Consider the following 126137-nt stretch of genomic DNA (forward strand, 5'->3'; position numbering starts at 1 on the left):
TACATGGTGACCTAAGCCAGGAATCAAACTCAGGTCCACTAGGGCGGTGGAATGCTCCCCATTTCCTGATGAGTACAGCCCCAACCAAAAGCCAAGAACTTCACTGCCATCCAAGGCAAAGCAGAGAATTTGACTAGCATCCCATTTGTCAAATCAATATTCACTACCTCCACCACAGGTGCACCAAGGTTGTAATGCTATCCATAGGGTGCATTACAGCAACTTGCCAAGGCTTCTTTGACGGCACCTTCAAAACCCATGTCCTCTATGATTTTGAATAAACAACAGGAGCATGGGAACACCATCAGCTACCAAGTTCCCTCCAAATCATATGCCATCCTGACTTGAACTGTATCACTACCGTCATTGCATCAAATCCAGGAATTCCCTTTCTAACAGTGCTGGGGACATACCTACACTACCTGGACTGCAGTGGATCAGATAGGTAACTTATCAACAGCTTCTCAAGAGCAATTAGGGATGGGAAATAAAATGTTTGCCTAGGCAGTGATGCTTCCATCCAATGAATTAATTTTTTTAAATAGTAAATTACTAACAGAGAAGTTTTGTGGCATGATAAATTACTACATATTTGCCTCAGCTAGCTAACAGTTGAAAGTCATTGCATTCTCTTGGCTTAATGGATCCTAACAATTTATACTTGTATAGTACATAGAACAAGAAAGACCAGGTGATACAGCAGTTCAAGCACTTGACTGCAGGCAGTCAAAAAGATAGGCTTTTAAATATAGGGGTGGAAATAATAAATCAGCAATAAAAGTTAAAGTTAGGGAGTTCTATAAAGTAGGCCCAAGACAGCAAAGCGATGAACATAAAAAAAATTCATGCAAATATTTTGCTTCAAGCCTCCCGTTTGGCCACAACACAACAATCAGAGACAAGAAAAGCACACTGAAGGTGACACGACCAATGATACCTGATCAGCCCAAAATATATGGCTCAAATTTTGTGGCACCCCAACAACAATTTCCACTTACACAGAATTTTTTAACAAAGGAAAATGGCTTCACTCATTTCACAGCATGATAAGAAAGCGACAAAGCCAAGGGAACCAATGTTTGGACAGCTGACTAAAAGCTCAGAGGGATTTGGCCCAGAACTGAGCCTCCAACCCCATATTATCCTTATCACAAATGACACATCCATAACATTGGATAAAAGCAAATTACTCTGGATGCCGGAATCTGAAACCAAAAGAGAAAACACTGGAAAATTACTGCAGGAATCCATTAATTAGGATTAGTTAGGATCCATTAATTGCACATCCATAACATGGCTCGTCCCTGCCTCTGCTCATCTGAAGCTAAAACCTTTGCCCTTTGATCACCTGACTTGACTATTCAAAAGCACCACACCACTGCATCTTCCACTCCCCACAAGTTTGAGCTCATCCAAAACTCTGCTGCCCATGTCCCAACACACTAAATACCATTCAACCATACTGATGGCCTTGTAACCTCCTCCAGTCTTACAATCCTCTCAGATCTTTGTACTAATCAGTACTAGCCTCTTGTCCATCCCCAACTGTCATTACCCACTAACCCTATTGGCTGCTGCCCAAGTTCCAAATTCTGGAGTTGCAGCACTCCCAAAGTTCTCCGTTTTCCCACTTCAAAACACTCCTTAAAACAAGACTCTTTGAAAAAGCTTTTCATCTCAGCCCCAAATCTCATTTGTAGATTGGTGGCAATTTTTGTCTGATAATACTCCTTTGAACACAGTAAAGGCATTATAAATGCAAGTTTTTGATATTTTCCTATTTTCTGTATATAGTCACAAAGCAGTAAGCTTGCCAAGTAGTTTCAACTCATCCAGTGGCTTGCAGAACAAACTGGGGCAGAGGGGTGGAAATGAAGATGGGGATTGTTAACATCCGGTACCTGGAAGCAAAGTGATATCTGGAAGAAGCAGCCTGTAGAAAACAATTTACTTAGCTCATTGTTAGGTCTTCTTTCTGCAATCAGCCACCTCTCATTCTCTCAGGTTCTTGGAGAGAAGTGCAATTTAGAATGATTTCAAGAACTGCCAATTTGGGAATGAATAGGATTTTGGACTGATGTTGCAAATAGATCCAGAAAAATCCACAAAGGCATATTTCCAGTTCCATTCAACTGGCTAGGGATTCTTTCTATAGGCACAGCAAAGGGTGACCAGATAGAGATCTTTAAGATGAAAGGGGTTTGATAAGGCATATGGAGTCACTTTTGTTCAAATACCAAAACTAGGGGCCATAAATATAGTCACAAACAAAACCAATAGGAAAATCAATCTGGCTAGAATGCGGAAAACATTATGAAGGGGAGTTGATGCAAATAGTGCAGATGAATTTGAGATGAAGCTGGATGTTCACTGGAACATGTTGGTTCCCATGCAGGTTAGACGATTTTATTGGAGAATGAAAACGGCAGTTTGGCTTATTTCAGTGTTATAAATTCAGAAATCACCATCTTAAGGGATAGAATCCTACAGTGCCGAAAGAGGCCATTCGGCCCATCAAGTCTGCTCCAACCACAATCCCACCCAGGCTCTATCCCCATACATTTATCCTAGCTAATACCCCTGACACTAAGGGCCAATGTAACATGGCCAATCTACCTTATCCGCACGTCTTTGGACTGAATGGATGAATGCCGGACACTGAAAACATCAAAGCTCTAACTCGATCTGTAATCATTTCCCCTCAGCATCGTCTCTAACACCTTCATACTAACAAATAGAAGCGAGATTATCTTTACCCCAGAGTTGAAGCTATCAGTCCCACCACTCCGGTCCCTGACCCCAACTCCACCACGCTCTTCCCGGCAAACGCGTGGAGGCCGTCCCGATAAAAAGCACTGGTCTCCAGGTATTTGGCCAGCACCAGCGCCGCATCCCACACCACACAGCCCACGTCGCCGGCGCTGCGCTGCTTGATGCGCAACTCCGCGCCAGACCGCCGCTCCACCGCCCGCACAAAATAATCGGGCTCAAGCCTCGCCATTAGCGGGAAGAAGGACTCTCCAGCCCGCCAACAGAAACCGAAGCACCGCCCAGACTAGAGGCCAAGCTCCAAAGCCCAAACAGGCCAAAAACCAAACCAACTAGGCCCGGTTCCAACGGCAACGGCTAACTATAAATGATCACGTGGTGAGGCAGCTGTGACGCACGGGCCTGCAGCCAATCCCTGCCACGTTTACATTCAAACGGGTGGACGCCGCCCGCTGCCGCCGCTCATTGGCTTATTTCTGACCAACGACGGCGTTCGGGTGGGCGGGCCGTGCAGCTGGTAACCGTGGAAACGCCGCTCGGCTGGATATCAGTGAGAGGATGGGAGGTCCTGTTTGTGAACAAAATTCCCACTCATCTGATGAAGGAGCAGCCAGCGCTCTGAAAGCTTGTGGCCTGTGCTACCAAATAAACCTGTTGGACTTTAACCTGGTGCTGTGAGACTTCTGACGAGATCTCCTCTGTCCAGGGGGTGTGAGCCTTAGTCAGGTTAAAAGCACGTAAATGTGTTACGTCATAATACCTGAGCTGTTTAATATGAATCTCGTATAGAAAGATTGGAGGAGTTGGGCCAGTCTTCCTGGAAGGAGAGGAGAGATTGTGAGGAGATTTCTGTTGCTGTCAGAGTTTTGAATGGACCCACCGTATATTAAGCTGATCTTTCTCTGCGCCCTAGCTATGACTGTAATGCTATATTCTGCACCGTCTCCTTTCCTTACCCCCTATATATTCAAACACAGTATGCTTCGTACAGCACACAGGAAACAGTATTTTTCACAGTATACCAATACATGTGACAATATCAAATCAAATCAAAAGTAACCAAACGAGAAAATGCTAGGAAATCTCAGCAGGTCTGGCAGCATCCGTAAGGGGAGAAAATAGCTGACGTTGAGTGCAGATGACCCTTTGTTTGCTCCCAGCATCCACAGTAATTTGCTTTTATCCAAATCAAAAACAAATTGAGAAGAGGATGTAAGGATGCTACAAAGACACATTGAGAGGTGAAATGAGTGGACAAAAATATGGCAAATAGAGTATAATGTGGGCCAATGTGAAATTATTCATTTTGGCAGAAATAATATATAAGATAGCAGAGCTGAAGTGCAGAGGGATCTAGGTGTCCTAGTGCAAAAGGGTAATACTGTATTATGTTTGAGGTTTACTATTGATAATAATAAGAGACCACAAGGTCAGTGGTAGTAAACTAATGAACAGTTTATTAACACATCATTATCCATGCACAGTCAGCACAAGACTGATTGGGAAGCTCTACCCTGGGTAGAGCACCTGATCCATTCTCTTAAAGGAGCATGCCCTAACATACAGGGACAGCAAGTATTTAGGAAAGGCAATAGAAGGTTACAACTTAGTGTGAGGGAAATTTATTACAAAAGTAGTGAGGTAATGCTTCAGTAGTACAGGGCACTGTGAGACCACATAGAGTCATAGAGCTTTACAAAACAGAAATAGGCCTTTCAGCACATCATGTTGCATAAGGTTAAGTCTCACGGGATCCAGGGCGAGGTAGCTAGATGGATACAAAATTGTCTTGACGACAGAAGCCAGAGGGTGATTATAGAAAGTTGTTTTTTTAAACTGGAGACCTGTGACCACAGCTATGCCTCAGGGATCAGTGCTGGGTCCACTGTTATTTGTAATTTATATTAATGATTTGGATGAGAATATACAAGGCATAGTTTGTAATTTTGAAGATGACACCAAAATTGGTGGCATAGTGAACAGTGAAGAAGGTTATTTTGGATTACAACAGGATCTTGATCAATTGGGCCAGTGGGCTGATGAATGGCAGATGGAATTTAATTTAGATAAATGTGAGGTGATGCAGTTTGGTAGATTGAACCAGGGCAGGACTTACTCAGTTAATGGCAGGGCACTGGGGAGAGTACCAGAACAAAAAGATCCCGGCGTACGGGTTCATAGCTCCTTGAAAGTGGAGTCACAGGTGGACAGAGTAGTGAAAAGGCATTCAACATGCTTGGTTTCACTGGTCAGAACATTGAATAGAGGAGTTGGGACATCTTGTTGAAGTTGTACAAGGCATTGGTAAGACCACACTTGGAAGACGGTGTACCATTCTGGTCATCCTATTATAGAAAGGATATTATTAAACTAGAAAGAGTGCAGAAAAGATTTAGTAGGATGCTACTGGGTCTTGATGGTTTGAGTTATAAGGAGAGGCTTGATAGACTGAGACTTGTTTCTCTGGAGCATAGAAAGCTGAGGGATGATCTTATAAAAGTCTACAAAATAATGAGGGGCATAGATCAGCTAAAAAGTCAGTATCTTTTCCTAAAGGTAGGGGAGTCTAAAACTAGAGGGCATAGGTTTAAGGTAAGAGAGGAGAGATGCAAAAGGGTCTAGAGGGGCAATTCACACAGAGGATGGCAAGTGTCTGGAACAAGCTGCCAAAGATAGTAATAGAGACAGGTACAATTTTGGCTTTTAAAAAGCGTTTAGACAGTTTCATGGGTAAGATGGGGATACAAGAATATGGGTCAAATGTGGTCAATTGGGATAACTTAGGGCTTTAAAAAAAAGGGTGGCATGGACAAGTTGGGCTGAAGGGCATGTTTCCATGCTATAAACCTCTGACTCCATGTCTGCATTGGTGATCCCATTTTCCAGCATTTGGTCCACAGCATCGTATGCTATGGTGTTTTAAGTGCTCATCTAAATGCTTCTTAAATGTTGTGATGCAGGGAGTTCCAGATTCCCACCACCCTCTGGGTTAAAACATTTTTGTTTAAATCCCCTCATATCTCCTACTCCTGACAAATCTAGGTCCCCTATTATTGACCCCTATACTAAGCGAAAAAGTTTCTTCCTATTTATATCCATCTCAATCAGGTTCCCCCCTCAGCCTTCTCTGCTCTAAGGTATACAACCCTAGCCCAACCAGCCTCTCTTCATATTTGAAATGCTCCAGCCCAGGCAACACTGTGGGAAATCTTCACTGCACTCACTCTAATGCAATCATATCCTTCCTATAGTGGGACAACTGGCACCACACTCATGACTCTAGCTGTGGCCTAGTGAATGTTTTAGACAGCTCCCATCATAACCTCCCTGCTCTTACATTCTATTCTTCAGCTGATGTTATTATGTTGCAGGGAAGAGTAGTAAGTGCCAGGAGGTTGGGGGAGTGGGAACAGGACTGGGGGGAACCTAAGAACTAGAGTAATTCAGCCCCATGATCGTATTGAATTCAGCTCCACTATTCAATACAATCATGGCTAATCTCATCTTGGCCTCAACTCCAACTTTCTGCCCATTCTCCATAACTCTTTATCCCATTACTAATTAAAAATCAGTCTATCTCCTCTTTTATTCAATGTCCCGGCATCCACCATACTGTGAGGTAGTGAATTCGACAGTTACGATGTTTGAGAGAAGTAGCTTTTCCTCTTCTGTTTTAAATTTGCTACACCATATCCTAAAATTCTGACCTCTTGTTCTAAATTGCCCCACAAGATGAAGTATTCACTCTATGCATACTTTGTCAATACCTTTTCTCATCTTATATACCTCAATTAGATCCCCCTGCCGCCACTCCATTCTTCTGAACTCGAGTGTAATGGCCTAAACTGCTCAATTTATCTTCATAAGACAAACCCCTCATCTCTGGGATCAATAACAAACCTCCTCTGAACCGCCTCTAATGCCACTACATCCTTCCTCAAATACAGGAACCAAAACTGTACACAGTACTCCGGGTGCAGTCTCACCAATGCCTTGTATAGTTGCAGTAATGGTTCCTTACTTTTATACTCTATTTTAGTTACAAATGCCAAAATTTTATTTTCTTTATCACCTGCTGTAGCTGCATAACAGTTTTCTGTTACTCACACGAGGACATCCAGATCTCTGTGCACCTAAGCACCCCAAAATCTCTCTCCATTTAGATAACAAGTTGCCTTTCCATTTTTCCAAGCAAAATGAATAACCTCACACTTATCCATGTTTAACTTCATCTGCCACATTTTGGCCCTCTTACCTAGGAAGGGTTCAGGCTTTGGATAGGCACATGTGGGTGAAAGGAGAGGTTGAGTCTCAGAGAGATGTATGTGGGGCAGGGGCATTGGAGCCCCAAGAGAGGCATGCATGAAAGAGGAAGTGGTTCAGGCCTCAGTGTGACAGAGAGCAGGGCTGGGGGTGGTCAGGCCTTAGAGAAGCATGCACGAGGGGGTAGGCCTCGGAGAGAAATGTATGAGAGTTGGGGGGGCCATGTGTGAGAGGAGGGGGAAGTGAATGTTGTGAGAGGGTTTAGTGTGTCTGTGAGAGAGCGGGAGTGAATGTGTGAGAGCGTGTGTGGGAGAGAGGAAAGTGAGTTTGTGTGTGAAAGAGGGAAGTGAGTGAGAGAAGGAAGTGAGTTTTTGTGTGTCAGAGAGGGGGATGTGTGTGTGAGTGGTGTAAGAGAGGGCGTGTGTGTGAGCGAGTAGTGAGTGTTTGAGAAAGAGGGGAATGTGTGTGACAGCTGTGTGTGACAGAGAGAGATGCAAGTGACTGAGTGTGTGTATGTGCAGAGGGAGCAAGGTCTCTGTGTGCATATGTATGAGAGAGAAGTACCATATCCATTCCAGCATCATTAAAAATCACAAAAAAACTTAAGTTTTTTTAATGAGAACTTCTTAATTATTGAGATTATCCATTTCTAAGAGACTAATGTTAAGAAGCCAGGGGTTAGTGTGAGGGGGTCAAGACGATCGCAAATGTATTTGTGACTGTGCCCCTTCCTAATTTCTGATATATGCACAGGTAGATAGAAATTACTTGCTTACATTTGATTTGTGTGTTCACATCAATTTTGTGGCAAAAAATGGGACATCAAAGTTGAGAATATATGGGGTTCCCCAATGCTCATAGGAGATCACTATGAATTCCATGGCTCAAAAAGTTTGGGAAATCTGTTCTCAGAATCTCTTTTAAAGGTAACGATTGCTCTTTCCAGCCCCAATTTTGCATGATAAAATTACCTTATTCAATGATATTGCTCTCACCATTAAAACCCTCAAACAACTTTGACTCATAGATAAATGAAAGCCTACATTCATAGCAAATGTCAGTTTATTTATTTAGAACATTAAAAATGTACAATTCAAGGAAGTTTATTTTTGTAGCCACATTATCTTTCATTATTTATTTGTATTCCAGGCACAGTAACACAGTGGTTAGCACCGCTACTTCACAGCTCCAGGGACTTGGGTTCGATTCCCAGCTCAGGTCACAGTCTGTGTGGAGTTTGCACATTCTCCTTGTGTCTGCATGGGTTTCCTCCGGGTGCTCTCACAGTCCAAAGATGTGCGGGTTAGGTTGATTGGCCATGTTAAAATTGCCTCAGTGTCCTGGGATGTGTAGGTTAGAGGGGTTAGCGGGTAAATGTGTAGGGATATGGGGATAGGGCTTGGGTGGGATTGTGTTTGGTGCAGACTCGATGGGCCGAAGGGCCTGTTTCCGCATTATAGGGTTCTATGATTCCAGACTTACCTTTTCCCTTTTTAGCAAATAGTTCCCATCTTTAGTTCAGATCCTAACAGAAAGATCTCCATCCTTCTGTTTTTAATCAGAAATCTCATCTTACAAGGCCCAATATTAACAGGCATTTTTAGGTACTTTCTTGAGTCTGAAGATGTTTGAATGCACAATTATTCATATTTAAATGATGTACACCCTTTAAAGCCAAATATCAAATAGTGATGTAAACAACAATAATGTTGATTGGTTGGAGACTTGTTCAAAGAGCCTTTTAAGCCTTCCAATTACATGTTTTGTAAATGAACTCAATTTACAAAACAGCAAGAATTCCTGCAGCAGAACTTAATGTCAGCATAATGTAGCTTTTCTTACACTCTGGTCTTCAATGAAATGAATATCCAAAGGTGAGAGCCACTGCATCGTCCAGAAAAATACAAAAATGCGATTTCACACACAGGTATTTTAAAACATTAATAAATTGAGAAATACCCTATGCATTTAAATGATTGTTTTGTTAAAAAGTGACACAGGCAATTCTAAAAGGTTAAGTAAAAATTAAGACTGGGTAATTTATTGATCTTATTAAGGACACAGATACAAAGTACATTCGAAAGGCCACATAACATTAAGTGAAAAGACCATCATAACTGTCACTTCAGAAAAGCAGCTACAACACTACTGGTAAACAACAAATTCCTTCACCTTTTCATATACCACCAATTATAATGGCAAGTGGGCAATTTTAGATCAGAGCTACTTTTTTTAGTAAAGCTTTGAAGTGTATGTTGGTTGAAATACAATACTGAAAGAAATCTATAGAAGATTTAACAAAATGCTACAATAGAGCCAGTTTAGCACTGAGATTTGCATCAGAAGGATTTTTCTGTTTGTTCTTGATCCACAGCAGTTAAGATTTTGACTTGACGTATAGGTAGCAGACAGTTCAAATTATTCAGTTCAGTCTATACAAAACAGCTGTCATTATTTGTGTGTATACAGTATAAACAAAACTGTACATTCATAATTTCTTTTTTCCTCATTTTTGAGCGCTTAGATGACTTGATAATTGAAATCTTGTTTACAAATGAAATCAAAAGGCACATCTGAAAAAGATGCATGCTTACAACAATTAGTGAAAGAAATTCTGATCTTTAGTTACTCCTGCTAGTTTTTCACAAACTGACTACGGTCTCCTATATCCTAGTAAAGGTTAGACAACTTTACCCATTAAAAAATTCCAAATTAGTGTTATAATTTCTCCTCTAAAATTTGCAGCAGCCAACCAATACAACTTGATTAAAGAAACAACAATTTGTAAAAAGCGCCATATTTCATAAAGTTTCAGTCCTTCGGCGATCTGCATCAAATATTTAATGTATTAGTAAAACATCTATAAAGCTCATTCCAACAAATGAATAGTCACACATTATAATAACCTTCCTGATGTCTGTAAAATTCCATCATTTAACAAGGCCACTAGAGTTCAAATATGTCTCAAGGATTTATCTCGTTGGCTCAGTGCAATGATTGGTTCAAATAATTTAATTCGTTTGTACAGTGCAAATGCAAACTTGTGTTACACTTCAAGGTAATTATGTTGGCACTGCAAGTCTGAGGAAAGAAAATGCTGCTGATCGCCTGAGAGGAGATCACAGCAATGAATTGTTCTGTAGTCTGAATGAAAGAAACATGAAGATTTAGTTTTACTCTAATATCTGTTTCTCAACTGCAATCTTCTTGGCTGCAAAGTTTCTAACAAGGTGACAAAAAAGGTTAAAAACAGCAACACATTTTCTTGCCCCAGTGCCTTAGTACAGATGCCTGATTCCCACAGTGCTTTAAAATTTAGTGTCAGTGAGGAATTTCTGCATTTTCCAGCAATGGCAGTCCACCCCTGTGCAAAGGAGGATGTGGTACTTCTCGTTTGTAAGTCTTTGGTGGAAGTTTTGGCAGCTGCAGACTAGAGTTCTGTCTGGGAGGTATGGGTGGAGCAGAAGAGTAAATAGGGTTGTTGTGGTTTGAACAACGCCGTATAACCCTGGGAGAAGGTGTTGGAGGAGGAGTACTAGGGGAATTGAGGTTTGTGCTAGATTCTCTGTACCAATCTTGATCCCGATGAAGGTGGCTCTTTGGTGCTGGCTGAAGATGAAAAGGATCATTCATGAAGATCTCAGGAGGCCTTATTGGTCTGGGTGGAGGTGTATCAGGCAGTGGATCCCTTGGAGGAAGTGGAGGCGGACTGTGTAGTAGCCCATCTGAGGAAACATATAATCCAGGAATCCTTGGCAGTCTAGGTGGAATAGCAGGAGGACAATCTGGCATATTTGAAGCTGTCTGTAAATAAAGAGATGAAATTCAAGTCAACATTTCTTCCAATTAATTAAGTTAGAAATGACAACAATAACAAATTAAGAATTCAACAAAAAATAACATCAGTATCTGTGAGGGTAACAATGATGAACCTAGCTTCATTTTATTCAGTATTAATACAGGGCACCCAATTCAAGCAAGTAACAGTTTAATGCATGTAGGTGTGTTTCCTACACAAATCATATGGCACCAACAACCTGTGAGACTATTCATTTGTTGCAATGAGCTTTACAGATATTTTGCTGAAACATTAAGGACCGATTCTCTCACCCCGCCATGCCAGTTTTCTAGCACAGTGAGGTGGGAGAATCTCGTGTTTCCGCCGCACATGCATCTCCCACCTCGGATTTTCGGCGCAGTCACATCCACACTGGAAGACAAGCAAGTTATTTTAATGTCATTTAAATGTAATTAGCAGGCCTGGGGCTGAATTCTCTGGGCCTGCTAACCTCTCCCACCCCGACAGAGTATTTCACTCTTTACAGTAGCTCCCCACTTTCGGGGAACTTTCAGGATGACCATGTTGGAGTGAAGGGGGTGATGCAATTGGGCCCCCCAGGGGTCAGGCAGGGGTATGTGCCCCCTGGGCACAGGCACCCTGGCAGTGCCAGCCTATGCCCTCAGCACTGCCCAAGGGATATAGTGCCAATGCCCAAAGGGCACCTTGATACTGCCCACCAGGCATGGGGCAGGGCCTTTGGGACAAGGTCTCATGGGGGTAGGGGTCCTACTGCCACTGTGCATGGGGGCAGGAGGGAGGTCAGTGGGGTGGGGATGGTCAGGGCTTGCCTGGGAATGGTCAGCGGGCTGGGGAGCTTTTTACAAATTGTTTTTATAATCAAGTTATATTGGTTGGCTGCTGAAAAATTGTAAGCAATCATAACACCAATTTGGAATTTTCAAAAGAGTTGTCTAACCTGCACGAGCATGTAGGAGCCTAGTCAGTTTGTGAAAAACATGCTGTAAAAACTAAAGATCAGAATTAATTTCACTAATTGTTGTGATATGCATCTTATTTTGATTAGGAACAAACTGAAAAACAAGGGGAAAGCCAACAGCACAGATCTACATGTAAACTAACTGACCATGGTGGAGGGAATGAATGTTTAAGGTGGTGGATGGGCTGCTAATCAAGTGGGTTGCTTTGTCCTGGATGGTGTCAATGTTCTTGAGTGTTATTAAAGCTGCACATATCCAGGAAAGTGGAGAATATTTCACTGAACACCTGACTTGTGCCATGGACAGGACTTGGGGAGTCATAAGATGAGTCACCCAATGCAGAAATCCCAACCTCTGACCCACTCTTGTAGCCACACTATTTATGTAACTGATCCAGTTAAGTTTCTGGTCACTGAAACCCCCAGGATACTGATGGTGGCTGATTTAATGCCGGTAATATCATTGAACATCAAGGAGAGATTGTTAAGATTCTCTCCTAAAGGTCATTGCCTGGCACTAGTTTTTTATCCCTTACAAAACTAAAAACTCACCAGTCTGACAAACTGATTTGGTTCTTTACACAATGTTAACTTGCAATTATGTAGCATCATTTAACATATCCCAAAGCAACTGAAAGTGGCACAAGAGAAATGCTTTAAGCACTACTGAAACAGGAGGCACAAGTATCGTTAAGCGCTAACTTAATCTTGAAGGTAGGACTTAATTTGAAATTTAACTTAAAACGCGTATTCATGGGATCCAAATGCATGTAAAAGAGGTAACTGCCAATGGATGGTGTGAGGCCTGATCCATTGCCAAAATGCGACCAACTTAATTTCAAAAAGTGGCATTCTAGCTGGAGAAAAGCTGCCACTATGATTTCAGCCCAGAGCCTTATACAATGTGCAAGTCAGAGATCACATATGGTGTTTCTGTTACATTATGATGGCAATTTGATGGGCATGATACACACAGAATTTCATCAGAAACAACATTTTAATAAAATGTCCAAATCCATTTCACAGGAACATTTTAAAGCAAAACTTGACATTAAGCCGCATGAGAAGATATTAGGACACGTGAATACAAGCCTGGCCAAAAAGATTAGGTTTTAAGGAGCATCTAAAAGTAGAAAGGAAGGTAGAGAGTTGGAGAAGTTTTAGGGAGTGAATTGTGCCGAAGAGGCCAGAGTTGGATGATCCTAAATATTTCAGAGGGTTATGGTGCTGGAGGAGATTACAGAGGATGGAGGGCTGAGACTGTTTAGGGATTTGAAAACAAAGATGAATCCTAAAAATTGAGTTGTTTCTTAACCAGAAGCTAATGTAGGTCCGCAAGCACAGGGGTGATGTCTGAACCGGACTTAGAATGAGTAGGACGTGGGCAGCAGAGTGTTGAATGACCTCATGTTTATCTAACTTTTATCAGTCAAACTCTACTTGATCCTGTACCGTATTGAGGAAATTTAAAAGAAGAAAGAAAATGTTACTGCAGTATTATTTTACATTACACCATGAGACATTTCTTTTACCTTAGAATTTACCAAATCTAGACCAGGCTTCCTTCGCTGAGGAAGGGGTGGAGGAGTAGGTGAATCTTCACTTGGCCGATGATGACTTGAAATTGAGTGAGGTTCTGGAAACAGACAGTGAAAGGACAGATTATATGAATATGTTAGTATTTTGAACCATATTTTAGAAGCTCAAAACCCAACAATAATTTACATTTATATAACGTCCTATAACTTGGAAAAATAGCAACAGAAAGCAGTTTGACAAAAAACTGTGCTAAAAGTTGACATGGACCCAAAGGAGGAGATATTAGAAAGCGTGAAGAAGCTGGATTTCAATTAGGATCTTCAAGAAGTAAAGGAAAATCAACGCAAAGGCGTGTAAGCAAGAATGCCATGGGGTGGTGGTTAGATAGCTGAAAGCACCACCTTCAATGCCAAGGTTAAGGTAATGGAGGATGCACGAAGGTCAGCATCAGAGAAATGGTAAGTTTGAGGATGTTTCTTGGACTAGTAAAGGTAAACTTAGACGCAAGACCATGGAGGGATCTAGACACAAGGATGAGAATTTTAAATTAGTGATGTTCAGGGACCATACATCAATTCAGGCCATCGAGGACAGGCATAATAGGTGAGTGAATTGTGATGCTGAGTTTTGAATGAGCTGAGGTTTAGACAGTGGAGGATGGGTGACTGTAGAACAGCATTGGAATAAGTGGTGTTCTTTACACACAGGGTGAAGGTAAACAATATCCCAGTCTTTGTGATGGGGAGCAAACACGACAAAATAAACCTCAACTTCATTCAAATAGGGCACAAACAGTCTGCACATTTTGAGAAGGAAGGGTGGAACAGTGAAGGTACAAATTCTGACTGTGCCGTGAAGGTAAACAATATCCCAGTCTTTGTGATGGGGAGCAAACACGATAAAATAAACCTCAACTTCATTCAAATAGGGCGCAAACAGTCTGCACATTTTGAGAAGGAAGGGTGGAATAGTGAAGGTACAAATTCTGACTGTGCCGAAGTTAATGGCTCTGATCTTCCAAATATTTCACTAGGGAAAATTGTGGCTCATTAACAACAAAAAACAGTGAGACAATACAGGTACAGAGGGGGTCAGGAGAGATAGTGGAGAGTTGAGTGGATGTGGTCAGGAGACATTTGTCTGTGAACCAAGTTGCTAAAGGACAGCATCTAGATGAGGAAGAGGACAGGACCAAGGATAGATGTAGAGATTCAGATATCGATGCAGGAGCAGGAAGAGACACCATTGCAAAACATGCACCAATTACAATTAGATAAGTGGAATAACATGAGTGAAATCCCACCAAACTGGAAACTTAAGGAAATGGAGTTGGAAGAGAATTGTGTGGTCAACATCAAATGCTGCAGAGAAGTTAAAGCACATAGTGGGGCGGGAGGGGGGGGTCAGAATATTGAATTTGATGTTCAGCCATGATCAAAATGAATGGTGGAGCAGACTTAAAGGGCTGAACGGCCTATTCCTGTTTCCAGTTTTTAGTCACAGTTACTGACAATGTCATTTACGACTTTGTTTGGTGCTGTGGTAGGAATGGAACATAAATGGAGAGATTCAAACATGATACTGTGGAAAAGATGGGCATGGATTTGGGAGGGGACAACACCATGAAGGATTTGAAGAAAGGGAGGTTGGAGACGGGAGTAATAGTTTGTAAGAATGGAAGACTGAGCATGGATATTTTTGAGGAGGTGGGCGATGACAGCAGCCTTGATTGGCTGGAGTAAAGAAACCACTTAAAATGCAGCAGCATGGAAAGATAGAAAAGAAAATTAGTTGGCCAGCAATGTAGTGAGAATGGGGTCCAGGGAACAAGTCTGACGGACAAACTGAACTTGAGATGAAATGAGGGAACAGGGGAGAGATACCAGAGAGAAAGATTCAGGGGCGGGAAGGCTGGGAAGTGGTTCTATTTAAAGGCAAAGGAAAAAGAAAGCAACATCAGTGACTAAATGTATTTTCAATCTTAGTGACAAAGAAATCCATGGGAACATTAAGGGAATGCAATTCCTCTGTGCTTGGCTTTCAATAGATTAACCAATGGAGTAACAAATGCTCAACATAGTTTTAAATTTTATCAGCAACTGATGATGAAAACAGTGAAGGTAAATATGCTCAACCTACTTGATGGTGGTAGCAAGACAGGTGCAAAAATACTGTTACCACCTGTAAAAGAAAATGACAAATGGTTTAGAAATATGCCTGATAAATAAGTTAACATAATATGCAAATTGTGGAAGAACTGTGCAAATCAGTATTTAGCCATGTTTCAGAATACAGAGCATACAAACAGAATGTCATGCACTTTACAATTTTACTCTATTCTAAATAACCCAATTAAACTATAAATTTTGTTCAATGGAGTTACACATGTAATTTACATCAAACTTAATGAATGCCAAATGTTTTGGCATCAAACCAGTATTACTATTAAATTGTAGCTGATTTTCTACAACAGTGCTCACACCCAGTCTGGATACAGCAGTGCATCCCCCACACTCTCATTCTGAACCAGGGAGGGAAGCACACTAAGGACTGCAAAGTGCAGCAGAGCAAGATAAGATAATAAGAGAATTAAGTTTTAGAAATGCAAAGTTTATACCCACTGGATTTTGATGATACAAAGGCCGACCTGTTGAAGAATACTGGAAATTGTGACTGAAATTCGAGTATTTTTTAAAACAGGAGTTGGTTTTACAGATAGGTTTAGTATTATTTATCTGAATTTTTCATATTTTCAGTGGTTTTTATTGTGTTATTTATAGAAGGTTATATTTATTTGGATAAAAGTTATTTGGATGACAAACCAATTTGAAAAACTAAACTAAATGATATAATTTGTTAATTTATATGTCTGCCACTGTCATGTTGGTTGATTTTGTGCAAAATCTTCGTAAGCAGTCCCTCAGAATTGAGGATGATTTGCTTCCACACTAAAAATGAATTTTCAGGTGACTGAGGTATCCAGTGTGCGACCTAAAGTTTCTGTCACAGATGCTGGTTGGAGGAGCCAGTGGATAGGGTTCCTGTCGACACTTTGCTTCAGATTGCTCTCACTGATGAAACATGAGGTGTTCAGCTCCTTCCTGGATGCATTTTCTCCATTTCAGGTAGTCTTGGGCCAAGGATTCCCAGGTGTTGATGGGGATGCTGCACTTTTTCAATGAGGCTTTGACAGTGTCCTCGAAGCATTTCTCCTGTCCTCTTGGGGCTCGCTTGCCATGTCAAAGTTCCAAGTAGAACGTTTGTTTCAAAAGTCAGGCATGGGTCAATGTGGCCTGTCCACTGGAGCTGACTGAGTGTTGTCAATGCTTCAACATTGGGGATGTTGGCACGAGCATAAACATTGACATTGATATGCCAATCTGCCAATGGATTTGCAGGATCTTACAAAGGAAACACTGGTGGTATCTCTCCATTGTTGTCAAGGAGAGCTTCAAGTTTCTGGGTGTCCAGGTCAACAACAACCTGTTCTGGTCCCCCTATGCCGACAGTATAGTTAAGAAAGCCCACCAACGTCTCTACTTTCTCAGAAGACTAAGGACATTTGGCATGTCAGCTAGAACTCTCACCAACTTTTACAGATGCACCATTGAAACCATTTTTTCTGGTTGTATCACAGCTTGGTACTACTCCTGCTCTGCCCAAGACCGCAAGGAACTACAAAAGGTTGTGAATGTAGCCCAATCCATCACGCAAACCAACCTCCAATCCACTGATTCTGTCTACACTTCCCGCTGCCTCGGCAAAGCAGCCAGCATAATTAAGGACCCACTGACATTCCCTCTTCCACCTTCTTTCTTCGGGAAAAAGATACAGAAGTCTGAGGTCACCATCCAGCTCAAGAATAGTTTCTTTCCTGCTGCTGTCAGACTTTTGAATGGACCTACCTTGCATTAAGTTGATCTTTCTCTGCACCCTAGCTATGACTGTAACACTACACTCTACATTCTCTCGTTTCATTCTCTATGAACGGTATGTTTTGTCAGTATAGCACACAAGAAACAACACTTTTCACTGTAAGTTAATACATGCAACAATAATAAATCAAATTAAAGGTTTTGAGCTTGACCTTCATGCGTGCACAGAAGCAAGGTCTATATACTATAGTTCATGATAGAGGATGGGAAGAACTTGGATATGCGAGAATTGCGAGGCATCTTGAAGGCAATTGCTTGATAGAGCGGACGCAGCATGGTTTCATTAAAGGGAAGTCGTGTCTGACAAATTTACTGGAGTTCTATGAGGATGTGTCTAGGGCAGTGGATAGAGGAGAGCCGGTGGATGTGGTCTTTCTGGATTTTCAGAAGGCGTTTGACAAAGTACCTCACAAGAGGTTATTGCAGAAGGTCGAGGGACATGGAGTTGGGGGTAGGGTGTTAGCGTGGATAGAGGATTGGTTGTCAAATAGGAGGCAGAGAGTGGGGGTCAACGGGTGCTATTCGGATTGGCGGATGGTGACTAGTGGAGTGCCCCAGGGGTCGGTGCTGGGGCCTCAGCTTTTTACCATTTATATAGATGATCTGGAGGAGGGAACCGAGTGTAGGGTGTCGAAATTTGCTGATGACACCAAGATTGGGGGAAAGGCAAATTGTGCGGAGGGTGTGGAGAGTCTGCAGAAGGATCTAGATAGGCTGGGCGAATGGGCCAGGAAATGGCAAATGGAATTTAATGTTGGCAAGTGTGAGGTGGTCCACTTTGGTAGGAAGAATGGTAGGAAGGACTATTACTTACGTGGCGAAAAACTGCAGCAGGCGACGGTGCAGAGGGACCTCGGGGTCCTTGTGCATGAGTCGCAAAAGCCCAGCTTGCAGGTGCAGCAGGTGGTCAGGAAGGCGAATGGGATGCTGGCCTTCATCGCGAGGGGGATTGAATATAAAAGTAGGGAGGTCTTGCTGCAGCTGTATAGGGCATTGGTGAGGCCGCAGCTGGAGTACTGTGTGCAGTTTTGGGCGCCGCACCTGCGCAAAGATATTTTGGCCTTGGAGGGAGTGCAGAGGAGGTTTACTAGGCTGATACCGGAGTTGAGGGGGTTGAGCTATGAGGAGAGGCTGAATAAACTAGGCTTGTACTCGTTGGAGTTTAGAAGAATGAGGGGAGATCTCATTGAGACGTATAAGATGATGAATGGGATGGATAGGATAGAGGTGGAGAGACTCTTCCCGCTCAAAAAAGACAGTAGGACTAGGGGGCACAGCCTCAAGATAAAGGGGGGGCGGTTTAGAACGGAGTTGAGGAGGAACTTCTTCACTCAAAGGGTGGTGAATCTCTGGAATTCTCTGCCCGTTGAAGTGGTGGAGGCTGCCTCGCTAAATATTTTTAAGACGCGGGTTGATGGGTTTTTGATAAGAGAGGGGATTAAGGGTTATGGGGAGAGGGCAGGAAGGTGGAACTGAGCAGCGACAGATCAGCCATGATCTTATTGAATGGTGGGGCAGGCTCGAAGGGCTAGATGGCCTACTCCTGCTCCTATTTCTTATGTTCTTATGGCTGCCAGACAGCAGACGTTGAACAGATTCCCATTTGTTCTCTAGTTCAGCTCCACCCCGGGGGGGAGCTTGCATAGGGTGAGATGGAACATTGAAGCAAGGAAAATCGAGAATAGCATCAGTGCAATGACACATCTTTGCTTGGCTCCAGTCTGAACATTAATTGGGTCCATGATGTATCCAGTGATCAGGATCACGGCTTGCATGTCATCATGGAGCAGGCAAAGGGAGGATGATGACAAGCTTGAAATGGAGGATGACCCCACAATAATCCCTTATGGTTGACAGTGTCAAAGGCCTTTGAGGTCAAAGAAGACCGTGCACTAGAGTTGGTGCTGTTCCCTGCATTTCTTGTAGTTGCCATGCAGTGACAATCATGTCTGTTGTTCTTGGTAGGTAGAATCTGCATTGCGACTCTGCAGGAGCAGGGAGATGACAATTAAGAAGGATTCTTGCAATGACTTACGCTGTGGCGAACAGCAGTGAAATTTCTCTGTAGTCACTGCAGTTGAACTTGTCATCTTTCTTGAAGATGGTCACAATTATGGCATCTCTGCAATTTCTTGGCATGTTCTCCTTCTGCCAGAACAGGGAAATTAGGTAATGTATTCATATCAGTGGCGCTTCTCTGTCGTGTTTTGGCGCTTCAGCAGGGATTCCCTCTGTTCCAGATGACTTGTTGCTCTTTAGCTCTTGGATGGTCTTTTCTACCTCTTGCCGGACCAGGTTGGGGCTCTGCTGTGATGGTGGTGGGTAGTATGCTGTAGAATGGAGTTGAGGACATTTGCGTTGAAGACAGTTTCTGTTAAGGAGGTCTTTGGAATGTCCTTTCCAGGGGGTGCTGACTACCTCTGTTCTTGATGAGCACCTCTCTCTTGGCCAGCAGTGGGTTGGGACTGCTGGTGATCTTAACAGCACTAAAGGAACTTCAGATGTCATGGTTGTCAGCTAACTGCTGGATCTTCTACACTGTCTCTACCCAACATCTGTTCTTGAGGTCACAGGTTTCTTTTTTGCTGGACCTCAGCCTTCAACCACCTATAGAGCTGCTTTCTTCCTCTCAAGCTGGGTTGGTGTTTCTGGTTCAGAAAAACATTGCGCTTGTGGCTTATCAACTCCTGGATCTCCTGGTCATCCTTATCAAACCAGTCTTGGTGTTTCCCGGTCAAGCGATTAAGGTTCTCTTCACAGGTGCTGAAGGAGACCTTGAGGGCAGACCAGGTGCTGTTGACAATCTGTGTCTCTGAGTCAGGAGACCTCAGGTTGTCAGTGAGATGCTAACTGAATAAGACTTTCTTAATAGAGTCTTTGAGTGCTTCAGCATTGACTTTCCTGTGGCATAGTTTCTGTTGCCATCACTGCTCTGGGGCTACATTAATGCTGATCACAGAGTGGATTAGATGGTGGCCCATCCAGCAATCGTTGTCAGCTCTTGTCATGGCACGGGTCATATGGACATCCTCACGGTCCATTGCTTGGATAGTGACACTGTTGAGCAGATGCCTGTGCATGGTGCAAGGGTGTTTCTATGAAGTCTCATACTTGTCTCTCTGATGGAAGATGGTATTGATTATGACAAGGCTGTGTTCTAGGCATTTTGTCAGCAGCAACGTACCATTAGTGTTGTATTTCCCTACTCTCTGCCTGCTGGTTATACTTCCCAGATGTCTGTGTCCTTTCCAACTCTGGCACTGAAGTCAACAAGAATGATCAGATTGTTGCCCATTGGGTCTCAGAGTCCTCTTCAAACTCACCTATAGTTTCCAGTGTTGGGACGTTCACAATGAGGATTGCAGTGCACTGGTTCTGGGTTCGGATGAGCCATGGTTAGTACCTTTCCAAATGCACGTTTGAGCAAATCAGTCTGATTCATTTAATACGTGAGCCAAACAGAAAATTGTGTCACATACTTGTGCCATAGACACATTTAATGAGTGATGAGCAATACAAAAGCCTTTCAATTTGATGTATAATCCTCACTAAAGTACAGTATTGCAACACTGGAAATGACATAAATCCATGTTTTGCAATAGGATTTAATATACAGTTAGCTAATGCAACTAAATGAACACAAGCAATATGCTGTCATATCACTGAGCAAATGCAATTAAATGAAGGAAGTTTTGTGAAGATTGCAAGATAACTTCATTTTAGTGGCATTTCATTGCAACCATAACAGCAAATGATAAGAATGTTCACAAATAGTAGCAATCATCTTTTTAGATGCAAAACCATGAGAAAAGTATTCAAATTTGTGATTCGGATGAGTAGATTTATCTGTTAATTAACCACAGTAAGACATAAGTAGCAAATTAATAACATTCATGTCAACAGACTATGAAGAGGCCAGTCAAAAAGAAAGCCAAAAGCGAGAGTGACATTTAAAATCCAGCAAGGGCTGGCATACCGGCAGCAATGTGAACAGGAGCAAAGATTGTGGAGCAGATTGAACTTGAACTACCTAGAAAAAATACAGGAATAAATGGAAATAACAGGCACAGAAGCCAGCAAATCAGTCACAGTTTGAGTCTCTATTGTTTCTACCATACATTTGTCTGACTATTTACTAATCATAGTCATTTCCAGCAAGGCAATGTTCTATTTTAAAATTAAGTTTAAGCTTAATTTTCTCTTTAAAAACCAACTTTAGCTGAGGAGGAAAGAGACAGGCACCCTCCTGTCTTCCAGTGCTTCATTCAATTGATGCCTTCTTGTGAATGAAAATAAGCTGCATGTGCCAGCATACATTGCAAATCAAACCTGATGACCTGGCTTTTTGTTAAACCAGTTAAGATCATTATTCATGACTGCTGAGCAGCTCTGAAAAACTCACTCAAGTATTCCCAAATATCCTAACAAAAAGAAACACGAATGACAAAAGCTCCACATGAAATGTTATGTTTTTAAGGGAGCAGCATACATATGTTAATTAACCCAGTGATAATATCAATGACATTATATAGTACAAAATTACACTCACTGCTAGAACTGGAAAAGTCTCCATCAAAAACACTGAGCTCAGATGCAGATACAGGTGGGGTTGATGGTGTATTTGGAGAGTTTGGAACAGACATTGTTGATTCATTCTCAGTTTCAGGAATTCTACTGAAACTAATCTTACGTGGCTCCTGTATGGGATTCTTTAATGTTCCAGAGGTAGAGGTATGTCTTGTGGGATTAGGTCTTATTCCAGGAGATTTTAAGGAAAATGAGGTTTTTCTCGGCTAAAGACAATAGATAAAATAAGATTTATTGTTACTTGTAGAAGTTAACATCAATTCTTGCAGCATATAAAATATAAGTAACGTCTAATTGAATAATATGAATATTTTAGATGGCATTAAAGAATGATAATGGAGTATACCCAGCAACAATTTGATTATTTCATTCAGCATCTCCTAATTTCTAAAATACTGCTTTTTTTTGTTGTTTCTCAGTTTATATAGGTAATACAAGTGATACAAGGTTCTGATAGGTTTGCTCATTAGTTGAGCACCACAGGCAAGTTTTACTGTACATTTTCATCATATTAAACTCTCAAAGCTAACTATTTTTAACCAGAACAACTTTACTGATAACATTTAAAACTAAAGAACAGAAGATGTCTTTCTCAAGCTTCATCCACTTCCAGGTCCTATGCTGCAACAATGTCAGACATACCTAGGGTAAATGTTTGTTTTCAATATTTGAAGATAAACTGGCGGTGGGTTGCCTGCCCATTGTTGAGCAGACTCAGTTGAGTGGGTCCCACTTTGGGCACATGACTTACTCCTTCAGGATAGCTACTGGTATGGATAGAAGATAAAATAACATTCTCTTTGGATGGAATCATGAGCTGGGTAAGAGAAAACTATTTATATACTTTTACAAAATACAAGGGAAATTTACACTTTGTTTGTCAGTCAGCAACATTGGTAATATTGAGCACATTTATGTTGGGCGCTGAGCTGAATCGCTTTTCTGGTAGACCATTTCCATTTTGCAAAGATATGAATTTGGCCTTCACTAGAAAACCTTAAGAATTTTGTTTCAAGCCTAGCAGTTTTTTTGTGAAGAAGCCATTCTTATAGAATGTATTATAATGAAATAGTTTAAATTTACTGAGGCAAAGGTTAATATTATAAATGGTTGGATACATTAAATTACTATATTCTATTAACATCACATAATTTTAACCACTGAAGAAATGCTAATTTACTGCAAAATTAACCAATCTCAACAATCATCATAAAAAAGGTGATTAAGATACTGGGTGCACTAAAATTAAGAGGTACTGTAAAAGCTGACCGTACTTAACATTGGTAAGTCACAATGGTATTTGGTTTGCATCCGAGGATGCCAAGCCAAAGGGTGGAAATTGCAGATGTACTGGCCATAACCTTCTAATCCTCTTTAGATACAGGGGTGGTGCCAGAGAATTGCGAATGTTAAGCGCTTGTTCAACAAAGGGCATAAAGAAAACCCCAGCAACTACAAAACAGTCAGTTTAGCCTTGGTAATGGGAAAGCTTTTAGAAACAATAATCCAGGACAAAATTATAGTCACTTGGATAAGTGTGGATTACTTAACAAAAGCCAACACAGATTTGTTAAAAGAAAATTGTGTTCAACTAATTTGATTGAGTTTTTTGATGAGGTAGCAGAGAAAGTTGATGAGAGTAAAGCAGCTGATGTGTTTATGGACTTCCAAAAGGCATTTGATAAAGTGCCATGTAATAGGCTTACCTGCATAGTTGTAGGCCTTGGAATAAAACAAGCAGTGGCAACATGGATACAAAATAGGTTAAAAGGCGGGAAACAAAGTGGCAGTGAATGGTTGTTTTTTGAAATTTGGGAAGATATACTGTGGTTGATAACAGGATCATTGTTTTCTCTGTTGCATATTATTAACTTGGACTTGAGTACACAGGGTATAATTTCAAAATTTATTATTGAGACAAGCTTAGAAATATAGTGAACTGTGAAGAAGATAGTGATAGACTTCAAGTGGACATGGATAAGCTTGTGGAAAGGGAAGACATATGAGAGAGGAAACTTAATAGAGAAGTGATACATTTTGGTGGAAAGAGTGACAATATAAAATAGAGTGACAATATAAAATAGAGTGAAATTCTAAAAGGATGCAGTAATAGAGAACTGGGGTATTAGTGCACAAAAGGTGGCAAGGCAGTTGAAAATGTGCTTATAAAGTATACTGGATCCTGAGCTTCAAAGCAAGGAAATTATGTTGAACCTGTATAAAACACTTGTTCGGCCTCAACTGGAATATTTGGTCCAATTCTGGGCACCATACTTTAAAAAGGATGTGAAGGCATTACAAGAATGACTCCAGCTGTGAGGAGCTTCAGTTAGATGGATGTATAGAGAGGTTGGGGTTGTTCTGTTTAGAGAGGTTGAGAGAAGATTTGATAGAGGTGTTTAAAATCACAAGGAATCTAGACAGACCAGAGACAGAGAAATGCATTGATGGAAGATTTGAGAACTAGCATTTACAGATTTAAGGTGATTGGCAAAATTTAATCATGGTTTCAAAAGGGATTTGGATAAGCACCTCAATATTAAAAAATTGCATGAAGTGAGACTAGCTAAATTGATCTTTTAGAAAGCAACCACTGCCTCTAAGGATCGAAAGTCCTACATCAGTGATGTAACCATTCCATAATTTATTCCTTACTTGACAATCTTAGTTCAATTCTATTACTCTTTTAAAAAAGTTAACTAAATAATGATTTTAAATGTCAAACTAAGTGGTACACTTAACAACTCTTAACATTTTCACCTTCAACTGACTTTAAACTGAGTGCCCCTTTTCTCCTCAAGTAACAAGAATAGTAAAATTAAATTGAACTTTAGGACAACTTACAAACCGTGGTGGTTGTTTGCAGTTTCGTGGTTCAATTAACAAGGATTTGTTGAACAAATAGTCTGTAAATTCTTTTTCATTCCTATTTTCCATTGGATTCAGATTTTCAAAGAATTTCTATGCATCAACACAAAAAGATCTTCAATATGAATTCTGGTAAACTATAAAGACATTTTTCTCAAAATGGTTATAAAATGTGAACTTCATATTTAAAAAGTATCAGAATTGTTACCTTGATATCAGTTTCTACTTGCAGGCAGTAGGGCTGGTTTTGATACTGTTGGATTTCTCCTGTGATTTCGGCTACTTTTCTTCGTTTGCTAAAATTTATTAGTTCTTTCCCACATCTTTTCAGGAAATCTGGGTTCCCTACTTCCGTCTTGAGAATATTTGTCAAATAAATACCTTTGGACAGAAATAATCAAGAGCACTGGTGTAAAAAGTTAACTCTAATATACCTAACCAATAATAAAACAAAAAATTAAATTAATTCAATTTTATTAGTTGCTGCTGAAATGCAGGAAAAAACTTAGTGAGAGAAAGACTTTGGTTAAAAACCAACTTGACATGCTACACACGAATAAGTCTAAGTCTATAAATGCTGAATAAGTAGCTTATGGAAATAATGTACCACTAATTTATGAACACACAGGAGAAACCATTATGATGCACAATTCATTCTTAAATTACATCAAGGTACCAATTAATAAGTAGTTGAATTGCCTACCAAAGAAAGGCACACAAGGTGGATTTATTGACTTAAGTTTAGCTAGGTACTTCTTGAAGTGGTCTTGACTTAGGTCCACTGCTTCTTCTAAAACTTTTTTCTTCCTCTCAGGCAATGCCTGTGTAAAATATATAATTAAAAAGTGCTATAGAGTAGTTTAAACAAATTGAATACTAAATCATCAAAATAAATCCCTATAAATCATTTTACAATGACAAGGTTATGATAGAAATTCAACATTTATTGGGATTAAAAATTTGGATTTTTTTTGCATTTTCTTATTAATGATACCACGTCTGATTTTGCACGCTGGTTTTTTCATTTAGGAATCACATTTATCAAATAGGAAAAGTGGATATGTGAGACTTTGTTCATAAAAGAAAGCAAGGGATGGACCAACTAACTAGTTTAACCACAATGGAGAAAAGTTTTTGAAAAGAAAATCTGTGATTAAATAAAAACTTGGATAATGTGGGCCAATTAAGGAAAGCAAACATGTATTTACTGAAGTCAAGTCATTTTAATCATGTTTAACTAATTTGGTTGAGCTTTTTGGTGAGGTGATACAGAGGGTTGATGAGGGTAGTGCAATTAATATGATGCACAAGGACTTCCAAAAGGCATTAGATAAATTGCAACATAATAGACCTGCAGGCAAAACTGAAGCCCAGGAAATAAAAGGGACAATGCCAAGATGGATAGGAGGTTGGGTGAGGGGCAGGAAACTGAGTAGTGAATGGTTGTTTTTCAGATTGGAGGACTGGGTTCCCTACTTGGTATCAGGACCACTGCTTGAACTATATTGCACACATAGACAACTATAGACAGATTTTTAATTTCTCAGGGAATGAAAGGAAGCGGGTAGGTTAGTGAAGTTGAAGCCAAATGTCAACGATGATTGTTCTGAATGTTGGAGCAGGCTTAATGGGCCATATGATTTACTCCTGCTCCTAATACCAGTGTTCTTTTTAATGATCTTGACTTGACTGTACAATGCACAACAACAAAATTTTGCAGACGATGCAAAGCTTGGAAGTAATGTGAACTGTGAAGGGAATGGTGATAGACTTCAAATTGAAATAGGCAGGCTGCTGGAGTGGGCAGGCATATGGTGAATTAAATTTAATGCAGAGAAGTTTTAAAGTTGATTTATTATTGTCATAAATAAGTTACATTAACACTGTAATTAAGTTACTGTGAAAATCCCCAAGTCACCACACTCTGATTGGTGTTCTGATGCACTGAGGGAGAATTTAGCATGGCCAATGCAGGAAGAATGAGGAGAGGCAATGTAAAGGGTACAATTCTGCCTGAGAATGTGGTGGAGGCAGGTTCAATCCTAGGTCTTGAAAGGGAATTTTAAAAGGCATAATAATTGCTTGACTAGCGGAAAAGGGCAGGGCAGTAAACCAGCTGTGTGGCACTTACAGAAAGTCATCATGGATACAAGAAACTGATTCACCTCATTCTAATGATTCTTTCATCATTCCGAACAGTGAAGAACAGACGGAAAATACAAAACCAAATATAATGATCTTCCTTCCCACCAGAATGAAATAAGTATCTCAAAATTACGCATTAATATGCAATTTTACAGAGTGTAGATAATGCAAGATTAATTTATCTAGATTTTCAAAAGGGCTTCCTTAAGGCATTCCGTAGTAGACTAAAGAGTAAGCTCAGAGAAGGTGGAGTCAAGGACAAGTGTCAGAATGGATTATTAACTGGCTTCACAACAGAATGTGGCAGTGCTGGTGTTGGACTGGGGTAAACACTGTAAGAAGTCTCACAACACCAGACTAAAGTCCAACAGGTTTATTTAATATAAACGCCATAAGCTTTCAGAACGCTATTCCTTCGTCAGGTGAGTGGAGAGTTTGAACTCTCCACTCACCTGACAAAGGAACAGCATTCCGAAAGCTTGGTACATTCAAGACAGAAAGCAGAGAGTTGAAATAAAAGGTGGTTATTCAGAATGGCAGAAAGTGGGAAATGCATTCCATAATGATCAGTGTTGGGACCACTGCTGTTCAATTTACAGTAATGATTTGGATTTTGGAACCAAAACAAAATTTCTAAATTTGCAGATGACAGCAAATTGGGAAGATAGTCAATACTGAGGAGGACTGTAACAAATTACAAGAAGACATTAATAGGTTAACAAAAGAGGCAAATAATTGGCAAATGAAGTTCAACACAGATAAGCAAGAAGTTGTACAGTTTAGTGGGAAGAATTGGGAAATCACTTATTACTTGGAAGGTGCAAGTCCAGATGGGGTAGAGGAATGAAGTGATCTTGAACTACAAATGCACCAATTATAAAGTGGTGCCACAGGTCAGCAAGGGCAAAAATAAAACCAAACACTCAGCTTTATTTCTAGAGGGATAGAATTGTAAAGTAGGGAAGTTGCACTAACCCTGTATTGAGCCTTGGTTAAACCAGACAGCATGCAGATCTGGTTGCCAAATTCTAAAAAGGAAATAGAGGCACTTGGAGAGCTTGCAGAGAGAATTTACAAGGAAATTCAGAAGTACATGGAGACATGGGGGGGGGGGGGTGGTGGTGGTGGAGAGGAGAAGATAGAGGAGGGGAGAGATGATGGGGGGGGAGGAGATACAGAGGGGGAGGGAGATACAGAGAAGGGGAAAGCATTGCCAGGCTGGTCTCTCTTCTCTTGAAAAAATAAAGCCGAGGGACGACCTAATAGAAGTCTTCAACATTATGAAAGGTTTTGGTAGAGCGGATAAAGAGACACTGTTTCTTTTGTGGAGAACAGCATTGCTAGAAACCATTAATACGAAACAGTCACCAAGATATCCAGTGGGGAAGTTTACCCAGAGCAGTGAGAATGTAAAACTCGCTATCAGAGTGGTTGAAGCAAATAACAGATTCATTTAGGGAATCAGCAGACAAGTTTATAAGAGAAAAGGGTTACAATGATAGTTTAGATGAGGAAATACAGGAGGATGCTCAAGTGGAGGGTATAAGCCAGTGTGAACTGGTGGTTCTAAACAGTATGTTTTGGTGCTGTATACATGGTGTGGTAGCTCAGTCAGCACAAACTCCACACCCTTACTACAGGGTGGTAAGGGCGTGGAATGCCCTGCCTGCAGCAGTTGTGGACTCGCCAACTTTAAGGGCGTTCAAATGGTCAGTGGATAGGCATATGGATAACATTGGAATAGTTTAGGTTAGAGGGTCATTAGATTTGTTCCACTGGTCGGCGCAACATCGAGGGCTGAAGGGCCTGTACTGCGCTGTAATGTTCTATGTTCTATTCTGATAAACACATAATACTCGTAAGGTTATAAACATATATAGTTCATAAACACATAACTACACGTAAGTTTACATGCATTGTAATGACAGAAAGAGGAATAGAAAACAGGGGCAACGCATAACCACAAACTACAAATAGACTCAGTCGTGTTTAAAGAGGTCTCTATATTTGCATATCAAACACCAAAAAGTGATGCTAGCAATGAAACAGAAGAGACAGGTAACAGACTACATGGGCTTTTTATATCATACATGAAAGCGAACCAAATGACAAACAACACAATCCCAGTTTAAATTGATTAATTGTAAATGCCACACTGTCCTCCTCCCTCACACCCTCACCTCAAAATTGTTATAGAATTTGGATCAATGCTTAATTGTATCTGGAGGGAGTGAGAAAAAGGCAAGGAGAAAGATTTTTTTTCAGTGAAGTATAATTAAAAAAATCATTGGGAGCATCACAGTCTTTTAAATCAGGGGTCTCCAAACTATGGCCTGCGTGCCACATTCAGCCCGCAGCAGTTCGCATCCAGATCGGAGTTTGGAGACCGCTGTTTTAAATCATTAACAAGTTTGTTAGGTAACCTAGAAAGAACAAAACCAACATGTAACATTTTCTAGATTGTGTAACTTTTCTCTAGTAATTGTTTATTGATCTCTAATTAGAATGAAACTGAAAATCAGAATTATTTTAAACAGGTCGATGACAAATACTGTGACTGATTGTCACATACATGGAATAGAATATTCAAAAAACAACAGCTAATAAATTGATTTAAACAATTGTATCTAGTTGTGAACAGTAGTGTTTACTTGCACTAGATACAAATAACTGCACATATTCATTGATCAGTAGGAGATGCAAAACAAACTATCCAAGAAAAATATTCACCTCAAAAGTATGATCCAGCCTATAAACTGGCACAGAGTTTACTGTGCTGACAATCTCCAGCACACCATTAAAATTGTTGAGCTCCTGAAAAACCTGCAAAATCTCAATAACTCGACTTAAAACAGCCACTCTCTCCTCAAAATTTTCTGCTTCCACAATGCACCTGGGGAAAAAGATTAAAAAATCCATATTCACAAGCAGAAAAATCTGATAAGTGTTATACATCTGAAAAATACTGCCAATTTTAAAACAGTCTTTGCCTCCCTCGCTGAAAACAGGGCAATCTCATCTATTTTTTAGTTTGTAATGCAGATGCAGTTAGCTATCAAAACCAGAAGTGCCTGATTAAGTCAATTGACTGAGACCTTTGCACAAAGTCTCAGTGCTGTTCCAATTCAACATATTTCAGTTCAGCACTTTAATTTTGAATTCTCTGTTTATCAGTTTCCAATTCTAAACTAATTAGGCTATTATCACTAGTTACCTTCACGTAGCTTAGTTGTCCTGCTTCGTTATACTGAATCAGATCACGTACTACATCTTTCCTCATAGGAAGACCCGGCTCATGGATAGTTTTGTCTACATTCCAAAATGATTTTTCCCATTTTGACTATAACTTGTCAATGCAAAGGTAAAGGCAGTGCAAAGGCAGCTCTGACAAAGGGTCATCCTGATTCTGAACGTTGGCTCTATTCTCTCTCCACAGATATTGTCAGATCTGCTTATTTCTCCAATATTTTATGTTTTTGTCATTAATGCAAAGGTGAAGTTGCTTTGTGAAAATGTATACTAATTGATATATTTGAGATCTTATGTCAGTACTCAATTCCCGTCAACCTTTCTGCTATGAATCTGATATCTATATTGTAATTACATGAACTTCCCAGAAGAGGGCGCTGGTCCTGAACCCTGCTTCACATGACCTTCACTCAACACCTCAGGCGACCTCAGGTTTAGATAGAAATTTGCTGCATAATAATGTTCTGAATGCATCATCTACACAACGTTTGCAATTGTACCCAGTTTAACATCTCAGCCAAGTTCTTCTGAATTCTAAAAGGGGATAAAAGGTACTCATTTTTTCTTAATTTGGTTTGGCACAATAAGTAAATATGAGTAAAACTTGGCATTTAATGCTTAGGGGTAGAAATGGATGGCCCCTAAATTTAGTTGGTTATTTACTTTGCATGTTGAAGTCATGATCTGAACAATCACTTCCTCAACAAAATAAGTCTGAAGGCTGGGAATGAAATGCTAATTAAGGAGACTGACTGCCAATACGACCCACAAATACAAGGTCACTATTTTCAGCCTGCTACAGACTTTCACAAAGGGTAGCCACACAATGGAGTCAGAAGTGGGCTAAAGTGGAGGAACAGAATCCCGTCTCTCAAGCCCTCAGAAAAGAAGAGCCTGAGTAGAAAAAGTTAGTGATAAAATGCTTATTTTTTCTTTATTCTCCAATGAGCAGGACATGTCATTCGTGTGACTGACAATAGATTCCTACTTGGAACTTGGTCGTGACACGAGGAGGGAAATGCTTTAGAGATGTCCTTAAAGCATCCATGAAGAGGTCAAACATACCCACTAGCTCATGGGAGTCCTTGGCTTGTGACTGAACAAAATGGAAATGGTTAATTCTGGAAGGCAGTAAACACATCAAGAGACTTCTTTGGGAATATGGAGAAACAACATTGAGGTTTTAGGGAGAGAACACAAACATTCAAACAACTCTTTTAACCAACCTTCCAAATACCAAGCCCCTGCCTATGGCAGAGTCTGCTGCTCACGTATTAGACATCAGCCATTTCTGAACCCATCAAACCGAGTGGGAGCAAGGCAGCCCAAAGGATGGCCTCAGAAACAAAATTTTCCTATATACTTCAAAAGAGCTAAGGAAATCGATGCAGTTTAAAGTTTGGAGTTCTATGAGGATGTGTCTAGGGCGGTGGATAGAGGAGAGCCGGTGGATGTGGTGTTTCTTGATTTTCAGAAGGCGTTTGACAAGGTGCCTCACAAGAGGTTATTACAGAAGGTCAGGGGGCATGGAGTTGGGGGTAGGGTGTTAGCGTGGATAGAGGATTGGCTGTCAAATAGGGGGCAGAGAGTGGGGGTCAATGGGTGCTATTCGGATTGGCGGTTGGTGACTAGTGGAGTGCCCCAGAGGTCGGTGCTGGGGCCTCAGCTATTCACCATTTATATAGATGATCTGGAGGAGGGAACCGAGTGTAGGGTGTCGAAATTTGCTGATGACACCAAGATTGGTGGAACGGCAAATTGTGCAGAGGGTGTGGTGAGTCTGCAGAAGGATCTAGATAGGCTGGGCGAATGGGCCAGGGGCAAATGGAATTTAATGTTGGCAAATGTGAGGTTGTCCACTTTGGTAGGAATAATGGTAGGAAGTACTTACTTACGTGGTGAAAAACTGCAGCATGCGACGGTGCAGAGGGACCTCGGGGTCCTTGTGCATGAGTCGCAAAAACCCAGCCTGCAGGTGCAGCAGGTGGTCAGGAAGGCGAATGGGATGCTGGCCTTCATAGTGAGGGGGATTGAATATAAAAGTAGGGAGGTCTTGCTGCAGCTGTATAGGGCACTGGTGAGGCCGCAGCTGGAGTACTGTGTGCAGTTTTGGTCGCCGCACTTACGCAAGGATATTTTGGCCTTGGAGGGAGTGCAGAGGAGGTTTACTAGGCTGATACCGGAGTTGAGGGGGTTGAACTATGAGGAAAGGCTGAATAAACTAGGCTTGTACTCGTTAGAGTTTAGAAGAATGAGGGGAGATCTCATTGAGACGTATAAGATGATGAATGGGATGGATAGGATAGAGGTGGAGAGGCTCTTCCCGCTCAGAAAGGACAGTAGGACTAGAGGGCACAGCCTCAAGATAAAGGGGGGGCAGTTTAGAATGGAGCTGAGGAGGAACTTCTTCACTCAAAGGGTGGTGAATCTCTGGAATTCTCTGCCCGTTGAAGTGGTGGAGGCTGCCTCGCTAAATATTTTTAAGACGTGGGTTGATAGGTTTTTGATGGGCAAGGGGATTAAGGGTTATGGGGAGAGGGCGGGAATGTGGAACTGAGACACGACAGATCAACCATGATCTTATTGAATGGCGGGGCAGGCTCGAGGGGCTAGATGGCCTACTCCTGCTCCTATTTCTTATGCTCTTATGATCAATATAATTTGACTCCTATGCCTCTTTTCTGCCTTATTCCTAACCCCTTGGAAATTATATTTAGAGGCAGCCCACATTATTTCCAATTGTTGATCAAAACACTTTTTCCATTAACCAAAAACTATATCAGTTGCTGTTGCAATGGCAAAAAAAAGACATAACTAGACCATATGATGGAACAAAATTTTACAACAGTTATCTAATCAACCAAGTTAACATCATACCACTCTTATAACTGCCATATTGTTTAAAAAGTCTTCGTTGAATGTAGTACATGAGAAGGATGAACAGAAAGGAAAAGGAGGCGGTGTAGTTTTGTTAATGAAGAAAGGAATCAGTGCTGTAGTGCGAAATAACAAAGGCATTGGAGATCAAGATGTAGAGTAAATCTGAACAGAAATAAGAAATATCAAAGCAATGAAGTCCCTGGTGGGAATAGTATACAAGTCCCTGAACAGTGGGATATAGCATAAATGGAGAAATATTGGGGCTTGTAAGAAAGGTACGGCAATAATCATGGGTGATTTTAAAACACATATAGACTGGATTAATCAAATTGGTCAGGGTAGCCTCGAGGGAGAGTTCACTGAATGTATTAGGGATTGTTTACATTGTGTAGCCTACCAGGGCTATTCTGGATTTGCTGTTGTGTAATGAGGAGGGATTATTTAATGATCTCATAGTTAAGGATCCTTGAGGGAACAGTGATCATAACACGCCTGAGTTTCAAATTCAGATTGAAGATGAGAAACTGGAGTCCCACATTAGCATTCTGGGGTTAAACAAAGGTAATTGCATAGGCATGAGCAGAGTTGGCCTTAGTGGATTGCACAGGCAGACTAAAAGATAGGACAGTTAAACAATGGCAAATGTTTAAGGAGATAGTCAACTCCTCCCAACTAAAATACATGAAAGAGGGGAAAGAAACATCCATGGCTACGTAAGGAGTTAAGGCTAACATAAGGACAAATACTAATGCATACCATACTGCAAAGGCTAGGGACAGGTTGGAAGTCTGGAAAACTTTGAAAGATAAACAAAGGGTTACTAAAAAAGTAATAAATTATGGAAGAAAACTAGCACAAAATATAAAAAAACTTCTATAAGTATATAATAAGGAAGACAGTAGCTAAAGTGAATGCTGGATCTTTGGAGGATGAGACTGGGGAGTTAATAGTGGGGAACACAAAAATGACAGAGACACTAAATCAGTATTTTGCCTTAGCTTTCATGGTGGAAGAAGCTAGTATCAACCCAATAGTAAAAGGTGATGTAATAGAAAGAAAAGAACTTAGAAGAATCATCAATAATGTGACCTACATCCTAGGGTCTTAAAGGAAGCAGCAGCAAGGATAGTAGATCCATTAGTTATAGTATTCCAAAATTCCCTGGATGTGGAAAAAGTTCCAGTGTCTTGGAAATATACTAATATGTTATATATTTAAAAAGGGAGAGAAGCAAAAAGTAAGAAATTATAGACCAGTTAGTTTACTATCTATTGTTAGGAAATTGTTAAGATTTCATTATTAAGGAAATAATAACAGACTTTTGGAGAGTCCATCAGAATCAGCATGGTTTTATAAAGGGTAAAGTGTGTTTCACTGATTTTCTAGAGTTCATCGAAGATGTAGCAAGCAAAGTGGATAATGGGGATCATGTAGTTGTAGTCTATCAGGACTTCCAAGAGGCATTTGGTAAGGTGCCACACAAAATGTTAATACACAAGGTAATATCACATGGGATAAGGGTAATTTATTAGCCTGGATAGAGGATTGGCTAACCAACTGAAGTCTCACAACACCAGGTTAAAGTCCAACAGGTAGCACAAGCCACAAGCTTTCAGAGCGCTGCCCCTTCATCAGGTGAGTGGGAGTTCTGTTTCCAAAACAGGGCATATAAAGACACAAACTCAATTTACAAAATAATGGTTGGAATGCGAGCCTTTACATGAGGACAACCTCAACCGGGATCTTGGGTTCATGTCACACTATCTGTAACCTCCACGACTTGCCTGGGCTTGCAAAATCTCACTAACTCTCCTGGGTGGAGATAATACACATCTCTTTAACCTGTGCTTAACCCTCTCTCCACTCACATTGTTTGTACCTTTAAGACTTGATTACCTGTAAAGACTCGCATTCCAACCATTATTTTGTAAATTGAGTTTATGTCTTTATATGCCCCGTTTGTGAACAGAACTCCCACATACCTGATGAAGGGGCAGCGCTCTGAAAACTTATGGCTTGTGCTACCAAATAAACCTGTTGGACTTTAACCTGGTGTTGTGAGACATCTCACTGTGTTTAGCCCAGCCCAACGCTGGCATCGCCACATCACAACCAACTGAAAGCAGGGAGTTAAGATAAATAGGTCTTTTTCTGGTTGGCAAGATGTAACAAGTAGGGTGCCACAGGGTTTGGTCTTTTGGCCACAACTATTTACAATCTACATTTGGATAAAGGGGTAGAATGTACTATAGCTAAATTTGCAGATGATTCTGAAATAGGTGGGATAGTAAATCGCAATAAAGAAATTTATACAAATGTATATAAGTAGGTTAGATGAGTGGCCAAATTTTGGCAGATGGAGTTAAACATAGTTAAGTGAGAGGTTATCCATTTTGATCAGAAAAAAAAAAGAAAACTTATTATCGAAATACAGAGAAATTTCAGAGGGAGGGGGATCTGACGGTCCTCATGATTCTGCATGAATCACAGAAAATTAGTAAGCAGTTACAACAGGTAATAAGGAAGCCAAATGAAATTTTGGCATTTTTGTGAACGAATAGAGTATAAAAGTAGGGAAGTGTTGCTACAACTGTGCAAGGCATTAATGAGACCACACTTGAGTATTGTCCCCTTACTTAAGGGGAGATACTGTTGCATTGGAGACTGTTCAGTGGAGGTTCACTAGATTGATTCCAGAGATGAGACATTTGTCTTATAAGAGAGGTTGAAAAGTTTAGCCCGATATTCTCATGTCTTTTGAAGAATAAGGACATCTAACTGAGGTACATAAGATGCCAAAGGGGATTGACAGGGTAGACATGGACAGATGTTTCCTCTTGTGGGACAATCTAGAACAAGAGGTCATAATTTTAGGATCAAGGTGCTGAGATGAGGAGAAATTACTTCTCTCAAAGAGTCACAAATCTATGGAGTTCACTACCTCAGAGTGCAATGGATGCCAGGACATTGAGTAAATTTGAGGATATTGAGATTTTTAATTACTAATGAGTTGATGGATTATGGAGAACAGGCAGGAAAGTGGAGTTGAGGCCAAGACAAGATCAGCCATGATCATACTGAATGGCAGAGCAGGCTCAAGAGGCTGAATTGCCTTCTCCTGCTTTTGGTTCTTATAGTCATGGACTGAAACTGAAATTAGCACATTACAGCTAACTACAGGGCTGTATACATATGGTAGGACCCTTGACCTAAACTCTGCACCAAAAAACATCCATATATTCGTACTTTCATTCAGTTGGGTCAGGATGATCCTCTCAAGCAAACTGCTGTCTGTCACAAGAGGTGACTTAAAGAATGACTGCAGAGTCAAGGTACATCATTTGATTTAGACTATCTATTGAATGATTCAACCACTCTAGCCAAAAGCTGTATCTAAAAAACTTCCTAATATATACCATACTCCTGTAACATTTACCCAAAGTGGTAAAGGCACAAAATAAATCAAATGTTATCACTTGAGCTTATTAAAGACAGGCTCTATGTGAAGATTAATGGAACTGCAGTAAATCCCCAGCTTTGAAGGCAATATTAACAAGTATGTGATTTTAAACAGTGACATTCCAGGAACAGAGATCCTCACATAGGTTGGCATTGTGCTTACTTTTCAAACCACAGAGTAAGGTTTGTTGTATGACGAATCATTTTCAGTAAATTTGGAGAATTTAACTCTTTGTTTTCTTTTGTCCAGACACTTCCCACAAGTTCTGATGGCTGAACAGCCCTGTTAAAAAATAAACAAAGTGCGTTAAATGGGAGTTTTATCCATTATTATAAAAACAAAATTACAATTAACTAGGAGGACAGTAAACAAAACTAGTTCAAATTTTATCCTGGGAAATTGTGACATTTATGTTTGGCTATATTGATTTTGGAAATAAATCATATTTTTCAATTTTGGAGATTGTAAAATTAGACATCCAGAAAGCACTTGAGTACTATACTGCAAATATTTTCTATTAGCCAAAGAGGTGTTAAGTTTCAGTTCTGATACTTTTTAAAAACTTTTATTACAAATTGTGCTTTCATGAAGTTCCTACAATTATTACCCTTTCTGCACTGCACAACTGGAAATAATAATTAAAACAAACAATGACTTGGCTCATCCCAATAGATTTACCTGCAGTTTGTTGCCCAGGCCACTTCTGCATTTATACCAATCTTGTTTCTCATATTCTAATGTCATGCCTTCCCCTTCACCTATGATTTCCTTAAATAGTCTCAATCATACGTTTCATTATGTTTTCACTACTTTACTTTTATATCCATTGGCTCCGCTTAGAATTCACTCACACCTCTTTGATTAAGTCTTCACTATTTCTAACAAAGTGCATCTCTGTCTCTTAACCCCCTTCTTCCTAAACAAAAACAAAGACAATCTGATTCAAAAATAAAAATCAAGATGAGCAGGGGAGTTTTTTCTTAAAATAGCATTTGTAAATTATTATGCAAAATTGTATGCACTTTGATATTTCAAACGGATTATCACATTTCACTATGGAATCTATTAACATTGTAAGGTACATTACATTCAAGTGCCTGCTGATCTTCTACAAAATTAACATTGTGCAAAAGCCACCAAAGCTTAATGGCAATGCAGAATGTTCATTATTGAATTAGCAGAAATTACTATTTTCAGAAAGAAAGACAAGTAAAAAACAATGATGATTGAATAAACTATACAGAAACAGCCATTCAATTTTACTTAATATTTCTCAAATATTATCATTTTTGATGCAATTGTCAGCCAATAAGTGCATCAAAGTACGTTTATACAAGTTTAGAATTCTCTCTTTACTGAATGTTATAACTGTTAAGACAAAGAGGAATTCATTTGTTTGTGGACTAGCATTTAAGATGCATATGACAGCCAAGACTGATACATTTGTAGGCTATCATGGCTCAATATCGGCTCTAAGAAACTATTTACTTATTTCAGACTTGTTAAGACAGGATGGTCCTATCATTTTGCGAATAGCAGATGTTGTCTGGGTCTTGAGAAACCACAGGTTGCAAGGTGAAAGGGGCTAGGAGGTGGAGATAACTATTTTATTGAAAAGCTTACTGAAAAGTCAGTGAATGGGTAAGAAGTCAGTAAGACAACCCTGCACTTCCTGGGAAGGGAGAGAAAAAAATACAAGGTGTGAAGGTCAATCTTGTCTAGAAACAAAGATTAGCCTGATGAGGAAGGATCAGTTTATTACCACTAACAGGCTGAACTGCTAAACTTAAAAGAACTTGAATTTAGAAAGCACCAGTCACAATCTCAGGATGCCTCAAAGTGCTTCACTGCCAACAAAATAAACCACTGTTGTGATCTGGTATGCCCACAATGGAATGAATAATCAATGCACTCATATTAGTTGAGGGACAATTGGCAGCCAGGTTATTGGAAAAAAATCCTTGCATTTGAATAGTGCTGTAGGATCTTTTAATCCATCCAAGTTAAATGATTCATATGAAAGTAAGCTGGCTAATAAGGGTAACATGACATTTTTTATTCTTTTTCTTGGACACCACAAGAGATTTCAAGTTAGTTCAAATGATATTTGATCCCAACTATTACTAATTACAACTATAAGTTGCTACCTGAAAAATAAAGCAGTTAATAATTCAAATCAAGCTCTATTTCACCAAATTATTTTAGTCTACCTATTGAAAAATTGGAGAAGTTTACAGTTTAAATCAATTGCAGGCCCTATCATTAATCACAGGGTTATTCTGTACTTTCATTTTATGGTGGCACATTTTATGGTGGCACATTTTATGGTGGCACATTTTATGGCAGCATAGTGGTTAGCACTGCTCTCTCACAGCAGGGGCCCCGGTTCATTTCTGGCCTTGGAAAATGGTGTAGAATTTGCACATTGTCCCCATGTCTGCATGGATTTCCTCTGGGTGCTCTGGTTTCCTCCAACAGTCTAAAGATGTGCGGGTTACATGGATTGGCCATGCTAATTTGCCCCTTAGTGTCCAAAGATGTGTGGGTTAGGCAGAAGAAGCCACAGTAAATGCGCAGGGTTACAGGGATAGGGCAGAGGGGAGGGCCTGTGTGCGACACTCTTTTGGAGAGTTGGTGCAGACTCGATGGGCCGAATAGCCTCGTTCTGCACTGCAGGGATTCTATGGTTCTACTTTGGGCACGCTCCTAAAATCCCAAGCCATTTGCGCTAGTTATAAAGAATGAATAGCACAGAATGACTTAAAAGTCAAATCAAAAATATGTAATTATTGTGTCAAAATCTATATTTTTTTGTCTGTCAGTGTTAGTTAGGTGTGCAGCCATGGGAATTTAACAAAGTGGGGTTACCTCTAGTTGTCTCAAGATCAAAACATTTAAGATAGAGAATGTAGCCAACCTGGATACATCAAATTCTGTTTGGGAATCATAGAAACATAGAAAATAGGACCAAGAGTAGACCATTTGGTTCTTTGAGCCTTTTCTGTCATTCATTATGATCACGGCTGATCGTCCAACTCAATAGCCTGTTCCCATCTTCCCCCAGTATCCTTTGATCCCTTTCGGCCCAAGATTATATTTAATTTCTTCTTGAAAACATACAATGTTTTGGCCTCAACTACTTTCTGTGGTAGTGAATTCCACTCTCTGGATGAAGATAATTCTGCTCATCTCAGTCCATAACCCTAACTGACTCAATCCCTCCTCATACAGTGGTCCCACCATCCCAGGAATCAGTCTGGTAACCCTTCCATGCACTTTATTGGGAAACATTAACAGGATATATCAGTTCAAGGGCCAGTGAGTTGGGAACAGATCAAGAGGTACATCAGAATCTTGCAGCTGAAGTGCTGTTGTTAGTTCCGAGGGATGAAGGAACTGAGATTCTGAGAGAAGCCCAAGAACTGCCAGTAGCTCCATGCTGCTGGAAGTTGGGGCTTTAGGGATGCCTAGGATAGTATATGCTCACTGCAGCTGGGAAGATTGGAGCTCAAAAAACCTAGGGGCAGTATAGGTGTACGAAGCTAGATGTTGTGGCAAAGGAAAGCCCAGGAGCAGTTGTTGGCATGGTCCCAGCTTCTCAGCCACATGGCTGCCTATATTTAAATGCTGGGGCATAGCTTGGTCATCACAGGGGGTTGCAGCCTCAGTAGTTGGTCAGCTCAAGACCATGAAGGTTGGAACTGGAAGTAAATTTGAGAGAAATCTGGAACAGTGTGCTTTTTGGATTAAGATTATACTAAAGGAACACGGGTACGGTAGAGCTGTTGTCAGCTGGGAAACAGATTTGCTCTTTGAAAAAGAGGAACTGAAGTCCCTCAGGAAGATGATGTCTGAGTGTTGCTGAAAATGTATTGCTTGTAACTTCCATTTAATGTGCAGTTTGTAACCACGGTTTGCCCATTAATTCATGTTTACCTCATGTTAATTATGTCTGTTACAGTAAGAGTATTGATTGCTTTGTTGATTTTTGTACAGTAAAAGTTCTCCTGTTTATTTAAAATTGTGGGTTTACTCTCTTAGTATGTAACTGCGATTTCAATGTTGACTGCTTCTAAAAAAAAAGGAACCCGCACAAAATTCTTGGATCTTAACAGCGTGTCTTGGGGTCAACTGTATAACGGTTTAGTTAAATTTCTTAGAGAAGATACATCATCAATAGCTTACTCCAGTGCCAGAATGCAGGAAATTTAGTTGCAGTTTTTTTAACTGTTGAAGAAATTAGTCAGTAATATTTACCTTTTGATGGTCAGATTACAACCTTAAAAACTGATTGTGCTGAACTTAAAGTCCAAAGCTACATACTATTTACATTAGCTATGTTACTATTTTACCTGTAAAGGTCAGATTCTAAAAGTGTAAGTTGCCGTGCTATTTCAATTGGATGAAGAGTCATAAGGTCAAATGCCTCAATTTGTCCAGATCGACAAATGTGCCATTCAATGTGAGGTGGTGGGTCCGGAAAAGTAATAGCATGGCTGATTCCATTCACTTGAGTTTGTCTCTTGCGATTGATAATTTTTGTAATGGATTCTACCCACTTTTTCATGGCTTTCCCTGCAAAGATAAAATATTAACTTGTGTTATTCACATTACAGGTTTGTAAATCAGGCAGAAATTAGCCAGGGATGAATGTTGTCCCCAAACCCTTAGAATCTTAATTTTTTCGCTTTAATATAATCAGGCTGCTAGCACTACAACTTCTTAAACTTGAAGTTGAGTTTTCATCAAGTCAAAAGTTAATAGCTGTGACTAATTTTTTTAATTCATTGGATATGAGCATCACTGGCCATGCCAGCCTTTATTATCAATCCTTAACTGCCCTACATTTCAGTGGGCATTTAAAAGTCAACCACAGTGCTGTGGATCTAGACTCATGAAGGCCAGGTCAGGTGAGGACTTCGTCCCCCGAAGGACATTAGTGAATTAGATTTTACGACAATCAACAATAGTTTCATGGTCAACATTAGACTTTTAATTGCAGATTTTTAGTGAATTCAAGGGCATGCAGGAGAGGGCACTGTTGTAAATGACATCTAAAACAAGTACTTTAAATAGATTTTTAAAATGGAAAGTATACAAATAAAAGTACTACAAGAAAGAGAAAGTAAAATTGCAATTAATGTGAAAGTCCTGTCAGAAAAGAGAATGGGAAATTGATAGGAACTTGAGCAAAAGTTGGGTTTTTCACGTGGCATTATTTGAGTTGAATAAAGTTGATACTGAAATAATAAATTTACTTCCGCGATATAAAATATCACAGTCTGAAACACTTTTTACAAAAACAAGTCAACCTCTGACCTAATAGATCTAGTTTTTCTTAATACGCACCTCTCACACTTGAAATAAAGGCTTCCAACCTATTAAGTAGCATATTATCCCTCTCAAAGTCATAGAAGTGATGTTCTACCCAATGTCGAAAAACATTTAGTACCCTAAAAAAGAAAACAGATTGGTACATTGAGGAACAAAACATCACAAAATCTTTTTAGTTTTGATGTCTTTCATCCATAATAACCTTTAAAATGCTTACATTTAGTATAAAACTTTCACACATTGGACGGGATTTGCCAGCCCTTCCCGCCGGCAGGATCGTCCACCAAAGTCAATCCCTGACGTGGGTTCCCCGGCAGCACGATAGGTGAGCCATGCAGATCGTCACTGACTTCAGCAGGACTAGTGGTGGGCCACCTCCATCAAAGGAAATCCTGCCGGAAGTTCCGGCTATTGTTTTACAACTGTCTAATAACCTTTTCAAAGAGCTTACCTTAGAAAATGACACCTACAATTATAAACTAGCCAAACATTGCAGCTTTCAGTAGCTACTATCACCTTGGTTTTCCCCATTTGGAGCATCAGCTTTAATGGCAAGTTGGTAAATACCACAATCATATTCTGTGAAAGGATGATCTATCAACATTGAGAAATCCATTGGTTAACTTTAAAATTCAGTTGCTTTACTCTTTTATAACATGTTCTTAGAATGACCAAAAAAATACATTGTACAGTTACCATCTTTGGGCGGTGCCATATGTGAGAGGTAGGGAAAAAACAGTTTTACTGACCCTTGCTGTCCAGAATATTTTCTGGGACAAAGTCTCACTATTCAAATTGAAATTGAATCCTTGACTGGCATACTGAAAATTAGACACATTATCTGTTGCGTTTCAACTCAATTAAAAATCCTGAAACAACTCTCAAGCATTTTTCTGAATCAATTTCATGTATCTTTCAATGTGCTTGCCAAACAAGTAAAACACATTTAAGGATATTATCTTGAATTGGCGTTCCAGGTCACATGTCAAATAGAATACCAGCAGTGTAAAGCACGAGTAGTTACTGGCTTTTGCCTTTACCTTACACTGACTCTAGGGATGGTATGAGTGGTAACATTACCAATGTGACTATATTTCTGATATAAATATTTAAAAAACCTTAGTTGCACTGGCTGGATATACTCCTTACGAAACCGTTTCAATTCCGCACTGATTGGCTGTTCACCCTTCTCTTGGGCAAGCCTATCTGCCTCAGTGGGCTCTGGATCAGGTATTTCAAACCTACACAAAATAAAAGTGTACAATTTTAGCAAAATAATATTTAATAAACATGGAAAACTCCAAAAACCAAAGTATACAGTCTGACAAAAAAAGTACAGCAAATTATACATATCAACCTTTATGTTTTACCAAAATCTAATTGATAAACACACCATTTTCAAAAAATCTTTATGATAACATTTTGCAGGACATCTAGTAGTAATTTTTTTCACTATCTAGTTAGAATCTTAATTCTGATTTACCTTTCTATTAACAAGCTCAGCAAATCTTGGGGCTTGCAGAATGAACGATATGTTGTCAGAAAAGTGCGCACAAAATTTGGATCTGTAAATAAATATTAAATGACTTATATTGACAATACAATAGCAACACATTTATCAAAAAGTTCTTATACAAAATACATTGTGGACAAATAAACTAATTAAAGATACAATGTTTCAATGTTGCACAGTACTGGTCTTTTAACTGGTGGAATTAGAATTTGAATCCAACCAACACTGACTGAAGAAGTGCTTTCAACAGCACTCAGGTAATACAAACAAAATATATAAACAAACTGTAATTGACTAGCAAAATGTTGCAAAACATGTTTTTAAAAAATGATAATGGTCTAAGCAGACGTGCATTGCAAAGATTCTAAACAAAGCCTAATCAATGAGGCAGTGAAAAACGAATTCCACCTTGAATCTGAATTAATTCTAAATTTGTCAGAGAGCAAGGGAGGTGCCAAAACAAGGGGACTGAGAGAGGATGTGGTGGGATGAGGAGGTGAACAGTGAGAAGGGAGCAGCAAGGGGGGGAGGTGAGAAGGAAGAGAGGAGCTTGAGACAGAGAAGAGTGTGGCAAGGACAGGGTGAAGACTGGGTCCCCAGCAAGCCTGGTGAAAGTGAGACAAACTGAACAAAAGAGAAGACCAAACAAAGATGGATAGGCAAGAACAATAAAGATCAGGATGACAGAAAAAGAGCAGAACAGGAGAGGAAAAGAACCATGAACGACAAGGACCAAAAAGGAATCAATAGTGAAAAGGAAGAAGTTGTTGGGTGTCTTACATTGAATCATCGAAATAATAGGGCAAGTGCAGTAGATACATGGGAACACTGCCACCTTCACGTTTCTTTCCAAGTCATGTGCGATCCTGATTTTTTAAATTCATTCATGGGACATGGGAATAGCTGGCTGCCCAGGATTTATTGCCCATCCTTAGTTGCCCTTGAGAAAGTGGAACTATATCATTGTTGCTTTACTATCGCTGGGTCAAAATCCTGAAACTCTCCCACACCAACAACAGTAGGGTGTACCTACACCACAAGGACTGCAATGGTTCAGCTCCACCTTCTCAAAGGTAATTAGGGATGAGGAATAAATGCTGACCAACACACAATACCTACATCCTGTGAATAAATAAAAAGTATTACAGCATAGGCTGACTTCTATTTTCCAGCCTTTCTTGGTTCCTAGCTTTGGATATGGAATTTAAGTGCTGCAATCCACAGGTACTTTTTAAATGTTAGGAGGGTTTCTGCTCTTACCAACCTTTCAGGCAATGAATTCCAAATCCTATCCGCCTATAGATGCAAAAAAAAACCCTTAAATGCTCTCAAATCCTCTTACTTCCCACCCTAAAATCCACGCCCCCGGCTATGGATCCCTAAACCAAGAGGCATAGGGCCTTCTGACTGATCATCCAGACCCTTCATGATTTTATACTCTGCAAACAGATCTCCCCTTAGCTCCTGCTGTTCCAATAGACTTACTTTTGTTACACAAAGTACCAATCTTTAAGGTGAGAAAATCATTGTGTGCAAATGAAATTGACAATTTTTGTGCACGTCAATGACATCATTTCATAAATCTTATGTATCTGTGAATCTTACTGCGAACCCCATTGTTAAAAGTTAGAAATTTTGACAATTATTTATATATCATCCTTTGTACATACATCAACTCAATTGCTTAATTCTCAGTTCTCTAAATTACTTGTAATTCCTATCAAAAGCCGTGTTATTCCTTCTCCGATATCAGCATATGCACTAAAATATGATAGATGCAAAGGTCGATTTAGGTTTGAGGATTCTTTTTGACAAAGATACCAGACTAGATTTTAATTTTATTTTACATAACTGTCTAAAACATTAACAATTTATTTTGCGATGTTTGCAGCAATTAAGAAGCTTTCAGACAATTAAAAAAGAATTCAAGGTGTGGTTTAAAATTATGAGTTGCATACAGGGGGACCCAAATAACACCACCATGACACAAATTAAGTCAATAAACAGTATCCCTAGCTAACTATCCTGTTCACAGAACTTCAATATCCAGATATTGAACAAATAAATTCTTCCTTATTTCACTTTGATGTACCACTCAATGATATAATGTACAATATAAAGTCTCCTATCCGTTGATTCTATCTACACTTCCCACTGTCTCCACAAAGCAGCCAGCATAATTAAGGACCCCACGCACCCCTGACATTCTCTTTTCCACCTTCTTGTGTCAGGAAAAAGATACAAAAGTCTGACATCACATACCAACCAACACAAGAATAGCTTCTTCCCTGCTGCTGTCAGACTTTTGAATGGACCTATCACTAAGCTGACCTTTCTCTAAACCTTAGCTATAACTGTAACACTACATTCTGCACTTTCTCACTTTCTTCACAAAGAACAGTGTGCTTTGTCTGTATAGTGTGCAAAAAACAATACTTTTCACTGTATACAAATACATGTGACAACAATAAATCAAATCAAAGTCTCAAGTGTTGATTTGTGGACAAATTATTAAAAGGGTAACATTAAATCCATTGAAATTTTAATGAGAAATTCCATCTGCTCCAGCAACAAGACATTTACCTGCATACATGTGATATGTGAGCCTCTCAATTAATTTTAGCACAGTTCCTCCTTTTATGATCGGTATTCCAGATTTAGCTTGTACATTTTCTTCAAATACTATATTTTCTTCAGAATCTTCTTCTGCAAAGTTATAGACATTTGGATTGGGCAGTCTCAGTGGCTGCTCCTTCTCTTCATGTAAAAGAACAGTGTCCAACATGCGCTCCAGTGTACTCCGATACTGAAGTGAAATCAAAGCCGCCATCCAATTGTTTTTATCTTCTGCAGATTTGGCTGCAAATATTGTACTGTTCTCATCCTTGGAGAGGATTTCAAATGCATGTTTGTATTCACAAGAGTCATCTTTGTCAATAATTTTTACTTTGCGCATTAGAAATTTTTCTTTGAGTCTGTACTCAACATTGCTACAGCCTGGGAGCCTGGACTGTCCATGATTGGTCCTGCAACTGATCATTAAACCATCAAAAAGGAAAATATGTCTCTCGTGCTTTGCTCCAACCTGCATTAGTGTTCCTTCCATTATAAATTCATTACAACATTGTCCAATATCTTTCCCCTCCCATCCATCAATGTTTTTCTGAATTTCGTTCATCTTCTTGATGGCAAGGTGTTTACTTCTTATCTGATGGTTGTAGAGACGAGGTAAAGGTTCACTACAATACAGAGAAAGTCAAATTTTATTACATTTCATGACATAATGAACTGTCCAACAAGAAAACAAAGCAATATAATTTTACCGTGTTGTTATGGAAGTGGAAGAATTCAAAGATTAACCGATCTTTAAAAACATAAAAGAAATCATCCAAAAAATACATTCATCAATACACAGGACTGCTGGAGATTAAAACAGACTTTCCGCTTGAATAAATAGTAAGCACTTCAAAAGAAGAGTACAGCTTAATGCAGAGAAAATCCCATTCTACTCTGTTTTAGCAATGTGCTTTTGTTCCACCTCAAACTAAATAGTGACTTCTCCCACATCCCACACTAGCCATCCTATGGACTTAGTAGACTACAGATTAAGTCGTAGTTAATGTTGATCATGGGGCTCTTCTTGCTAGAAGCATGTGTCCACTAACAACGATCTTAAGATAATCTAAAAGTGATTTTATTTAAAACATTTACAACCTCTTTCATTTCATCCCTCTGTGCTGAATTCAAATCAAAGCTTTAAAGGTAAATTGCATAACTGCTTTTTATCTTTTATTTCTTACAATTCAACTTGGCTAAGGCCTTGAGCCCCATTAACCCACAGAAAGATGTAAATAGTATTGGCTTTTGTTTCTAATTTCTAGATAAGACTATTATTACTTATTTTGGCTGCACTAATGTTAGTACTGACATAAATTCAAGGGACAGCTTCTGCAATTGGCATTTCGGTTCACGTAGCTAAAATGTCCTATTCATATGGAGATCTGAAACAACATGTTCAACAATAAAGATAAGAGTATCAACTTCACTTCACAGCAATTGTTTTGTATTTATAGCTGATCTGATGAAGTGCATCAAAAGTGGTCAACCACTTGTTCCCACAAGAAGAGAAAATGCTAAAGTAATGTAGCTTACCCTGGTTTGCGTTTAGGTAGGTGCTTATTGCAGATACGTTCCATACTGCATTGAAGGTTCAGCAAGGTAGTAATGGCTTGTTTCAAACACTCTCTGTCTTCTTCATCTTCACTTCGCTCTTGTAGTTGCTACAATCATACACAAAATAATTAAATGCTTGGTATAAAACTAACACCACAGGAGAAAACCCAGGTTTCCCATTGTAGAACAAAAATCAACATGGAACTAATATTTTACCAAGACAATGACCATATGACTTTCCTTTCTGCTACTAAAAACACTTTGCCAATGCAGTGAAATTAGATCTTATGAAAAATTGGAAAAAAAACATTAAAAGTCCAATAAAACCTGGTCATATGGACGCTCACAAGCAATAAATAATTGTAAAACATGGAAAGTTCTTGATAGTGCACAATATTTTACATTATAAAAGACACAAAAGGCATGCTAAAACAATGTAAAATACAAACTATGAGCTTTCAATGTAACAAGTGTATCTTACACCATAAAACAAAGGATACAGGTCACTGTAAAACAATCATAGAATCTTATAGTACAGAAGGAGGCCATTTGACCCATTGAGTCTGTACCGGCCATGTTCCCACCCTTGGCCTATTCCCGTAGCCTCATAAATTTATTTCCATGAACAATATCACTAATGCCCAAACACAAAAGGTTGGCTAAAATTGAGTTGCTCCATGAAATGTGAGGCAATTAGGGAGAATATTTGAAAATATGGATATTAAGCCCATGCAAAATGAGTTACGTAAGTTATCAAAGGACAAAAATATCAAACTCATTACTCAGTCCGGATAACCAGGCAATCTCCAATTCCTGGTTCATCAGACTCCCACTCCTCCACTTCAAATTAGCAAGTGCCCTATACACTTCCCTGTTCCGATAGCTGGGTCTTCCCCTTACAGATGCAGCAGATTTTGCCCTGACACAGTGCCAGAGACATTGCCCAGAAAAGGCGGGGTGGAGGGGGATATTTTTATTTCTATCTCCCTAGCAATACAGCAGAGAAAACCTTTTAATGCCACTCTTTCTGCCTGCTGCCAAACACTGCAAGAAAATGGTTAAATTCTGTCCATGAAATACGCTCTATGACCTGCCCAACTCACAGGTGCAAAGTGGAAATCAGGCACACAAACCTCCCAAGATGTGAAAGTCACCTCCTCAGGTAGTAGAAATCACCTCAGAAATCAGTAGTGAAAGTAAACTCTCTGAACAAGCATTTTTGTCTTTCATACAATGAAATTTTTGCCTGTTGTTTCTACAGCCCCCTCAGTTACTGCTGAGCTTTCACTTTGCTTTCACTGGCGAGTTCCAGGAAGCCTGTGCACACACCACGAAATCTGAAAACTCCCATTAATCTCGGTGCACTATTAACATAAATAAATTGCTATCCCACTTCTCCCGAGGGAGTTGCTCACATGCAGACTAACATATTGCAGTTAAATGCAGAGGTCAGCAGGTTGGAGCTTGCTTCCCAACATACTATCAATTTAGACTTTTTAAACCCCTACCATCTCCCACACTCACTCGCTGTTGGAAGTTAAGATTCTTCCCCATGGAGTCAAAAGTTCATATTGTCTGGGCATCATCAATCAGGGCCTGGCTCTTTAAGTGCCTTTAGACAATGGATGAATGAACACCACTTATCCGTATGAATGGATAATTGAACTGATTGCACTTGTTGACTGATGATTTTATGAGAAGAAAAACACTATTTAATAAGAGATTTGTTTGCAAGAATAGATGAATATTATTTGATAAAATTAATCAACTGATGGCTATTAACATATGATTAAAACTACATACAATAAAATGGCCATTTGGACAATGCGCAAAATTACCTGCAAAAAAATAGACAATTGATGCCAATCCACTGGGCAAACTTCATGGTTACCCAGCAACCAAGAAGCTGCTGTGCAGGTTACACACAAGTCATCTCCTTTCAGATACTGCACAACAGATATAAAAGTGCTGCGAACATTAAGTGCTGCGCGCAACAGGAAATAACATTAAGGGGAATGTTGCTCCTCAATTCGTAATTCATTTGTTTCACTATAGGCTTTAAAGTTTGCAAATAGGCCTTTAAAGAGAAGAACAGAAAGGAGCTCAATACAAATGGAAAACTTCAACAGCCAAACTGGAGCTTGAGCAAAAACGTCAATGAGAATCAGTGTGAAAATCCTCTAATGGTTGGACTGATACCTGGCACAAAGGAAAATGGTTGTGATTGTTGGAGGTAAATCAACTCGTTTGCAGGACATCACTGCAGGGTTCCTCGGGGTACTGTCCTGGGCCCAACCACCTTCAGCTTCTATATCAATGACCTTTCTTCCAACATCAGGTAAGAGTAGGGATATTTACAGATGATTGCACCATTCACACTTTCTCAGATACTGAAGCAGTCTGTTTCCTAATGTAGCAAGACCTGGACAACATTCAGGCAAGAGCCGATAACGGCAAGTAACATTTGGGCCATACAATTCCCAGCAATAACCATTTTCAACAAGATGGAATCTAACATCTCCCCATGACAATGCCATTGCCTAAACTGTACGAGCATAAAAAGGTTGTGGCTACAAGGCTGGAAACTCTGCAGAGAGTAACTCACCTCCTGACTTCCCAAGATCTGTCAACAAATCAGGAGTGTGATGGAATGCTATACACTTGCCTGAATGAGTGCAACTCCAACAACAGCATTCAAGAAGCTCTGCATTATTTAGGATAAAGCAACCTATTTGATTGGCACTCCTTCCATCACCTTTAACATTTACTCCCTCCACTAACAATGAACTATGGCAGCAGTGTACACCAAATATATGATGCACTGTAGCAATTCACCAAGATTTCTTTGACAGTTCCTTCTGTTAGAATGTAACCAGTGACAAATTTGTGTTGGATGTATTGTAACTAATGGTCAACTGATCCAGTAAAACATGGAACCAATCACAGAGTGATGTAATAGTCAGCTGACAACTGATTCAGTATAAATAAGGAACTATCTAGAATTGTAGAGAGTTTGGAGTGGCCCAGGATGAGGCTCCAACTTTGGAGTAATGATGTCTCTTTATGAATCCCTTTCTTTAATTTATAAATTGGAATAAGTTCTGTTGTTATTTTGTTTGCTGCATTTTGAAAAGTTCCTTCTGAAGAAACACCTTCCAAACCCAAAACCCATATCACCTAGAAGAACAATAGCAGCAGATACATGGTAATATATCACCTGTACATTCCATACTAAGCTACAAAGCATCCTGACTTGGAACTATATTGCTGTTCCTTCAGTGTCACTGGTTTAAAATCTTAGAACCGCCTCCTGAAAAGCACTGAGTGTACCTACACCACATGGATTGCAGCAATTTAAGACAGTGACAAGGGCAATTAGGGATAGGCAACAAATGCTAGACTAGCTAGTGATGCCCACATCGTGAGCAAGAACTTAAAAAATGCATCCTGACAATGTAAATGTTGAGAACATCAAAATTAGAAGGTATTTGCAAAACAATGAATTTAAGTGATTAGTTCCATACTAGTTAACAAAGCATGAATGCACATATACCCTTTGGAATTTCATGCAATTTTAGTCCTTTTAATCCCTCACTCTTTTGGCTCTGTTCTTTACTTTCCTATTTTTCTTTCTCACAGCTTTTAATCTCTTTGCTATTCTTTCTTCCTCTTCATCTTGTTTACATCCACCTACAAATCCTACAATATGGTGCTAGAGTGTTCCCAGAATAGATCTTCAATGACATATCCCTGGCACAAGATGGTATCAGCTAGTCCACAAAACCAAAGGTTGCTCCTAAATTCTTATCAACAGTATTTAGAGTGAACTATTTTTACACTCCTCAGGGTTTTAATTTTGCTGTCAACAATGTGAAACAAATGAATCAAGCATCCCTTAAGGATCTTCTGGAGAACTTAAAACAATATGACAGGCAGCTGCTGCATCATATTTTAACAAGGAACTTAATACATATGAAGCCTATCAGCAATCTTAAATGGTTGATGTTCACAAATAACCCCATATTTCACATATTCCAGCATGGAGATGACTGCCCTTTTTATCAAGAGATCATTTTACAGAATGTGCCACGAAGGTGCTCTAGCACAACAGGAGTCAATGGGAAAACACTCCACGGGCTGGAGTCAAACCTAGCGCAAAGGAAGATGGTTATTGATTCCTGGAAGCCTATCACCTCAGCCTCAGGACACTGCTGCAGGAATTCCTTGGTGAATTGCTACAGTGCATCATATATTTGGTGTACACTGCTGCCATAGTTCATTGTTAGTAGAGGGAGTAAATGTTGAAGGTGATGGAAGGAGTGCCAATCAAATAGGTTGCTTTATCCTAAACAATGCAGAGCTTCTTGAATGCTGTTGTTAGAGTTGCCAACCGTCTTCAGTTGCTTCATCGTGACCTATTCTCCATCATCAGGTCAGAAGTGGGGATGTTTGCTGGTATTTGCATAATGTCAGCATCATTCATGGCTCCTCAGATACTGAAGCGATTCATTTTCATGTGTAGCAAGACCTGGACACTATTGAGGCATAGGCTGATAAGTGCCAAGCAATGACCATCTCCAACAAGACAGTACCTAACCATTTTGCCTTGATATTTAACACCATTTTCTTCACCAAATCCCCCAGCATCAAAATCCTAGCGCTTACCTTTAATCCAAAACTGAAATGGTCTAGCCATATAAATACTGTGGCTACCAGAGTAGGTGAGAAACTGGGAACTCACTTCAAGTCCCCAAAATCCGGAAGGCACAAGTCAGAGGTGTGATGGAATACACTCCACTCGTCTGGATGAGTGCACTTCCAACAAAAATACTCAGTATAATTCAGGACAAAGCTGCCTGCTCAATTGGTAACCCATCCATCACTGTAAATATTCACTCTCTCCTCCACCACCAGTGGATAGTACCAGCATAAAGATCCACTGCAGCAATTTGCAAAGCTTCCTTTGACAGCACCTTCCAAATCCACAAGCTAGTAGATTTGCCAACTATAAGACAATGAAAACACCATGTTCTACTCCAAGTTGCACGTTATCCTGACTTGGAATTGCATTGGTCTTCCTTCACTGTCACTGGAACAAAATCCTGAAACTCTGTTCCTTACAGAATTTTGGGTGCATCTACACCAGAAGGGCTGTAGCAATTCAAGAAGGAGGCTCATCACCACTTTTGAGGAAATTAAGGATGGGGAATAAATGCTGACCTTGCCAGTATCGCTTATATCCCAAGAACAAATAAAACACTAAGTACTTCTTTAGTGTCTGCTGTTAACATCTGCTTAACCACTTCAATTTTCCAATTCAGTAATTTAGCAGATTAACAGCACTACAGCCTACATCTCCTGCTAATTAAAATCTCAATTATCACATTTATCTTAAAAATTATTTTTTTAAACTGGGAACAAAAGTATTTATAAATAAACAGCATTCATCTTCTAGGAAGCTCCAAAATGGAAATTGCATCAGGTTTGAAATTGTATGTTGTCAGAAGATGGCAGCACTATCACTGATTGTTAGTGATCATTTTAAGCCAAGCCCAGCTTCACACTGAATATTCACATACAACATCGCTGCTGTTGTATCTCTTCCCACACCTGTGGGTGCACGACGCAGATTTTTATTTGTTCCCATAGTGAGTTTTACCTGGTACAAGTCGCTTACCTGTCGCCAAAGGCTAATAGCTTGAGGAGCACTATACCACATCAAGCATAGCTGACCAGGAGTCTCCTCTGCTCTTACCACCCGCCACTGACGTGTTGAAAGAACTCTGCAAATTGATAAGCAACCTGTTTGGCTGTGTTATGAACATACCTTCTTTGGCCATCAAGTCCTAGGGTAGGACTTGATCTCAGAGCTTTTGGCCCAGAGGCAAGGAAGCTACCTACAGCGCCACAAGACATCCTCATGAAACATTATAGCATTCCATATAAAAACTACACTACATTAATGGCATAAAAGGAAATAAAAATTATTTTCCATTTCAAGACAACCGAACAATTTAACAAGCATCTCGTGGGAAAAAAAACATTCAGTTTTCCACTTGGTAACATTGTAATTCAACATACTAAATCAAATCATTGCAGAATGTCTTACCTGCAACAGTTCGAAGTAATGCAAACAATGATAAATTGGGACTAAAAGTAGTTGTGGAAGTACATACTGAACAGCTTCTTTGAATCCTTCAGCAATAGACTAGAAAGTAAAAATGATAATTAGCAAAAAACAGTTCTGCAACTTATTTGCATTACATTGTAACATATGACAAAAGAACGATGAAACAATACAATATGAATGTTAGATCTGTGGAAATAATCATTGTTAAAATAAATTTATTTGCAGGCTTTTAAAAAGATGTAATATACCTGTAATCCAAGCAAAATTAAATATTTAAGACAATCTTTTCAATATTATGCTCTTTTACCCAGTATTGAAATGGAAAGTTTATCAGGTAATCTCACCGCAACAATAGCTCAATTCTTGCACAGAGTATAGCAACATAACAACAGCAAAGTATCTGGGTCATTGCATCAACTACAATGCTAGATTTCCACAACAGACAACAAATCAACACATTGTTTCTGCTTGTATGTCAATGGCAACATTATTTTTAAAAAAGCCAAGTAGTACTGAACTACTTTGATCTCTGATCATGACGAGCATCTAATACCAATGATAAGAACATTTACTCTTTAGAGTTTCCTTGGGTTGTGTAGTTGGCAGTCAGAAGCTCAACAGACATTGCATTTTCTTAAACAAAAGACAATAGGAGGGGCGATTTTCCTATCCCGTTGTGTTGATTTTTTAGCACGGAAGGCTGGGAATACTAGCGTCAGACAATTCGCGCTGGGTGTTCAGGTCTGAGGAAATTGGCACGGAGCTGTATTATATATTCAGACCCTGATTTTAATACAACTTTAATATTAGCCCCCCTACTCCACTCAGCCATTTCACTCCTCCAGTGGGGTTTACTATAGCTCCCCGTTAGGACGGCCCAACACCGCTGGTGAAGGAGGGGAGCAAGTGAGGCTCCCCCAAATGGTTGGGCCTTTATAGGGAATTTTCCTACTGTAAGTTTGGTCATTGCACAATTTTCATTGGTTTTACCTTTTGGGCTTGTTTCTTTCTTAGTATGTGCAAGTACTACTCTAAGTCAAGGCATGCAGATTGCTCATATTTTGGAAACACACAAAATGATATTTCCCATTCTAAACATGTGAAAACTGCACATTGCCAAAGGAGGAACTACAAGTAAATGTGGAAGAGAGCCCAAAGGAGTAGTTAGTAAGAAATTAAATGTCAGATGTTGATTGTCAGTTGTAGAACGAAGAATAGTCTTTGAGATAAAAGACCAAACTCAGATGTAAGAATACCTTGTAAATTTTAAGTGTTACTTCAGAAAAGGGATACAAAAAGCAATACCAGAAAATCTGCAGCAACATTACATGGCATACAAAGAAAATTTACCTAACATAAGAGCATAAGAAATAGGAGCAGGAGTAAGCCATCTAGCCCGCCCCACCATTCAATAAGATCATGGCTATTCTGAAGTGGATTAGTGCCACTTACTCGCCTGCTTCCCGTAACCCTTAATTCCTTTATCAATCAGAAATCTATCTACCTGTGACTTAAACATATTCAACAAGGTAGCCTCCACCATTTCAATGGGCAGAGAATTCCAGAGATTCACCCACCCTCTGAGAGAAGAAGTTCCTCCTCAACACTGTTCTAAACTGACCTCCCCCTTATTTTGAGGCTGTGCCCTCTAGTTCTGGTTTCCTTTCTAAGCGGAAAGAATCTCTCTGCCTCTACCCTATCTAGCCCCTTCATTATCTTGTAAGTCTCTATAAGATCCCCCCTTAGCCTTCTAAACTCCAACGAATACAGGCCCAATCTAGTCTCTCTCTCCTCATAAGCTAACCCCCTCATCTCTGGTATCAGCCTGGTGAACGTTCTCTATACTCCCTCCAAGGCCAGTATATCCTTTCGCAAATAAGGGGACCGAAACTGCAGACTCCAGTTGCGGCCTCACCAGTGCCTTGTACAGTTGCAGCAAGACCTCCCTGCTTTTATATTCTATCCCCCTCGTGGTAAAGGCCAACATTCCATTTGCCTTCTTGATCACCTGCTGCACCTGCAGACCAAGTTTTTGCGATTCGTGCATAATGATCCCCAGATCCCTCTGCACAGTAGTATGCTGCAACTTTTCACCATTTAAATAATATTGCATCCTACTATTATTTCTTCCAAAGTGGATAACTTCACATTTGCTAACATTATACTCCATCTGCCAGGTCCTTGCCCGCTCACTCAGCCTATCCAAATCTCTCTGCAGACTTTCCACGTCCTCCACGCAATTCGCTTTTCCACTCATCTTCGTGTCAACAGCAAACTTTGTTACCCTACACTCAGTGCCCCCCTCCAGATCGTCTATGTATATGGTAAACAGTTGAGGCCCCAGCACCAATTCCTGAAGCACGTCACTAATCACCAACTGCCAACCAGAAAAGCACCCATTTATTCCAACTCTCTGCTTCCTGTTAGATAGCTAATCCTCAATCCATGCTAACACTTTACCCCCAACTCCGTGTATCCTAACCTTCTGCAGCAACCTTTTGTGAGGCACCTTATCGAACACCTGGAAATCTCAAAACACCACATCCACCGGTTCCCCTCTGTCTACCGCACTAGTCACATCTTCATAAAAATCCAGTAAATTTGTCAAACACGACTTCCCCTTCATGAATCCATGCTGCGTCTGCTTGATAGAACCGTTCTTTTCTAGGTGCCCTGCTATTTCTTCTTTAGTGATGGATTCTGGCATTTTCCCAACTACGGACATTAAGCTAACTGGCCTGTAGTTACCCGCCTTTTGTCTGCTACCTTTTTTAAACAGTGGCGTAACAGTAGCTGTCTTCCAATCCACTGGCACTTCCCCAGAGTCCAGCGAATTTTGATAAATAACTACTAACGCTATTACTTCTGCCATTTCTTTTAGAAACCTGGGATACATTCCATCCAGTCCTGAGGACTTGTCTACCTTCAGTCCCATTAGTCTACCAAACACTACCTCTTTAGTAACAGTAATTGTATTAAGGACCTCATCTCCTACCAACCCTCTATCTTTAATATTCGGTAAGCTATTTCTGTCCTCCATCATGAAGACCGACACAAAAAACTTACTTAAAGTCTCAGCCATTTCCTCGTTTCCCACCATTAAATCCCCCCTCTCGTCCTTCAAGGGTCCAACATTCAGTCTAGCCACTCTCCTCTTCTTTATATATTTGTAAAAACTTTCACTATCATTTTTTATATTTAGAGCTAGTTTAGTTTCATACTCTATCTTTCCTTTCTTTATCGCTTTCTCAGTCATTCTTTGTTGTTCTTTAAATCTTTCCCAATCTTCTAATTCCCCACTACTTTTAGCCACTCTGTACGCATCGGTTTTTAATTTAATACTCTCCTTTATTTCCTTCGATATCCACGGCTGGTTATCCTTTTTCTTACAGTCCTTCTTCATCACTGGAATATATTTTTGCTGAGTACTGAAAAAGATTTCCTTAAAAATCCTCCACTGTTCCTCAGCTGTCCTACCAACCAGTCTGTGCCACCAGTCTACATTAGCCAATTCCGCCCTCATCTTATCATACTCCCCTCTGTTCAAGCAGAGGACACTGGTTTGGGACCCTACATCTGTATCAGATCTCACCCTCACCCTCCATCTGTATCAGAAATTCAACCATATTGTGATCACTCATCCCAAGAGGATCCCTCACAAGATCATCCCTAATTCTACCTGCCTCATTACATAAGAACATAAGAAATAGGAGCAGGAGTAGGCCATCTAGCCCTTCGAGCCTGCCCCGCCATTCAATAAGATCATGGCTGATCTGTCGCTGCTCAGTTCCACTTTCCCACCCTCTCCCCATAACCCTTAATCCCCTCTCTTATCAAAAACCCATCAACCCGCGTCTTAAAAATATTTAGCAAGGCATCCTCCACCACTTCAACGGGCAGAGAATTCCAGAGATTCACCACCCTTTGAGTGAAGAAGTTCCTCCTCAACTCCGTTCTAAACCGCCCCCCTTTTATCTTGAGGCTGTGCCCCCTAGTCCCACTGTCTTTTTTGAGCGGGAAGAGTCTCTCCACCTCTATCCTATCCATCCCATTCATTATCTTATACGTCTCAATGAGATCTCCCCTCATTCTTCTAAACTCTAACGAGTACAAGCCCAGTTTATTCAGCCTCTCCTCATAGCTCAACCTCCTCAACTCCGGTATCAGCCTAGTAAACCTCCTCCAAGGCCAAAATATCTTTGCGCAGGTGCGGCGCCCAAAACTGCACACAGTACTCCAGCTGCGGCCTCACCAATGCCCTATACAGCTGCAGCAAGACCTCCCTACTTTTATATTCAATCCCCCTCGCTATGAAGGCCAGCATCCCATTCGCCTTCCTGACCACCTGCTGCACCTGCAAGCTGGGTTTTTGCGACTCATGCACAAGGACCTCGAGGTCCCTCTGCACCGTCGCCTGCTGCAGTTTTTCGCCCCGTAAGTAATAGTCCTTCCTACCATTCTTCCTACCAAAGTGGACCACCTCACACTTGCCAACATTAAATTCCATTTGCCCATTCCTGATGGTGACTAGTGGAGTGCCCCAGGGGTCGGTGCTGGGGCCTCAGCTTTTTACCATTTATATAGATGATCTGGAGGTGGGAACCGAGTGTAGGGTGTCGAAATTTGCTGATGACACCAAGATTGGGGGAACGGCAAATTGTGCGGAGGGTGTGGAGAGTCTGCAGAAGGATCTAGATAGGCTGGGCGAATGGGCCAGGAAATACACAGTACCAGATCTAAGATAACTCGCTCCCTCGTAGGTTCTGTAACATACTGTTCAAGGAAACAATCCCGACAGCATTCTAAGAACTCTTCCTCAAGTCCACCGCGTCCGACTTGAGTCAACCAACCAATATGCAGGTTAAAATCCCCCATGATTATCACTGTTCCGTTTTTGCATGCATCAATTATTTGCTTGTTTATAGCCTGCCCCACCTCAAAGTTATTATTTGGGGGCCTATAGACCACACCCACCAGTAACTTTCTCCCCTTACTATTCCTTATCGCCACCCACAAAGATTCCACGTTTTGCTCTTTGGAGCCTATAACGGCTCTACCGCCCTGATATTATGCTTTATTAACAGAGCTATCCCACCTCCTTTTTCTTCCTGTTTCTCCTTCCGAAATACCTTCTGATACCCCTGGATATTCAGTTCCCAGTCCTGGTCCCCCTGCAACCACGTTTCTGTAATGGCCACTAGATCGTACCCATTTGTGCTGATTTGTGCCATCAACTCATTCACTTTGTTTCGAATGCTTTGTGCATTCAGGTCAAGTGTCTTTATGCCAGCCTTTATCTGGACCCGATTTGTAGAAATGCTACTTAGCTCTCCCATGCCCTCTACTCCTTTAAATTAGTGGAATGTCCTGAACATTAACCTGCACTCATACCCTCTCTTTTACTTTTGATTTTGTAATTCCCCGTACCCCTGCACCCTCCCCCTGACTAATTAATTTAAAGCCCTATCTACAGCTCTAGTTATACGATTCGCCAGGACTCTGGTCCCAGCACGATTCAGACGAAGACCATCCCATTTGAACAGGTCCCATCTGCCTCAATACTGGTGCCAATGCCCCATGAATTCAAACCCATTCCTCCCACACCAATCCTTGAGCCATGCATTCACCTCCTTAATCCTATTGACGCTGTGCCAATTTGCTCAGATAGTAATCTGCTTTTTAATTTGGTTCCTAGTTTTTCATACTCCCTCTGCAGATCCTTAGTTCCTGTTTTGCCTATGTCACTGGCACCTACATGAACCATGACAACTGGATTCTTACTCTCCCACTCCAAGTTCCTCTGCAGCCCAGATGAGACATCCTGGACCCGAGCACCAGGCAGGCAACACAACCTTCGGGATTCTCTATCCCGGTCACAAAGAACAGCGTCTATGCTCCTAACTACACTATCCCCAATCACCACTACATTTCTCTTTACTTCCCCACTTCAACCGCTCCCTGCACCAAGGTACCATGGGCAGTTTGCTCGTCCACCTTGCGGACAAGACCTCATTCTTGTCCACACTGGGAGCAAGAATCTCAAACCTGTTGTGCAGATTCAGGGACTGAGGCTCTTAGGACTCCACCTCCTGTATCTGACTCCCACATCAAACCATCATTCAGATATAGGGGTGAATTTTATATGGATGCGGTGTACCCATCATGCCTTAAAAATCAGAGGTGAGCCTGATTCTAATCCCCCTTAAAATCAGAGGTGAGCCTGATCTTCCACCAACTCCCCCCCAACCCCACACTACCTTCCTCCACCATCTGCAAGACAGTCCCGCCTGCAAGATATGCCAGCCAATAAGTAGCTGCCAACTCTCATCTCCCAGCAGCACAGGAGTGGTGGCCACTGGTGGAACTGCAGGCAATCACAATACCAAGGAACCATTAACACAAATTCAAAGGTCAGTGGGGTGTTTCACCAGGGCAATGCTGTCAAGCTCTGCCAAGTAGTGTGGAGTACAGGTTTTGGGGAACAGGGAAGAGTCTCCATTTGTCAAAGGGTTCCCAAACCAGAAGGTGATCACCCCATCCCAGACCCTGCAATCAGCCCACAAAAAGTATACCTACTTTCACTTACCATTAATTTGTTACTCAACTGGCCTAAGGATAGGCAAACTATCCAATGTCTCCCTGCTTCTGGTAAAATACCACCCATTGAAGATTATCCAAATTTACAATAATTATGACTGGCAATGGAAGAACCCTGTTTTTGTATCAAACTTTCTCATTCAGTTATGAATGAGCAAAACTTGCTGCTGTGAGGACAGCTAAACCACCTGAAGATACCTCAGCATATTTCAAATTCCAATTTTTTGGCCAGGTCTAACTGATTAACAATTTGAAATACTTTGTGATTAAATAAGCCAGGATAAGCAAGGGCAGCACAGTGGCACAGTGGTTAGCACTGCTGCCTCAGCGCCAGGGACCTGAGTTCAATTTCCAGCTTGGGTCACTGTCTGTGCAGAGTCTGCACGTTCTTCCCGCGTCTGTGTGGGTTTTCTCCAGGTGCTCTGGTATCCGCCCATAGTCCAAAGATGTGCAGGTTAGGTGGATTGGCAATACTAAATTGCCCCTTAATGTCAGGGGGACTAGCTAGGGTAAATACATGGGGTTATGGGGATAGGGCCTGAGTGGGATTGCGGTCACTGCAGACTTGATGGGCTGAATGGCCTCCTTCTGCACTGTAGGATTCTATGATCTACAAACAAAATAGTATACCACATATCACATTAATGTACAATTCACACATCCTGCGTTTACAAACTGCATTCCTTTACTTATCTTTGTAAAGTGTGTATTAACATTTAAAAGGCAGAAACAATTCAGAAGAGGCCTCATTCTGATGGAAAAAGCAAGTGAAGACAAAAGGGTATTATTAAAATGGCATAGGAAAATTATGAGGACCAAAACATTTCAATTGCTGAATTAGCACACATTAATATTTTCACTACAATTAATGTGGACATTGACTTCTGCAGTAATGAAACATGGAGATTTCATTAGACCAGTATATGTGTGGGTCTTTTTCAATGATTTTACAAAAATGTTAATTTTTCCCTAGAATCTCTAATTACTTTAGAAATTAGCTGTTCCTTTCTATTTCAGTATTATGCCTTTCAACTGGGAATTCCATTCATCTGTCAGTTTCATAGCAGAACAAAACAGCTTACCTGAAAGTAAAAGGCTACTGGTGACCTTGACATCAAATCGTTGAAATGCTCATGAAACTGTACTGAAAGAATGTCTTGTGCACATACTTCATATGGGTCAAATACTTGTTCCTGTGCACAAAAAAAAGTTCAACTTTGTTTCATTTTTACTACATATTGATTTTGCTTAATTGTAAGCACAGTACAATAAATATACAGTTTGTTGCAAATATTTTGCTGTTAAGGTTTGTATTTTAAAAAATGACAAACTCAATTTCAAAAGTTACAATGAACGCATTTACTTTGAAATTCTCATTTCCTCAAATAGCAAATTAGTTGTGCCATGGAGAGGTGTAAAACATGGATTGAGAATTTCCCCAGAGAGAAAGAGAACAAAAAAAATACAGGAAGAAGATTTCCACTTGTCATTTATGGCAAAATTGTAAGTGTTCTTCACATTCATGTTTATGATTTTGCTATTCTACTCCAAGGCAAATAACAGAGACTCTGTTTTGGGCTTTTGATTCAAGGCCTGAGACAGATTTGCCTGCTTACATTCTTCAATGGGCCATGATGTATGTCAGCCTTTAGGTGAATGAAGGAAAGGACAAAACAAATAGTAACAGAAATGCACAGGTCTGCAGTTCAATGAGTCAATTTCAAGACAGAAAAAAATGATAATTTTTCTCAATAAATTTGAAAAAATAAGATCATTACCCTCTTGAACTGGCCAAGATTTTCCAGCTACAGAGTTCCTGGATATTAACTGTTGGTTGTGTTAAGTAGTTAAATTTAAACTGTTTAAATGCCATCCTCATTCTAAACTTCCCTGTGTACACCTGGTACCAAGATTTGTAATTATATTATAAATTTTCTCAAAAGTTCTAAATTGTTTAGGATTTTAAACTAACATTTTCCCTAGCTCTTCTAGTCCCAGTTTCCTTACTCTCTTTTCCCAAGTACTAACTAATTTGTCCTCTCCTGTACTATGTTATTGGACAGAATGTTTGTACTTTAATTGACAGATACTATACAGTACTTCAGGTAGAGCTCAGTGCCCCTTCCGGGCAATGCAAAGGATGATTTACATTTTCATTTTGCTAGAACGATGCACATTAGGGTGTGACATGACAAAAATGTTTAATGTTATGAAAGAACAGGACAGGATAGTTAGAAGCATACCATTTCCAGACCAAGCGTCAAGAACAAAAGGTACATAAGTACAAGATTTAATGAAAAAGATGTAGAACAAAGGGCAGGAATAACTTCTTCACGCAGAAGGTTATGAAGTTTATTTCTAGAATCAGTGGTTGAGATACAAGCTTGTGTCAATATTCAATAGATAATCTGGATAGGGATCACAGGGACACAGGAACAGGATAGATAAATAGGATACTTTTTCCTCATAACCTAGACCCTGTCAAACTAGTAAATCTGTAATTCTTTAGCACCAGAATTTTAACATCCCTAATACAGTGAGGAACCCAGGAGTGCACACAGTATTAAGATGCATCATGTTTCTAATAGAAATAGCTGCTTTTTAATACTGTTGATACGCAAATTTGACTCCTGTCAGCCATAGGCTATGTAAAAAAAAAGTTTAAATGGCTCATGTACACTGTGGTCTACAAAAGCATTGATGACGATGTTGTGGTCTGCATAAAGGAAAAGGTTGCAAACCACTGCTCTAGTGAACACAAATCTAACCTGGCCAACTTTTCCTCATAAGGCAACCCACCCATTCTTGGCATCTGTTTGGTAAACCTCTGAACTGCTGCAAATACATTTAAATGTTTTCTTAAATAAGGAAACTGATACAGTACAAATAACAATTATCATTTCACAGAGGAAGTTAGTTTGCAGTAAAGCTGAGAGAAACCAAAGGCAGAATTTTGTTAATCAAGTTGGAGTCCTGACAATGGGTGGAAATACATTTCAGTAACATGCTGAGCCAACCAGTGGTACCTTTCCCTTGATTTAGCATAAGCAGTTTACAAATAAGCTGTCGCTGGATAACCCCTTTGAGCCAAGTGTTGGTTGTTTTCTCTGCCCCACAGTTCTCTCTTTGAATAAGAAAACACCCTCGCCCCACCTCCAAGGGCTGCCACTTGGGAACATGCATGTGCAATCCATCATGGAATCATGGCCTCCTTCTGCACTGTAGGGATTCTATTCAGCCCATCAAGCCTGCATCAACCAGAATCCCACCCAGGTCCTATTTCTGTAACCCTATTTACCCTGCTAGTCTCCCTGACACTAACGGGCAATTTAGCATGGCCAATCGACCTAACCTGCACATCTTTGGATTATGGGAGGAAACCGGAGCACCAGGAGGAAACCCATGCAGATATGGGGAGAACGTGCAAAGTCCATACAGACACTAACACTAGCCGGGAATTGAACCCAGGCCCCTGGAGCTGTAAGACAGCAGTGCTAACCACTGTGCCACCATCTTAAGGAACAATGAAGAATGTAATTTTTAATCTTAGTAATATTACATTCATCCAAAGTAAATCAAAACAATAGAATTCCAGTCCATGAAGAAAGTGATATTAAAAATGTATTGGATATAGGAAAATAATTAAAAATATAATCATCCAAAATCCAGAATGAACGACATGTAGTGTACGTACAATTTTGTTTAGGGGCAAATGTACAACAATATCTGAGCAGAGAAATCAAGTGCTGATGTATAAGCTAAATAATTAAAATGTGTTCAAAGTACATCAGAGAAAAAGCTTTATTTTCCTGTTGGATAATAGAAACAAAATAGTCAAACATTACTGTGTGCCGAAGCACAAAATCATTATTGTACTGCACCTCTGCCAGATCTTCAAAGCAGCTGCCAACAAATGGATGAGGACTGCTTTCATCTGTCATCTCAACAGTATCCTCCATCAATCCAAGTATCTTCACTGTCAGCTCATGGATATCTAAGATGTTACTGAAGATTATTTCAATGTCCTATCAGGAAAGAGAGATGCATAGACTTAACATTACTTTCAAGTCACTTGTGACTAATGAACAGCAATAAACTACACAGTTTCCCTTCCCAGATCTCTAGCCAGCCGTTCTCAAAAAGCAATCACCAAGAAGAATAGTGGTTGAGAAGTAATATTCATTTGGCATTTCTTTCTCCCACTGAAAAGAATATATTGCCACACAGCAGCTGCCTCCTATGCACAGGTCTTAAATTTCACATGTGAAAAATCAACGGGAGCAATCTCTGTGTTCTCAGTGAAAATCCAAAGAACTTTGACAAATACAAAAAGGGCAAAAGAATAACGAGGGAGGGAACAGGGCCTCTTAAGGATCAACAAGGTCATCTATGTGCGGATCTACACAAGATGGGTGAAATCCTAAATGAATATTTCTCATCAGTATTTACTGTTGAGAAAAACATGGATGTTAGGGAACTTGGGGAAATTAATAGTGATGTCTTGAGGAGTGTACATATTACAGAGGTGGTGGTGCTGGAAGTCTTGAAGTGCATCAAGGCAGATAAATCCCTGGGACCTGATTAAGCGTATCCTAGGACATCGTGGGAGGCTAGGGAGGAAATTGCGGGTTCCCTAGCTAAGATATTTGAATCATCTATAGTCAGGGGCGAGGTGCCTGAAGATTGGAGAGTGTCAAATGTTTATTTTGTTTAAAAAGGGCTGCAGGGAAAAGCCTGGGAACTACAGGCCAGTGAGCCCCACATCTGTGGTGGGTAACTTGTTGGAAGGTATTTTGAGAGACAGGATCTACAGGCATTTAGAGATCCAAGTACAGATTAGGGACAGTCAGCATGGCTTTGAGAGTGGAAAATCATGTCTCACAAATTTAACCAAGGTAGATGAGGGTGGTACCATTGATGTTGTCTACATGGACTTTAGCAAGGCCTTTGACAAGGTACCACAAGGTAGGTTGTTGCATAAGGTTAAATCTCACAGGATCCAGGGTGAGGTATCTAAATGAATACAAAATTGGCTTCTTGACATAAGCCAGAGGGTGGTTGTAGAGTTGTTTTTCAAATTGGAGGCCTGTGATCAGCAGTGTGCTTCAGTGTTCAGTGTTGGTTCCACTGTTATTTGTCATTTATATTAATGATTTGGATGAGAATATAGGATGCATAGTTAGTAAGTTTGCAAACGACACTAAGATTGGTGGCATAGTGAATAGTGAAGAAAGTTATCTCCAATTGCAACAAGATCTTGATCAATTTGGCCAGTGGGCTGACAAATGGCAGATGGAGTTTTACTTAGACAAATGCAAGGGGATGCATTTTGATATACTGAACCAGGGCAGAATGTACTCAGTTAATGGTAGGGAGTTGGGGAGAGTTACAGAACGAGATCTAGGAGTACATGTTCATAGCTCCTTGAAAGTGGAGTCACAGGTGGACACAGAGGTGAAGAAGGCATACGGCATGCTTGGTTTCATTGGTCAGAACATTGAGTATAGGAGTTGGAATGTCTTGTTGAAGTTGTACAAGACATTGGTAAGGCCACACTTGGAATACAGTTCTGGTCACCCTATTATAGAAAGGATATTACTAAACTAGAAAGAGTGCAGAAAAGATTTACTAGGATGCTATGAGGACTTGATGGATTGAGTTATAAGGAGAAAATGGATTCACTGGGACTTCTTTCTCTGGAGCGTAGAGGCTGAGGGGTGATCTTATAGAGACCTAAAAAATAATGAGGGGCACAGATCAGCTAGACAGTCAATATCTTTTCCCAAAGGTAGGGGAGTCTAAAACTAGAGGGCATAAGTTTAAAGTCAGAGAGGAGATACACAAAGGGGTCCAGAGGGGCATTTTTTTCCCCCACACAGAGGGTGGTGAGTATCAGGAACAAGCTGCCAGAGGTAGTAGTACAGGCGGGTACAATTCTGTCTTTTAAAAAACATTTAGATAGTTGTATGGGTATGATGGGTATAGAGGGATATTGGCCAAATGCGGGCAATTGGGATTAGCTTGGGGTTTTAAAAAAAAGGCAGCAAGGACAAGTTGGGTTGAAGGGCCTGTTTCCGTGCTGTAAATCTCTACGACCCTATGACTCTATTCTATATGCACTTGTACACAGAACACTGGAAGATTGGCACATGCACAATGGCATCCTTTAGCTGTCAGCAGCAGCTTCTCAGCAAGAATAGACTCTGTCTACTCCCTCTACTGACATGGATCACACATTGTCTCCTTTATTGCACTAAATGGCATAATACTGAGAGCTCACCAAAAAAATGTCTGCAATTCTCTCCCATTTTCAATCTCTTTTAACACTTCGAATTTTTTTGGTAGGATCACCCCCCGAAGTGCTAATTTTGGCATCCATAAACAGATGAACTGGGAATATATCAGAGGTTAAAATTTCCAAAATCTCAAACTTGCCCCCAACCACCCACTTCCAGATTCAACGGAGGTGGGACTAAAGCGGGCAGCAAATCCACTCCTAGAAGTGGTTTAAAATATCTTTGAATAATATAATGAGACGGGCTTCCTCCAATTTAACTTATTTCCCAAGTTTAACTGTGGCCTGAGTTTCCCTGGCCATGCTTTCCAACTGAGGAATGGCAAGGACAGTATCAGGGAGAAATCATGCCTTTGCAGCACTGTCAAAAGGCCCGAAGAAAGTACTTTACCGCGGATTCCCTCACTCCTCAAAAACTCCTGGGATCAAGTCCACCTCCCTCTCCTGCATGGATTGTGGATCAGGCCTACCTGATCCTGCAACCTGCTGTGGAGTTCTCCCCACCCAACTGGAACCAAATCTCGTCAGTCAGCCTGACTTTCAACAAGGAACCTTTCAAATACAATATCCACCACACATGCAGGAAAACAATGTTGAAGACAATGGCTTCAATTTTCCCAATAATTAATTGGAGATCATTTCTGCTCAAAAAGCAGGAAGGGGCAGCCAGAATTTCCCATCCAAAATTCTCAGCCTTCTTTACAAATCCCTCCATGACTTTTCCCCTTATTTTCTCTGTAAACTCCTCCAGCCCCACAACACTCCAAGATATCGGAATTCTTATGATTCTGGCCTCTTGGCTATCCCCTTAACAAGCTCCGTTCCCTAGCCACCCACTCCATCCCAGCTCTTGGCAACTGCCTGAGGTTGAGAAAGTCTGTTTCTAACCTTGCCTTCATATTTGAACCCGAGATAAGCTTCTAATCACATATTCATGCCATCACCAAGTTCACCTACTTCTATCTCTGTCACAGTGTCCAGTTCCATCCCTGCCTCAGTTTATTTGCTGCTGAAATCCTCATCCATGCCTTTTGTTACCTCTAAACTTGACTATTCTAATGTAACTTGCTGGATTTCACATTCTACCCTCTCTACACTTCAGACCATTCAAAATTTTGCTGCCTGTACACTTACAACATCCTGTTCACCCATCACCCTGTATTCACCGACCTACATTTTCTCCTAGTTGGGCAATTACTCCATTTTAAAATCTTCAATGTTTTTCAAATCATGGGCTTTCCCCATTTCCCCATAATTACCTCTCATAATCTTCAGATATTGGTGATTCTCTAATTCCAGCCTCCTGCACATACCAGATTTCAAACAGTCCAATGGTGGCCATATCTTCAGCAGCCAAAATCCTAATCTCTGAAATTCTCCCCCTCAACTACTCTGCCACTTTATTTCTCTTTCCTCCTTAAAAACTTGCTTGTTTAGCTCTGTCTTAATGTCTTTTATGGCTCAGTATCAAAGTTGGCTTTATACATTCCTGTGGAGCAGCTTGGGACATTTTATCGCATTAAAGCACTCTATAAACATATATTGTTGTTTATATTGTGATCAACCCTGTTAATATCCAGGCTAAAGTCACTGAAGCACATTTTACAACACAGCACCTTGTAGCCATTGTTGATTGTTATAAAAAAACCATCAGGAAAGGAAGCTGGGCATCCCTACCTGATCAGGCCTGTGACTCCAGAACCACAGTAATGTACTTGACTCTTAAATCCCCTCTGAAATGGCCCACAAAGTCAAAAAGAATGAATCCAGACAGATCACTCAGCATCGACCTAGACATCAGAAACATTGTAGCACAACCAGCCATGTCAACTCTGCAAAGTTCTGCTTACTAACATCTGGAAGCTTGTGCTAAAATTGGCAGAACTGACCCACAAATGAGTCAAGCAACAGCCTGATATTGTATCTTCAGTATGATTCTGTGAGTATGATTATACTCCCAACATCAACATCGTTCTCACTGACCAACGAAGCCCACCAGAGGTGGTGACAGTAGTAGGGAGTTGGGAGGAAGTTGCCTAGGGAGTTCTTAACTCCGAAACCCATGAAGTCCAATGGCATCAGGTTTAAAAAACGGGCATGGAAACTTGCTGATTACCAGCAACAGCGTACACCCCTCCTCAGCTGATGAATCCATACTCCTCTATGTTGAGCACTGCTTGGATGAAGTACTGAAAGTGGCAAGGGCACATAATGTACTCTGGATGGGGGACTTCAGTGTCCATCACCAAGATTGGCTCAGTAGCATGACTACTGACTGAGCTGGTCAAGTTTTAAAGGACATAGCTGCTAGGTGGTCTGCGGCAGGTGGAGGGGGAAAAACGTGCTTGACCACATCCTTGCCAATTTACCTGTTACAGATGCATCTGTCCATTATTGGTAAGAATGACCACCACATATTCCAGGAGGAAACAAAGGCCCATCTTGACACTGACTATACTTTTGATCATGTCGTGTAGCACTACTACTGTGCTAAATGGGATAGATTTAGAATAGAGCAAGCAATGCAAGACTGGGCATCCATGAGGCGTTGAGGGCCATTAGCAGCAAAATTATATTCAACTATAATTTCCCAGTCTACCATTACCCCAAACTGGGACATCAACCCTGGTTCAAAGAAAAAGGCAGGAGAGGAAACCAAGAGCAGCACCAAGCATACCTAAAACTGAGATGTCAACCTGGTGAAGCTACTTGCATGCTGAACATTGGAAGTAGCATGTAACAGACAGAGCAAAGCAATCCCACAACAAACAGATCAGATCTAAGCTCCGCAATCCTGCCATATTGAGTCATGAATGGTGATGGACAATTAAACAAAAATCTACTGGAGGAGAAGACTGCATAAATAGTCCCATCCTCAGTGATGGGAAGCCCAGCACATCAGTACAAAAGGCTGAGGCACTTGCAACCATCAACCAGAAGTGCTGAGTGGATGATCCATCTCAGCCTTCAACTGAGGTCCCCAACACCACAGATGCCAGTCTTCAGCCAATTCTATTCACTCCATGTGATGTCAAGAAACAGCCAAAGGCTGTAGGTTATGGAGGAATCTGATGGATGTGCTCAAAATTAAGAGGTTTTGATCATATAAAATCAAGAAAAGCAATTTCCAGTATCTGAGTTAGTGACCAAAGGATAAAATAAAAAAAATGAGGTTAGAACTTTTTTTTTAAAAACTACAGTGGGTTGTTAGCATATGATAACAATTTGGAAAAGTGGTGCAGACAAAATGCTTGATAGATTTTAGGAAGGAAATGAACAAATATATTTGCAGGCTGGGATTCACCTATCTCATTCATCCCATCATTGCTGCCAGCGAGAATGGAAAATTTGGCATTTAGCCAAAACTCCATTCACTGCAATGGGACTGGAGAATCCCAGCAGTGGGCAAGGTCTGAGAATCCCAGCAATTAAGTATTTTTCCTTTCAGGGTATGAGATTCCTTTAAGGGTATGTGAGCTGGTGTTGGCATAATCAGTTGAATGACTTCCATCTGCCTTTCCTAAAATTCCACGTTTCCACATTAATCTAAAACAGTGATTTCCAAATAGTCGATCATGATTGACAGGTCAATTCTGGAGTCTCAAAATCAACTGCCATACCATTACTGAAAATCTGCGGGACTCAGGCTTCTCGTGTTGATGAGTGACTCAACTCAATGACTGCTGAACTATGTCAAAAATGCATAGAACTCAGGCATCTCGTGATAAACTGATCAGCTCATTGCCAAAACACATGCACCAAAACGTGGACAAAGCTGGGTGAAGGCAAAATGATGAGTGAGGAGCTAGGGACCTCCAAGAGGGCAAAAACCTACCATTTCCACCAGGAATGGGAAAGTGAATTTCTTTTATGAATGTCAAAGGCAAAATCGTTTGTAACAGAATGTAACCTTCAATAAAAGATGTAATTTGGAATGGCATCATAAGGCAAAGTGTGCAAAATTTCAAGAAAATTTCTCTTTAAACAATGTCATTCAGACAAAAAGGTTGGGGAGTTAAAGGGAATGTTGCAAGCTCAAAAGTCACTCTTTTCAAAACCTGTAGCTAAAGGCAAGGCTAGCAAAAAGGTGTTTTTTTGCATTAACCATCTTCTGGCAAAACTGTTCACTGATGGCAAAGTTATCATGGAGGCTATGTTGGTTGCTGCCAACACCTTCTTCAAAGACTTTAAAAACAAAGATGAAATTATGACACCCATCAAAAGCACGCCACTTGGTGCTTTAATAATAGCCACAAGGGTGGAATTGTTGTCCAAGGATGTCTCAGCAAATACACCAAGACCTATCAGGCTGTGAATGTTGCTCACTGCAGTTTGATGAGGCAGTAAACATGATGGATGCGGCCCAGCTGATTGCATCCTTGAACGCCTGTGAATGAAACCAACAACAAAGAGGACTTCCTCACTCTTCTGCAACTCAAAGAAAGGACAAAGGGCAAGGATGTCTACTACAAAGAAAGTGGTTTCAATCACATCTAATGGTGCTCCGTCAAAGCTGGGTGTCAGTGCAGGTTTTGTTGCACTTTGAGAAATGATCCTGAACTCCCCTCCTTTGTAAATTACCACTGTGTTATCCACCAACAAACACTCGCGAGCAAGGTTATTGACTTTTCTCAAGACATTTCTCAACTCAATTCACATTAAGATTGAATTGTTCAAAACGTTACTCGATGCCATCTACGGTAAGCTAATCCTTCATGCAGATGTGAGGTGGTTAAGTCGACAAAAAATGCTCCAGGCATTTTTAGACCTGCTTCCTGAAATTATTATCTTTCTTAAATCAAGAGATGAAGTGTACAGCGAGCTGTCAGATAATGCATGGTTGCTAGACTTGCTATTTCTTACAGATATAAGTACAAAATTGAATGAACTGAACCGTGAACTGCAGAGGAAGGACATAGACTTGCCACAGAATCAATACAGTGAATGTGTTCAAGCTGAAACTGGGCCTGTGGTCCTCCCAGTTAAAGAACAATATTACCGAGCATTTCCCAAATCTGGAGAAAATCAAACAAGAGGTCAAACAAAAAGGGTTTCATCCAAATAAGTTCTATAACCACCTGAACAAATTGGAAAAGGAATTCACCAGACAATTTCAGGAGCTGATTTCAATATTAAAATTTGCATTTACATCTGATTAGTGGGCCTGGGACTGGAGTCTGTGGGCTCATTAGCATCTTCCCTCTGCCTCTGCCTGGAGTGGTTCACTCCAACAGCATTTACTCCTGCTCCCCACTACTGGGGAACAGGCGGCCCAACCATGCTATAGGGAAGAAAGGCCATTGAGGCCCTCCCAAGAGGTTGGTGGTAAGGAGAGTGGGGTTGCCCTTGGGCAGTGCCAGCCTGGCCCAAAGGGCAAATAGGCACCGCCAAGGGAACCTTGGCACTGCCCAAGAGGGCAGGGCTTACTGGGGCATTTGGTGGGAGGGATCTCGCTGCCAGTCTGCTCTGGGGTCACTGGCAGATGGAGGAGGATGGCATAGGGGCTGGCCTGGGTGGGGGGGTGCCAATAGTGGTGGTGGTGGTCATTGGGGGGGGGCGGGGGGCAGTGGTGTCAGAATGCCAGTGATGGAGTGTTGCGGGGCTGGTCAGCGATAGGGAGGCCAGCAATACAGGGCCACTGAACATGCATTGATCTGGCAGATCGACACATGTGCAGTGGCCCACTCAGCACTATGCTGTTGGCCTCGAGGGTGGAAACAGGCTCCATCCCCTGATTTTCAAAGTGAATCCTGCATCTGGGTGATGCACAGGTGTTGGAGATTCATTCTGGAAATCACACCAAAGAAAAACTAGCAGGATTTACTCCCATTTTCCCCCCATGTCAAAAATTCTTTTCTTCAAGTAGTCACTGGAAAACAGACACCAAACTTTCAGCAAGAGTTTGAACAAAGCAATGGACTTGACATGGAAATAATCACTATACAAAATGACACAGCTGAAAGCTAGGTTGAGGAAAAAGACTTTTGGGGATCTTGTGCTTAAAAAGGTTGGAGACCATTGATCTAAAATAATGCAGAAAATTTTCTTATGGACAACTGACTATGTCATAAGATGCTGCATGTGCTAAATCAAAGTAATAATATAACATACAATTTTTGCCTGTAGCAAATCAAGTAGAAATAATGCACTACAGTAACAATAGTAAATTTATTCATCATTCTGTGAATTACAAAATAACATGAGCAAAACAATGTCAGAATATAAACATTCAAATAAAACAGGTCTATTTTCTTATTTCATACAGAAATGTTAAAAAATATTTCCAGTATTTTTGAAATGAACGTAAGGTGCAGTCTAATATTTTGAGGTAGGTTAATTTTAACAAGGTATCAACACACTAAAACTTACGCGAGTGGTAAACAGCTTGTTGTTGGATATAAATGGCTCTCTAAAGACTTTTAAAATCAGGTTCAGTTCCCGTAGATATTGCCTTTCCTCTGCAATTTCAGCTTTCACCAGGTCATAGTAATGCTGTTCACCTGTGGCATTTGGTCCATCATCTCCCAGTGAAGACAGACCAATATCATCCTGATCAAACATGTCCATAAGAACCTGAAAATAAAATCGAGACCAACATTTGAGTTATATGTTTTCTGTAAGAAAAAAGTTAACTGTGTGATCTAAAAGTTTTCAAAAATACATGCAAAGAATTAAGCTCAAGTATACCTGGTCCAGAAGAATGTCATGTGGGCAGAGAAAGCATGGCTACGACAATGATTTAACAACAATAATGGCAATACTGGCTTTAAAGTTGCTTTTCTGGCTGAGAGTTAAGCATGCTGGGATTTTTGGTCAATATTTAATTAACCCTAGATGCAGGGCGTAAAGTTGCTCTGGTCTGGGAGCTGTGCTCTCAAGCTTCCTGTGTTGGTCAAATAAGGGAAGTTGTTTACATTTGACTTAGAGATTGTGCTTTGATGTATTACTGTTACATCTGTGGAACATGCCAAACAAACTAAGCATAATGGTGTTGTTCACAAGTAATTTCATTGGATGTAATTTCATTGGCCAGATGACAAAGAATACTCTGGAGGCAAGTGAAAGATTTGTAGTTAAATGGTATTGCAGCCTTTTGTTTGACAGCGATAGTTCAATTGAGAATAACTACTGCATGACATGTATCCTGAAGAAATTTCCCTCGGAGAAGAAAATGGGTTCTATATCAAGGACATTTCTTGGCCAAGGATTTTCCCCCATCTCTTTTCAGTTAAATAATTAAAATTGATGGTCAGTTAAAGTTAATGTGCAGTTAAGAGTTAATGTTCAGTTAGAATTAAAGTTCAGAAAAGAATTAATGAGTTGCAACTGTTTACGTTTGAGCTGATACCAGAGATATTAAATAAAGAAATAGGTGAATTACTGTCTTTGTTCGTCTCATTAAACTGGAATGCTTGCAAGGTGTTTTAATTAAAAGCTGTATAACAGTCACCAGAATGCTTAAGTAACCAGGAGACTTGGATTAAAATGTTCTGGAATTATATAAGCACAGCCACTCTATAAAAAGACTGAAAAATAGCAAACATAAAGCTGATATTCAAAACTATAAATCCAAAAACTGTAGCTAAGAAAGCTTAATATTAGCTGTGGTGAATTGTGGTGAAAATGTTGTCAATGTTCATCTATAGTGCAGAGGTTATACAGATTCAGGTTGGATTTAGAACTTATCTGCCCAGCCTGTTAACCTAATTTTCTGAGAAACTTAGCACTGGAAATTAACCAACATATATAATACACTCAGCTATTCCAAAAACATCGGATAAAACCATAGAATCCCAACAGTGCAGGAGGCCTTTTTCCCATCACGGCTGCACCAATTCTCCGAAAGGGCATCCTACCCAGGCCTGGTCTGGTTTGCCCGATCTCAGTAATCCCACACATTTCGCATGGCTAATCCACCTAATCGGCACATCTTTGGACTGAGGAAGAAAACCGGAGGAAGGCCTCACAGACATAGGGAGAATGTGCAAACTCCACACACATACCCAAGACTGGGATCAAACCCCTGTCCCAGCCATTATATTGGAACACATTCCACTGCTACCAATCAGGTACCTTGGTAAAGAGTAGCTTTCCTTGAACAAAAAAACCTGGGTTAAAAATGTTTTAGTTAAACTGTGGAATGGTCACCACATAGACAATCCCAGGCTTGTCCTAAGATGATATCAACACATACACTTCCCAGCAGGAACTGATCAATTGTAATCAAGAACTGGAAAATTGATGACTTTCTATTATTATCCATGAGCCAGATTTACAGTTATAAAACTCTCTATTCAAATCTATTATAATAAAATGTTTATGAATCTAGAAATAGTTGCATCATTATATTAACTTTGGCACTGAGCTGGTTCAGTTTCTCTCTGAAGTGTTAATGGCACTAAAGTTACGGCTTCAGCATTAACCCTGGCCAAAATTCTCTGACCTTGCCTGTGGCTAGGATTGTCCAGTCTCGCTGCAGTGAATGGAGATTTGGCTAAGTGCCAAATTCCCTGCTCTCACTGGCAGTGGTGGTAGGTGCCCAACATCGGAGAATTCTAGCTCTTATATCTTCTTTTGCTTCTGATTCACAATAATTTATTGCAGATCCTTCTTCACCCATACGCATCCTTATCATTTTACTTAAAATTATTACTGGAAAAATGGTTATAAAGGCTGCTGAAGTTATCTAAACTAAACAGAGTTTTATTGGTTTTTCCAAGCACGTTACTTTCCCTCTTGACAGCAATTCGTTCCTTTTATTTCTATTCTAATTTAACTAATGGAAAACCTTCCATTCCTATAGTACTGTATGCTATTGCTGCCAGGCATCTGTGTTAGGATTTCATTTCCATGGACCATTGAGACAACGCTGTGCAGGATGTTTCTAAATGGGTCTGTGTATAAAGGTTTATCATGTATCTAAAGCAGCAAATTAGCTTTTGGAAAATATGTTTCAAGAATTATATCAATTGAAATATTCTGTGGGTGAATAGTTAAAGATGATTATTATTTTTAAGTATGCTTTCTCTGCCACTTATATATTATGGCTCCTAGCTTGATGCTGCTTTCAGTAAAACTAAGTGCATTATAAATATTAACCCTACCCAATGGGCTTAATTCTTCATTTTCTTAGTTAGAAATTATAAAATATTTTAAAATACTCCAATAAATATTGTCCAAAAATTGGTTATTAGAAATGACTGGAAATACCTGCCAAATTGTGCCCGTGTGTGTGTCCAAGTATCCATATGTGCTTAGCAATATAGCAAGATTCCTCAAACAGTAAATTATTGAACAAAACCAAGATAATAAAAAAGGAAACAGAACTTCTAAGGCAACTGTCTAAGTGCTTGTGTGCTATAAGCACAGATCTTCTCCTGTATTATTTATTGGAGTTCTATGAGGATGTGTCTAAGGCGGTGGATACAGGAGAGCCGGTGGATGTGGTCTTTCTTGATTTTCAGAAGGCGTTTGACAAGGTGCCTCACAAGAGGTTATTGCAGAAGGTCAGGGGACATGGAGTTGGGGGTAGGGTGTTAGCGTGGATAGAGGATTGGTTGTCAAATAGGGGGCAGAGAGTGGGGGTCAATGGGTGCTATTCGGATTGGCGGTTGGTGACTAGTGGAATGCCCCAGGGGTCGGTGCTGGGGCCTCAGTTATTCACCATTTATATAGATGATCTGGAGGAGGGAACCGAGTGTATGGTGTCAAAATTTGCTGATGACACCAAGATTGGTGGAACGGCAAATTGTGCGGAGGGTGTGGAGAGTCTGCAGAAGGATCTAGATAGGCTGGGCAAATGGGCCAGGAACTGGCAAATGGAATTTAATATTGGCAAATGTGAGGTTGTCCACTTTGGTAGGAATAATGGTAGGAAGGACTATTACTTACGTGGTGAAAAACTGCAGCATGCGACGGTGCAGAGGGACCTCGGGGTCCTTGTGCATGAGTCGCAAAAACCCAGCCTGCAGGTGCAGCAGGTGGTCAGGAAGGCGAATGGGATGCTGGCCTTCATAGCGAGGGGGATTGAATATAAAAGTAGGGAGGTCTTGCTGCAGCCGTATAGGGCATTGGTGAGGCCGCAGCTGGAGTACTGTGTGCAGTTTTGGTCGCCACACTTACGCAAGGATATTTTGGCCTTGGAGGGAGTGCAGAGGAGGTTTACTAGGCTGATTCCAGAGTTGAGGGGGTTGAACTATGAGGAGAGGCTGAATAAACTAGGCTTGTACTCGTTAAGAGTTTAGAAGAATGAGGGGAGATCTCATTGAGACGTTTAAGATGTTGAATGGGATGGATAGGATAGAGGTGGAGAGGCTCTTCCCGCTCAGAAAGGACAGTAGGACTAGAGGGCACAGCCTCAGGATAAAGGGGGGGTGGTGTAGAACGGAGCTGAGGAGGAACTTCTTCACTCAAAGGGTGGTGAATCTCTGGAATTCTCTGCCCATTGAAGTGGTGGAGGCTGCCTCGCTCAATATTTTTAAGACGCGGGTTGATAGGTTTTTGATAGGCAAGGGGATTAAGGGTTATGGGGAGAGGGCGGGAATGTGGAACTGAGCCACGACAGATCAGCCATGATCTTATTGAATGGCGGGGCAGGCTCGAAGGGCTAGATGGCCTACTCCTGCTCCTATTTCTTATGTTCTTATGTTCTTACATTAAAGGTATTTAATCTTTTATTAAACGTATTGAAAATGCAGTGGAGTTTGAGCTCTTTAAAATAGTGAGAAAACAAATACAACAAGTTTCTGTAAATAGAAGATAGCACAACAACAACAAAACAATGAATTAAAATGAGGATAACAGACAAAATTACCCTCCACGACAGTTATTTATCAGCTGTGATAATAATTATTAAAATTTTTAATGTTTTACAGTGCTCTGTTGGGATTATTTTAATCTACAGAATTGGGATAGAAATCAATGCTCACCTTATCTGCACACATGGACACTTTAATGTCCTGTTGTGAAATTTCATAGTGTCGAATATTACCCACATAGTTTCCAGCCAGTTTTAGAATATCAGCTGAAATGTATTCCAGCACAGCTACGATGTAGAGGGAAACCTGATATTCTGCTTTGTAACCTAGCACATCCTGCAGACAAAAAAGTTACATAAAATTTAAAGAGAGCAATCAATTATAAGTGGAAATAAAATTAAGATAACGAGGACTGATTTTATTTTTAACTGTCAGAGATTATTAGGGAGAGGTTGGGGAGGGGGGAAATTGTAGCTGAAAAATTGATTTTAAAAAACTACCCATTCCTAATTGCCATCTAGAAAGTGGTGGTTAGCCACTTTTTTGGCAAATGAGTGGTTTGCCAAATCAATCGTGGACGGCATGGTAGCACAGTGGTTAGCACTGCTGCTTCACAGCTCCAGGGACCTGGGTTCGATTCCCGGCTTGGGTCACTTTGCATGGAGTTTGCACATTCTCCTCGTGTCTGTGTGGGTTTCCTCCGGGTGCTCCAGTTTCCTCCCACAGTCCAAAGATGTGCGGGTTAGGTTAATTGACCATGCTAAAATTGCCCCTTAGTGTCCTGAGATGCATAAGTTAGAGGAATTAGTGGGTAAATATGTAGGGATATGGAGGTAGGACCTAGGTGGGATTGTGGTCGGTGCAGACTCGATGGGCCAGATGGCCTCTTCTGCACTGTAGGGATTCTATGATTTCAATGGGCAGTTAAAAATCAATCACATTGACATGGGCTTGGTATGCCAGACTGGGTAAATAAATTTCACTCCCTGAAAGAGCCTCAATGAACCAGATGCTTTTAAAAGCAAATGACAATCTGGGAGTTACATGGTCTTCATTATTGGTACTAGCTTTGCTATTCATGATTTATTTAGTTCATATAATGTAATTGCTCCTGCTATCATGAAAACGGCTCCCCAAAATTCTTCAACTCCATATGAAAAACCTAATGAATTCCTGCTGGTCATAAAGCCAGGTGCTTTCCTAAATCAGAGACTGCTTAACTATACATAAACGATGTCAATAATGCACGCTTATATGTTCTTACCCACCGTAATAAGGGCACAGTAATATCATGAGATGGTCATTGTATATCTGAAGTCCAATTTAAAGCTGCTACTATGATTCCAGTAATACAACATAGAAAATAAAAACAGAAAAGGTTTCCAACAGACTGATTGGCAGGGAAGCCTGAAAATGCTATTTATTAGACTCAACTGAGGAGCATACCGCTGATAGATATTCAGTGAGAAAATAAATTTGTCAAAACCAAATCCACCTATTTACAATCATGCTTACCTTCTAGGAAGCAAAATGTCAGATTGTGGAGTTAATTCACATTTAACAAACAAGATTAAAGACATTTCCAGTTGATCAAACATACCATGGCCCCAAACTATTCCTAAATTCAGTCATCTGCCAACCAATGTAAGCATTTAAGCAATATTTTACAGTACATCTCATTTTCAATTACATAAGCACAGGATCAAAACAAACTTCCACCTTTAATAAAGGATGTATTTTATCCACTGGTAGAAGAAGAGGATTCCGCCGTTTACGTTTCTCAATAGCCGACTGTGCATCAGCAATAGCCCATTTGTCAATTGGGTGTGGGAAAGTTTTTTGAACACGCTCCTAAAAGGAAAAGGAAAATAAATGTATCAAGCTTGAATAACACAAGAATGTCAGCTTAAATATTACAGGTCAAATTCTACTGTTCATGTTTAAAATTCAAAATATATTTTAAAACTTTCACCAATGTTTATCCTACTTCAATAAATCCCAATGTTCCCCAAAAATTAAATAAATTATGTCCACATACTCTCGAACCAGAATAGAAAACTGAGCAACATTATTAGGTGTTTACAAAGTACAAACAAATCTCAGCATTAAGTTTTCATAGAGGACATTTGGTCATTAGTACCTTTACAGAAATCAAACTGCTAAACTAATTAGTGAATTCCAGTTAGCCAAGTCTTAGTGACTTGTCAGAGCTTTTGCATAATTATGCTCCGTGTTTGACATCTCCTTATTACTTAGTCTGCTGACATAGTTTGCCTCACACAACATAAATTAAACTTCATCCCAAGATAAAGTGAAAGTTAATGTATTCTGCTTGTCTTTATTCCTATGCTTAAAATATTGCTTTAGCATTGTGCAATATTTCATGAGCTGCATGTTTTACCTATTTCTGTCAACCATCAGCCATTATGGTAAAGAATACTGGTGGCAAATACGATCAAATTAATTAAATCTGCCACGATACTTAAATTAGTGAGTGCAGGTACATTATCTAGAAATGTAACTTCAGAAGAGTTCCTAATACTGAACTCAATAAAATGTACCATGTAAGCAAAAATAGTCTGCTACAAGGGCGGCATGGTGACAGTGGTTAGCACTGCTGCCAGGGACCCAGGACAGGGACACTGCTGCCAGGGATCTGGGGCCAGGGACCTGGGTTCAATTCCAGCTTGGGTCACCTTCTGTACGGAATCTGCATTTGGTGCTCAGTTACCTCCCACAGTCCGAGGGACGTGCCGGTTAGGTGCACTGGCCATGTTAAATTCTTCCTCGGTGTACCCGAACAGGCACCAGAGTGTGGTGACTAGGGGACTTTCACAGTAACTTCACTGAACTGTTAATGTAAGCCTACTTGTGACACTAATAAATAAACTTCAAAATCACAGGGTTTCTCAACCTTTCCACTACTGAGGCCCCTCACTCCTGAGTTATAGGGTTGTGTATTCACCCTCAGTTGGGAATGACATTGGGTCACCTTCTGACACTGCAGTTCCAACTTCTAAATATCAGTCCACTCAATTGGTATTTTGACCTCTGGGTGCTAGGTGTGAGCTGGAGTACAGTCTGCCACTTCCTAAAGCAGGCCTGAGATGGGCACGGAGATAGACAGTTGAAGAAGTTAGCAGAATAGGAGGACCAACTCCATTTACTGGAATATCATCCCAGTCCGGTACATGAGTATTAGGCCTCTAGGCTTCAGTCCCCAATTCCCCCTTGATTCCTCCATGATTCCTTATTCCCTTCATACCCCAATCCTCCTCAACCCCATGCCTGTTCCATAATCACCATGCCCCCTCCATATTCTACAGAAGCACAGTGACACAGCAGTTAGCACTGCTGTCTCACAGCTCCAGGGACTCAGGTTCAATTCCAACCTTGGGTAACTGCTTGTGTGGACTCTGCACGTTCTTCCAAGTCTACATCAGTTTCCTCCCACAGTCCAAAGATGTGCAGGTTAGATGGATTTACCATGCTAAATGGCCCCTCAATGGCCCAAGATGTGTAGGTTAGATGGATTAGCCACGGTAAATTTGTGGGGTTACAGGGATAGAGTGGGAAGAGAGCCCGTGTAAGATACTCTCAGAGTCAGTGCAAATTCTATGGGTCGAATGGCTTCTTCTGCACCGGAGGTATTCTATGATTCCATTACTCTCATGCATACTTCATACCCACTGCTCCAATACCCACTGCGCACAAAACCAAAGAGCCATTAGCCAGTTTTTGAAATGATTTTGAAATTGACATAATAACCATAAAGACTTTGAAAATTTCCTTTGGGAAAAAAAGTGCTGTTTACAACTCATTAAAGTGTCATTCAAACACAGCCAATCATAATTTCAACATCAAAACCGTTAACCTTCTTAACACATTACTATTGTCCAAATAAACAAACGGGCATTGAAAAACCACAAAGAATAACTTAGTACAATCTCACAAATCTGTCAATCAGATAAAGCTAGCACTCCCATTCAAGGTGTGTAAACGGGCCCTGCTGAGCTGAATCTATGAATTAGACCTCCTTATGAATGTTTGGCTGACTCCCAGAAGGGCTATACAACGTGCAACTAAGCTGGAACTTCACTTTCGAATACTAAAAAAAGGCAACACCATGGCTGGCCACACACACTGAAGAACTAAGACTCACAACAAAGAGTGAAAGATCTTGGCAATGGGCAGTCTGATCAGCTCATACTCAACTCTGTAAATAACTGCCACAAACACCAGCCATCTGAATAGAGAATAGTGAAGTCAGCTGAACATGCGTAACACTGATTAATCTCACAAAACAGACATCAAACTCCACTGATCTAATGATCTACTTACCAGGTATAAACACAGGCGTGGGAGAGCCTAAACCACGCATTCTGCTAGGAAAAAAACTTGCTGCCAACTGTCAAGAAAAGGGTGAGATCTCCTCTCCACCAATATCAGCTCTGGTGACAGCAGCACGTTGATCCAACTTGACCCAAATCGGTGTATTGAATCAAATTCTACTCATTTTTTGGATGCGAGTTAATAAAAGTCGATTTTGTGATCTCACTTCTTGTAATAAATAAGGCACCATTGGCCCATGCTGTGATAAGTCTCACTTCTTTGTTGCAGAATGGGACTTTTATTTTAAAAAAGGGTTTATTCTTAGAAGATACTTAATAAGCAGAACCTTTAAAAATGTTTTGCAAACCCCAATCAAGAACCCCTATTCTAATGAAAGGGGTTTAACAAACAAACCTACTGTTGTTTAGTAAACATGGTTGTACCATTGACTGAAGAAAAGCAGAATTCAAAGAGGATTGGCAGAAATCATTACATTTTTGGCAACAGTCTATACTTGCTGGATAATATTTGTTAGCACAGAACAAAATCCAGATTGTTACCAGGCTAAAAGATTTATTAAAAATCTATTCTTTCATAGAACCAGTTTCTAAACTTTAACAACCACCTGGTCATCAGGGGCATCTTTATTGGAAAGGGCAAGTAATTCCATCACACCCCTATGGGAACCATGCCAAACCATGGAGGATAATGCCTGAACAACAATCCTATTCAGAGCATTTTGTTAATTGCTACAGTAGCCTGGCTATCTGGGCAATGTTTCCAATCTTGGTATATCACTCCAGGAGATGGAAGCATGGTAAGCTTAGGAAAATATGAATATTAGTATCTGAGGTTATTTGCTCAGAAGTGTCTGCATCTGGAGATTCCTTCCACCATGATCCAATTACCCTTATTCCTACTCAAGAGTTTACTTCAGTTTTGAAGATAGATTGAAGAAGTTGGGTTTGGTTTCCTAGAGAGGAGACACAAAGTGAGTGTTAAGATCTTGAATGCATGGCCTAACAATGTGGTGAAGGCAGGTTCAAGCAAATTATTAAAAAGGGGATTAGACTATTAGCTGAAAAGGAAGAATGTGCAGGGTTACAGAGAGAAGTTGGAGAATTGCTTATTCAACAAGCTGGTGCAGACACAATGGGTCAAATGGCCTTCTGTGTGATAATGATTCTGTGAAGTAGATGTATAGAAATCCTATATCATTAACCTGAGACTAGTTAGTTGAACACAGATAAGGGGCTGAACCAAGGACCCTGATCATTTACCTGGCCCCAATTTACAAATTACTGCTTATTTACCAAATGCCTCCAACACCAACTCCGGCAGCAAATTCCACATATCAACTATCCTCTGCGTAAAAAGTTCTTCCTCATGTCCCCTGGTTCTAGAATTCTCCGACAAGGGAAATTATTTTATCCTGACAACTCTATCTCTTCCCCTCATACTTTTGTACACCTCAATCAAGTCATCTCTCAGCCTTCTTTGTTCCAAGGTAAACAACCTCAATTTATCCATCCTCACCTCATAGCTACACTTTTCTAGCCCTGGCAACATTCTTGGAAATATCCTCTGCACTCTCTCCAAAGAAAAAGGGTGACACAGGGGCATGGGGCAACACAGTGGCAGAGTGGTTAGCAATACTGTCTCACAGAGCTAGAGCCCCAGGTTCGATTCCGGCTTGGGTCACTGTCTATGTGGAATCTGCACGTTTTCCCTGTGATTGTGAGAGTTTCCTCTTGGCACTCAGGTTTCCTCCTTCAGTCCAAAAAACGTGCTGGTTAGTTGCATTGGCCATGCTAAATTCTCCCTCAGGCATCAGAGTGTGGCAATTAGGGGATTTTCACAGTAACTTCGTTGCAGTGTTAATGTAAGCCTATTTATGACACTAATAAATAAACTTTACATCCTTCCTGTAATGTGATGACCAGAACGGCACACGATACTCCAACTGCAGCCTCATCAGTGTTGTAAACAATTCCAAAATTATATCCTTACTTTTATAATCTATACCTCTGCCAATGAAGGAGAGCATTTCATATGGCATAAAGAAGACAGCATGGTAGCACAGTGGCTAGCACTGCTGCCACAAGGTGCCAGGGACCCGGATTCAATTCTGGCCTCAGGTCACTGTCTGTGTGGAGTTCTACACATTCTCCCTGTGTCTGTGTGGGTTTCCTCTGGGTGCTCTGGTTTCCTCCCACAATACAAAGACGTGCAGGTTAGGTTGTGTCCACCTTATCCACCCCCCCACTACCCACACACATCACTGCCCCGCTTATCCAACTCCCCCATTACCCAGATCGAACCCCCCCTACCCACAGAGTGGCAGCAGATCCCCCGGCCACTAGAGATCCATCTGCCCCTCCCACCAGAGATCCATCTGCTGCCCCACCAGAGATCCATCTGATCAGCCTCCCTCATCCCCCCAACCAGACAACAATCTGATTTCACTCCCCTCCTCCCCCCCAATCAGACAATGATCTGACCTCACTCCCCTCTCCCCACAACCAGACATCTGATCTCACTCCCCTCCTCCCCCACCAACCAGAGAATGATCTGACCTGCCTCCACCCCCATCCCGACGACTGGTCTGAGTCAGACAGCCACTGGAAACAATGAAGGTGCTCTTCAGTGACTGGAGCATTTGACTCAGTTTTATCTAGCAGGTCCGTTACGGCACGGTTCCGGATTAGTGAACATGGCGATAAAGGAGGAAATGCTGATAGAATTGGGTGGGCAGTTCATTAATTCAATTTAAATGCATTCGCCATTTGCAGGTCTGGGTAATGTCGCGATCTGCTCGGACTCAGGTGCAGGTCGCGATAAAGGCCTCACATCCAACTTTAACACGATTTCGTGCCCGAAAACGGGCGCAAATTGTTTGTAAATTTGGGACCTAAGTGTACTTTTTATTCAGTTTCCCATATTGTCCTGCATCCCGTGGGTTTTTACTTTTTTTGACCAATCCACCATGTGGGGCCTTGTCAAAGGCCTTGCTAAAATCCATGTACAACATCCACTTCATTGACCCTACGTGTCACTTTCTCAAAGAATGCAATCAAATTTGTGGTGCAAGACCTTCCTTTAACAAACCTATGCTGACCATCCCTTACTAGTCCAAGCCTTTCTATGTGACAGTTAATCCTAACTCTCAGGGCTGATTCTACTAATTTGCCAATGTAAGACAAACTGGCCTGTAAATGTTTGGCATTTCCATTTAAACAATGGAACCACATTTGTATTTCTTCAGTCCTCTGGCACCTTCCCTTTATATGGTAAGGATTGGAAAATCATCCTCAGGATACCTCCCATCTCTTTCCTGACGTTCTTCAGCAGCACTGGAATCAATCCATCCAGCCTTGGCAACTTATCAAGGATTCCAGCCCTTGAGTACTTCCTCTCTCTTTATGATTATCCCATCCAATATCTTATACTGTTCTACCTAGACCACTACATCTGCATTATCCTTTCTTTTGCAAACACAGAAGCAAAATATTAATTTTAAAACCCTTCTGACAACCGTTACACACAAGTTACCTCATTCACCTCTGATAGATCCCACTTTTTCCTTAACTAACCTCTTACTATTAACATATTGGTAAAACATCTTTGGTTTTCTTTAATTTTACTTGCAAATCTTTTTTCATGCCATCCCTTTGATTTCCTTATTCCCTTTTTTACTTCGTGCCTGCACTTGCATTCTTTGCCTTGGCTATCTGCAGTGCCTAGTTCTTTGTACCTACCATGTGCTTTTTCCTTCTATTTGATCTTCCCCTGTATTCCTCTAGACATGACATGGAAATGTCAACGTTGGACTTGGGTGGACACAGTAAAAAGTCTCACAACACCAGATTAAAGTCCAACAGGTTTATTTGGTAGCACAAGCTTTTGGAGCATTGCTCCTCAGAATGCTGTGCAGCTGCTCCATGGTATCCCAGACCCTTGGTCCGTGGAAGCAACATACCATCCTTGGTTCATGTTTGTAGCCACAAAAGCATCTGTCTGTGTCACTTGAAGAAGGAGCAACACTCCAGAATGTTGTGCTACCAAATAACCCTGATGGACATTAACCTAGTTTTGTGAGACTTCTTACTATTCCTCTAGATAACCAGGAGAGACTACATTTGACAGGAGCACTCTTATTTTTGGGTATACTATAGGCCACCCAACAGCCCGAGGTCAGTGGAGGAAGGTATTTGCAGAAGCATTTTAGATGCAATCTCTGACGCAAATCTTTGTCTCTTCTTTGGACACAGGTGAGGTCCTAGAAGACTGGAGGGTAGCTAATGTGGTACCACTGTTTAAAAAGGGTAGTAGGGATAACCCTGGTAATTATAGACCAGTGAGTTTGACATTGGTGGTAGGAAAATTATTGGAAAAAGTTCTTAGGGATAGGATGTATAAGCATTTGGAGCGTTGCGATCTGATTAGGGATATGCAACATGGCTTTGTTCGGGGGAGGTCTTGCCTTACGAATCTGGTAGAATTCTCCGAGGGGGTAACAAAAACGGTTGACGATCGGCGAGCCGTTGATGTCATCTATATGGATTTCAGTAAGGCGTTCAACAAAGTCCCTCACAGTAGGCTGGTAGAAAAGGTTAAGACACATGGGATACAAGGACAGGTAGCTAGGTGGATCGAAAACTGGCTGGGCAAAGAAGACAGAGAGTAGTTGTCGAAGGGTCCTTTTCTGGCTGGAGGTCAGTCACCAGTGGTGTGCCGCAGGGCTCAGTACTGGGGCCTCTCCTCTTTGTGGTATATATAAACGACTTAGAAGAGGGCGTATGTGGTGTGATCAGCAAGTTTGCAGATGACATCAAGATGGCAGGATTGGCAGATACAGAGGAGGACTGTCAGGTGACACAGCAGGATATAGATAGGTTGGTATATTGGGCAGATAGATGGCAGATGGAATTTAATCCTGACAAATGCGAGGTGATGCATTTCGGAAGGAATAATGCAGGGAGGAGTTACGTGATAAAAGGTAGACCGATTAAGAGTATAGAAATACAGGGGGACCTGGGAGCGCAGGTGCACAAGTCTCTGAAGGCGTCAACACAGGTAGAGAAGGTTGTGAAGAAAGCTTATGGAATGCTAGCCTTTATAGGAAGGGGTATAGAGTATATGAGCTGCCGTCTAATGCTTCAGTTGTACAGAACATTGGTTAGACCGCATTTGGAGTACTGCGTCCAGTTCTGGTCACCTTACTACCGGAAGGACGTGGAGACCCTGGAGAGGGTGCAGAGGAGGCTTACCAGGATGTTGCCTGGCATGGAAGGACTGAGTTACGAAGAAAGGTTGAAGAAACTGGAGCTCTTCTCCTTAGAAAGGCGGAGATTAAGGGGGGATATGATAGAGGTGTATAAAATACTGAAGGGAATAGATAGAGTCAACAGCGGTAGGCTTTTCCCTAGATTGGGGACAATTGTGAGGGGTCACGATCTAAGGGTGAGGGGTGAGAAGTATAATTTGGATACGAGAGGAAGGTTTTTCACGCAGAGGGTCGTGGGGGTATGGAACGCGCTACCAAGTAGGGTAGTGGAGGCAGGCACGTTGGACTTGTTTAAGGTTTACTTAGACACATGAGCGAAACAAGGATGGAGGGTTATAGTAGAGTGTATTAAATAGGGTCAGAGCCTCGGGACAACACCGGAAATGTAGTATTACATGTTAATGTTTTGTCTTTTTATTCCACAGGTGTCAGTCCACCTTGTTGTCAAATGAGGGGCATGCACACGGTGGGTCGTGCGTGGGCTGCTCTTGGAGGTTCCGGGACTGGCCTAGTACGTCGTGTCGTTGTGTGTGCTTAATCCTGGACCAGCAGACGGGCGCCACAACAGCTCAGTGATTATCACTGCTAGCTGTGCAGATACATGGATTTGGGCCTGTGTCTGTGGGAGTTTGCGCGGGTTTCCTCCAGGCGCTCCGGTTTCCTCCCACACCCCAAAGATGTGCTCTTAGGCTGATTGGTGTACCAAATTGACACTATTCTCCCCTGAATCTGGCTACATTAGGGGTTCCACTCTCATACACACAGGGCAGGGTAGGTGTAGGAAGATGCGGCGGCACGGGCTCGTTGGGCCGAAGGGCCTGTTTCCCGTGCTGGGTTGTTCTTAAGACACATCTACTTTGTACATTTAGGATCTCACTTTTTAGTGATCCCACTGGTTTTCTATTGATTTACCCTCTAGTAATGTTGTCCAGTTGACCTCGGCCAAGTCCCTCTCATTCCTGCAAAATTTGCCTTTCCCCAATTCAAAACTTTTATTCCTGCTTTATCACTTTCCATGATAATGCTAACTGTAACTGAATTGTGATGACTGTCCACAGTTTGTACAAGTTCCAACTTCCCTAGAATTGGTCCCAGTGCTTCAAGAATCTGAATCCCTCCAGGCTACACCATCACTCCAAATATGTGTGCATTTGTTCTATCTTTTTACTCCTGCTCTCGCTAGCACGTGTTACTGGGAGTAATCATGTGATTGCTACATTTGAGGTCCTGCATTTTAATTTATCTCCTAACTTCCTGTACTCAGCTTGCAGGTCTTCATCCTTTGGTTTACCTATGTCATCGGTACCAATGTGTGCCACGACCATTGACTGTTCACCTTCGCTCCCCAGAATGCCTTGCAGCTGCTCCATGGTATCTCAAAGCCTTGCTCCATGGAAGCAACAGATCATCCTTGGTTTATGTTTGCGCCACAGAAGTGTCTACGTCCTTAACTATAGAATCCCCTACCACTATAGCCCTCCCATTCAGTTTCCTCCCACCTTTCTGAGCAGCAGAGCAACCCATGGTGCTGTGAACCTAGCTGCTGCTGATTTCCACTGAAAGGCCATCCCCCACAACAGTACCCAAAGCAGTATATCTGTTTGAATGGGAGGTGACCATAGGGGGCTACTGCACTACCTTCTTTTGCTGTCCCTGATAGTCACCCATTCCCTTTCTGCCTGTACAATCCTCACCTGTAGTGTGACCACCTCGCTAACGTGCTATTCACAACTTTTTGTGGCACAGTGATTAGCACCACTGCCTCATAGCGCCAGAGACCCAGGTTTGATTCCTGCTCGGGGCACTATCTGGAGTTTGCAGGTTATCCCATGTCTGCGTGGGTTTTCTCCAGGTACTCTGGTTTCCTCCCACAGACAAAAGGACATGCTGGCTAGGTGCATTGGCCATGCTAAAAAAAATTCTCCCTCAATGTTCCCAAACAGGTGCCTGAGTGTGGCGACTAGGGGATTTTCACAATAACTCCATTGCAGTGTTAATATAAGCCTACTTGTGACACTAATAACAAACTTTACACTAATAGTCTTTTTTCCAGTTTTTAAAGTTAAAAAAACTAAAAAAGACTATTCAACATCATGGGTGCTGCACAGTGCGTCTACCTGCAGCTTAAGCTCTGAAATCTGATTAGCTAGAAGCTGCATATGGACACCTTCTACACACGTTGTCGCATCCCTCATTTCCCGCATCATGCAGGAAGAGCACATCAGTCCCTCTCGATTAAGATCGTTATTCACTAAAAAAAATTACACTAGCTAATTACTTATGTTAGCTATGAACCTTGTTTTTTTCACCAACACTTCCAATATAATTGTACAATACTATTTCATACTCATTTTTAGTCCCTACCCCAGTACTAAGCAATGAATTACTTCATTGGATTGAAAATACTCGCCAATCAGCTGCTTAGTTGGCCCCATGTCACTTTCTGAACTGGCATTTGTTCACTGCTCTTCCTCCGCTTAAACACTCAATCCCCTCCACAGTAATGGTGACCGAGCTGAGTTTTGCCAGATGCTCCTTGGTTGGTCCTACGTCATGTTTTGAACTGGCATTTGTTGATTGACCTTCCTCTGTTTGAGCACCAGGTCTTCTGCAATCCACTCTGCGGTTATGGTGATGAAGCCAAGTTTTCCCAGATGCTCCTCCATGACTCCTCAGCAATGATGTTCTTTTATCCACTCAGTTTCATTCTCTTTTTTCCTCCCAACTCCACTCTTTCTCATGCTCTCTTATCTTTCCTCAGTCTCATCCTTTCTCACGCTCTTTTACCTCCTAGCTCTGCTCTCAGTCTCACTCTTTCTCGCGCTTTTTTTCCCTCCCAGCTCCACAGGAAGCCATCAATTTTGTGTTCTTTATTTTTCTCTAGGGCCATTACAAATCTAAATACTACTTTTTTACTCTGCTCCCAATTAATATCCAAATTAGTCTTCTGAAGTTATAATTGAGGATATTTCAAGTAATATTACTTGCAAACCTCAATCTTTCTTAATTTCTTTCTTAATCAACCCTTAAAGAAATATCACATACTTTAATCTCATTTTTTAAGGTTACATCGAGATTGTTTCAATTATTCATCAAGTAGTTCTAAGTTATTTTACTAACCTATGTGGATGGCATTTTTATATGGAATTTTTCAAAACTGATATGAATAGGAAGCTACGTACCAAAAACTTGCAGGTATCAGAATTGAAAAATACAATGGAATTACTTAATTTGAGCTTGATCGTAAGATAAATTTGCAAATGACACAAAGATATTTAGAGGGGCAAGTAGTGTGTTGAGGAAGTGGGAAGGCTACAGAATGACTTGGACAGGCTAGGAGAATGGGCAAAGAAGTGACAGATGGAATACAATGTGGGAGGTTATGCACTTTGGTAGGAAGAAGAGAGGCATAGACTATTTTCTAAATGGGGAAAGGCGTCTAAATCAGAAGCACAAAGGGACGTGGGAGTCCTAGTTCAGGACTCTCTTAAGGTTAACCTGCAGGTTCACAGAGGACGCTCACGAGACAAGGCACGGGGGAGGGGACAGTGTTAGGTGTGATGGTGGAGTGGGGAGAGTCTATGCGAGAACGGGTGAGTCTGTGAGAACCACAGAAACCCTACAGTGTAGAAGAAGGCCCTTTGGCCCATCAAGTCTGCACCGACTCTTCCAAAGAGCATATTATCCAGGCCTACCACCCCACCCTATCCCTGTATCCCCACACATTTACCATCAAACCTACATCTTTGGACAGTAAGGGGCAACCTTCACATGGCTAAATCACCTAACCTGTGGGAATAAACATGCAAACTCCTCACAGACAGTCACCCAAGGAATTGAACCTGGATCCCTAGCACTGAGGGACAGCAGTGCTAACCACATGCCACCATGCTTCCCCACAAGAAGGTGGCACAATGGTTAGCAATGGGGGAGTCGGTGAGTGTGTTAGGGTGAATCTGTCAGAGTGTGTGGGTGAGAGTGAGAACCTGGAAACTGAAAGTGAGCCAAACACATACCCTTGCTCTCCTCCTCCCTCCCCCAAAACCTGTCCACAAAGTAGGCCATTAGAGGAGGAAACCCTTGCTGAAAGGCAATGTGCTTCCGATTCCCTTTTCCATATGAATTCTGTCAAGGCCACACTAGAGATGAATGGAAGGTCAGTGTTAGTTGAACCCAAATTCTTAGCTCAGCCTCAGACCCCACCCTTTCTCTGATAACTAGAGCTCTGCACCTTAGGACTCTGGACCCTAAGCCACCCCCGTTGACCAGGATTTTGCGCCTAGTCTATCCAACTCGGCTTCTTAAACAAATAAGATGGCATTTTTTAAACAGTCATTTTTATTAATTGCTCTTTGTAAATTACTTCACTGCTTTGTCATTGATTTTTAAAAAATAATTTTTAATGCTGTGCCAAACTTCATTTTTTGAAATTTGCTCATCTGTTTGAGTGAGAAAATTTGAAATGTGCCCCCTGCCATGTGTAAAGGTTGGACGAGCCTCTAAGTTCATACTAGAATGAAATTTACCTTAACATTCAATATCAAATGTGAAATTAGAGTACCCAATTCAGAACACACTAATACTATATAGAATCTATTGAGAATTCAGTCTGACAGCGTAAATGTTCTATTAGCCACTAATAGATGAAAAGAATTACAGACAAACATCATTTAGCATCATATTAGAATACTTTACTTCTAAAGATGCAAGTCACTGCACCCTTCAGATATGTATGCCGGTTCTGCAGATCTTGTTTCAATTAAGAGCAATACTGCACCCCACTTAATATGAGAAATACTCAAGGAGAGGTGAATCATAGAACCCTACAGTGCAGAAAGAGGCCCTTCGGCCCATCGAGTCTGCACTGAACATAATCCCTCCCAGGCCCTACCCCCATATCGCTACATATTATACCCACTAATCCCGCTAACCTACGCAGCCCTGGACGCTAAGGGGCGATTTCTTAGCATGGCCAATCAACCTAACCTGCACATCTTTGGACTGTGGGAGGAAACCGGAGCACCCGGAGGAAACCCACGCAGACACGAGGACAATGTGCAAACTCCACACAGACAGTGACCTGAGCCAGGAATCGAACCAGGGACCCTGCAGCTGTGAAGCAGCAGTGCTAACCACTGTGCTACCGTGCCGCCCATGACATGCATCATCTTCCATTGCCATGAACTAGTATGCATCAAACACTGCCAAATAAAACCAAGCCAAGGAAGGTTATATTTTACATTGGAAGTTGTATTGCAGCAGATCTTCAAATCAATTTAGCTGTCATGTACAAGCCTTACCCAAGAAGGACAATTATTTTGTTTCACATCAATTTTAATCACTTGGCAAAAATTAATTTGCCCTTTTTTTAATATGACAAATTAATCATGTTAAATTAGTCATTATAATGAACTCAAAATTGCGCAGAACACAAACACTATTGATTGATGTAGTTCCTTTTTAATACAGAAAAATACAAATACCATCATTCTTACCTCTACATCTTGAACGGTCCGTGGTTGTGCAACACACAGCATATTTAATAACTGGAGAATCAATTCTTCTATGTAAAAAAGGGCATCTTCTTTTGCAGAAAGGGTTGGATGCACCTGCCTTTGAACCTGTATCAAGAAACAAAACTGTAAATATCCATCAGAAAAATATTTATTTTGAACAAAGATTTGAACCATCATGAATCTCACCCTCTTCTCACAACCAAAACTTCAATCTCTTTATTTCTTGGGGTGAAGCCCAGAATTTCTGGCTTTCTTTTATTTGCAACAAATTCAGTGGGTGCAATTTTCCCAAAAAAATTCTAAGGGAGCGATCTCACCGTTGCATCCTACAGGCAGATGGGAGGGGCAATCCAGCAAGATTGTGCAAGAACCAAGAAATCTGGTTCACATCCGATTTCTCACTTCTCGTGATCTTACCAGCACTGAACATCCGGCAAGTTAATCCTCGTGCCCATTTCTGGACGAAGCTGAATAATTTATTTAAATGTAAATTAAATGACAACGGGGACATGTCGTGATGCACTTGCTAGTAGAACCTGAGGCCATGGAGTTCCACCTGGGGAGGGTGGGAGCATGAGGATTGTCCCTTAGGCAGTGCCAGCCTGGCACTCTGACAGTGACCATCAGCCAGTGTCTGGGGGGACAGGGCAAGAGGAGAAGGGTGACAGAAACCTGCTAATAGAACATTTTCGCTGTTAGACTGCATCAGTGAGGGAGGAGGGGGATCAGTGAGGGAGGACAGGGACGATCAGTTGCAATAGGCGGCAGGCCCTTGCGGTAGCTGGGGATTGTTGTGTGGAGACTAGCCACTCTGCAGCTCGCCCCCTTTGCCAATCACCTTCCCTTGTTGCTGATCACATCCCTTGCCTCTTCCCTATTGCCAGTCACCCTTCCTTACCTCCCCACCCCTGCCGAGTTCCACCCCGCCTCAAACCCCTCCCCCATGGCACTGCCCCAGCACAGTTACATTTCCCAGTTGGCAGTACCAGGGTGCCCGATGGGCACTGCCCACCATGCCCCTGGCCACTTGGGGGCTTCAGTAGCCTCCGATTCCTCCCCGGCATGAAGATCACATCTGTTCCCCATTAGAGAGGCCCAGCAGCGACTTTTATTGGCGAGACCTCTCAATGGTGGAGGGGGGAACGTCAGCGAGGTCGGAAACAAACTGGCCAGGCTTAATTTTAAATTGGCTTCACACCCAATAAGTGTGGGAAGCACAGTGCACTGACAAAACAGTGCCAGAAAGATGGCTCTCAGCGCGAGATTGGTTTGTGCCCAGCATAAAAGCCTTGGTTGATGCACTTCTAAAGGCAGAATTACACATTCTATAAACTTCTCCAACCATAATTCCACTCTATCCTTTATTATTTTGCATGTTCAATGTTTCGAGTGCTGCTAATCATAATTTTGGGGTTGACTATGTTATTGTTTCATGACTGTCCACCTTCTTCATGAAACAAGGTTTAACAAAAGATTAATTCCTCAGCTGCTGGCGAGTATACTAATGGGAAGTTCAAAGTCTAACTGCTAAAATAATCCATCTGGTTTATACAAGACATTGCAGTGAGTCAAATTTAGGTATCAATTACTCTTCTGTCATGGACTGGGTGCAATACCTAGATAACTCTCTGCTGAAGTGTTGGGATGCTATTTAAGGGATTTGTCTGCAGCTCTTGATATATACTCTCATCATGGTAACAGCCCTAATATCCTTACAATGCACAGGCGCTGAGGTTGGAAGAGAATTTGGTGAGGGCAAAAAGTGAGTTATGGATAGAATTGGCAATTTTAATTTTAGTCACTGGGTGGTGGGCAGCAAAAGCAAATCAGGCAAATTGAAGGTGAGGAATGAGAATGACAGGATATGCGTACAAAACTTCGGACAGGTTGGAGTTTATGAGGGTGATGTCCAGGTTAGGTGGATTGGCCATGCTAAATTGCCCCTTAGTGTCAGAGGGACTAGCTAGGGTAAAGGCATGGGGTTATGGGGATATGGCCTGGGTGGAATTGTGGTTGATGCAGACTTAGGATTTGCACCCAGTCCATAACAGAAGAGTAATTGATACCTGAATTTGACTCACTGCAATGTCTTTTATAAACCAGATGGATTATTTTAGCAGTTAGACTTTGAACTTCCCATTAGTATACTCACCAGCAGCTGAGGAATTAATCTTTTGTTAAACCTTGTTCCATGAAGAAGGTGGACAGTCATGAAACAATAACATAGTCAACCCCAAAATTATGGTTAGCAGCACTCGAAACATTGAACATGCAAATAATAATGAATAGAGTGGAATTATGGTTGGAGAAGTTTATAGAATTTGTAATTCTGCCTTCAGAAGTGGACACTGCGAGGCTTTTATGCTGGGCACAAACCAATCTTGCGCTGAGAGCCATCTTTCTGGCACTGTTTTGTCGGTGCACTGTGCTTCCCACACTTACTGGGTGTGAAGCCAATTTAAAATCAAGCCCAGCCAGTTTCTGACCTCGCTGACATCCCCCCATCATTGAGAGGTCTCGCCAATAAAAGTCACTGCTGGGCCTCTCCAATGGGGAACAGATGTGATCTTCATGCCAGGGAGGAATCGGAGGCCACTGAAGCCCCCAAGTGGCCAGGTGGCCTCCTTCAGCACTGTAGGGATTCTATGAAGATGGAAGTATAGAAAGGACAGCATTAGAGCAGTCAAACCTGGATATGACAAAGTTGTGTATGACAGTTTCAGGAGAAGTTTATAATGAGACTTTGATGACATAATAGCGGCTTCTATGACAGAGAAGATGACTGTCACTCTGAATTCCAAATAAATGACAGATTTGAAGTGTCAATCATCCATCTTCCTTTCACTCATATAATTTAATTCATTGAGCAAAAGTCAATTCAAATACTGCTCATTTAAAATATCCCTGCATCTCCATGTCAGACATGTTGTCTTGAGACAATATAGCAATATAAACACAGCAGCCAATCTGCATACCAGATATGTAACTTAACTTTCAAATAACCTGTTAGCTTGGAGAATAATGGTAAATCACTGAGTAGATTCAGTTAAGGAAGTTAAACCATCTACATTTAGTCTTTCACTCAACCCTCAAAAACCACTCCTTTGCAAATACTACATTTTTCAGCTGATCTCTGTGAATAGAGGACGTCATGGATACCACACAGTCATTTCAAAAGACAACAACAGGAAATGCATTCCTCATCATTCAGTTATCGACAAAGCAATTTTACAAAATGTGTAACTGTCCTATTTAAAAAGCACTGAATGCCACATTAGTGCTTCTTACAGACTTAAAAATATTCCAGCCAGCTAACAGCCAAAATGCAAACATTCAACAGATGAGTAGGATGTTTACTAGATTCAAACAATGATTTTTTTTTTAAACTCTCCTTTAACAGTTGTTAGAACAGCTAGATCCATGCTTTGCAAGGTCTAATTGATCTGGAATGGCTCCACAGCCAGTTTAAAATTGCAACACCTATTATTATGAATGAAGCCAATCTGGAAAGCAGATAGTTCTATTTCATCAGTAACATCAGAGTAGCTCTGTTGTCAAGGATACCCAAAACAGCAAGTTTGTGTGAATGAGTTAAATCAAAGAAAGCTGGCCAATAGCAAGCACTAAATATTTTCACTTTAATGGAATATGTTTTAATGAAATATTCTTTATTCATTAAAGGATCATTAACACCCATCCATCATTTGCAAAGCAGAATCTTGGACTACAGAAACTGAACTGAATTTAATCATGTGGCAATAATCACCACTTACTGCTATCAGGGAATTTTCAAAGTAACTTCATTGCAGTGTGAATGTAAACCGACTTTTAACTAATAAATAAACTTATACTATTGTATACAGTAAGCACAGGAATATTGTGCATAACCAATAAGTTTGTCCCAGTAGTGATATTAGGGAGAATCTAATCATATACAAACGGCCACATACCAATGACATACAGCATCTGAAATATGCTGCTAGAGAAATTTAAAGTAAGGTAACCCTTTACATGAAATCTAACACATAAACAGAGGATAGAAAAGTGATGAATAACACCAAACGAGTGCAAAACACTTTCTCGAATGTACTTCTCCCTTGGATTTGGTAAAAATGACAAATATTACATAACTGGAGAACCTTGTTGCATGGCTAGATGCACAGATGGCATATTAACCATTATATATAAAACATTAAAAAGAAACTGCACTTAAACCCTCTTCCTCCATCCATCTGGCGAGTGAGACATGCAGGATGAAAGGTAGAAGTCTAGACATAGTTTGCATACAATAGGAATCAGAGAGAAAGCTCTCAACGGGTTGAAGTCCCATCTATCACAAAGAAAGATGGTTGTTGCAGGTCAATCACCACAATCTCGGGACATCACTGCAGGAATTCTTCAGTGCCCTAGGCTCAGTCATCTTCAGCTGGTTCATCAATTACTTTCTCTCCCGGTCAGATAGTAGGGATGTTCGCCGATAATTGCACAATGTTCAGCAACATTCATGACTCCTCAGATTCATATAGTGTTCTGATGCAGCAGGACCTGGACAATATCGAGACTACGGCTGATAAATAACATTCATGCTATACAAGTGCCAGGCACTGACCATCTCCAGCGAGACAGAATCTAACCAACACCCACTGATACTCAATGGCATTACCACTGTTGCATACCCCATCGTGAGGGTTACCCTCAACTAGACCAGCCGTATAAATACTAGCTACAAGAGCGGGTCAAAGGATAGGAATTCTGCAGCAAGTAATTCTCCTCCTGACTCCAAAAAACCTGTCATCATCTACTTGACACAAGCAAGGAGTGTGATGAAATATTCTCCACTTGCCTGGATGAGTGCAGTTCTAACAATACTCAAGGAGCTCGACACCATCCAAGACAAAGCTTGACTGGCATCCGACTTCACCACGTTCAACATTCACTTCCTCCAGCACCAAGTAGCATTTTGGCATAGAGACAGCAGTATGTACCATCTACAAAATGCACTACAGCAACTCATCAAGGCTCCTGAAACAGCTCCTTCCAAACACACGACCCCTAGTTCCGAATAGGACAAAGGGGAGCAAATGACCAAGTTCAAAATCTTTTAATTATTTGAAATTTATATTCTCTGGTACTTGTATGACCATCTATTAGATAAAATTAAAAAAATATAACTTTTGGCATCAAGAGAATACAAACACTTGTAAATTCCCCTCCAAACCACACACCATTCTAAATTGGAATTATATCACTGCTCCTTCACTTTTGCTGGATTAAAGTCCTGAACCTCCCAACCTAACACACTGTGGGTGCTCTTGCACCAAAGGACTGTGGCTGTTCAAGAATGAAAGATGATGATATAGCAGGATTCTCAATTGCAGCCATATGAGTGGAACCTAAAAACAAAATGTTCCTGGGAGAGTACTACAGACCGTCAAACAGTCATGGAGAGATAGAAGAGCAGATACGTAGACAAATTTCAAAATGTGAAAATAATAATGCTATAATAGTAATAATTATTATTAGTAATAATTACTACTAATAATAGTAATAATTACTACTATTGCATACTATTGTACGCAATAGTAGTAATTTCTCCACTATTAATTGATATAGGCAAAATCTGAAAGGTTTAGAGGAGCCAGAATTCTTAAAGTGCATCCGAAAGAGTTTTTTTTCAGTCAACAAGTATAAAATCTTACTTGACATTATTTTAGGGAATAAGGCTATGCAGGAGGCAGAGGTGTCAATGGGGGAGCATTTTAGTGATGGTGACTATAACTCAGTAAGATTTAAGGTAGATATATAAAAAGATAAAGATGGACTGAAAAAAGGATTGCTGAATTTGGGGGCTTATGCAGATTCAGGGGACTCAAAACAGGGGATGCCCTAGAGGAGTGTAAAAAGTACTTAAAAAAAAATTCAGAGAGCAAAGAGGGGGCATGAATAAAACACTGCCAGGTAAAATAAAAGGAAAGTCCCACGGTGTTTTACAAATATATTAAGAACGAGAGGATAACCAGGAAAGAGAATGGCCTATCAGGGACCAAAGAGGCAACTTCTGTGTGGAGCCGAAAGATGTAGGTGAGGTATTAAATGAGTATTTTGCATCTGTTCACAATGGAGGACAATATAGGTACCGCTCACTCCATTGGTGCAGGTACACCCACATTGGTCAGAACGTTCAGGATCTTGTTAGAACAGACGGGAGTCATCCAGACTCAAAATATTAGCTTTGCTCTCTCTCCACAGATGGTACATACTGCTGCCACTATGCCAAAGTGCTACTTGGTGCTGGACGAAGTGAATGTTGAACATGGTGAAGTTGGATGCCAGTCAAGCTTTGTCTTGGATGGTGTCGAGCTCCTTGAGTATTATTAGAACTGCGCTCATCCAGGCAAGTGGAGAATATTTCATCACACTCCTTTCTTGTGTCAAGTAGATGATGACAGGTTTTGTGGAGTCAGGAGGAGAATTACTTGCTGCCGAATTCCTATCCTTTGACCGCTCTTGTAGTTAGTATTTATACGGCTGGTCAGACATGCTGAGATGTTCCTGCATTTTCTGTTACAGATAGATGACACTGAATTATTTTACTCATTGGTTGGACATGGGCACTGAATTTATATTCTGGAGGTGTTTTTTGTGGATGAAATCAATTCAAGGAGCATAAGAAGGGGAGGCAGCATAGATAGTTGATTAAATGATCCCCTTTTTAATGGCAAAGAAGTCAGTGATTCCTTGAACTTGTTAGATGTGATGGTAAATGGTGGAAAATTGCAGCGCAAAGCAAGGCCACAGAGGGATTTAAATACAGGACTAGAATTTAGGACATTTACTGCTTCCAGTCTGCATTTGTAGAATATCTGTTTGAGGGTAAATCCATGTCCACCAAGTGGGAGTCTTTTAAAAGTTTGTTAACAATTCAGGACAGCTATGTCTCGGTAAAATGGAGGATAAAAATGGCAAGATTTGGGAAGCTTGGATGACAAGAGAGATTGAGCTTAGAGAAAAAGAAGAAGCCATACATAAATTTCAGGCAATTGAAAATGGATAAGGCTCTTAAGTAATACAAAGAAAGCAGGAAAGAGCTTAAACAGGAGGGCAAGAAGGGGCCATGAAATGTCCTTGGCAAGCAGGATTAAGGAGAATCCCAAGTTTTTATGCCTATGTAATGAGGAAGAGGGTAGCTAAGGAAAAGGTAGGTCCACTCAAGATCAGTGCAAGAAATTTGTGTGGTGCCAGATGAGGTGGCTGAGGTCCTAACTAGTACTTTTGCATCAGTATTCACAAAGGAGAAGAATGTGGTGGATGGTGAGTATAGAAAGGAGGGTGTTGACATTCTACAACAAGTTGAGATAAAAAAGGTAGGAGGTATTGGAGGTTTCGAAAAACACTAAAGTGGACAAGTTCCCAGGGTCAGATAGAGTCTATCCCAGAATACTGAAAGAGCTGAGGGAATAAATTATGGAGGCCTTGGCCAAAATCTTTGTATCCTCTTTAGCCACAGACAAGGATTGGAGAGTAGTTAGCATTGTTCCTCTGTTTAAGAAGGGCAGAAGAGACAATCCGGGAAACGACAGGCCTTACATCAGTAGTGGGAAAATTATTGCAGAAAATTCTTAAGGACAGCTGTACCCACATGTGGAAGAGAATGGGCTTATTAGAAATAGGCAGCATGGTTTTGTGACAGGGCAGTTGTGTCGCACAAACTTGATTGAGCTCTTTGAGGAAGTGACAAGAAAAATTGACCAGGGCAGGGCAGTGAATGTTGTATACATGGACATTAGTAAAGCCTTTGATAAGGTTCCTCAAGGCAGGCTGATACAGAAGGTGAAGTCATTAGGGATCAGAGGTGAGCTGGTAAGATGGATACAAAATTGGCTTGGGCATAAAAAGCTGAGGGTAGAAATGGAAGGGTACTTTTCTAACTAGAAGACTGTGACATGTGGTGTTCCATAAGGATCAGTGCTGGGGTCTCTGTTGTTTGTAATAAGTGATTTGGAGGAAACGTAGCGATCTAATTAGCAAATTTGCAGATGATCCAAAAATTGGGGAATTGGCAGCAGATAGCAAGGAGGATTGTCAGAGGATACAGCAGGATATAAATTGGCTGGAGACCTGACAGAAGAAATTTAAGCCAGGCAAATGTGAAGTGATGCAATTTGGAAGATCCACTGCAGGAGGAAAGTATACAGCAAATGGTAAAGCCCTTAGAAACATTAGTAGTGGCACAGTGATTAGCACTGTTGCCTCACAGTGCAAGGATCCCCGGTTCAATTCTGGGCTCGGGTCACTGTCTGTGGCGTTTGCACATTCTCCCCACCTCTGCATGGGTTTCCTGTGGTGCTCTGGTTTCTTCCCAAAGGTTAAGTGCATTGATCATGCTAAATTGACCTGAGTGTCAGGGGGATTAGCAGGGTAAATGTGTGGGGTTCCGGGAATACGGCCTGTGCGGGATTGTAGGCCAAATGACCTCCTTCTGTACTGCAGGGATTTTATGATTAGCATACAGTGGGATCTAGGCGTGCAGATTCACAGATCCTTGATAGTGGCAACTCAGGTGGACAAGGTGGTCAAGAAGGCGTATGGCATGCTGGCTTTCATCAATCGGGGCACTGAGTATAGGAACTGGAAAAAACCATGTTGAAGCTATATAAGACTGATTAGGCCGTATTTGGAGTTGTGTGTACAATTCTGATCGCTATACTACTGGAAGGATATTGATATAATGGAAAGGGTGCAGAAGAGATTTACTAGGATGTTGCCTGATTTGGAGGATGTGGAAAGGTTGAATAGACTTGGATTGTTTTCATTGGAGTATCAGAAGATGAAGGGGGGCCTGATAGAGCTTTACATGATTATGATAGGCTTGGATAGAGTCAGAGTCTTTTTCCCAAGGTCAAAGGGTCAATTACTCGGAGACATAGATTGAAAGTGAGAGAGGGAAAGTTTAAAAGTGATGCAAGGGGCATGTTTTTCCACATGGAGGGTGGCGAATGCCTGGAACTCGCTGTCGGAGGTGGTAGTGGAAGCAGATTCTATAACAACGTTTAAAACGCATCTGGACAGATATATGAATGGGCAGGGAATAGAGGAATATGAACCACACAGAAGCAAGAAAATATTAAATTAGAGAGGCATCTGTGTCAGCACAGACTTGGTGGGCTGAAGAGCCTGTTCCTGTCTGTACTGCTTTTTGTTCTGTCTCCTGCAGCAAAATCAATTTCCATATCTATCCAACTCTTAAATTGAAAGGGGACTAGGTGGTTGAAATCCAACAAGACCAATCTGATAAAATTACTCTTTCTTGAATCGTTGGACGAACCTACATGAAATTAGTTTGACCGTTCGATTCAGGCTTTTAGTATATTGTATTTCCTTTCACTTGAATTAACAATCTAATTCAAAGACTTCTGATTTGATCTATTATTGTCACATGTGTTAGTATACAGTGAAAAGTATTATTTCTTGTGCACTATACAGACAAAGCATACTGTTCATAGAGAAGGAAATGAGAGAGTACAGAATGTAGTGTTACAGCCATAGTTAGGGTGTAGACTTAATGTGAGGTAAGTCAATTCAAAAGTCTGATGGCTGCAGAGGAGAAACTGTTCTTGAGTTGGTTGGCACATGGCCTCAGACTTCTGTATCTTTTCCCCGAAGGAAGATGATGGAAGAGAGAACGCGTGGGGTCCTTAATTATGCTGGCTGTTTTGCCGAAGCAGCGGGAAGTGCAGACAGAGTCAGTGGTTGGGAGGCCAATTTGCATGATGGACTGAGCTACATTTACAACCTTTTGTAATTTCTTGCGGTCTTGGGCAGAGCAGGAGCTATACCAAGCTGTGATACAACCAGAAAGAATGCTTTCTATGGTGCATCTGTAAAAGTGGGGCACCAGTGTTGAGGATGATTGTGGAGGAGGTGTTGTTGCCTATCCTTACTGATTGTGGTCTGTGGGTTAGGAAATTAGGATCCAGTCACAGAGGGTGGAGCTAAAGGCCCAGGCCACAGATTTGCTGATAAGGTTTGTAGGAATGATGGCATTGAAGGCTGAGCTGTAGTCAATAAATAGGAGTCTGACATAGGTGTCTTTGTTATCTAGGTGTTCCAGGGTTGAGTGCAGGGCCAGGGCAATGGTGTCTGCTAATGGAACTGCTGCGGCTGTAGGTGAATTGTAGTGGATCCAGACAGTCCGGAAGGCTGGAATTGATTTCTGCCTTAACTGTCGAAGCATTTCATAATGATGGATGTCAGAACCACTGGACAATAGTCTTTAAGGTACGCTGCTTGGCTTTTCTTTTATACTGGAATATTTAGCTTGGAAGTGGAAAATGCTGTACTGTCAACATAGGAGAGGAAAAGGCTGAGATACACTGCTGCCACAAAGCAACGGTCAGAGGCTGGGAATTGAGCTGAGTAATTCATCTCCTGACTTCCCAAAACCTGTTCTCCATCTACGAGGCACAGTGTGATGGAATACCCACCACTAGCTTGAACGGGTGCAGCTTTAATAGCAGTCAAGAAGCAAGACAACATTCAATATAAAGCACCCCAATAAGCACCTATCCACCAACTTAAACATTTGCTTTCTCTTCTATAAATGTACAGTGGCAGCAGTGCAGTTAGCACTGCTGCCTCACCAAGGACCTGGGTTCAATTCTAGCCTTGGGTGACTGTGCAAACTTTACATGCTCATTCTCCCCACTTCTGCATGGATTTCCTCTGGATGCTCTGGTTTCCTCCCAAAGTGCAAAGATATGCAGGTTACGTGAATTAGCCATGCTAAATTGCCCCTTAGTATCCAAAGGTGTGTAGGTTAGGCAGATTATTCCACACAGTCTGGAATTGAACCCAAGTCTCCGGCACTGAGAGGCAGCAGTGCTAACCACCTCATTGTTACTACATTAAAATCCTGGAACTTCATTCATAACAGTACTATGGATGCACCTGTATCACACGGATTGCAGTGATTTAAAAAGGCAGCTCACTATCATTTTCTCAAGGGCAATTAGGGATGAGCAACAAATGCTGGCTTGCTGGCAACATCTACATCTGATGAAAGAATTAAAAGAAAATCTAACCACGTTCTGCCTAATCTGAAGTACTTGGCGCCGAGTTCGGGCATAAGCCCGAACTCAGGAATGGAAAGCGTTTCCCAGCACAAACATTTACCAACCTGATATGCACAAAGGTTTATACACAAAAGCTTGCATTTATTAATGCCTTTCATGCTCTCAGGGTATTCCAAAGCACTCCACAGCCTTTTAACTACTTTTGCAATCTGGAAAAAAAGGGCATGCAATTTTTGCACAGCAGGTTCCAATAAATAGCAAAATGTGTGATTAGATTGACTATTTTAGTTATGCTGGGTGACAGATAAAAACTGTTCATAATATCAGCAGAACTCCTCTACAGTGGGACCTGTACCTTCCACTTCAGAGAATAGATGAAACCTCAATTTAAAGCTTCAAGTGAAAGGTGCCACCTCAAGCAATGCAGCATCATCTTAATAGTACGTGATATCTTAGCCTAAATGGTGAGCTTCCCTCAAGGCATTATATTTACCAGATTTAGTTGCTGACTGCAAAAACCTCCCTTCATAAACTCAGCTATAAGAGCATTTCCTTCTGGACACCAAAAATTGCTCTTCATTCACTGTGGAATACCAGCAACTCTTCAAGGTCTATCATCCTCTATTGTAGCATAGATTGTCAGCTTTAAAGCTTCTCTTCCTGTCTGGGGTGGCAGGCAAGAAAGAGTACTCTTTCAATAAACAAAATTGAACATGCACGTATCTAATGTCTGTTGCATGCTAAAGACATCCCAAGGTGCTTCATAGCCAAGTTATATCTGAAATGTAGTTTTGTGGAAAATGCAAAGAGGAAATAATGTTATTTCTATAACTGACAAACACAAGAGTATCCATTCAAAGCACAAAACCTCTGTAAATACACAACTGAATCAAATGTAAAAAGAGAAAAACTGGAAATATTCAGCAGGTAAGATGGCATCTGTGGAAAGGGAAACGGAGTTAATGCTTCAGAAATAACCTTGCATCAGAAAGTTCTGTTGAGTTAAAATTTGTGTTTTTCCTTTCAATTAAGCTCAGGCTTCAATCTCAAAAAGTATGATTCATCATAGCTTTGTGATGAAAGGTTACTGACCTGAAACATTCCTTTTGTTTTTCTCCACACGTTACCTGACGTGCTGAGTATTTCCAGCATTTTCTACTCTTAGTTCAAATTTCCAATATTTTGCTTTTAAAATCAGTCATAAACAAGCTACAGTTAAGCAACGAACATTACAAAATTAACCTTTTTAGATATTTCTAGCGCCAAACGGAAAATTTAATTTTGTCAAATAAACATCAATATGCAGCATTTCATCATTAGCATTTTAAAAAACTTAACTAGTCCCACAGCACAGTAGGGTAGAAAATTATATCAAATTGTAATGAGATCAGGCATCCTCAAAGTAATTATTTCAGTACTGCTGAAATTCTGGAGAACTCATATTTGACTGGAAATCTTGACTGGGATTTTCCAACCTTTCCTGCCAGCTGGCCCTGCCAAAGATAATCTCCTACAGTGGGCTCCCTGGTGGCATAGCAGCGAGCAATGCAAATGGGGAGGTGGGGGGAGCTGTTTTATACTTAGAGACAACAGCTAACCCAGTTAGTGGTCAAAAAAACAGCCAGGTCAAGAAAGCCTTCCCATCAAATAAAGTTGAGAATTAGATTTCATAAGAATATCTTATTGCTGATAATGGATTATGTTTTCAGACTTATTAACCCAAATCCCAAACCTTTAAAATCAAAATACTGCAGATGCTGGAAATCTGAAACAGGAACAGAAAATACTGAGCAGGTCAGTATGGACTGGATGATAGCTTTGCTGAACACCTCTGTTCAATCAACAAACATGACATTAACCTTCTGCTTTCTAACCATTTTAATTTACCACAAACTGAATCACCTACACTGTTCCAATGAAGTTAGAAAGACAGTACCTCACCCTCAAATACCGTGGCTATCATGCAAAGCATAGTCCAAGAATCCTGCAGCGAGTAACTCATTCCTGACCCCACAAAGCACATTACCTGGATGAGTGCAGCTCCAAACACACTCAAGACGCTTTACACCACCCACAACAAAGCAACCTATTCGGTTGCTCCCCCTTCCACAATCATTCAATCGCTCCACTACTGATAAACAGTGGCATTTATATGTACCATCTACAAAATGCACAGCAGGAACTCACCAACGTTTCTTAGGCAGCATTTCCCAACCCACAACTACTACTATCTAAAAGGGCAAGAGCAACTGGTACCTGGGAACACCTACACCTGGAGGTTCCTCTCCAAGTCACTCACCATCCTGACTTGGAAATATATTGCCATTCCCTCATTGTCGCTGGCTCAAAGTCCTGGAATTCCCTTCCTAACAGCACCATGGGTGTACCTAATTTCGAAGATTGTAGCGGTTCAAGGAAGGAGCTCGCCACCATCTTCTCAAGGGCAACTAGGGATGAGCAATAAATGCTGGCCTGGCCAGCAACATCACATCCCATAAGTGAAATTAAAAGGAAAAATTAGGCACTTTACAACCTTCTGGACTCAACATAAAGTTCAACAATTTCAGACCATTCCTACTGCTCCTGCTCTTTTGGATAGCAGGTGCTAAGAAAGATTTTGCTGTTTATTTAATTATTCCTGCCTTCCATCTTTTCACAGGCCTTCCCTTTTCTTCTCTCATTCCTCCTCTCCCTCTTTGCCTCTGCATTTGCTTAAAACCTAAAACCTGTTATACGTGTAACATGTTCTACTTCTAAAGAAAAGATACCAACCAGAAATATTAACTGTTTCTCTTTTCATTGATGTTGCCTAGCCTGCTGAGTATTTCCAGCATTTTCCGTTTATATCCCAAAAGAAATGAAGCACTGTACAATTGAATTCTTACCAGACAGTTGTGAAGTCTTCTATAGAATATACCTTTTAATTAAAAAAAAACTTTCAAGATATAAACTGCTCTTTTCCTGATGTGTTCTTGGAGCGAAAAATTCCACAATATATACATTGACTGTTTTAATAATTGGTGCTAAACAGAAGCCAAAGCTGAAGCTGTGTCAAACATGTATTTTTAAAAAACACTGATGTTGAGATAGGTACAGATTGTAGAATGATTACAGCACAGGAGGCCATTCAGTCCTTTTGATCCCTGCTGCTCTCTAAAAGCAACTCATCTAGTTTCTCCTACAAATGTTTTTTTCTTCAGATAAAGCCATGATTGACTCTGCCTCTATTACAACTCTAAAACACTGCATTCCAGATCCTATGATGTGGCAATGCCGGCATTGGACCGGGATAAACACAGTAAGAAGTCTCACAACACTAGGTTGAAGTCCAACAGTTTTATTTGATAGCACAAACCACGAGCTTTCGGAGCATTGTCCCTTCATCAGGTGAGTGGAGGTCTTCCCTATTGAGTCCCGGAAGATCCATTCTTCTCAAAGAATCTTTCTTTCTCGCTAGAAAAATCTTTGCTGGTGTTGTTAAATATCTCCTTAAAAGTTTGCCCCTGCATCTCTTCTGTCCTACCTTTTATCCAAGTTTCCCAGTTCACTTTAATTAGCTCTGTTTTCATATTCTTATAGTGTAGTCTTATACTTTCATATTCTTATAGTTCCAGATCCTAACCACGCTCTACATAAAAAGAGCTTCTCCTCATGTCACATTTGTTCTTTTGCCAATCACCTTAAAATCGGATACCTCTGATTCTCAACCCTTTGAGAAACAGGTCCTCTCTATTTACTCTGTCCAGGCTTCTCACAAATTTGAACAGTTCCATCAAATTTCCTCTTAACCGTGTCTTCTCAAAGCATGGTTTCCATAATTCTGTCAGCAAATAAATGATCTGACTGCATTTGCAGAATAACAGCACTTCAACATAAAAATAGCCCTAAATCACTTGTAACTTTTCATCAGGTACAATGCTTTCTTCTGACTATGCTTGAAAGGTTGGCCACCTCTGATCTGTTAATATAGTTTTGTGTAGTCATAGAAAGAAGTTTATATCGCATGTACAAAACTGCAAATATTTCCACTTCATTTCTGTGCAATCACTGCCTTTATATTGGCAAAATGCCACGGCTGCTATGGGGAAATTACAAACACTGAACACAACAAAGTTATCCCTGAGCACAAAAATCAAGGCTGACATTCCAGTGCAGTAGTGAGGGAGCACTGCACTGCTGAAGTGCAGCTTTTTGGGTACAATATTAAAGTCCAGTGGATATAGGAGATTCCATAGCACCACTTCAAAGAAAAGCAGCAAAATTAACCCTGGTGCCCTGACCAATATTTATTCCTAATTAGTATGTGGTCATTACCACATTGCTGTTTGTGGAAGTTCACTGCGTGCAGATTTGGCTGCTCCGCTTCCTTCTGTGTGGAATCTGCATGTTCTCCCCGTCTCTCTGTGGGTTTCCTCCAGGTGCTCCGGTTTCCTCCCACAGTCCAAAAGATGTGCGGGTTAGGTGGATTGGCTATGCCAAATTGCCCCTTAGTGTCAGGGGGACTAACTATGCTAAATGCATGGGGTTATGGGCTCAGGGCCTGGGTGGGATTGTAGTCAGTGGAGACTTGATAGGCCAAATGGCCTCCATCTGCACTGTAGGATTCTATGATTACAACAGTGACAACACTTCACAAGTGCTTCAGTGGCTGTAAAGCATTTTGAGATGTCTGATGGTCATAAAAAGTGCTAAATAAGTGCAAGTTTTTCCTTTATCCAATGATAACGAAACTGAGTAGTGTGTTTGCTACAAGTCAGCATTCAATATCTACTTTAAGTAAATATCTGTCATAAGTGGAATAATCAAATCAACACCTACAATATAAAGTTTAAATTATCAGCTCCCTAGTAATATTTATAAAGTACTCAATGCTTCATAGCTGATACAAGCGAAGTGGGCACTCAGTGGAGCACATACTGTGTCAACTCTAGTTGGTTGGCAGTCTGTAACTACAAAGCTGAAAAGTATTTTTTTCTCTATTAGGAGCTATCATCTCACAGAGGAGCTTTCAGACCAATGCACATCCAACAACCTACTCCAAAAATTCTGTTCACATCTTGACAGCTTTGGCATCTTCCAGGATAATTAGGGACAGGCAATAAATGCTGGCCTAGCCAGTGACTCACATCCCACAAACAAATAAATAATACCACCACATCAGCCAAAACAATCCACAAAATTCTAAATCAATCAACAATCTACACAATTCTAAAAAAATGTCAGTTCGCTATATCTCCCAATGTTAACTGATCCTTTAAATAAAATTCCAAGATCCAGACCTGCATTTTCGCCAAAAACTACATCCTTGGGCCGTACCCTGTGTACCAGGTTATGTTGAAATCTGTTTAGTAGATTGAGAGATATGTTGCTTACAGTCAAACAGATTAACAAAATGACTAAAACATTACCTCTGCCCACCTTCAGTGGCAGACGTAATTATGAAATAAGTACAAGCAGTTAATGCAAAACAAACCTTAAGAGGATAAGAATCCTCCAGAAACACCAATTTTATAGTTTTATAGTCAATGTCCCATACTATTACACACAAGGTGATAAGACCAGGCAGGTAACCAAGTCAGGCAGGATTAGGAGAGGGGATTACCTGGAAGGGCGAGCAAAGAAGATGGGTACTAGGTAGATAGGAGGGAAAAGAAGAGGAGAGCCACTGAATCCCAACAATGCAGAAAGAAGCCCTTCTGTCCATCAAGTCTGCACACTCTCTCAAAGAGCATCCTACCGAGGCCCTCCCCTCTGCCCTATCCCCATAACCCCGCACATTTACCATGGCTAATCCACCTATGGACATTAAGGGGCAATTTAGCACGGCCAATCCACATAACCTGCAGATCTTTGAACCATGGGAGGAAATCAAAACACCTAGGGGAACTTCAAACTCTATACACACAGTCACCCAAGACCGGAATCGAACCTAGGTCTTAGCACTGTGAGCCAGCAGCGCTAACTACTGTGTCATTATGTCGCCCTTAAGTGGTTGATGTGGAGAAAATCACTAGAACTGACTTAACCAGCTGAATGGTCTTTTCTCTGTTCAGCAACTCGTCATAATTATAAAAGCAAACAACTTTATAAAATTATCTACAAGAAGATCACACCTCCTTTCCTGATACCACCAAGTGGGCCTGCCTTTCTGACAAAGGCCCAAGGAGTTGGGAGTGGGAAACTCCATCTTGGCTTTCGTTGCTGGGGATTTCCAGCTGCTGTGGATAAAGTATGTGTGGAGAAATGCATCATGGGAACTGCACCACAAAAACCCAGGTCACTTGACAAAGACAGAATTAGGACTGGGAAGTTCTCACTTCTTGCTGCAAAAATAATTATGTGAAAAAATATGCATCATTCCAGTTTAGTTTTAATTTACTCCTGTTGAACTACAGTATTCCAGAGTGTACTGAAATAACCCCAGGAAGAAAAATCATAAATAACTATGATGGAAATAAATAAACTTAATAAATTTAAGCCAAACTGAGCTGAAGACTTTTCTGTATTAGTCGAGAAAATTTATGTTTACATCAAGTTCTAAAGGTATAATGATTAAGATTCTTTGATTCTTGCCTCTAACAGCCAAAATTACAGAAAGCAACGAATTTGTTTCAGTGTTTGTCACTGGAAGTAACGGCATTAATGACAGATTCAGTAAGAACTAAAATTGTAAGGGAAATACTGAAAACAGTATGTTAACTTTGCAGTTCTTCAAGGAGTCTGGATATCTTCTACGGCAAAAATTTCACTTCCAACTATAGAAGCTGATTTGTTAGTTAGGTGAGACAAATGATGGGGAATAAGATATTGTGGTCTCCCAGAACTTAACCTGACTGGCATGAACGTTACAAAGAAATTTTGTTACTTTTTTCTGAAAATGTCTGCGGTTTTTTGCTTTGATCAGTAAATTGTCTGTTTGATGAGTTGATAAATGGACTGCAAGTTGCTTGGTGTTTAGATAGGGGGGGACATGAACTTGATACAGTGATCTTGATTCATTCTTTGAAAGGCTTCATGGAAGAAAGCAAAAAGCCGCTTGAATTTTAAACATATTTCCCAAAATTGATAGATAAATATTACAAATGCTATTTATTTAAGGCATGTGTACAAACATTCTCGAGTTGTGAATCTAGCATGATCATTGGGATGAGGAACAGTGGAACTGCTAACATCGAAACAGCTGGATTTTTAAAAATCCATCCAGTTCGCCTAAGGGTAAGGCAGTGGTATTGTCATTGGACTAGAATGCCAGAGATCCAGAGTAATGCTCTGGGGACCCAGGTTCAAATCACACTGGCAGATAGTGAAATTTGAACTTAATAAAAATCTTGGAATTAGAAGTGTAATGGTGATCATGAAACCATTGTCGATCATCATAAAAACACATCTGGTTGACCGATGTCCTCTAGGGAAAGAGATTTGCTATCCTTATCCATCTAGTCTATATGCAAACAGATACACAGCCATCTGAAATGACCTCGCAAACCACAATTCTAGAAGGCAATTAGGGATGGAGAATAACAACTTCCACAATGAATAACAAAATATTCTGGTGTGATACAATGGTGGAGTTGTTAACTAATCATATCTAATTCACATTCCCAAGTGCTGAAATAGCTTTATATCCTAGAAATCACCATTATAGGTGGCAAGCACCGTACAAAAAAAACCAAGATATTTTTTAAATGTTCGTTGACTATTTGCAGGAATTAGTTTAACTGTTCTCTTTCTGGACCTTCAAGGCACAGTAAGTCAGGATCTTAATTCATATTGTTAGAGTTCTGACAATATAAATTATCAGCCCTAAATATCAGTGATGAGAATAATTCAAATGAAGGATGCAAGTCCAGCAATTTGTTAAAATGCAATGAACTTCAATGGAGAGCCTCATGTCAAGTGTGCAATGTTTAGGTTTGGACAAGGCAAAAAAGTAGAGCAAGTTGTCCAATCTGTTGAGAATTGATACTCATGCCATAACTTTCTACCATCAGAAATCTGCAGAGTTTGTCATGAACTAATAAAGTTTAGTACAATGAGCTTACATTTATTCTTAATTGCAACTTCTGAGCCAAATAGTATGCAAAGAGAAAAAGATTGACAAAAATAAATGTAGGCCCCTTAAAGTCAGAAACAGGAAAATTCACAATGGGAAATAAAGAAATGGCCATGGAATTAAATTTGTATTTTGCTTCAGTCTTCACAAAGGAAGATACGAATAACGTACCAAAAGTTCTGAGTGAAACAAGTTTTAGTCTGGAACTGAAGGAAATCAGCATTAGTAGAGAAATAGTTTTGGGGAAATTGAGGAGATTGAAGGTGGATAACTCTCCAGGTCTTATAGTTTTAATCCCAGAGTACTTAAGGAAGTGGTCCTGGAAATAGCAGATCCTTTGGTGGCTATTTTTCAAAATTCTTTGGACTCTGAACTGGTTCCTACAGATTAGAGGATAGCTAATGTAAGCCCACTATTCAAAAAAGGAGGTAGAGAGAAAACAGGGAACTACAGACCAGTGAGTCTAGTGGGGAAGTTACTAGAGTCCATTATCAAGGATTTGATAACTCAGCATTTGGAAGGCAGTGGTATAATCAGACAAAATCAGCATGATTTAGAAAAGGGAAATCATGTATAACGAATCTATTAGAATTCTTTTAGTATGTGACCAGTAGAGTTGACTAAGAAGAACCAATGGATGTGGTTTATTTAGACTTTCAGAAAGCTTGAAAAGGTTTCATAGACAGAGTACTATGCAAAATTAAAGGACATGGGATTGCAGGTAATGTCTTGAGATGGATATAAAACTTGTTAGCGAATAGGAAGGAAAGATTTGGCATAAATTGGTCTTTTTCTGATCGGCAGTCAGTGACTAATGGGGTTCCGCAGGGATCTGTGCTAGAACCCCAACTGCCCACATTATATACGAATGATTTAGAAGAGGGAACTGAATGTATTATCTCCAAATTTGCAGATGATACAAAGTTGGGTGGGAGGGTGAGCTGTGAGGGGGGTGCTTCATGTGATTTGGACAGGCTGAGTGTGTGGGCACATACGTGGCAGATGAAATATAACATGGATAAATGTGAGGCTATCCATTTTGGTTTGTTGTTCATCCATCGTCATTGATGAGGACCTTGACACCATTCGTCATTTTGAGGCTGGATGCAGTGTGTCCGAAGATGACCGATCAGGCCAATTCGGGCATGGAATGTCCTGGCACATATTGGGCAGACTTATGTAGGCACTGTAGTTGTTGCACTGGTGGCTCTGGACTTGCGCAGCTCACGCTTAAGTTGTGCTTCAGCATTGCACCTTGCTTCGTAAGCTTGACAGCCCTTGTGGATGAGACAGTGCCAGATAGAGCGGTTTTGTGCCAGCATTTCCCAGGTGGTCGTGTCCATGTCAAGCAACTTCAGGGAAGCCTTGAGTGTGTCTCTGTAACATTTCTTCTGCCCTCCATGCAAGCATCTTCCAGCAGAGAGATCCCCTAAAAAAGAGCTGCTTAGGCATGTGCTCACCCGGCATACGGATGACATGACCTGCCCATCGGGTCTGTGCTCTCATCAGCAATGTGTGGACAGGTGGTAGACTTGCTCTAGAGAGAACTTCAGTGTCTGGTACTTTGTCTTAACATCTGATGCGTAATATTCTGCGAAGACAAGTCACGTTGAAATGTTTGAGCTGTCTTGCATGCCTTCGATACACAGTCCACGTTTCACAGGCATACAGGAGAGTACTGAGTACCACGGCATTGCAGGCCTTCTGTTTTGTTGCTGGGCTGATTTCTCGATGTTCCCATACAGTGGAATGCAGTCTACCGAAAGCAGAACTTGCCTTTGCTATTCTGCAGTTAACTTCTATAATCAATAGTCACTGCTCGGGAGAGGATGCTGCTAAGATAGTTGAGCTGGTCCACTGCCTGTAGTTTCTGCCCTTTGATTGTGATTATGGGTTCTGTATATGGTGCATGAGCAGCAGATTGGTGCATGACTTCGATCTTTTTAATGTTGATGGTGAGTCCAAAGTTGTCACAAGCCGTGGAAAATTTGTCCATACTGACTTGCATCTCTGGCTCTGAGCCAGTATACAGGGCGCGGTCATCAGCAAAGAGGAAGTCTCTCAGAACACTCTCCTTCACTTTGGTAATAGCTTGAAGTCTCCTCAGGTTGAAGAGCTTCCCATCCAGTCTGTACTTGAGGCCGATTCAAGCAACACTGTCCTGGAAGGCATCCTTCAGCATGGCAGTAGGCATCATGCTGAATAGTGTGGGTGCGAGCATACAGCGCTGTTTTGACGCCACTGGTAACTGGGAATGCCTTAGAGGATTCTCCATCGTCCAGTACTCTGGCCATCATGCCATCATGGAACTGGCGTACTACCTGAATGAATTTGGGAGAGCAGCTGAACTTTGCCATGATCCTCCACAGGCTTTGTCGGCTGACAGTGTCAAAGGCTTTTGCGAGGTCAACAAAGATTGTGTAGAGCTCACGATTCTGCTCCTGACACTTCTGAAGTTGGCACGCGGCAATCAGGTCAATAGTCCCACGACCTTTGCGGAAGCCACACTGTGATTCTCGAAGCAGGCCCAGCTCCAGATGAGTGACCAGACGATTTAGCAGGACTCTTGCGAGAGTTTTTCCTGCGATGGAGAGCAGCATGATTCCTCGGTGGTTGTCGCATACTTGTCGATTACCCTTCCTCTTGTAGAGGTGCACAATGGAAGCATCTTTAAGTTCCAGCATAGAAGAACTTTCAGCACCGGTTCCCAGGATGAACATGTCAACTTGTGCTATTCTCCTGCCTTGTCCCTTTAACTATGCACAATTTCTTTTCAAATTATTATCTAATTCCCTCTTGAATGTCTCAATTGAACCTGCTTCCATCACACTCCCAAGCAATACATTTCAGACCTAAATCACTCACTGTGTGAAAAGTTTTTTCTCATATCATCTTTGCTTCTTTTACCTTCAATCTGTGCTCTCTGGTTCTTGATCCTTCTGCCAATGGAAACAATTTCTCCCTCAATACTCTGTCCAGGCCCATGATTTTGAAAATATCCGTCAAATCTCCTCTCAGCATTCTTTTAAGTAGGTAATGTGAGCATTAGAGACATCATAGTTTAACTTCACCTATCCTCGCATGACACAGACATAGATTATATACACACACACACAAGTAGCGGTTTTCTGATTCTGATTACAAATGAGAACATTGCCAGAAACATTTCCCTTCTTCCCCAAGACTAGTGTCATTTTTAAAAAGTTTATTCTCAGGATGATGTCGACCAGATCACATTTAATATTCATCCTTCATAATTATCATGTTGGGAGCCATTCCTGGAGCTCCTGCAGTTCTTGTGATGATAGTGCACTCACAGTAATGTTAGATGGGCAATTACTGGAGTCTGCCCATCTGACAATAAATGGGTGACAGTACTTGTCTACATCAAGATGGTATACGGCTTGGATGGTAGGTTTGATGTGATGATGTTCTGATAATGTGTATATATTTTTAAAAATCAAAATTTGTGACCTTCTCATTAATAGAGATCCCAGGAAAGGTAGATACAATCAAAGGAGCCTTGATGAGCTGTAATGTTTTCTGTAAATCATGCATACAGTACACTATAGGAGATAGATATTAAGTCCAGTAAATTGCTCTGTCCTGGATGGTATCAAATTTATTGACTGCTGTAACTGTACAGAATGAGTATTCCCTCACACTCCTTAATTAAGGATTTGAATATAGAAAGGTTCTGATTGGTTACAAAGTGCATCAAGTACCTGGCTATTCAAGAACATAAGAACATAAGAAATAGGAGCAGGAGTAGGCCATCTGGCCCTTCGAGCCTGCCCCGCCATTCAATAAGATCATGGCTGATCTGTCGTGGCTCAGTTCCACATTCCCGCCCTCTCCCCATAACCCTTAATCCCCTCGCTTATCAAAAACCCATCAACCCGCGTCTTAAAAATATTTAGCGAGGCAGCCTCCACCACCTCAACGGGCAGAGAATTCCAGAGATTCACCAGCCTTTGAGTGAAGAAGTTCCTCCTCAACTCCGTTCTAAACCGCCCCCCCCTTTATCTTGAGGCTGTGCCCCCTAGTCCTACTGTCCTTTCTGAGCGGGAAGAGTCTCTCCACCTCTATCCTATCCATCCCATTCATCATCTTGTACGTCTCAATGAGATCTCCCCTCATTCTTCTAAACTCTAACGAGTACAAGCCTAGTCTATCCAGCCTCTCCTCATAGCTCAACCCCCTCAACTCCGGCATCAGCCTACTAAACCTCCTCTGCACTCCCTCCAAGGCCAAAATATCCTTGCGTAAGTACGGCGCCCAAAACTGCACACAGTACTCCAGCTGCGGTCTCACCAATGCCCTATACAGCCGCAGCAAGACCTCCCTACTTTTATATTCAATCCCCCTCGCGATGAAGGCCAGCATCTCATTTGCCTTCCTGACCACCTGCTGCACCTGCAAGCTGGGTTTTTGCGACTCATGCACAAGGACCCCGAGGTCCCTCTGCACTGTCGCCTGCTGCAGTTTTTTTCCACATAAGTAATAATCCTTCCTACCATTATTCCTACCAAAGTGGGCCACCTCGCACTTACCGACATTAAATTCCATTTGCCAGTTCCTGGCCCATTCACCCAGCCTATCTAGATCCTTCTGCAGACTCTCCACACCCTCCGCGCAATTTGCCATTCCACCAATCTTGGTGTCATCAGCAAATTTTGACACCATACACTCGGTTCCCTCCTCCAGATCATCTATATAAATGGTAAATAGCTGAGGCCCCAGCACCGACCCCTGAGGCACTCCACTAGTCACCAACCGCCAATCCAAATAGCACCCATTGACCCCCACTCTCTGCCTCCTATTTGACAACTAGTCCTCTATCCACGCTAACACCCTACCCCCAACTCCATGTCCCCTGACCTTCCGCAATAACCTCTTGTGAGGTACCTTGTCAAACGCCTTCTGAAAATCAAGAAAGACCACATCCACCGGCTCTCCTCTATCCACTGCCCGAGACACATCCTCATAGAACTCCAGTAAATTTGTCAGACACGACTTCCCCTTAACAAAACTGTGCTGCATCTGCTCTATCAAGCAATTCCCCTCAAGATGCCTTGCTATTTCCTCCTTGATGACAGATTCTAACATTTTACCTACAACAGACGTTAAACTAACCGGCCTATAATTCCCCGCCTTTTGCCTGGCACCCTTCTTAAACAACGGAGGCACCACCTTCTCAACCTTGCCTGAGATGTGATGATCCATCATAAATCACCATCAGTCAACTGTCCCTCTCAAAGGGGTGGTCATCAAGTACTATGGAGTTTTTACCTTTTACTTGGCCTCTGTCCTATTATTATAGCCTGAGTTAACAGCTTACCCAATTCAGCTTCTCATCAATGGTGACTGCCTTGGTATCGATTAGGAAACTTGCCAATAGTGGTGTTGCTGATACTCCAAGTGGGAAGGTTTTGCTTACCCTGATTCATGGTGGTCATTAGCTGGCACTTGTGCAGTACAAATGTTACCACTGTTTGGCCCAAGTTTGGTTACCTTCCTGATCCTGTCAGCTGGCATGGACAACTTTAACAGAGAAGTTATGAATGGATTGCATACTAATGAACAATGCAACACTCAATGGTGTAGGGAAGCAACTGAAGATGGTTGAGTTGAAGACACTGTTGAAGGAGAATTTAATCTGGCTGAGGACACTTCCCTGAGGAACTCGTGCAGCAATAGTTTGGAATTACAATTGGTCATTTGACAATCTTGCTTTGTGTCGAATATGATTCGAACAACTGGATGGTTTGCTCTTTGAACAACTGCTCTCTGCATTACCCCACCAGCCTCCATCTAGATTAAGGCTGTGATAAGTTTTGCTGGATCCAAACTACCACCTGAAAGCAAGTTGTTAGTAAATCTCATTTTATGGCACCATTGATGGCTTGTTCCTTCAGTTTACTGATAACTGGAGGCAGATAAGCTAGGAATTGGCTAGGTTAGAATGGTCATATTGTGTATGATATATTTGGGTAACCTTACACATTATTAGAGGAGATGCCAACATCATAGCTGTACTGGAACAGCTAGTGAAGCAGCCAGTTCTGGTACACAGGAATCTTCAGCACTGAAATCAGGATGTTGTTTAGGTTATAGGCTTCGTCATGTATACAGTGAAATCAGCTTTGCACTTCACATGATTTTCCTGACTAAGTTCAGTCAATGCTCAACAGACCAAACTTAAGACCCTTGGTAGGTTAACTATAGCTTTTCCTATAACAAGGATCTTGTCAGCTACATGCATTCTTTGCAGCAATCCGGACACACAGTGTAATGTAACTAAAGTCTCCGAGAAGACAGCAATTGACAATAAATTGAAATAGCTTGCCCTTGATTACATTTCACAAACAGACACTGATTAACAGTTTTAAGTACCCCCATTTTCCTTCTATAATGCAAGAAAGAATTTTCTCATTTTAAAAAAAGCCAGTTAATTCAGAGGAACACAGTCTAAAGTACATAATTGGAAAGTTGGTGTTGTTTACAGCAGCCTATAGCTTTGCTTTTAATTAACAAAAATTGAATTAGCTGGAGTGTTGTGTTAGAAATTCCAATTGCTTCCTTTATCTTATATTTACTGTATTAAATACAGTATTCCAAGTACATCCCTGGCTACCTGAGATCATGAAAGGCACTAAGTAAATGTAAACATTAATATGAATTACAGGAATCAAGTAATTAACAGCAGCATAATTCTCAGACACAATATTGTACTGTTTGAGCTTTGCATCAGGCGTAGAGTAACTGCAATCCAAAGTGAAATTAACCCGAGTTCCTCAGCAAACCACTGGGTCACAAGCAATTTTTAAAAAAAATAAGTTGCAATCTTTGTCAATCAATCCTTCATTCATTACCAGACAAATACTCTTCACACTAGAGCATGACTGGGAGTCCAAAGGTATGCATGGACCTGTGCGGTAATGAGTCAAAAATAATTTATGTCTGACTGGCCCATGTCACATTTTCAGTTCACTGTCTCTTTATTTTTTCTATAGAGCAGAATTAAACAAAATTGCACAGCTATATTTGGAATACACTTTATTAAAATGCATATCATAAAGATGACTGCATATGTTACTTCCTTCACAAGGAAGGAAGTCCCTTAGGAGACAGAAATGACTGCAATATCTGGTGGAACCGTACTCAAATAGTATTTAAAAATATTCCAAATGGATTGAATAATAAAAAAAACTTGCTGGAACTCTGAAAATGCTGGAATTTACATTCTTACATAATTTCTCAAAAATTAGCTTAAATTGCACCTTCAAGTATATCCCAAATAATCAGCAGAGATGAAAAGTGAGTTTTGGTATTGTGACATCACACAGGCATTAGTAGGCTTGCATCTATAAAATTAGTTCTTGCGTACCCATAATTAGGATCTTACTCTATGTCTTTTATCTTCATAGATTGCTGAAGCGCATCCACGTAAAATGGAAAATATATGTTGGGTACGATGGGCAACTTAATATAAATCCTCTCTCATGCAACAAGATACAAACCCTCAGTATATATTATGTTTTATATATAGAATGCTATATTTGTGAATTATCAGACTATGTTACAAAGGCTAGTTTTCTATGGTGCAGACTACAATTATAAATTACATAGGATATTTTTGCTGCTGCTACCATGAAATATGATCTATGTATGGTCAGCAACAATATTGCAATTCTATTGATTACTCCTGAGATGTTGGTCTTCAAGCACTCTGGAACATCAATCATATTGTTCATTTTACTGGTACAGTAATAGAAAGCTCTAAAGTATCTGCCATGAAATAAATACAAGTTGTAATAAATACTTTTATGTTTTTAAACCAATACCATATCCTGGAGAAAAATATATAGAACTCAATATTTTCACAATAAACCTTTCAGCAAAGGAAAATGTAATAAGAATTTTATCAATTTTGAAGGAATTATTTCTGGTTTCAAGTGGCCCAACAAGCTGGTCAACTTGTTCAACACAGGTTAATCTTTGATCAAGTGGTATTGCATTGTTAACAAAAAATTATGATTTCCAGTGTTAAAGTTACTAAAGGGGCGGCATGGAAACATGGTGGTTAGCACTGCTGCGTCTCAGCGCCAGGGACCCAGGTTCAATTCCCGGCTTAGGTCACTGTCTGTGTGGAGTTTGCATGTTCTCCCCGTGTCCGCATGGCTTTCCTCTGGGTTCTCTGGTTCCTCCCACATTCAGAAAGATGTGCTGGTTAGGTGCATTGACCCAAACAGATGGTGGACTGTGGCGACTAGGGGAATTTCACAGTAACTTAATTGCAGTGTTAATATAAGCCTTACTTGTGACTAATAAATAGACTTTAACATTAATAAACAGTTGAACTGCTTACAACGTATTGAAAAATTGTTATACGTGACTCATAATTAAAACTGAATAGTGTATCTATACTAGCTTCTACTTATGAAATGATGAGTAGACTATTTATGAAATTATATTCAAAATAAAAGATAAAGTCACCATAGTCTCAGATTACTATAGGCTGCTCTCCCTTTTGAGGGGGAGAGCTGACTGGTGGTGATTTACCCTGAGGGTCACCACACTTCAGGAGAGGGGTATGGTTGAGAAGGCAGACTTTCATTAATAACCTCAGCTGGTGCAGGAACTGAACCCATGCTATTGGCACAAATCAGCCAACTGAGCTAAACTGACAAAGCCAGACAAAAATGTAAGGTTGGTATGTCTGTAATGTTCTCACGGGGAAAATTAAGTGAAAACACAAGTACAGCAAATCAAGTACTGTATCTGGATTCCTTTGATTTATATCAGAAATCAAGTGAAACCCAGGAACTCGCCCAATACAACTTCAATGTATCCAACAATTCAATTTTAGCACTAGATTTTCACATCATGGTGAATGTGGATTACAAACGTCAATATTAATCACGAAGATGACTTTGAGCGATCAGCTGATCGCTCATTAAACAACCCAGAAGACTGCAATACAGAAACACATAATAATGAGCAATAATAATTTAGTAAAAAGTCTGACAATACCCACATCATCAATAATAATTTGGCAGGGGTGCCAAAAACATTCTTATACAATTCCACTTCAAATGTAAATATTTTATTTGTACCTACTGCAAATTCAGACGATGTGATTACACCGGAGAGCACTGACGCCAACCGAATCTGTAGCGCACAAGTTGCACTCCAGTGTACAGCTCCGCCACCATTATCTCTCTCCGAAGACCGATGCTGCGTTTTTAAAACTTATTACAAAAGGATTACCTTGCGCAAAGCTGGCACAAACAAGCCCCGCCATTTCGGACTATTCTCCTCGCTGAAGAAATCATAAGGCTGCTGCATGGCTCTGGGACACGGCGCTCAGCATCGGCCTCAGCTCCAACCCGGCGACGACCACACTCAGGAATCTCGAAACACTGAAATACTTTTTCCCCCCGCCTCCTTATCCACCCTTCGCTTGTTTGGAGTAGGTTTTTTTTACACCAGGTAATAATGCATATCAAGTCCGAAGCCTCACAGTCGGCACGTTACTCAGCATGGCAGCCACGGACAGAGAGAAGAGGAAAAGGAGAAATGATTGATCGGGTGGCCGAGTTCACAGACATCCCTGGATAAATAATTTCCCCTCAACGCCTCGCGGCTTGAACTTCACTGATCTTGGCTTTTATTTTTCTCCTCCACGGCCCGGAGTCAGGGTCTCCGCTGGGCAGACGGTGACCTTTAATGTTTACAACATCAGCGACCGTTGGAGCAGCGCGCGTCGCCCTGCGCGCGTGCCCCCTGCCAGCACCCAGCTGCTGGCAGCATAGCTCCCCGGACTCAGCCCCATCATCCTCCTCCAAACCGCCCCCCCCTTCAGCGAATAGAACCTCCAACTGTCAATCACCCATCCCGGCACATTCCATCTGCCGTCAGAGGGAGGGGGGTGGCGGCTGGCTTCCCCCACTTCCCCCATCGCAGCGAATGGAGGTTCCAGCTGTCAGTCACCTATCCCGGGACATTCCATTTGCCACTGAAGGGGAGGGGGGCTGTGGAAGCAGGCACGCGAGCTTTGGCAATTTTTCCAACGCGCTCCGGTTGGCAAATATGCTGCACACACAGAGGGGAGGGGCTCTGGTTTTGAGCCGAACTCAATCATTGTTCAACTCCCGCCGCCTTATTTTGTTGCTCAGACACCTTGGGCTTTGGCAGGCGAACGCTCTTTGGCCTTTTAGCTGAGCCCGAAATGGGGTGCATAACCTCATATTTGTCAGTTTGGACCTTGTATGTGTTTCCTGTGGGGACCTTCAATTGGATCCAATTGGATAAAAGCAAACTGCTGGGGATGTTGGAATCTGAAACCAAAAGATTAAATGCTGGAAAATCTCAGTAAGGTCTGACAGCATCCCTCAGGAGAGAAACGGGCTGTCCATATGACCCTTTGTCAAAGCTAAAAGGCATAGGAAGTGGGAGGAGGTATTTATAATTGCAGCATGAGGGAGTGAAAGATGAGTCATAGCCACAGAAACAAGGGGAAAGGCTGCTAATGGCAGCCCGTATAAGAATAAAAGGTGTGAATGGCCAAAAGGCAGAGAAGCTGAAATCAGAGGGTAAACTGTGACAGATGAAGATGTGGGGGGTGAGGGGAATTGGTGGGACAGAGATAAAATAGAGAAAAAGAGGAAGAAAAGGTAAGGAAAGGGGGATAAAATGGGGAAGAAAAATAAATACTGTAAAAGTAGAGCACAGTTAAAATTTAAAAGAAATGAAAACAAAGTGGTTGAGGTGGGGTAGAGCTAATTATCCAGAGTTGTTGAATTGGAAGTTGAGATCGGAAGGCTGTAATGTGCCTAACCAGAAGATGAGGTGCTGTTCCTTCAGTTTGTGTTGAGCTTCACTGGGATGTTGCAGCAGGCCAAGGACAGATGTTAGGAACAGGATCGTGTGTTAAAATGGCAAGCAACGGGAAGGTCAGGGTCCTGGTTACACACAGACGTGAGGTGCTCAGCAAAGTGATCACCCAGTCCATGTTTGGTCTCTCCGATAGAGAGTAGACCTCATTGGGAGCAGCGAATGAGGTAGACCAAATTGAAAGAGGTGCAAGTACAACGCTGCTTAACCTGGAATGAATGTTTCGGACCTTGGATGGTAAGCATGGAAGAAGTAAAGGGCAAGTGTTACACCTTCTGCAATTGCATGGGAAGTTGCCATGAGTGATGGGAGAGATGTTGGGTATAGTGGAGTACTGGTCTAGGTTATCCTGGAGGGAACTATCCTTGTGGAATGCTGACGGAGTGAAGGAAAGATGTGTTTGGTGGTGGCATCACACTGGAGCTGGTGAAAATGGCAGAGGATTAAGCTTTGCATTCTGGTGGGCTGATAGGGTGAAATGTGAGAACGAGGGGGAATTTGATTATGGTTTTTGGAGCAAGCAAGGAATGAATTTGGGTCCACCCGGTCCATTCTGACAACACCAGGTTAAAGTCCAACAGGTTTATTTGGAATCACGAGCTTTCGGAGTGCTACTCCTTCATCAGGTGAGTGTGTGAGTCACTGGGTGTTGTAAGACTTCTTATTGTGCCCATCCCAGTCCAACGCCAGCATCTCCAAATCATGGTCCATTTTGAGGACTGATTTTGTAATTTTAAGAATGGAGATTTTTTTAAAAAGTGCTGGGGGTGGGTGGTGATTATGACCTCTAAAAACCACCTCTTCCTTCGATGGAAATGCATGGACATAATATCAATCATGAATAAATGAAAAATAAAATTTTGTACAGCACATTCCGTTTTGTTTTCTGTTGTGAGCATACAGATAACACATCTATACAGACAATTTAATTTCTAGGCAGCCTTTGTTAAATGCAAATATCTCAGAGAAGAGAAATTTGCAAAAAAAGTCACAATTTGCAGTGTTATCCTTTCCCTTTATCAAATTCCTGATGAGTTCAACTTATATTTAGGCACAAAGTGAATAGATTTTCAGAAATTCTGCATGATAGTAAATCGTCGCCTGTTCCTCAATTTGAGGATGACATCTAATCAGGGATGTGAGTTTTGGCAACTGGACCGTACGAATGAACAGGCTGATCCTTGACCCACAGATCTTTGGGCATGTGGGGTACGGCATCCCACAAGGTAGTGGGATCCAGAGTACAAGATTTGCTTCCTTTTTAAATCCATTGTAAATTCTTCTAGCTTCTCTTTCTCTCGATGATCTTCTGCAGGGGTGGCTATGCTTTAATGCTTTAGCTGAGACCAGAAGTCGCAGCTGAAAAATCGTATGAGGGTTGTGTTGCAGAAATCTTTACAGAATCAACATCGACGCTGACTGGAAAATTTGGAACCTTGTATTAAATTTCTGTTCAGAAACAAAATAACTGCAGATGCTGAAAATCTGAAATAAAAAGAACAGAATATGCTGGACATACTCAGCTGGTCTGGCAACATCTGTGGAGAGAGAAAAACAGAGTTAATGTTTTAGGTCCAGGACCATCAGAATTGAAGGGAGATAAAAATGTGATAGACCTGAAAAGGGAGTGAGGAGAGGAAGAACAAAAAAGAAGTTCAGTGATAGAATGGAGGGCCACCCACTGATGTGCTAGGCTCCCCAAGAATGGGAATGTTTTTAGAATCTTTTCCTCAGTATGCTTGCTTACTCACTTACTCTCATTCATACTGAACATGGCAGCACTGCAGAGGTTTGATCTGAACAGTTGGTTGTGAGATCACTTAGCTCTATCGATAGCATGCTGACTCCAGTGTTTAGCATGCGTGTTGTGGCTTTCGCAGGTTGACACCTCATTTTTAGATACACCTGCTACTGCTCTTTGTATGCCCCATGGCATTCCTCATTGAACCGGGTGCTATTGATAGGTTTAAGTAGAATATCTGCCATTATCAAAATAGTGCAAAGTCACCCTTCAGTTTGAAGAGTACAGATACATAGAAGTCACTTTTAAAGAATAAACTGGTTGTTAAATGCTGGACCAGTTCTTAACCACAGCAGAGATTGCATCACTTATGGTGTGCATTAATAAGTAACAAACATTCTAAGGTGAGTTTGAATCTGATGATACTGTCAAAGGGGAATTTTGCAAAGTACTTTTGCCCTTTATGGCCCTGGGCCTCTCATGTGGAACGGTGGTTAGCATTGCTGTCTCACTGTGCCAGAGAGCTTGATTAAATTCTGGCCTTGGATGACTGTATTATGATTATTATGACTATTATTATTATTATTATTATTATTATGACTGTATTACTGTGTGCAGTTTTGGGCGCCGCACCTGCGCAAAGATATTTTGGCCTTGGAGGGAGTGCAGAGGAGGTTTACTAGGCTGATACCGGAGTTGAGGGGGTTGAGCTATGAGGAGAGGCTGAATAAACTAGGCTTGTACTCGTTAGAGTTTAGAAGAATGAGGGGAGATCTCATTGAGACGTATAAGATGATGAATGGGATGGATAGGATAGAGGTGGAAAGACTCTTCCCGCTCAAAAAAGACAGTAGGACTAGGGGGCACAGCCTCAAGATAAAAGGGGGGCGGTTTAGAATGGAGTTGAGGAGGAACTTCTTCACTCAAAGGGTGGTGAATCTCTGGAATTCTCTGCCCGTTGAAGTGGTGGAGGCTGCCTCGCTAAATATTTTTAAGACGCGGGTTGATGGGTTTTTGATAGGAGAGGGGATTAAAGGTTATGGGGAGAGGGCGGGAAAGTGGAACTGAGCAGCGACAGATCAGCCATGATCTTATTGAATGGCGGGGCAGGCTCGAAGGGCTGGATGGCCTACTCCTGCTCCTATTTCTTATGTTCTTATGTTCTTATGATGATAATAGTGCAAATGATATGGACATATATAGTTTTTTTGTGCTTAAGAGGAATGTTTAAAAATTTAACTTTATGCTATAGGTAATTGCTATGTCTGGAGGGACTGCAACTCAAATGCTGGAAGAGCAGGATAATTATTCATTCTAGCCTTTCAAGTGTTATGTTAAGTAGAGTTAATGGACTTTTGTTTACTTAGGTTCCCCTGGGATTTCTGACTAGAGTGATTGACAGGGTCATGTGATGATGTGAACAAAGAACAACACAGCACGGGAAACAGGCCCTTCGGCCCAACGAGCCCGCACTGCCATTTTAACAATGTGCTTTTCCTCTTCCACCCTTGACCCATGTCTATGCTTATGGCACCCACATTGGAAACCAGATTGAGGGGAGAACAATTTAGGGACAATTTGTTACACCAATCAGCCTAAGAGCACATCTTTGGGGTGTGGGAGGAAACTGGAGCACCCAGAGGAAACCCACGCAACCACAGGGAGAGTGCACAAACTCCCACAGATACTGGCCCAAATCCATGTATCTGCACAGCAAACAGTGATAGTCACTGAGCTGTCGTGGTGGCCATCTGCTGGTCCAGTTTAAGCATACACAAACGACGCAAAGTACTAGGCTACTCTCGAAACATCCAAGAGCAGCCCTCGTATGACCCACCGCGTGTATGCCCCTTGTTAGACAACAAGGTGGACCGACGCACCTGTGGAGTAAAAGAGAAAAACATCAACACATGTGGTTTATGTGCAGTCCTGGGTTTATAGCAGAGAGAAAAGGCTTTTGCAGAA

General features: G+C 41.1%; 2 protein-coding genes across 3 annotated transcripts in view; both read right to left on the reverse strand.

Moving 5' to 3' along the window:
• Nucleotides 1-3116, reverse strand: part of vcpkmt (valosin containing protein lysine (K) methyltransferase) — an 18243-nt gene extending 15127 nt beyond the window's left edge. Inside the window, exon 1 of the mRNA XM_080202636.1 lies at nt 2757-3116. Coding sequence (XP_080058762.1) covers nt 2757-3001 — 245 coding nt within the window. The 5' untranslated portion in view covers nt 3002-3116. The remainder of the gene's footprint in view (nt 1-2756) is intronic.
• Nucleotides 3117-9046: 5930 nt separating this feature from the next.
• sos2 (son of sevenless homolog 2 (Drosophila)) lies at nt 9047-121476 on the reverse strand. Of its 2 annotated transcripts, XM_080202637.1 has the most exons (24): nt 120806-121476; nt 92387-92512; nt 78992-79123; nt 77444-77608; nt 72885-73088; nt 64102-64245; nt 61303-61413; nt 53603-53701; nt 47473-47600; nt 45904-46559; nt 43291-43372; nt 42926-43048; nt 41823-41926; nt 40826-41048; nt 36636-36755; nt 29615-29777; nt 25443-25560; nt 24948-25120; nt 24716-24832; nt 21834-22077; nt 21261-21314; nt 15489-15530; nt 13343-13446; nt 9047-10836 (listed from the first exon to the last, which is right to left on the reverse strand). In XM_080202637.1, exons 1-24 carry the CDS (start codon nt 120881-120883, stop codon nt 10354-10356), a joined length of 3993 nt encoding a protein of 1330 aa, XP_080058763.1. In that variant the 5' UTR covers nt 120884-121476; the 3' UTR covers nt 9047-10353. The 2 variants fall into 2 exon arrangements, with proteins under 2 accessions (XP_080058763.1, XP_080058764.1); XM_080202638.1 differs by lacking the exon at nt 21261-21314 and having other exon boundaries at nt 120806-121475.
• Between the last annotated feature and the right edge of the window lie 4661 nt (nt 121477-126137).

This window comes from Carcharhinus amblyrhynchos, chromosome 14 (genome assembly GCF_965287045.1).
Source record: "Carcharhinus amblyrhynchos chromosome 14, sCarAmb.v2.hapA, whole genome shotgun sequence".
NCBI lineage: Eukaryota > Metazoa > Chordata > Chondrichthyes > Carcharhiniformes > Carcharhinidae > Carcharhinus > Carcharhinus amblyrhynchos.

Coding starts and splice junctions, on each gene's coding strand:
- sos2 (XM_080202637.1), bottom strand. CDS start 120,883: ATGCAGCAGCCTTATGATTTCTTCAGCGAGGAGAATAGTCCGAAATGG. Junction 36,756..40,825: donor TTAGAATCTGACCTTTACAG/GTAAAATAGTAA, acceptor ATTTTTTAACAG/GGCTGTTCAGCCATCAGAAC. Junction 24,833..24,947: donor AAGTAGAAACTGATATCAAG/GTAACAATTCTG, acceptor GTTGATGCATAG/AAATTCTTTGAAAATCTGAA.